Raw genomic sequence first — 144,179 nt, forward strand, 5'->3', positions numbered from 1 at the left:
AGAATGTAAGCTGCAATATGTTGCAACGTTTTGGGAAAATGTACATAGAATTGTGAGTTATAGATATGTCATTCTTGTGCGCTATTTCTATGCTTCCAGTTCTTAAGTTTTCTTTTTGCAACTTTTACCTTTAGTTTTGTACACCAGCTTCAAACAGCTAATTTCCTGCAATTCTATAAAAGTTGCCATTGGGTGGAGAGAAATGTTTGCAATTTTATAAGTAATTTCATGCAATTCTACTAATTTTGCCATAGGATGGAGATAAATGTTTGCAGTTTTTAATATGATATTTGAGTGAGAGTGACAACAAAATCAATGAGGCTCCCCGGTTGATAATTGGACCATGATTACTAGAAGTTTAGATACAGTAGCTAGACTAACTTAACAATCAAAAAACATTTAGCTGATTGACTAATCCACTGACTGTCAGTGACTGACATAACAAGAGAAAAGCTGCTGAGGCACAACCACATTTAGAAATTGCATCTTGTGTATTCTACTATTCTAACTCAAAACAGTAAGTTGAGACCCTGACTGAGTCCCCCTCCAGTGTATTTTTTGTATTGCTAAATGAGAACAATTGTCACACTGTGGCCCTGAGAACTCATGTTATTAAAGCCATAAGGGGCTGTTCAGTAAGAGGTGTCAATGTGACTGCTTGCTTATAAGGATGCTTTAGCCATCAGAGATATGCATCTTCTGAACATAACTGCATTCAGACATCTCAAGTTGTCGAGTACTCAGTCGCTCGCTTTCTTAGCCTAAAACCAAAGCGTTCATGGGTGCAAGTGATACAGTAAACACAACAGCATCCGTGTGCCTGTAGCTGGTTTACCAGACCTAGTCTTGTATTAAAAAGCATGTTTTATGAAGTATTGCCATTAATTAAGTATTTATATTCCAGTAAAAGGCTTTATGTGTCCAGGAGCTTTGTCCACAAGTCATTGCTGGAAACCAAACACAGTAGACATTTTATCTACTATGTTTTAACAAGGAAAGAAGCTGGTCTGATCTAGCAGGGACTGATAAGATACGATACGTATTATGTTTCCTTACTGTAAGAAAAGGCCCAACGTGATCAGACAAGACACAAGACAATCACTGAAATACCCCTATAGATTTATATTTTAAGTTTTGCGGCATAGATCATACTGAAATTTAGACACACAAATGGAGTCATTCACAGCAACCCCCCCCAATAAGGAACTGAATCTAAAAGAGAATTTCCCAGTTCCTCTTTTACATAGTGTGTGTGGGTGTGTGTGTGTGTGTGTGTGCATGTGTGATGCTGAAAATGATGATGGTCAAGACTGAATCAAATCAAATCAAAGTTTATTTGTCACTTGTGCTGAATACAACAGGTGTAGTAGACCTTACAGAGAAATGCTTACTTACAGGCTCTAACCAATGGTGCGAGAAAAAAAAGGTATATGTGTGTGTGTGTGTGTGTGTGTGTGTGTGTGTGTGTGTGTGTGTGTGTGTGTGTGTGTGTGTGTGTGGGTAAGTAAAGAAATAAAGCAACAGTAAAAAGACATTTGAAAATAAGAGTAGCAAGGCTATATACAGACACCTGTTAGTTAGGGTTATTGAGGTAGTATGTACAGTGCCTTGCGAAAGTATTCGGCCCCCTTGAACTTTGCGACCTTTTGCCACATTTCAGGCTTCAAACATAAAGATATAAAACTGTATTTTTTTGTGAAGAATCAACAACAAGTGGGACACAATCATGAAGTGGAACGACATTTATTGGATATTTCAAACTTTTTTAACAAATCAAAAACTGAAAAATTGGGCGTGCAAAATTATTCAGCCCCCTTAAGTTAATACTTTGTAGAGCCACCTTTTGCTGCGATTACAGCTGTAAGTCGCTTGGGGTATGTCTCTATCAGTTTTGCACATCGAGAGACTGAAATGTTTTCCCATTCCTCCTTGCAAAACAGCTCGAGCTCAGTGAGGTTGGATGGAGAGCATTTGTGAACAGCAGTTTTCAGTTCTTTCCACAGATTCTCGATTGGATTCAGGTCTGGACTTTGACTTGGCCATTCTAACACCTGGATATGTTTATTTTTGAACCATTCCATTGTAGATTTTGCTTTATGTTTTGGATCATTGTCTTGTTGGAAGACAAATCTCCGTCCCAGTCTCAGGTCTTTTGCAGACTCCATCAGGTTTTCTTCCAGAATGGTCCTGTATTTGGCTCCATCCATCTTCCCATCAATTTTAACCATCTTCCCTGTCCCTGCTGAAGAAAAGCAGGCCCAAACCATGATGCTGCCACCACCATGTTTGACAGTGGGTATAATGTGTTCAGGGTGATGAGCTGTGTTGCTTTTACGCCAAACATAACGTTTTGCATTGTTGCCAAAAAGTTCGATTTTGGTTTCATCTGACCAGAGCACATTCTTCCACATGTTTGGTGTGTCTCCCAGGTGGCTTGTGGCAAACTTTAAACAACACTTTTTATGGATATCTTTAAGAAATGGCTTTCTTCTTGCCACTCTTCCATAAAGGCCAGATTTGTGCAATATACGACTGATTGTTGTCCTATGGACAGAGTCTCCCACCTCAGCTGTAGATCTCTGCAGTTCATCCAGAGTGATCATGGGCCTCTTGGCTGCATCTCTGATCAGTCTTCTCCTTGTATGAGCTAAAAGTTTAGAGGGACGGCCAGGTCTTGGTAGATTTGCAGTGGTCTGATACTCCTTCCATTTCAATATTATCGCTTGCACAGTGCTCCTTGGGATGTTTAAAGCTTGGGAAATCTTTTTGTATCCAAATCCAGCTTTAAACTTCTTCACAGCAGTATCTCGGACCTGCCTGGTGTGTTCCTTGTTCTTCATGATGCTCTCTGCGCTTTTAACGGACCTCTGAGACAATCACAGTGCAGGTGCATTTATACAGAGACTTGATTACACACAGGTGGATTGTATTTATCATCATTAGTCATTTAGGTCAACATTGGATCATTCAGAGATCCTCACTGAACTTCTGGAGAGAGTTTGCTGCACTGAAAGTAAAGGGGCTGAATAATTTTGCACGCCCAATTTTTCAGTTTTTGATTTGTTAAAAAAAGTTTGAAATATCCAATAAATGTCGTTCCACTTCATGATTGTGTCCCACTTGTTGTTTATTCTTCACAAAAAATACAGTTTTATATCTTTATGTTTGAAGCCTGAAATGTGGCAAAAGGTTGCAAAGTTCAAGGGGGCCGAATACTTTCGCAAGGCACTGTACATGTAGGTATCGTTAAAGTGTCTATGCATATATGATGAACAGAGAGTAGCATAAGCGTAAAAAACAGGGTTGGCGGGTGGTGGGACACAATGCGTTTAGCCAATGTGCAGGGGCACTGGTTGGTCGGGCCAATTTAGGTAGTATGTACATGAATGTATAGTTAAAGTGACTATACATTTTAGATAAACAGAGGGTAGCAACAGTGTAAAAGAGGGGTTGTGGGGGGCACACAATGCAAATAGTCCGGGTAACCATTTGGTTACCTGTTCAGGAGTCTTATGGCTTGGGGGTAAAAACTGTTGAGAAGCCTTTTTGTCCTAGACTTGGCACTCCAGTACCGCTTGCCATGCGGTAGTAGAGAGAACAGTCTATGACTGGGGTGGCTGGGGTCTTTGACAATTTTTAGGGACTTCCTCTGATACTGCCTTCTTAACTAACAGTAGAAATGTAAAAGAAAACAAATTATAGGCCTGATTCTTTTGGAATGTCATCTGCCTATTTCCTGTGGCTTTTTACATTGTAAAAAACACACATTTAATGTATTGAGCCATTCATTCAAACACAGAACTGAAAGTGTGTACTTGTCTTTCCCAAAAAGGGATGAGCACAATGACGCCTGCTTAACTTTCATCTTGTTTTTAGCTGTCGAAGGCCTAGTAATCTGAAGCCTTATGTAGTATGTAGTAGACCTGTATGTGGATGTACTTTGTAAAGCAAGGTACAGGGGAACAGAAATTACACTATATCATATTCATCAAACGAACTATAGTGCTGTCCATGAGGCTGAGAGACTGACCTCTTACTGAGATGTCCACCAATCTCCACCTAATAGTTCATTTTAAGCAGATCTGGGAAACCTGAATGATTTATGACAAAACAGCATATTTTTGTGTTCGAGAGAAAACTATATATTCAAAAAGAGAGTCGTTTGTGTGCTCTGAAAATAGCCGTGGTGAAAATAGCGTGCTGTGCCTGCTGTAACGTCCATAGTGTATTAATACTAAATGTCATCAGTTTTGCTCAGACAGCTGTGATTAACATGGGGGCCATGGACAGGCTGTGTGGTTTTAGCAGACCTACAAGTGGTAGAAGGATGCAAGGGACTCAAATTATAACCCCAGACCATGCAAGCAAGGCAAACTGAAAAGCCACGTAAACCAAAATCCAACAAAGTATACCAACATCAAATGCACAGGCCTACCAAATTAAGATTGTTATACTGATTGTTTGCCTTTAAACTGATTGATTGCCTTTGTTAATGTTGATTATTAAACAAAGAATACACTGTATTTGGTGCTCCTTAGCACATACAAATATTATCAGATAAGGTTATAACAATTCACAGAAAATTCAACATAGTCTTTGATAGAGATGAAGGAGAGAAAAAACAATAGCATTGATGGACATCCATAATAGAGCAAATTTGACTACAGGGTTTTTGGTTGTGTGTTATATTAAGCTTTGAACAACCAAGGGAATATAATACTCATTCCGAAATTATCTTCAGTGCGATTTGGATCTTACTGTCTACAGTATTTCAAGTATCTGGTCATTATCAGACTGATGCACTCTTCCTCTGTCCAAATCTATACAAGCCTGTCAGTTGGAGGCAAGGCTTGTGACCTCACTTCTCTTCAAGTTAAAACAGAGATGTTGTGTCAGGGAGAGATACCTGAGACAGATAGGGCTGGTTTCCCAGACATGGCCTAGTCCTGGATAAAAAAGCATACTCATACTGTGTCCTGTAAACCAGCCCATAGGGTCAGGAGAGAGGGTCATCTGAGTCTAATAGCAGAGCTACTGTACACTGTACCCATTGTGAGGAAGAATGGTGAATGGTGAGAAAAACACATTTGGTCAGAAAATAGATTAAAACATTTGCGATTTCTCAAGAATCCCCCCACCAACACTACTATTGTCTTAGGAGGTATTTTATCTCCTCTCCCTTAATCTCCACAGCTGTTGCAGGATTGCAAAAAGGCAGTGTCATTATTTTATCTGTCCAGCTAATCTACACACAGATGAAACAATTGTTTGGATAGAAATATAGCAGAATTCATCGATGTATGTGAGTTATTATTTCATTGATACGGCTAGAACTCAAGCTACTGGTTTGTTTTTTAATGGACATATTTACACCAGTTTATTTGAAGGGATAGCATAGTATAGGAAATAACAGGGGTCCAAGTGCCGAACCTTGCTGAACACCAAATCCAATGTACACACTGATACTGGTCTGTGAGATGACAATGTTAAATGCAAAATGCAATTGTTATAACGTGGACCAGGCGACTATCAATCTGGCATTGAAACATGCTAAAAATGTTTAATATTAGATTTGTAATATTCATATAGATTTGTATAGTGTATGCAAGGTATATGCATATGGATACCTGCACTTTAGCCACACAAAAAAAACAAACATTTAATTTGGTTGGAAAAAGGGTCACAATGATATGCAAAGATACTATCCACTGACAGATGATGCTATGCTAGAAGACTGACAGCTAAGACAGGCCTTGAAATGATTGGCTGGTTTGGGAGGCGATGCAATTGAGCCTTAATAAATGTGAGATGTTAGAATCTCCCTGACAAATCACCAATGACCAGGAACCTCCACCAGACACACTGAGATACACCCACAAAGATACGCAGAAGTCAAAATATCAGGTTCCCTTTTCATTTTCAGTCACTGAGTAGGGCTAATTTATTTTATTTTCATAGACAAATTTTGAGAGAATATCTTGGTTTACAAGTGGATAAAGTTGTGTAGGCAGAGGGAGACATTTTGGGTTTCGTTTGGTGAGAGGAAATTTGGTAAACGTTGTGCAATGGTGCGGGAAAAGTTTTGAAAGAGTGTGAGAAACAATTGAAGCTAAGTGCCTGAAGTAGGTCGGTTCAAGAAGAAGCCTTCATGTTGCATCCGTACAGAATGGAGGGGTACCTCATCTCACCTGGTCCTGTAAGTACACAATGTGTCAAACAATTTGTGTTAATTCAGTTATAGGCCCAAGTATATACATGTATGTGGTTATTTGTTGAGTTTATGTACTTGTTTATATACCACAGGATGTACTTATACAGACAATGCATCTCAAGCTCACTGAATTAAAGTTTGAATTTCATATTAACATTGAATTTTTCAAATTATGATAATTAATTCAAATATATTAATAGATTACTGTAACATCATTCAATTTCAAACTCTTAAACTGGTACACAATGTTGGTACTTTTGTGGTCTACATACTGTCAAAATAACAATATTTCTAACATAATAGTTTATACAACTAACAATATGTTTTGTTTCACAACAATCAATTTTGTAAGGTTATGACCAACCATGAAAAACCCCCAGCAAAAGTATTATAGTAAATGTCAATGAAGTTTAAAAAGCTCAAAATGTTGTTCAGCAATGTCATTATCAACAAACATTATCAAGGGAAGAAAGCAATTTGTATATAGATGTTGAGTGTCAGTTCCTTGGAAACAATAGTAAAACATTATGTGAAGTTTTGTTATGATTTCAGTTGAGGATATTATTGTTGTTTTAACAGGCATCAGAAGACATGTACGAACCCGACATCTATAGACAACAGATGTCAGAATATTCATATCCCTATGTCATTGATGCAGAGAGTCAAGGAGGTGAGCTTTAAAACACTACAACATTTTTCCTAGTATTAATACCTCATGTATTATCTATTGATAATGGTAACTATGATACAATGATATACATTAAAAATTGATTTTGCTTTCTCTGATGAACTTACCATCACATAATTGTAGACGAAATAAACAATTTGAAAATCACTTATACGGAAGTGAATAGTGCCGGCCCAACTAGATATGTGTTTGACCAGGCCTGAGGAAATCACACACAGTAGCTATACTCAAGACAATACTCTACATAAAAGGTATCAAGACACTGCAGCTGGAGCCAAGCATGTTGCCCCCATGGAGTACAGGAAACAGATGCCATTTCGGTCAGGCACAACTTTCCCCCCTGGGGTTTATTGAAATGGAGAGGTTTGGTTGTATTTTCTCCTGTAATCAACTGATCCTACTGCAAGAATAAACTGGTAATTACTAGTAGGAGCTGTAGAATTATATAGGCTCTGCTCCATTTAACAAACTAAATTATTACAGTATGCTTGATAAATATAAAATCCTAAGAATGGCAAGTCTCTGGTGCAGTCTCAGGACAGAACACAACAGATCACTAAAACATGTTTACATGCAGAAAGATTTTGGGTTTCTACACGTTTTAACACATTTGTGACATTCAGGCTAAAAAAGAAAGAAAAAGACAACTGCCAAAGCAAAGATGTGTGAACAGGAAATTGCCTAAAACATTTTGCTGAACACTTTAAATGAATAGCAGACATTGTGTATTTGGAATCTGTAGTCAAATAGGTTTTCTCTATTCTATGCCATCTGAACATTGCCATTTAGTGTACACTTCCTTCAGACCTACCTCTTACTCAATGAACAATTAAAATGTGTCTCTCTGTTCAGAACACTGGGACTATCACGCCACTCATCATGTTCATCCTCTGGACTTTGACAACCTCCAAGAGGGCCACTTCACTGAGCTCCAGAGTGTCCAGCAACTACATCTACCCAGTATGGCTCGTTACAGTGATGTTGACACTCTCTCTCTGGACCCTGGCCTTGGGGGACACAACCATGCCCTACCCCCACCGGTGAGCCCACCCCATGACCCCTGACCTCTCTTTTCCTCAAACACAGACAAAGTGTTTGAGTTGGTCATTCTTTTCAAGCAGATGTAGTGTACATGACTAATAGAGAATGTTCTGAATATTCAGGACTAAAGCAAGTAGCAGAATTCATTTACATGTCCCCTCTAGTGGCAATAGCAATGCTTCAGAAATGCTTAATAACAGATAAACATCAAATCAACCATCTGGCTTCAGATAAAGAAATTAGTATGAAAGCATATCTGGGCTACTGTTTGTTACTGGTGAGCTATGTTGCGTGGAGGATGTAGGGTGCGCCTACACAGATGGTTTGACACTGTGGCCTTTTCCTAACTGGGGCCTGCTGGTGTTGCTACAGAATTATAATCTGCCAACTCACTAACGGCTGATGAACAAATAATTCTTTTTTTAACCAGAAGTGGCCTCCTCAACATTATGTCACACACACACACACACACACACACACACACACACACACACACACACACACACACACACACACACACACACACACACACACACACACACACACACACACACACACACACACACAGAGAGAGAGAACATTGTCTGTCTTCTTAGTGTAATATTACACTTTAAACAGAGAGCATTAATTAATGAGCGTGGATGAGAATATCCTTAAAGATGCCTTTTCTATTTTTAAATGGAACTGACATACTGCCTCAGAGCAGAAACAGTGGATTTTTAGAACTGTGTGCTGAATGTTTTGCCAGGATTTTGCACAGCCAAACAGTCAAACTGCAATTACAGCAACCACACATCACACCTCATGCAGAGGGGTGGTGTCCTAAAATCTTTGCGACCGCTGGGCTAACTTGAGATGATTGTATTGTCAAGAACAGGTCAGTGGGCAGAGTTTAACAGATATACTACTCTTAAAAACATGGCAAAGGTTTGAACTGAGAATCATGTAAATAAAACATGTTGTTATTATGAGTAGGAAGACAAATGTGACAATACCTCTAAAATACAACTGGTCTCCTGACTTGAAGCAAAGAGTCAAATGTAGCAAGCTAGCAGCGATATGCTAAGCTAATCAGAGCAAGAAAGCTAGCTAAGCATTTAGTAACCAGACCAGTAACAGACATCCATCCTATGCTAGCTTGCTACCGGTGGCCTGGCTAGCTGTCTAAATCGCAGTGACCCCCAACCAACCTCTCCACTCACCGGACACTTTTGATCACTCGACTAAGCATGCCTCTCCTTAATGTCAATATGCCTCGTCCATTGCTGTTCTGGTTAGTGTTTATTGGCTTATTTCACTGGAGAGCCTCTAGTCCTGCTTACTATACCTTATCCAACCTATTAGTTCCACCACCCACACATGCAATGACATCTCCTGGTTTCAATGATGTTTCAAGAGACAATATCTCTCTCTTCATCACTCAATACCTAGGTTTACCTCCACTGTATTCACATCCTACCATACCTTTGTCTGTACATTATACCTTGATGCTATTTTATCGCCCCCAGAAACCTCCTTTTACTCTCTATTCCAGACGTTCTAGACGACCAATTCTTATTGCGTTTAGCCGCACCCTTATTCTACTCCTCCTCTGTTCCTCTGGCGATGTAGAAGTGAATCCAGGCCCTACAGTGCCTAGCTCCACTCCTATTCCCCAGGTGCTCTCTTTTGACGACTTCTGTAACCGTAATAGCCTTGGTTTCATGCATGTTAACATTAGAAGCCTCCTCCCTAAGTTTGTTCTATTGACTGTTTTAGCACACTCTGCCAACCCGGATGTTCTAGCTGTGTCTGAATCCTGGCTTAGGAAGACTACCAAAAATTTGGACATTTTAATTCCAAACTACAACATTTTCAGACAAGATAGAACTGCCAAAGGGGGCGGTGTTGCAATCTACTGCAAAGATAGCCTGCAGAGTTCTGTCCTACTATCCAGGTCTGTACCCAAACAATTTGAACTTCTACTTTTAAAAATCCATCTCTCTAAAAACAAGTCTCTCACCGTTGCAGCCTGCTATATACCACCCTCTGCCCCCAGCTGTGCTCTGGACACCATATGTGAACTGATTGCCCCCCATCTATGCCCTCAATCTCACACAAATGATCAATGAACCTACCAGGTACCTCCCCAAAGCCTTAAACACGGGCACCCTCATAGATATCTTCCTAACCAACTTGCCCTCTAAATACACCTCTGCTGTCTTCAACCAAGATCTCAGTGATCACTGCCTCATTGCCTGCATCCGTAATGGGTCAGCGGTCAAACGACCTCCGCTCATCACTGTAAAACGCTCCCTGAAACACTTCAGCGAGCAGGCCTTTCTAATCGACCTCATCCCGTCAGTAGAGGATGCCTGGATATTAAAAAAAAATGCCTTCCTAACCATCTTAAATAAACATCTCCCATTCAATAAATTTAGAACCAGGAACAGATATAGCCCTTGGTTCTCCCCAGACCTGACTGCCTTTAACCAACACAAAAACATCCTATGGCGTTCTGCATTAGCATCGAACAGCCCCAGTGATATGCAGCTGTTCAGGGAAACGAGAAACCATTATACACAGGCAGTTAGAAAAGCCAAGGGTAGCTTTTTCAAGCAGAAATTTGCTTCCTGCAACACTAACTCAAAAAAGTTTGGGGACACTGTAAAGTCCATGGAGAATAAGAACACCTCCTCCCAGCTGCCCACTGCACTGAAGATAGGAAACACTGTCACTACTGATAAATCCACCATAATTGAGAATTTCAATAAGCATTTTTCTACGGCTGGCCATGCTTTCCACCTGGCTACTCCTACCCCGGTCAACAGCACTGCACCCCCCACAGCAACTCGCCCAAGCCTTCCCCATTTCTCCTTCTCCCAAATCCGTTCAGCTAATGTTCTGAAAGAGCTGCAAACCTACAAATCAGCCGGGCTAGACAATCTGGACCCTTTCTTTCTAAAATTATCTGCCGAAATTGTTGCCACCCCTATTACTAGCCTGTTCAACCTCTCTTTCGTGTCGTCTGAGATTCCCAAAGATTGGAAAGCAGCTGCGGTCATCCCCCTCTTCAAAGGGGGGGGACACTCGACCCAAACTGCTACAGACCTATATCTATCCTACCATGCCTTTCTAAGGTCTTCGAAAGCCAAGTCAACAAACAGATTACCAACCATTTCGAATCTCACCATACCTTCTCTGCTATGCAATCTAGTTTCAGAGCTGGTCATGGGTGCACCTCAGCCATGCTCAAGGTCCTAAATCTTAACTGCCATCGATAAGAAACATTACTGTGCAGCCGTGTTCATTGATCTGGCCAAGGCTTTCGACTCTGTCAATCACCACATCCTCATCGGCAGACTCGACAGCCTTGGTTTCTCAAATGATTGCCTCGCCTGGTTCACCAACTACTTCTCTGATAGAGTTCAGTGTGTCAAATCGGAGGGTCTGCTGTCCGGACCTCTGGCAGTCTCTATGGGGGTGCCACAGGGTTCAATTCTTGGACCGACTCTCTTCTCTGTATACATCAATGAGGTCGCTCTTGCTGCTGGTGAGTCTCTGATCCACCTCTACGCAGACGACACCATTCTGTATACTTCTGGCCCTTCTTTGGACACTGTGTTAACAACCCTCCAGGCAAGCTTCAGTGCCATACAACTCTCCTTCCGTGGCCTCCAATTGCTCTGAAATACAAGTAAAACTAAATGCATGCTCTTCAACCGATCGCTACCCGCACCTGCCCGCCTGTCCAACATCACTACTCTGGACGGCTCTGACTTAGAATACGTGGACAACTACAAATACTTAGGTGTCTGGTTAGACTGTAAACTCTCCTTCCAGACCATATCAAATATCTCCAATCCAAAGTTAAATCTAGAATTGGCTTCCTATTTCGCAACAAAGCATCCTTCACTCATGCTGCCAAACATACCCTTGTAAAACTGACCATCCTACCAATCCTCGACTTTGGCGATGTCATTTACAAAATAGCTTCCAACACCCTACTCAACAAATTGGATACAGTCTATCACAGTGCAATCCGTTTTGTCACCAAAGCCCCATATACTACCCACCATTGCGACCTGTACGCTCTAGTTGGCTGGCCCTCGCTTCATACTCGTCACCAAACCTACTGGCTCCATGTCATCTACAAGACCCTGCTATCTCAGCTCGCTGGTCACCATAGCATCTCCCACCTGTAGCACACGCTCCAGCAGGTATATCTCTCTAGTCACCCCAAAACCAACTCTTTCTTTGGCCGCCTTTCCTTCCAGTTCTCTGCTGCCAATGACTGGAACGAACTACAAAAATCTTTGAAACTGGAAACATTTATCTCCCTCACTAGCTCCAAGCACCAACTGTCAGAGCAGCTCACAGATTACTACACCTGTACATAGCCCACCTACAGTGCCTTGCGCAAGTATTCGGCCCCCTTGAACTTTGCGACCTTTTGCCACATTTCAGGCTTCAAACATAAAGATATAAAACTGTATTTTTTTGTGAAGAATCAACAACAAGTGGGACACAATCTGGAAGTGGAACAACATTTATTGGATATTTCAAACTTTTTTAACAAATCAAAAACTGAAAAATTGGGCGTGCAAAATTATTCAGCCCCTTTACTTTCAGTGCAGCAAACTCTCTCCAGAAGTTCAGTGAGGATCCCTGAATGATCCAATGTTGACCTAAATGACTAATGATGATAAATACAATCCACCTGTGTGTAATCAAGTCTCCGTATAAATGCACCTGCACTGTGATAGTCTCAGAGGTCCGTTAAAAGCGCAGAGAGCATCATGAAGAACAAGGAACACACCAGGCAGGTCCGAGATACTGTTGTGAAGAAGTTTAAAGCTGGATTTGGATACAAAAAGATTTTCCAAGCTTTAAACATCCCAAGGAGCACTGTGCAAGCGATAATATTGAAATGGAAGGAGTATCAGACCACTGCAAATCTACCAAGACCTGGCCGTCCCTCTAAACTTTCAGCTCATACAAGGAGAAGACTGATCAGAGATGCAGCCAAGAGGCCCATGATCACTCTGGATGAACTGCAGAGATCTACAGCTGAGGTGGGAGACTCTGTCCATAGGACAACAATCATTCGAATATTGCACAAATCTGGCCTTTATGGAAGAGTGGCAAGAAGAAAGCCATTTCTTAAAGATATCCATAAAAAGTGTCGTTTAAAGTTTGCCACAAGCCACCTGGGAGACACACCAAACATGTGGAAGAAGGTGCTCTGGTCAGATGAATCCAAAATTGAACTTTTTGGCAACAATGCAAAACGTTATGTTTGCCGTAAAAGCAACACAGCTCATCACCCTGAATACACCATCCCCACTGTCAAACATGGTGGTGGCAGCATCATGGTTTGGGCCTGCTTTTCTTCAGCAGGGACAGGGAAGATGGTTAAAATTGATGGGAAGATGGATGGAGCCAAATACAGGACCATTCTGGAAGAAAACCTGATGGAGTCTGCAAAAGACCTGAGACTGGGACGGAGATTTGTCTTCCAACAAGACAATGATCCAAAACATAAAGCAAAATCTACAATGGAATGGTTCAAAAATAAACATATCCAGGTGTTAGAATGGCCAAGTCAAAGTCCAGACCTGAATCCAATCGAGAATCTGTGGAAAGAACTGAAAACTGCTGTTCACAAATGCTCTCCATCCAACCTCACTGAGCTTGAGCTGTTTTGCAAGGAGGAATGGGAAAAAATTTCAGTCTCTCGATGTGCAAACCTGATAGAGACATACCCCAAGCGACTTACAGCTGTAATCGCAGCAAAAGGTGGCTCTACAAAGTATTAACTTCTTGAAACTCCCCATCCCGGATCCGGGTTTGTGACTAAAGCCTCAGGCTCATTAGCATAACGCAACGTTAACGATTTCTGAAAATCGCAAATAAAATGAAAATAATGCGTCTGCTCTCAAGCTTAGCCTTTTCTTAACAACACTGTCATCTCAGATTTTCAAAATATGCTTTTGAACCATAGAAATTGACTAATTTGTGTAAGAGTATGCAAAGCTAGCATAGCATTTTGAGTAGCATTTAGCACGCAACATTTTCACAAAAAACAGATAACCAAATAAATAAAATCATTTACCTTTGAAGAGCTTCTGATGTTTTCAATGAGGAGACTCTCAGTTACATACCAAATGCGCAGTTTTTCCTGAAAGCGTCTGTGTGTAGGAGAAATTGTTCCATTTTCTACATTGCGTCTGGCTACCGAAACGAACCGAAAATTCAGTCACCTACAACGTAAAACATTTTCCGGATTAACTACATAATATCGACCGAAACATGGCAAACGTTGTTTGGAATCAATCCTCAAGACACCTGAAACCCCACCAAGACACCTGAAACCCCACCTCTTCAAGGAATACCTAGGATAGGATAAGTAATCCTTCTCACCCCCCCCCCCTTAATGACTTAGATGCACTATTGTAAAGTGGCTGTTCCACTGGATGTCAGAAGGTGAATTCACCAATTTGTAAGTCGCTCTGGATAAGAGCGTCTGCTAAATGACTTAAATGTAAAATGTAAATGTAAGGTGTTTTTTCACATATCTCTTCATTGATATGCAGTTCGTGGAAGCTTGCTTTCCTCTCTGTATCCCATGGAAAAATACTGGCAGGTGACTTTTGCGCACCAATTTCGGCGCAGGACACCGGGCGGACACCTGGTAAATGTGGTCTCTTATGGTCAATCTTCCAATGATCTGCCTACAAATACGTCACAATGCTGCAGACACCTTGGGGAAACGACAGAAAGGGCAGGCTCATTCCTCTCGCATTCACAGCCATATAAGGAGACAATGGAAAACAGAGCCTCAAAAATCCTTGTCATTTCCTGGATGCCATCTCATCTTGGTTTTGCCTGAAGCTCACGTTCTAGGGCACGCACAGAGAATATCTTGGTATTTCTGGACACGTCAGAGTGTTTTCTTTCGAATGCTATCAATTATATGCATAGTCGAGCATCTTTTTGTGACAAAATATCTTGTTTAAAACGGGAACGTTTTTCATCCAAAAATGAAATAGCGCCCCCATAGATGTAAGAGGTTAACTTAAGGGGGCTGAATAATTTTGCACGCCCAATTTTTCAGTTTTTGATTTGTTAAAAAAGTTTGTAATATCCAATAAATTGTCGTTCCACTTCCAGATTGTGTCCCACTTGTTGTTGATTCTTCACAAAAAAATACAGTTTTATATCTTTATGTTTGAAGCCTGAAATGTGGCAAAAGGTCGCAAAGTTCAAGGGGGCCGAATACTTTCGCAAGGCACTGTATATTTTAGCCCAAACAACTACCTCTTTCCCTACTGTATTTTATTTATTTATTTTGCTCCTTTGCACCCCATTATTTTTATTTCTACTTTGCACATTCTTCCATTGCAAATCTACCATTCCAGTGTTTTACTTGATATATTGTATTTACTTTGCCACCATGGCCTTTTTTTGCCTTTACCTCCCTTATCTCACCTCATTTGCTCACATCGTATATAGACTTGTTTATACTGTATTATTGACTGTATGTTTGTTTTACTCCATGTGTAACTCTGTGTCGTTGTATGTGTCGAACTGCTTTGCTTTATCCTGGCCAGGTCGCAATTGTAAATGAGAACTTGTTCTCAACTTGCCTACCTGGTTAAATAAAGGTGAAAAATAAATAAATAAATAAATAAAACCTCTTAGCTACTCATGTTGAATGAATAAATATAACTACTATAGCTAACTCGGTGTCAAATATACAAATAAGTCAGGTAACATTTGCTTTATTGAAATGTTAAGTTGAATAAGCTTTATGACAAAAACAACAGGGATGGATAGTTATGCTGCTCCAGGGGCATCAATATAAAATGCTAAGCAAAACAGAACTAGTTGGCTAGCAGATAGCTATATTTTACTAATGTTGAGTCAAAGAACAGAGCTTGCTAGCTAGGTCTCAAATATGCCAGTAAATGTTAGTTTGGGTGACGATAACAATAGAATTTAGAAAAGGGCAATTCCACGACTCAGATTTTTCACTTAAAATGTATATCAAACAAACAAAAAATATTTAAAAGTTTAACAAACCATACAGTGCACAAGGGCTAAGTTTAACAATTTACACAGAAATTTTAACAAAAACACTTTCACTAGAAGAACAGTGCAGATTCAAAGTTTGGTAACAGAATTTCTGTAAAATTTCAGAATTAGGACTCAACAATGTCTACAGAAAGAAGGGGGTGTCAGCTATGGCATGACACCTTGACTTTGAAAAAAATCTATTTTTGTTATGGAACTACAATAGGTGAAGTGGATTTATAGGTTGTTTGAGCATTGGACTAGTAACTGAAAGGTTGCAAGTTCGAATCCCCAAGCTGACATGGTACAAATCTGTCATTCTGCCCCTGAGCAAGGTAGTTAACCCACTGTTCCTAGGCCATCATTGAAAAGAAAAATGTGTTCTGAACTGACTTGCCTAGTAAAATAAAAAATGTAACAGAATTTCATCATGGGTCCCTGATCTAAGTCCTGTACTACACAGAAATGGATAATTATGGATATGAATGTCATTCTCTTCATGGGGATCTATCCTAAATAGGTACACAAAGGCATACACAAATGCAATATCCTCCTTTGCATATTTTGGGGATTATTCTACACAACGGCTATTACTTTAATGAGCTCTGCCCCCAAACAAGACCAAATTTGCTTGGTCCGGAACAAACCAAATCTGAACCTGTCATAGACGTACGTCTATGTTTCATAGGTTTGGACATCAAAGTACAGAACAGTAGAGTTCAGTAGAGTACAGTACAGCAGAGCACAGAACAGTAGAGTACAATCGAGTAAAGTAGAGTACAGTAAAGTAGAGCTTAGTTCAGTACTTTACAATACAGTACTGTACTGTACTTTTCTTTACTGTATTGTGCTGAACTCTACTCAACTTGTATTTACTGTACTGTATAGTACTGTGCTGTCCAAACTTGTGAACCCAACTGTGGTTTGTGACTTCTATGATTTCCCGTTGTAGCCAATTAAATTGCAGAAACTCCTTTACCGATTTTTGGGAAATTCCGTTACCAATTTGGTTTTAATAATTTTTAATCATTTAATAATTTATTAACAAAATTGATATCAGTAAAATACTATAATAATTGATAGGTGTACTTGTTCCATCTGTGACCTTTCTTTATCCTCCGTCATGAGGGACAGAAATGAGAAAATATCTTAAAGATATGTGGGGTTTTGGTAACGGAATTTCAAAGCACAAGGCAATGTTTCTTAAACTTACAGAAGGCAGAAACATGTACCCAAAAGTACATTTGAACGTGTTGATATTAGTTGGCAGGGGTCTTTTCTTAACATTAAAGTAATTTTTAGGATGGCAAATGGTTGAAAAATGTATATTTGCCTTAATTTCTCCTATGAACATCACATGTTGGTGCTCATGGGTCCTTTTACATGGAAATGACCATATGTCCATAGCTGCCCCTAGGGCAGTAAATACTTTTTGTATTACCTTTTGTGCTTGAATTCTACCCTTAGGGCACCAAAGTGATCCAAACCAAAATTAACATTACTGCACCCTGGGAAGCATTTAAACAATACATTCCAGTTTGCTTAAAGTCTGCCCTCAGGGCACCAAGTGAACTTGACCCAAACTAACATTTCTGCCCCCAGGGTAGCATAAACAGTCTATTCCATTTTTTTGTTGATATTCTTATTCATCTAAACTTTTAATAAAACAAATATTAACTGACCTATTGGCAGATTTGAGACCTAACTTGCTAGTTTGCTTTTAATTTTATAATTCAACATTAGTAGGAGGTAGGTTTCTGCTCAGCTAAGCTACATTTAGCTTAGCATTTCACTTTTCTTCCCCCAGAAGTTTATATAGCTTATTTAACTAAATATGTTTGATAAAGTAAATGGGAGCCGATTTACAGGTATATTAGAGACCCAGCTAGTTCTATTCTATGACTCAATATACTATTTATTAATTCAACATGAGTAGCTAAGAGGTTACTAAGGTTACTTCATGCTCTGATTAGCTTAGCATAAGGCTGCTAGTTTGCTACATTTTACTCTTTGCTTCAAGTCAGGAGACAAGTTGTATCTTGGAGATACTGTCACATTTGTTTGACTACTGTAGCACAAAAATGATTTTAAAACATTACAACTTGTAATTCAAAGTTATTTACAAGATTCAGAGTTAGAAACCAATTGGATTGGTTCTGCCCTAAACCAATCAGATTCTTTCTGCCCTTAGAACAAAGTTGACTACACTTTAAGTAAATCTGCGTTGAAGCTCTTTTTCTCCCACATAAGTATTCATTCAACTCCACTGTCACTTGATAAATTCGAGGGAGTGGGTATTCACAGGAGGGTGTTGAGGGGAGGACAGCTCATAATAATGGCTTGAATGGAGTGTTTGATACCATTCCATTTATTCCGTTCCAGCCATTACTATGTACCAGTCCTCCCTAATTAAGGTGCTACCAGCCACCTGTGGTGGGGATAAATGATTGGGGGAGTAAAAACGGTTGCGTTATTAATAACACTTGCGCCTCACTGTGTATATAACATGATCAGCATGGTATCTAATTTGTTTAGTTAAAAAAAAAAATAATGTATTGTAATTGGTTGTAATTGTAAAGGTTTTGTATTGTACATGGTTATTGTTGTTTGTTGTGTCCAAGGTACCATATTACCCTCGTGCCATGGGCTACTTGCACCCCTCTCCTCAGACGATGAGGAGTTCAGACGACGAGGAGCCAGGAGGCCGCAGCCCTCCACTAGAAGTGTCTGATGAAGAGTGTCTGAGAGACCACATTGCCCAAGTAACAAGGGGAGAATTGGGTAGGGAATTCTTTCATAAATGCGTACCTAATATCTCACATGATGATTTAGCTTTTGAGGTCACAATAATCCTACACCATGTAGGTCATAGGTAGGGAACATCCTCAACTGATTCATTGCATGTTTAACCATTTTGTTATTTTGTCAACATTAATATAGGCAACAAGAAGAAGATCCGTCTGTACCAGTTCCTGCTGGATCTGCTGAGGAATGGGGACATGAAGGACAGTATCTGGTGGGTGGACAGGGACAAGGGCACCTTCCAGTTCTCCTCGAAACACAAGGAGGCACTGGCACATCGGTGGGGCGTACAGAAGGGCAACCGCAAGAAAATGACCTACCAGAAGATGGCACGGGCTCTTCGCAACTACGGCAAGACAGGCGAGGTCAAAAAGGTCAAGAAGAAGCTGACTTATCAGTTCAGTGGTGAAGTGCTGGGGGGGAGGTCTCACTTGGAGAGGAGGCCATATTCCCATTTGTAGAGGGAGAAATATAGTGGAAGTCCTGAAAAGGGTAGTGATAGAGAGAGATAGTTAACTGTATATAGTATGCAAGATGGTTATCAATGTAATAACTATTGATTGTGTTCAAATCAACAATAACTGTTTTTGCTGCTCTTGTAAAAAGCATTTATGTGAACGTCAAAGCCAATGTCTTAATGGAATCTGACAATTAGCAAGTTTTGCTCCTACAACTCAATAATTGCACAATCACATCTGGACCTTTTACATTCTATAGCATGTAGAAACAGGACCGTTTCAAATGATACTGTCAATCATTATCACCAGAAGGCTTACAGGAGTGGTAATACAGATGACCACTAGAAGTCCTCAGAGATCTCCTTTCTTAAAGCTGGCTGTTTTCACGGACTTCTGCGCACTGTTGGACTCACTGACCATTGTGCACATTTGACATCGATTAGACTTGGATGCAATGTAAACAAACACAAAGACTATGATAAAGAACTCTTTAGCATTAATGAAATTGATTTGACACTCTGAGATGCCATGACGTTGGATACGCAATTCCTATTGCTTAACCTTTGGTGTATCAGCACCCAAACACAACATATTATACATTAGCTTTTGCTAATCAAAATTGAGAATTCAGCCAAGCCATGGTATAAAGCTTGTATATTTGATTGATGGTATTACATGTGTATTACATACTAACTCATGTTAGCTCAAGACTTAGGGAAGTAAACCCTTCTGAACATTGGCTGGTTTAACCTGCAAACTTTTTGGACTGTCCCCTTGACCATTACTTCCCTGTAACAACCCATTGACTTGTTCCTGAAATGGGAGAGGGTGAAGAGGCTTGTCACCCAGCCCTTATCATCTGCTTGTGCTCTGAGATATAGCACAGACCCTTGCCTTCTCCGAGCTAGGGTGCAATCTATTCCTAGCCTAGGAATACCAACACAGGGATATTTCTCCCATGCTCTCAATCATAGACCCCTGTTTGAACTGTATGAAAGTGTATATGACCAGTTGTTCTTCCGTACTCTATGTGCTCTCTGTATAACACATGTTGGCATGTTTGTATGTTGGCATGACTCAATTACATATCTGCACGTGATGAACTCGAAAGCATTTCTATTTCTCACACGTCATGTGGTTTTAGTTGACTCATCCTCACATTGTTCCAGCACATCACAGACTGGCTTTAGCAAATCCTCTGGGAATCACAGCCATCTACGCAGAACCCCAGTGGCCGAGCCAGATAATATATAGACATGTGGGCAGACGTGGAAACTTTACTGGGCCCACTGGCAGTATACAAGGCCACCCCATCCCCCACCATCCACCCACCCCCAGCCCCAGCCCAGTTATGTGGCAGCCGAAGCCTGTAGGTGTAAATAATTATGGGTGCAAATCAATCCCATAACAACGGCAAAGGACCTTGTGAATATGCTGGAGGAAACAGGTACAACGGTATCAATATCCACAGTGAAACGAGTCCTATATCGACATAACCTGAAATGCAAGGAAGAAGCCACTGCTCCAAAACTGCCATAAGCCAGACTACAGTTTGCAACTGCACATGGGGAGAAAGATCCTACTTTTTTGGAGAAATATCCTCCGGTCTGATGATACAAAAATAGAACTGTATGGGCATAATGACCATCGTTAACACCGTTATGTTGTGAGGAAAAGGGGGGATGCTTGCAAGCCGAAGAACACCATCCCAACCATGAAGCATGGGGGTGGCAGCATCATGTTGTGGGGGTGCTTTGCTGCAGAAGGGACTGATGCACTTCACCAAATAGATGGTATCATGAGGAAGGAAAATTATGTGGATATATTGAAGCAACATCTCAAAACATCAGTCAGGAAGTTAAAGCTTGGTCGCAAATGGGTCTTCAAAATGTACAATGACCCCAAGCATACTTCTAAAGTTGTTGCAAAATGGCTTAAGGATAACAAAGTCAATTGCCACCGTGCTTCTACACCTGCATTGCTTGCTGTTTGGGGTTTTAGACTGGGTTTCTGTACAGCACTTTGAGATATCAGCTGATGTACAAAGGGCTATATAAATACATTTTATTTTATTTAATTTTAATTGGAGTGGCCATCACAAAGCCCTGGCCTCAATCCTATAGAACATTTGTGAAAAAGTGTGTGCAAGCAAGGAGGCCTACAAACCTAACACCCGGCACAGCCATAAGAGGACTGGCCACCCCTCATGGCCTGGTTCCTCTCCAGGTTTCTTCCTAGGTTTTGGCCTTTCTAGGGAGTTTTTCCTAGCCACCGTGCTTCTACACCTGCATTGCTTGCTGTTTGGGGTTTTAGGCTGGGTTTCTGTACAGAACTTTGAGGTATCAGCTGATGTAAGAAGGGCTATATAAATACATTTGATTTTACACCAGCTCTGTCAGGAGGAATGGGCCAAAATTCCCCTAACTTATTGTGGAAAGCTGGTGGAAGGCTACTTGAAATGTTTGACCCCAGTTAAACAATTTAAAGGCAATGCTACCAAATACTAATTGAGTATGTAAACTTCTGACCCACTGGGAATGTGGGAAATAAAAGCTGAAATTAAATAAATAAAAGCTGAAATAAATCATTCTCTCTACCATTATTCTGACATTTCACATTCTTAAAATAAAGTGGTGATCCTAACTGACCTAAGACAGGGAATATTTACTCTGATCAAATGTCAGGAATAGGGAAAAACTGAGTTTAAGTGTATTTGGCTAAGGTGTATGTAAACTTCCGACTTCAACTGTATACAGTACCAGTCAAACGTTTGGAAACCCCTACTCATTCAAGGGTTTTTCTTTATATTTTACTATTTCCTACATTGTAGAAGCTATGAATTAACACATATGGAATCATTTCGTAACCCCCAAAAAGTTGAATAAATCAAAATATATTTTAGATTTTTCAAAGTCGCCACCCTTTCCCTTGATGACGGCTTTGCACACTCTTGGCATTCTCTCAACCATCTTCACCTAGAATTATTTTCCAAAAGTCTTGAACGAGTTCCCACATATGCTGAGCCCTTGTTGACTGCTTTTCTATCACTCTGCGGTCCAATTCCTCCCAAACCATCTCAATTGGGTCGAGGTCTGGTGATTAAGGAGGCCAGGTCATCCGATGCAGCACTCCATCAATCTCCTTCTTGGTCAAATATCCCTTACACAGCCTGGTGTGTTTTGGGTCATTGTCCTGTTGGAAAATAAATGATAGTCCCACTAAGCGCAAACCAGACGGGATGCCGTATCACTGAAGGGTGCTGTGGTAGCCATGCTGGTTAAGTGTGCCTTGAATTCTAAATAAATCACTGACAGTGTCACCAGCAAAGCACCCCCACACCATCACACCTCCTCCACCATGCTTCACGATGGGAACCACACATGCGGAGATCATCCGTTCACCTACTCCGCGTCTCACAAAGACATGGCGGTTGGAACCAAAAATCTCAAATTTGGACTTCCACTGGTCTAATGTCTTTTGCTTGTCTTTCTTAGGGCCAAGCAAGTTTCTTATTTTAATTGGTGTCTTTAAATAGTGGTTTCTTTGCAGCAATTCGACCATGAAGGCCTGATTCACGCAGTCTCATCTGAACAGTTGATTTTGAGATGTGTCTATTACTTGAACTCTGTGAAGCATTTATTTGGGCTGTAATGTGAGGTGCAGTTAACTCTAAGGAACTTATCCTCTGCAGCAGAGGTAACTCTGGATCTTCCTTTCCTGCGGCAGTCCTCATGAGTTTCATCATAGCGCTTGATGGTTTTTGTGACTGCACTTGAAGAAACTTTCGAAGTTCTTGATATTTTCCGAATTGACTGACCTTCATGTCTTAAAGTAATGATGGACTGTCATTTCTCTTTGCTTATTTGAGCTGTTCTTGCCATAATATGGACTCGGTCTTTTACCAAATAGGGCTATCATCTGTATTACACCCCTACCTTGTCACAACACAACTAATTGGCTCAAACACATTAAGAAGGAAAGAAATTACACTATTTAACACGGCACACCTGTTCATTTAAATGCATTCCAGGTGACTACCTCATGAAGCTGGTTGAGAGAATGCCAAGAGTGTGCAAAGCTGCCGCCAAGGCAAAGGGTGGCTACTTTGAAGATTCTCAAATGTAAAACATATTTCTATTTGTTTAACACTTTTTGGTTACTACTGTTATTTCATAGTTTTGATGTCTTCACTATTATTCTACAATGTAGAAAATAGTAAAAATAAAGAAAAATCCTGGAAAAAGTATATGCGTCCAAAATTTTGACTGGTACTGTAGTTTACGGTAATTGCTGGGACACTTGAGAAAACTGGGCAGACACAAGGCCAAGGTAAAACACAAAAAGAAAAGTCCTAAAATGATCAGGACGTCGTGTTCAAGATCAGGGTCAGACATGCCTTATTATACCAAAATAGTTTGCCCGCCTCCAAACTCCATAATATTTTACTCCAGTCAGTCTGTCAGTCTGTCATGTCCTCGCTATGCCACCAAGCCGAGGCTTCAGATGGTAGGCCCCTACTAATAAGATGCTAAGCTCCAGTGTGTCAGGCAACAGTGTATGATTCAACCAGAAGAGGATTTATTTAGAGAGGGTAAAGGTCACACATATATGTGTATTACTTCCTAGGGAAATTAGGTTCTGATGTCAAATTGACTGCTATTTGGAATACTTGTTTTACATGAAAAAGTATTGTTACATTACGAACATAAGGAAAAATATTTTGCCGTTCACAGTGCTGCCTGTTCAGAAAATGAATGTTAAATTTACCAGACTGATGATGGAAAGCTATGCCTACGGCCATAGAAGGATTCCTGAAAGTCCTGGAAGTCCTTGTTCACCAGGGGAAAAGCACTCACATTCCTGCCAAAAGATAAAAGGATTGCTCTAGTCTCCTGTCTGCTGTTTTCTGAAGCGGCTACTACTTTTTACAAGGCCAGGCCGCGGCACAAATCTAGAAAGAGCAGGAGACATCGCTGGACTCAGGTTCTAAATTTAACCCCCCACCTTCCATTCCCTCCCTCCCTCGCTTTGCCTGTCATGCAGCTCAGGTGTTGGGAGAAGAGATGGTTGAAATATGGTCTGCAGGAGGTCAGAGGGGTCTGGGCGTTGTGTTAATGTGGGGTGGGGGGATAGGGAGGGATGAGGTGCACGTCTATTATCTCATTGCCGGACAGAAAGGGGATTGGGTCTGGACATCATGACAAAAGAGGTTGGGTTAGTGCTGTTGTGAAGGGGGGTTGCTCAGGAGCCCCACTATTAAACGCAAGTGGTGAGCTAGGAAGGAGCCTGTTATTTATTGTTGGTTACTTTCTGGAAGACACATTCGATCAGGATGCCAGAGCCGGCCAAAAAAACAGGTAAGCGTACCTGATCAGATTCCATCTCATTTTACTTCAGCATCACTGTATCTCCAGCTGCTATCTAAAGATGTCGCAGGATGTTTTACCTCCTCTCTCTTTTCCCTCTGTAATAACAAATCCCTCCCAACCTGTGGGACTGGTGGGACTTTTGATCACTGATCATCTCATGTCATAGTTTCTTGTCTTCACAGTTGTATTTCAGAGAGGTTACGTTTGAAAGTTGTTGCTGTTACAAGGGGAAACTTTGCCAATGCTTGCCTCTTCAGCTTCATATTAGCTATGCATGTCTTCTGTTCAGTTTTTCTGTCTATTTGATCCATTGAAACTGTAAAGGGAGTGTACAGTGCATTCGGAAAGTATTCAGACCCCTTGACTTTTTCCCATTTTGTTATGTTACAGTCGTATTCTAAAATGGATTAAATTGTTTCCCCCCCTCATCAATCTTCACACAATACCCCATAATTACAAAGCAAAAACAGGTTTTTAGAACGAATTTTAGATTTATAAAAAAATATCACATTTATGTACGTGTTCAGACCCTCTACTCAGTACTTTGTTGAAGCACATTTGTCAGCGATTACAGCCTCCAGTCTTCTTGGGTAGGACGTTACAAGCTTCGCACACCTGTATTTCGGGAGTTTCTCCCATTCTTCTCTGCAGATCCTCTCAAGCCCTGTCAGGTTGAATGGGGAGAATCACTGCACAGCAATTTTCAGGTCTCTCCAGAGATGTTAGATTGGATTCAAGACCGGGCACTGGCTGGGCCACTCAAGGACATTCAGACACTTTTCTTGAAGCCATTCCTGCGTTTTCTTGGCTGTGTACTTAGGGTTGTTTTCCTGTTAGAAGGTTAACCTTCACCCCAGTCGGAAGTTGTGAGTGCTCTGGAGCAGATTTTCATCAAGGATCTCGCTGTACTTTGCTCCATTCATCTTTCCCTCGATCCTGACTAGTCTCCCAGGTATGATCTGTTTCACCGTTTAGAAATGATAGCACTTCATGTATCTAGTCCACCCATTTGAAGGTGTCATATTTTGACCAATTAATTTGATTACAAATAATAATGAATGAATCGTGACTATTGATGAGTGAGAAAGTTACAGAGGAATAAATATCATACCCCCCCCCCCCCAAAAAAAAATGGTGAGAGGTTAGCATGTTTTTGGGTCATGACCTTTGTGAATCTGTAACTTTCTCACTCATCATTATTCACGATTCATTCATGATTCTCTATAAACATGGTAGCATCCACATTAATGTAGAAACATATTTGATTCTTATTTACAATAAAAGTGACTCCAAAATGAAACAATATATTATTTATCATTCATTGCTATTGGGCACAACATAACCAAAACCAACTGTAAATGCATCCAATAAGTTCATATAATCACAAGCTTGATGTAGTCATTGCGTGCTATGAATATGGGAACAAATACGAAACTTTTGACAAAATGTTATACATTGTAAGTGAATTTGTTCAAATACTTATGACACCTTCAAATGGGAGGACTAGATACATAAAGTGTATTGATTTCTAAACGGTAAAACAGATATGTATGAAAATACCCACAAATAAAAGGTGTCATTCTGTACTGTCGCCTCATATAAAACATTTGATCTCAATGTTTTAGCTTCACTGTCCAAATAAATACATAGGGGAGTGTATGTAAGCCTAAGTTCTAAATTCAGAGTGCATCATTTCATGCACCACTGAGTTCATGTGTAAACATCACTCATCATGTGCAGATGATCCAGAAATGCCTCACAGGAGTCTAACCAGACAAATGACTTTCCAGTTTTTTGGGTCAGACGGAAAACATTGCCATTCACTGTGGAAAGAGCAACTCAACAGATCAGATGACAATGCAGCCTCCTCCCAGTATCAGTTACTCAGATACAATATGTCTGCTAAGACATCTAGCGTTCAAGATCTCCCAAAGTACAACAGTCATGGGCTGTTTGAGTAATTCAGCATTAACATCAAGACCCTGTTATCAACAGATAATTATTCTGTAAATCTGTTTTTTTGTTGAAGTGTCTTTTAAATGTAGAATGAGTCTCTCTACTGATACAAAGATGCTTTGCACTGCATCTGAAAAGGGGTTTTGAATTCCCCAACTGATGAAGAAATTGTTTGTGGTGAACTATTTGGACGGAAATAAAACAAGAACTAGAAGATACAGGTGAACTATATAATGCTAGCTAACTGCTTTGCTTGCTTGTTATTTTTCTCTTTTCTTTTTACAATAACGATTGTTAGTTCAAAATATGTTTCAACCCTCATATTATATATTTTTTCTCATTTACTTTACTTTATATGGATGAATTTGAGTGAAATGTAATATAAATAGGCCCAATAAATACACAGTTGAGGTTAAGGAGGAGATACCTATCATCAATAGCCTGAAAAGGGAGCACACTTGAAAGCCCAGAACAGGCGCAACATTCTTTCTATGCTCCCTGCGCAACTAAAATAGTGTCTCACTAATCCCTCTACTGTGCTACCTGTGCCCCTGTCACTGGGGTTGCCTGCTGAGTGCATTTATTAGTGGGGCACAAATGCATTCTATATTTAAACCCATAGGGTCGTCTTGCTCCATGTGGAGGTCATTTAATTTGTGATGTATGAGCTGATTGGAAACCATTCTATGGTTAGAGGGTAATAAAATACCTGATACAACTCACAGAGGGGAGAAATGTATTAGACAATAAAAACCTCTCATTAACAACACATTGGAGAGCTCTGATATCAACCCACTGCAATACAGATGATTGCAATGATAAGATTAGCCTTTTCAGCGTTTATCAATTTCAATTGATTACTTCAACTGAATTTAAAATAGGGGTACAATTAAGGTTACTGTATATACAGTGCATTTGGAAAGTATTCAGACCCCTTGACTTTTTCCACATGTTGTTACATTACAGCCTTATTGTAAAATTGATTAAAAACTATTTTTTTTGCCCCTCATCAATTTACACACAATATCTCACAATGACAATGCAAAAACAGGTATTTGTAATTTTTTTCAAATTTATAAACATTTTAAACCGGAAATATCACATTTTCACAAGTGTTCAGACCCTTTACTCAGTATTTTGTTGAAGCACCATGGCAGTGATTACAGCCTTGAGTCTTCTTGGGTATGATGCTACAAGCTTGTATTTGGGAAGTTACTTCCATTCTTCTCTGCAGATCCTCTCAAGCTCTGTCAGATTGGATGGGGAACGTCACTGCACAGCTATTTTCAGGTCTCTCCAGACATGTTCGATTGGGTTCAAGTCTGAGCTCTGACTGGGCCACTCCTACAATTTCTTGGCTGTGTGCTTAGGGTTGTTTTCCTGTTAGAGGGTTAATCTTTGCACCAGCCGGAGGTCCTGAGTGCTCTGGACCAGGTTTTCATCAAGGATCTCTCTGTACTTTACTCCGTTCATCTGTCACTCGATCCTGACTAGTCTCCTAGTCCCTGCTGCTGAAAAACATCCCCACAGCATGATGCTGTCACCCCCATGCTTCACCGTAGGGATGGTGCCAGGTTTCTTTCAGAAGTAATCATTGGCATTCAGGCCAAAGAGTTCAATCTTGGTTTCATCAGACCAGATAATCTTGTTTCTCATGGTCTAAGAGTCCTTTAGGTAACTTTTGGCAAACTCCAAACGGGTTGTCATGTACTAGGGTTGTCATGTACTAGTCCAACGCTCTAACCACTAGGCTACCCTAACCACTAGGCTACCCTGCCGCCCCTGAATATAAAGGCCTGATTAGTGGATTGCTGCAGAGATGGTTGTCCTTCTGGAATGTTCTTCCATCTCCACAGAGGAACTCTGGAGCTCTGTCAGAGTGAACATCGGGTTCTTGGCCACCTCCCTGACCACGGCCCTTCTCCCCCAACTGCTCAGTTTGGACAGGCGGCCAGCTCTAAGAAGAGTCTTGGGGGTTCCAAACTTCTTCCATTTAAGAATGATAGAGGCCACTGTGTTCTTGGGGATCTTTAATGCTGCAGAAATACTTTGGTACCCTACCCCAGATCTGTGCCTTGACACAATCCTGTCTCGGAGCTCTACAGACAATTCCTTCGACCTCATGGCTTGGTTTTTGCTCTGACATGTGCGGTCAACTGTGGGACCTTATATAGACAGGTGTGTGCCTTTCCAAACATTGTCCAATCAGTTAAATTTGCCACAGGTGGACTCCAATCACATTGTAGAAACATCTCAAGGATGATCAATGGAAACAGGATGCACCTGAGCTCAATTTCAAGTCTCATTGCAAAGGGTCTGAATCCTTACGTAAATAAGGTATTCCAGTTATTTATTTTTTATAAATTTGCAAACATTTCGAAAAACCTGTTTTTGCTTTGTATTATGGGGTATTATGTGTAGATTAATGAGGGAAACAATTTCTTGAATCCATTTTAGAATACGGCTGTAACGTAACAACATGCGGGAAAAGGAAAGGGGTCTGAATACCTTAAGAATGCATTGTATAACCTTATTTGTCATTTTTCTGAAGTGCTAACATTTTGATAATAGAACTACTATCGTGTATCATAGTGCACCTCAAAGGTTTTACATCACAATTTACTGCAAAAATCCATGACAAACTGGGCATCTTAAAGGGAATAATTTCATTCTAACCCATCCTTCCCTCTCCAGTCTCAGCATTTTCCAAGAAGCCAAAGACTCAGGTGGCAGAGGAAGGGGCAACAGTAGTTTTTGAGACAGAGACAGAGAAGCCTGATGCGAAGGTGAGATGGCAGTGCAACACAAAGGACCTTGTCTCTGACGACAAGTATGTGATCAAGGCAGATGGAAACAAGCACTCACTTACCATCCAAGCAGTCACCAAGGAGGACAGCACTGCCTATGCAGTCATTGCCGGAGGGTCAAAAGTCAAGTTTGACCTAAAGGTGAAGGAGAAAGAAGTCATGGAGGAAGTCAAATTGGAATTGAAGGAGAAAGTGAAGGAGGAAGTGAAGGAAAAGAAAGGTGGGAGTGTGTCCAGAGCCATACTCACCTATGAGCCCAGTGTGAGGAGCACCAAGCACAGAGGCCACCAGACACCATAAACATGTTTGTTGATCACTGAGCACTGTTTGTTGCACTGCTGGTTGTTAACACCTCAATCACAGTCTGTTTTAGACAATCATTCAGTATGTTTAATTTCATTAAGCACAGAGCACAGTGTGTACTGTAACATTACCTACATAGTTGATCACACAGCAACATGTACCCTTTCAGCCTGGCAGTAGGAGCTGTGTGTGGTTTGATAAGATGGAAACATGTCTGGGGTCAGAGAGAGACGGTGGCTGTGGAGAGCTCAGACTTGGAGCAGCTCCAGCCTGTCCAGGGCTGCTGTGATTCACATCAAACCCTCCCTGATGACCTTCACCCTGGCCTGACACAAACAGATTGTTTCCTCATGAGTAACCACAGCAGCAAGTGCTCAGGATAGATAGCCACAAGAGGCATCTGACAGGAGATAACACAGTGCACATGGAAACTTGATCCGTTCAAAGTTGATAAATGGAAATATTGCAAGATAAGCGTAGACAAATGTGTAAAATAGGGACCTTGTAGCAGTGGTAAGGGCAGAAATGTTGCAAGAGGCAGGCAGGTTCAGGTGCAGAAGTTGTGCTTTTATTTATGTCAATGGTGATCCAGACATTCAATTGACAATATTGACAAAGTAATCAAAAATAGACATTTCCAAACTTCTAATAACACTTATAATGAAAATGAAAATGCCTAGAGGCAGGCAAATCTGTCTACTCCAGACTCAGGTTGGGGTATAACAGGCTCACATCAGCCTCCTAAAAATGACCGAAACAGGCGATTATATTTTTATAGCTCCCCCTGGGACATACCTCTGTCAAAATGGCAGTTAACTGGTAATGTAAAATGCATATTCATTCCAAAATCCTTAATTACCCTTCAATGTGGAATAATAGTCTAAAGCAGAAATAATAATCATTAGAACTTATTTAATTCACAATTCACAGTCGAGTCATTCATAATACTGCCGTCCTCACGGGAAGGCCACCTGCAACTATTAGAAAGCGCCCGCGCACGGATACATTACAGATAGGCCCACTCAGAGCCATCTAGCAAAAGATTGTCTATTATATTTACAAGATAGTCTATTTACCGCTCCAACAATGGAAATACACGTCCTTTAAAGATGGAAGGCAGGCAGGAAGAGGTGAGATCAGGTGGGACCATTCCAGCTAATGAGAGGGAAGATAGACCTATGGAAACAAAGGCCTATGGAAACAAAGCACTCTCAAACGCTAAGACATTTTATGAGTTAAGAGAGAGCATGTGCATAGGCTTTAACCACAAAATGTAACCCCTTGAGCATCCCATTGGTTCCTGCATGATGCCCCTCCTTGATCATCTCATTAGTTCCTGCATGAACGCCCCCCTCCATAGCATGCCATCTTCCTGCTTGTGTGACACTTTTGATATTGTGGATTTCCCCGGATTGTCTATGCAATTAAAATGTGGGTCAAAAGGGAATTAAAGTATTATCTGAGTTTTTCTTTGGTCCACCACCAACATTCAGCCAACTTGTCACAACTGTGGGAAGCATTGGAGTCAACATGGGCCTTGGGGGGGTGCAACTCAATATTAGGAAAGTGTTCCTAACGTTTCGTAGACTCAGTGTATATGGCCTACAGTCGAAGGTACACTTAGTTTACTAACTAGAGAAACATTCAGTTCTATGAGTCTCCCATTGTTAACTCTTTGTTAACAGAGGAAGCCCAGGGTGGAGCAGGGGACCCAGCAGCTTCAGATCCAGCTGCTACATACACTATAGCTCCAGCGGAGGCCCCAACCCCAGCAGAGACCCCTGCAGCAGCGGACACTACACCAGCAGCACCTCAGCCAGGTGCCAATATACAGGCACATGACACTCCAGGATTTGATGGTTAGACCAATGTTCACAGATTGTTCCACCAATCCTTTGAGCTACTGGATACACGCTTGTGGTGATGTTGTAGGGTCACAATGCATGGAAATGGATACATCGTAATATGCTTCACTGAAAAACTTGTGCACTGCACTTGCCAGTATCACAATTTAGCTTTGTATCAGCCTCACAACCTTCCACAGAGCTTCTGTGAAGAAAAAAACACAAAAAACAGATGGTTTAACAATCCTCGGTAGTTTACTTGCTCTCAGTTTCTCCCTAGCTCTGTCCTGCTTAACATTTCCTGTTCCTTTCCCAGAAAGTCAAGCCCCTGACATGAAGACAGACCTCACTGGCCTGTTTACAGAGAAACCCCAGAGTGGGGAGGTCACTGTGGGTGAGTGACACCATTACATTTGAATCATTTAGCAGACACTCTCCTCCAGAGCGACTTAGTTAGACACCAGACATGGTAACATTAGGGAACAGTACCCCAGAGATCATAACCATTCATGCAAGCCATTCATAAAGATGCTATGGGCATGTCAAAGCATGTTTCTCTACTGTTGTGTCCAGGTGAGAACATCAATTTTGTGGCTAAAGTGAATGCTGCTTCACTGCTGAAGAAGCCCACCATCAAGTGGTTTAAGGGGAAGTGGATGGACCTGGCTAGCAAGTCTGGAAAGAACCTGCAGCTCAAGGAGCTTTATGATCGTAACTCTAAGGTTAGACCTTTTCCCCATCCATGGGCATGTTACATACTGTTGTCACCAATGTACAGTTCCGAACATCATGATAGGTTGGACACTGCAATGAGCTGTTAAAAGTTGTTCAGGAAAGTCCTAGAGATCACCTTGCAAAAGACTTCAGAGGTTTTATGGTTTTGGTTGACATTATTATTACCAGGAATTATTTGGCCTTTGATTTCAGGTCTACACCTTTGAGATGCAGATCATTGCAGCCAAGCCCAGCTTCGCTGGAGCTTACAGGTGTGAGGTGTCATCCCGGGACAAGTTCGACAGCTGCAACTTTGACCTAACTGTGCATGGTGGGTGCCCTCACACACAGTACAATCACCAGGGGCAGATTAACAGAAATTACAATTGTTCTTATTTTCTCCTTAGTGCCTGCCTTTCCTTGCTAAATCATACAGTAAATATCAGTTATTTTATATAGTACCTATGGTATAAAAATCAATGATAGAGAAGAGATAACTGATTATTCTATCATGTTTCAGAGGCCCGGGCTGTGGAAGGGTTTGACATCAGGGCAGCTTTCAGGCGCACGTAAGCTCAAACATTTCTTTCTTTCTGTGTGTGTGTGTGTGTGTCACAGGAGGTTGGTGGCATCTTAATTGGGGAGAACAGGCTCAAGGTAATGGCTGGAGTGGAATAAATGGAATGGTATCAAATACATGGTTTGATGCCATTCCATTCTCTCTGATCCAGCCATTATTATGAGCCATCCTCCCCTCAGCAGCCTCTACTGGTGTGTGTGTGTGGAAGAGAAGTGTACCGTCAGGAAGGTAGTGGCGGAGGGGTGTTTGCTGCAACATTGGTGGTTCATATCCAAACACTGGGGCCTCTGATTACCAAAAACGACTTCAGGGAAAGGTTTTCAGTCCATCTTTTTCTCTGCTTTCCTTTTTGGCCAAACAGAGACAGTTTCTGGGAATATGTAACTTCCTCGCTGGAATTTGAGAAGACAGCCTTGGTGTGAAAGAGACAGGGTTTGACTTAACTCAGAGACCACCTTAGATGTTAAATCCACTGGGTCATCCTTTAGCTTGACAGATTGAACACTGTCATCGTGTCAACTTTGACAGAACCAGCTTCTGGTCTGGAGGTGAGAGAGTACAATAGGCTGGGTTAACAAGCAGCTTAACAGCACACCAACTTTATATGTCACTCAAACTCTCTCTCTGATCTACCACGGGGTCTTTATCAAAACAGCGGAGCCAGCTGCACAAACAGTGAGCTGACGTAGTGAGTTTTGGTCTTGCCCCTGGTTTGTTGGTATTGAAAGTGTCAGGATGTGTTAAAACACACAGGCTTTTCTGTGGCACTGGTTCTCCAGGGCTGTCGGATGAGAGATATCACTGGAGGAAGTCACTGCCGTGTGTTGTAATTCTACCACATAAACCACCAGGCCCTCGTTTAATCCTGATCGCTTCAGAGATCAGAGGGAGGAGATAAACACTTCCAGCCGCATATAAAACGGCTGTCCTCTCCCTGAGATCCCTCATCACATTGATCAGTGTGGAATACAGATTCCATGGGGATTTTGACCAGGTGCTGGCATTCACTTTGTGTGGTTTGTTTTTTGTTTGGAAGATTGTTGCTTCTCATGGTTACACTAGTACAGGGTAAGCATGCCAGAAAAGACAGCATGTCTGTCTCTATCCATCTATATTATACTATATTTACAGTGCGTCCCAAAGTTCTCTTTGTTTCTTACCCGTTAAAATATGTCAACACCCTTTCTGCTACTGTCTATAATTGTCCCCCATTATGAAAATAGGGAGAAGACTGTGGATTTGTCTCTGTCCGTTCCTTCATACGTTAGTCACACGCGATATCTCAGACAGTACTGGCCTGATTTAAAAAAAAAACGTGGGTGAATGATACATCTTGCCACAGAGATCCGGCACTTACAAAATGACACTGATTCGTCCAAGGCAGGAGCTATAGTAATGAACTGAACATCATTCATGGGGGACGACATGTTTATTGTTGTTTTCAAGGGTGCTGCTCATCTCTTATGGTGATGATGATAACTACACTGTAAGTATACATTGCTTTGATAGGGTACTGACTTTGTGATATTGGTGCTGATATTTCTACAGCAGTATGGATGGAAGCGAGGAAGCAGGAGAGTTGGACTTCAGTGCCTTGTTGAAGAAAAGGTGAGTGTGAATTATCTCTGATTATTTCAGAACAAAAAGTTGAGTAACATCATTATTTTCCAAATCAGTAAGCTTGTTTCTCTTGGGCATGTTATCTCATTGTGTCCATCTCTCTTTGTCACCCCCCCCCCTCTGTTTCTTCACTGGACTTCACTATACAGAGAGTAAGTGACTACTACTAGTTTACCCAACAGATTGAATTAATGGACATGTTTTCCCAGCTACTTTATCACTAACCAGTCTTTCTGCCTACTCACAATGCATCTTGAGTCCTCCTGCTAATCTCATACTGGTCCCAGACTACTTCTGCCTAGCACACTCACACCCCTCATGCCCTGCAGAAGACTGTCACTTCTACCAAACAAGCTAGAACACATAGAGCAGTACACTATTAGAAAAAAAAGGTTCCAAAACGGTTCTTTAGCTGTCCCCATAGGAGAACCCTTTTTGGGTGTAGAACCCTCTGTGGAAAGGGTTATACATGGAACCCAAAAGGGTTCTCCCTGGAACCAAATAGGGTTCTTACAAGGGTTCTCTTACGGGGACAGCCGAAGGACCCTTTTAGGTTCTAGATAGCACATTTTTTTTCTGCGAGTGCAGGAGATTTAGCACACATCTGAATGCACTAGAAGCGTTCACAACACTTTGTGGTCTGCACCTGTTTCTTCCCTATGAGTGTCACTGCATCATCACAATGAGTCATCACTGACTCTCAAGACCTACCTTCCATATCCTGTCACGACTCCACCTGTTTTAAAAGCAATGGTTTATTTCCGCCCCAATCACACACAGACATTGTTCCGTCTCACTCAATCCCTTAATGTCAAACCCATCTCCTAGTCTAGTGGATTTCATGCCCTGGCATTTACCTTGATGTCATGCATTGACCTATACTGGCAAACACATTGTTTTAGGATCTCTTGTTTGTTGAAAATGTGAATGTTGTTTTCAAAATTCATAATGCAGTAAAAATTATTCTGTTTTGATGTTCTATATAATTCAGATTAATCTTAATTTATTTTCAATATTTTACAATAGCTATGTCACTTTTCTGCATGTCTGCAGACTATTGCAGCAGAAATTATATTTGTTGTAGTTATTGCACTTGTTTGCGGTCTTCATGGGTGGGTTCTAGGGTGCTATAATTCGATTTTGGGTACTGCAATGTATATTTAATGTGTGTATTAATCTGTTTGGTTTGTCTTGTCATGCATGTCGCTTGGGTTCTGCTTCGGAATGAGCGCAGCAGTTGTTTTAAAGGTTCACCAGGTCATCGGTAAGAAACAATTGTTGTTGATGTAATAATATGCTATCTGATTGTTATGTGAAGACTGCAATGAGTTTTTGAGTGAAACCTGAATGCAAATTTGACTTATAAAATTGTAATGGAAAATTGAAGAAAATGTATAATGACGAAAATGTATAAGTAGGCCTATTGAGCATGAGTAGACCTAACTGTTACTGTGCATGGTCAGTAATGTAGCCTAATGATAATGCTGAGTGATGGCTTCAGACAGTGGCTTACCTTGTCCCCTTGTCCCCTCTTTCTGTGCCAGTGCCTCTAAGTCCCAGGTCAAAAATGAGCCTGATGAGGATGTATGGGAAATCCTCCAGAAGGCTCCAGCCAGTGAGTATGAGAAGATCGCCTTCCAGTATGGCATAACAGACCTGCGTGGGATGTTGAAGAGGCTGAAGAAGATGAAGAAGGAGGAAAAGAAGAGTGAAGGTTGGTATCTCTATCTTTGTGAAACCAACACATATCCTTCAGCTAATACATTATGCATCCTGAGACTGAACCCGACCTAAAATGGACACTGCAAATACCCATTTAGGTACTCATCCCTTCAGTCATCCCTCCATGGAAGCCTCCATTGTAGAAGCTAGCTACTGTATCTGTATTTACAGCTAAATGTTACCTCTGCAGCACAGGAGGTTCTGAGGGGAGGACGGCTTATAATAATGGCCAGAACGGAGTGAATTGAATGGCATCAAGCATGGAAGCTATGTGTTTGATGTAGTTGATACTATTCCACTTACTCCGCTCCAGCCGTTACCAATTAAATCGCCACCAACCTCCTGTGCTCTGCAGATAAGTATTGTTAACTATATGAAAAGTAATTTCTCTCCATGTGTCTGTGTCTCCAAACTCCAGTTTTCCTAAAGAAGCTGGACCCTGCCTACCAGGTAGAAAAAGGGCATAAAATGAAACTATGTATTGATGTGGCCAATGAAGACGTAGATGTAAAATGGTTGAAGAATGGACAAGAGATTCAATCAACTGGAAGGTAGCCATCAGCGGAGAGGGTTTTCCGAGCTTGCATTCAAATTGAATGAATTACTGATGCACCATCTCTTACAAATGAGTGAACAACACATGTTTATTCAGCAACTCAACAATACAATTAGCTATCTCTCAGATTGCTGTATATGTCATGCTAACGTTTCTCTTCCTTCCCCCCACAACACATGGATGGACTGTGCTGATCTTGCTGACCTTTCATGAGCAGCAAGTAAGTGCTTTCATCAATTCAAGCAGCACATCTGAAATTGTTTTGCTTAGGTACCAACAGTACCAAAGGGCTGAAATAAGCTACACAGGAATACGACTTTGTCAACCATTGTAAATATGGAAGCTTTTTGGGGTCTCCACACTGCTGTCTAATCTGAAAACATGATGATGACTGATGTAAAACTTATGCTATCAACCAATTTACCAGCTATCTATACAATGTATCATCAACAAGAATACAGTGTTACACAGAAGGCTATTGCAGTTTGAATGTTGTCTATGTCTGTCAAAAAGAAGGGACAATTGAGTGAATAATTGAGTGGATAATGAAGGTTCTTGTCCATCTACCAGGTACATCTTTGAGAGTGTTGGCAACAAGCGATACCTTACCATCAACCACTGCTCACTGTCAGACGATGCCACATACACTTGTGTGGTCGGAGATGAGAAGTGCACCACAGAGCTCTTTGTCAAAGGTGCATGTGAGACAAGCTGAAAGTGGACAATCAACGGTCCAACATCAATGTTTCATGTGGACACCAGTTTGAATGCATTTCACACTGACATTATATTTGTGCCTGGTGGTAAAATGGTGGTTCTTACTGTTTCTTTCTCTGTGTGTCTGCAGAGCCTCCTGTCACTATTACAAGTCATCTGGAGGACCAGATGGTCATGAAGGGTGAGCGGGTGGAGTTGGAGTGTGAGGTGTCAGAAGAAGGGGCTACTGTCAAATGGTAAGACGTTCCCTCAACCCACAAATCAAACTCAAACACCATAACTTCCATACCATAGAAGGTGTGAGGAGGTTAACAATGGGTGCCATACCAGACAGTATTTGAAGATTTACAAAGTGCCAAGTCCCTGACCGAGGACATCAAAAGCATGGTCTGGCATACTGTTCACATTACGTCACTTCACAACAACTCAGACAGACACAATAGATGGCTGTAATAACTAATATGGTGACATAGTGGTACAGTAGGAAATAGCTATATTTTGTGTTTCCCTTGTTAGAAGTAATCCACATATCAGATCTTGGTTTGATACATTACTCTGGTTGTAAGGATTGAAACAGATGTAGTTTCTGAGTCTGCGCTGCATGGTACAATTTCCTCACATTTCCAGTTGATGGCATTTGTGTCTCTCATGGCTTTAAAGTGTTAGTCACCCCGAGGCTCTGACTTCCCTGACTGAAAGATATATGCTGACCTGCCTGCCACAGTGACTCTGCCACGGTGTCTCAGCCACGGTGTCTCTGCCACAGTGTCTCTGCCACACTGTCTCAGTCCCAGTATATCTGCCACAGGGTCTCTGCCACACTGTCTCAGTCCCAGTATATCTGCCACAGGGTCTCTGCCACACTGTCTCAGTCCCAGTATATCTGCCACAGGGCTAGGCTGGATATCATAACATGCAGTACATTATCAGCCACATGAAAGGTCACACAGAGCTGTTAGCACCTCCCCTGTCCTTTAACGGAACAAGAAAGTCATTGTGAATTATGGTCACCCATCTAAAATACAACAGGGTGATGTTCCTGGAATTGGGCCTAATCATGAGCACAGAAATAAACATCTATCTGCCAGTTCGTTTCTTTGGGAAAACATACAGTATCAGATTGCCATGATACCACTGTTAATACCTGTGCAATGGTGCCTTCATTGGTGAAAATGAAATAGTTGTGGTAAAGTGATGACCATTCAGAAAAGTGACACGTTGAGAACATCTGTAATGCAAAATGGCTGACTGTGTTACATCGACAACTCTGTATCACATTCACTAGATACTGCCTAACATAACCTCAAATGTTATAGTGACACCTCTGACTGTTTTGTAGAAATGTAGATTCAATTAATCAGACAATAATGGAGAATTTGATACTGCTGGTGCTCATGTGCCGCTCCGTCTATGCAGGGAGAAAGATGGTGTGGAGCTGACAAGGGATGAGTCCTTCAAGTACCGCTTCAAGAAAGACGGCCGCAAGCACGTCCTCATCATTAATGAGGCAACTAAGGAGGACTGTGGCCACTACACAGTTAAAACCAATGGTGGTGAATCTATGTCTGAACTCATGGTGTCGGGTAAGTGCTCACGTCAGACAACAGAACAGAATGAAATACATCTCTGCTCAACAATGTTGAATATGATAACTAGTATCCTGGGGTTCAACCACCTGCAGTCCATAAAGCTTGTCCAGTTTATAGACAGACAAAGTAATCTTTGAACTAGAGTACTGGGCTGAAGATACAAAAAACATTGTGAATCTTCTTCCTCACCCTTCACCGAGACACAGCCTACTCTTGTGTTCCTGTCACTCCAAGCAAGCCCCTGTTCTGCCTAACCTTGAAACATGGCTGCCCACGCCATCAACCATGTTACTATGTCAAGGTTACCGCACAGACACAAGTCTGTCCAAATGCCAGCTAAAGTTAGAAGACATGACCCATATATTTTATCTGAAGGGTACAGGCTGGCGCAGGTGACACTCAATTGTCTATCTGTGTCTTTGTCTGTCTCTCTGTCTCTCTCTCGCGCGCGCTCTCTGTCTCTCTCTGTCTCTCTCTGTATGTGTTCTATCTTTCTCTCTCTGTTTGTTCTCTCTCAATTCAATTCAATTCAATTCAAGGGGCTTTATTGGCACGGGAAACATGTGTTAACATTGCCAAAGCAAGTAAGGTATATAATATATAAAGTGAAATAAACAATAAAAATTAACAGTAGACATCACACATACAGAAGTTTCAAAACAATAAAGACATTACAAATGTCGTATTATATATATATATATACAGTGTTTTTACAATGTGCAAATGGTAAAGGACACAAGATAAAATAAATAAGCATAGATATGGGTTGTATTTACAATGGTGCGTGTTCTTCACTGGTTGCCCTTTTCTCGTGGCAACAGGTCACAAGTCTTGCTGCTCTGATGCTGCTCTCTCTCTGTCTCTCTCTGTCTCTCTCTGTATGTGTTCTATCTTTTTCTCTCTGTTTGTTCTCTCTCTCTGTCTCTCTCTGTCTCTCTCTGTATGTGTTCTATCTTTCTCTCTCTGTTTGTTCTCTCTCTCTGTCTCTCTGTCTCTCTCTGTTTCTCTCTGTATGTGTTCTATCTTTCTCTCTCTGTTTGTTCTCTCTCTCTGTCTCTCTCTGTCTCTCTCTGTCTCTCTCTCTCTGTCTCTCTCTGTCTCTCTCTGTATGTGTTCTATCTTTCTCTCTCTGTTTGTTCTCTCTCTCTCTGTCTCTCTCTGTCTCTCTCTGTCTCTCTCTGTATGTGTTCTATCTTTCTCTCTCTGTTTGTTCTCTCTCTCTGTGTTCTATCTCTCTCTCTCTCTCTCTCTCTCTCTCTCTCTCTCTCTCTCTCTCTCTCTCTCTCTATTCTGTCCTGTCCTGTTATACTGCATGTTTAATTTGTTCTGTATATCTAATTTGTGCCAATACGTGTATATTTATAGGAATATTCCAAAAAAGTATTCACGGAACATGGCAAACTAAAAATGTTGTCCTATTCCAGCGAGTATAGAGAATCAAACCACAGGCGATGTGGTAGAGACGTTGGATGATGACCATTCAATGGAAACGAACGTAGGAGAAAATCTAAACGAACGTAGGACAAAAATTAAATAACATTAATTTTGATTGAACAACAACCATCAATTAACAATGTCACTTCAGCATTTTCAACTGTGACAGAACCTTAGCTGTGTCATTGTGACAATTAAAAACACCCATTCTCCACCATCTCATAACTAAACATCAGTTTATCACCGTTTTACAATCCTAACATGACCGTAAGTGCCCAGTCATTGATGTCAAGAGCTGTAGTATGAAGACATTGGTTTTGCTGTCTTTCAGTTAGACCTGCAATTTGTTTTGAAAATTTTGGATGTAGATGTACAGTACCAGTCAAAAGTTTGGACACACCTACTTATTCATGGATTTTTCTTTATTTTTTACAATTGTAGAATAATAGTGAAGACATCAAAACTATGAAATAACACATATGAAATCATATGGAAATATATTTTATATTTGAGATTCTTCCAAGAGTGTGCCTTACCACACTCTTGGCATTCTCTCAACCAGCTTCACCTGGAATGCTTTTCCAACAGTCTTGAAGGAGTTCCCACATATGCTGAGCTCTTGTTGGCTGCTTTTCCTTCACTTTGTGGTCCAACTCATCCCAAACCATCTCAATTGTGTTGAGGTCAGTTGATTGTGGAGGCAAGGTCATCTGATGCAACACTCCATCACTCTCCTTCTTGGTCAAATTGCCTTTTTTGGCTACTACATAATTCCATATGTGTTATTTCATAGTTTTGATTTCTTCACTATTATTCTACAATGTAACAATAGTAAAAATAAAGAAAAACCCTTGAATGTGTAGGTGTGTCCAAACTTTTGACTGGTACTGTATATAAACATACATGTATGTTTGTATATATGCAGTTATCAAACCAAATAAAAATCAAATCACATTTTATTTTTCACATAGGCCAAATACAAATATAACCTTATCATGAAATGCTTACTTACGAGCCCTTAACCAACAATGCAGAGTTTCTTTTTAAATTAAGTAAGTAAGACATTTTCTGCAAAATTGACTAAAGGAAAAATAGTAACACAATAAAATAACAATAATGAGGCTATATGCAAGGGGTACAGGTACTGAGTAAATGTGCAGGAGTACGGGTTAGTCGTGTAATTGAGGTAATATATACAGTACATGTAGGTAGGGGTAAAGTGACTACGCATAGATAATAAACAGAGAGTAGCAGCAGTGTGTGTGAGGAGTGTGATGGAATATTAATGTATATATGTGTGTGGCGTCAACATGAATGTGTGTGTGTGTTTTCTGTGTGTGTCCGTGTGTGTATTGCAGTGTCAGTGTAGTATGTGCGGGTGTGTGGTTAGAGTCTAGTAAGTGTATATTGAACCTGTGCAAGAGAGTCAGTGCAAAAAAATAATAATAATAATAAAAAAGGGGGTCATTGTAAATAGTCCAGGTGGCCATTTGATTAACTGTCGAGCAGCCTTATGGCTTGAGGGTAGAAGCTGTTAAGGAGCCTTTTGGTCCTAGACTTAGTGCTTGGGTATCGGTTGCCGTGCGATAGCAGAGAGAACAGTCTGTGACTTGAGTGGCTGTAGTTTTTTGCCATTTTTAGGGCCTTCCTCTGACACCGCCTGGTATAGAGGTCCTGGATGGCAGGAAGCTGGGCCATACACACTACCTTCTGTATCGCCTTAGAGTCAGATGCCGAGCAGTTGCCATACCAAACGGTGATACAACCAGTCAGGAGCTCTTGATGGTGCAGCTGTAGAATTTTCTGAGGATCTGAGGACCCATGCAAAGTCTTTGCAGTCCCCTGAGGGAAAATAGGCATTATCGTGCCCTCTTCAAGACTGTCTTGGTGTATCTGGACCATGATAGTTTCTTAGTGATGTGGACACCAAGGAACTTGAAGCTCTCGATCTGCTCCACTACAACCCTGTCGATGTGAATGGGGGAGTGCTTGTCCCTTCTTTACTATAGTTCACAATCAGCTCCTTTGTTTTGCTCACGTTGAGGGAGAGGTTGTTGTCCTGCCACCACACTGCCAGGTCTCTGACCTCCTCTCTGGTTCTACTGTTGTGTCATCGGCAAACTTAATGATGGTGTTGGAGTCGTGTGTGGCCACGCAGCTGTGGGTGAACAGGAAGTACAGGAGGGGACTAAGCATAAACCCCTGAATACACAAGTATCTTGTGTGTATTATTTTGTTGTGTGTTGCTCAGCGGTTGTTGCTCGTAGTTGAATTTAAATATGATATCTGGCCCAGCTCGCAACTATAGTTTATCTGGGCCCCATCAAATTTAGCCATTGCCAAGAATTACCAGCTGCCAACCCCATTATGCTCTCGGTAGCAGCTTCTCATTGCTCCTGTCAGCTAACTTCATTCTGCCGTAATCTTCACTAGGAGTGGAGTAGTTTACATTGATCATTGCGGACACTCCCTGTCCACTACCCCTAACTGTCTCATACTCTCTCTTATGTTGATAGACTTTGAGCTTGCAGCCTCCATTGATGTCTAAAAGTATTAGTTTCCTGTGTGGATCAGATGCCCTATCCTCTATGCATCTGGTGTTGTCATATACTGTATATATACTGTATATCCACGTCACTTAGGATCCCCTAGTAAAAGTCCCCTAGAAAAACCTAGGATCTTATTGAACACACCACATATTCTGAAATACTTCATATACTACATACATTGTGAATCATCTCTGACCTCTGACTTCTGACCCTTTAGAGAAGGAACTGGAGGTGTACCAAAACATTGCTGACCTCACGGTGAAGGCAAAGGATGAGGCTGTGTTTAAGTGTGAGGTCTCAGATGAGACTGTGAAGGGTATCTGGTACAAGAACGGAGTGGAAGTGAAGGCCGATGCCAGGACCAATATTACACACATTGGCAGGTGAGAATGGCATCCATACTGTTGTACTGGGTAGGATCAGAAGGTTTGTTGAGTAGTTGGACAAATATTTGTGAAAATTATGTCTCACTGAAGGATCCACAAACTCACTATCGATGATGTCAAACCTGAGGACCAGGGTGACTACACCTTTGTTCCAGAGGGATACGCATTCAACCTCTCAGCCAAACTCAACTTCCTGGGTACTTTTACAATTACACCATGTCATGTGCCCCTGCATTTCATAATGATCCTGTTCATTTTATGAATTCATTGCGTGTTTGTCTGCTTTTCAGAGGTCAAGATCGATTATGTGCCTCGCCAAGGTATACCATGGTTTATTCTTCATCCTCGCAGCCTCTTACTCAATTGAAAATATTATATATCTTGGATTGCTGGATTAAGAATACATTTACATATGTTGCATGTCCATCATTCTTTATACCTGAAGATCCTCCAAAGATCCACCTTGACTGCATGGGTCACACGGCCGACTCCACCATAGTGGTGGTGGCTGGGAACAAGCTGCGACTGGACGTGCCCATCACTGGAGACCCAGCGCCTACTGTGGTCTGGACAAAGGGAGAAAAGGTAAAGTTGCTGGTTTTCCTTATTAGCCACGCAGGCTAGCACATAGCCTCTATTCCAATCTTGGTAGGCCAGAACCAAATCTTGTTTAGGAGGACTACCTCAGTTCCAACGACTGTACAGATGATCAGGTCTTCTAGGTAAGGCTTGCTGTGAGAAGACTGAACATGTTGTTTTGTCTGCCCCGTTAGTACGTCATAAGCTGTCTGATACTTTGTATGTTCACTCATACAATTAACTCTTCCACTACCATGTACTGTAGACTAATTATTCATGTTTCTTTCCTTGTTTTTTTCAATATCAACTATGGTGTTTAGCTTTTTTTTCTATGTGGTTTCCCATGTTCTCAATTGTCAAACTTTTTCATTTATGTCTTCGCTAATTGTCCCACTTTCATGGTGAGAGGGTCCCTTCCTCACCCATCCCAACAGGTAGGAGGTCTGCAGGTGATCACATGACCTAAATCCCCTCAGGTGACTGGTTGATTGCTGGGAACGGGAGGTTAGTTGGGGAGAAGGGGGAGACAAGAGGGGAATACCCTCTGGCCTCCTCTTCAGTACCCTTACTGCTTTGCTCTGCTCATGTAGGCTGGCTCTGAGGTGGCGGCAGAAGCATGGAGCATCAAGGATGGGGATGTGAGTGTGGCCCTAAACACCAACGCTGAGACCTGTGCATGTCTCTTTTCAATCTCTATTACTACTTTCGCTCCATAGCACCTGGGTTCCAAAAAATGCATCTCTTTCCCCTGTATATGTGTTTGTGCATTTGTGTCAGTCTCATGCTGTCCTTTCTCTTCTGGCATCCCTGTTACTTTTTATTCCTCATGCTCTCACACACTGTTCATTTCAAAACATCAAGGATTGTATTTTGTCTGTGCCAATAGAGGCCTGGGTGGCAACATGTTGCCTGATAACTTACCACAGCATTCAATGCTAATTAAACAATGCATGCAGTTTCATACTTCATGACGATCAGGTAAGAGCATGTTCAAAATCTTCTGCTGAAATGAAAGACATCGAAGGGGTGACACCAGGGCAGAACAGTAAGTATTATAGCTGCTTTTGCATGGCCATTTCAGCTGAGTCTATGAGTAAACCTCCCAGTGTGGTTGGTTTTCATGCCAAAAAAGCATGACCAGGTAAATCCTTTCCAGCCAATGTGTCTTGGAAAGTGTATTTCATCCTTTTTTGGCTTTGACAATAAACAGTATCATCAAGGGTGTGTTCACTACAACAGACCGGAAGCAAGCAAGCCGAAACAAGGAAGGACCTACCTGAATTTGTCCATTAAGAAACTCTCATTTGCAACGGTGTGCACTAATGAATACACCCCAGATCAGATGATATAAACGGTTACATTACGAATTGAAATTGATCCCTTAAGTTCAGCTGAATGAGAATGACTCCATAATGATGTCCTGCTGTCCTGATGAGTCAGGTGATGACAGAGGGAGATGGAAGGCTCCACGTGGAGAGCACCAAGGGACACTGTATCTTCACTATTGAGGGAGCAGATAAACAGGACGAGGGCCTCTACTCTGTGATTGTGCGGAACCCTGCTGGGGAGGACAAAGCTGACATTAACGTCAAAGTTGTTGGTAAGATACAACCACTGCCCACAAGGATTTTTGTTGATACATTTTTCATTATGTCATTAGTCAAAGAGATGAGACAAATTAGTTTAATCAGGTTGTGCCTTGCTTATCCTGTATTTTACACTATATTTTGGGAACTTGGGACAAAGGTTCTATCTGCATTTTTGTCCAAATGTAGTTATTGTCATAGCCTTGTTCTGTTCAATGTTCTCTGCCTATGTAGTACTCTAAATACCCCAATTCATTTTGTTAAGTTCAAAAGAATACTAGATCAAAATTGCAGACACTATTCAAACCAATGAGGGTTTGAAACTTTAAAGCCAATTATCTCAGAATCATCCTTTTGCAGATAGAACCTTATAGTCCCAAGTAATCTTATTCATGTCTTTTTATGGCCTTTTCTTTTCCTCAGATGTGCCAGACCCTCCCTCGGCCCCAAGGATCCTCAGTGTTGGAGAGGACTCCTGCGTTGTCCAGTGGGACCCCCCTAAGTCAGATGGTGGCAACCCGATCATTGGTGAGGATATACAGTAGCGTGCATAATGTCTTACCAGATCTTGTGTTCAGGCATACACAATGCTCACTTGTTTACAGCGAACATGTACAGAGAAAATATGAGTAGTTTGATTGTAGTATACTGATAGGTACAGTCACATGTCTATCAGTGGAGGCTGCTGGGATGACGACTCATTAATAATGGCTGGAACGGAACTGAACGAATGGAATGGCATCAGACACATGGAAACCATGTGTTTGATGTATTTGACACCATTCCACTGCAGCCATTAAGGTGCCTCCAACCTCCTGTGATGTATACAGTAACAATGTTTGACTTTTTCTTCCCAGGCTATGTGCTGGAGAGGAAGAAGAAGAAGAGCTACAGGTGGATGAGGCTGAACTTTGACCCCTACACTGATACTACCTATGAGGCCAAGAGGATGATAGAGGGTGTGGAATATGAGATGCGTGTCTATGCAGTGAACGCCATTGGCATGTCATGTCACAGTGCTGCCTCACAACCTTTCATCCCAGTGGGTGAGTTCCCCTCCTTGTGATTTTCCTTTATATACATCTATGAAACTAAACATCCCTGTTTGAGGGATGGGGAAATACATTTTGTTCCATGTAGCGCCTCATACAATCAGGTCATTCAAAATGCAAACAGATAGGTGTCAGCTTGTTGGTGTAAACTTTGGGCGGTGGATGGTCATCGTAGAGGCATGTGCTCTCCCTTGGGTGGTCCCACTGGACAGTCTGTCACTCGCCAGTCATATGATTATGTTTACATGCACATCAATAATTCAATATTAAACTGATTATGACAATAGGCAGATTATGCAATAGTCACGTAAACACCTTACTCTGATTATCTTAATCGGCGTAAGGTCAAAATCGAAGTAAACAAGCAGCAATTAAAACACCAGGTTTTCTAAGCAATCTTTTGAATTATTAAGACATGTGTAAACGGCTTAATCGGAGTTCCAGCAGTGCATTTGATCTGCACTTGTGACAGCACCAGCAGCGCAAGCTTCCCTCTTATGTGCGAGGGAAGTTACCACAAGAGGGCACAGTGGTCTGAAAGTATGTATTTTTACAATGCAATCATGTATTATGCCAAATCAATTAAATTAAACCATTACTTATGAGAAGCAATTCACCTCACATACTGTAACCTACTGTAACAGTGTGGGCTAGCCCATCTAGATGTCACGATCGCTGTCTTCCATCTCCCTGTCATAAATGAGCCAAGGAGCAGCGTGCATGTAATTCCACATCTTTAATAAAGTGAAACCTTCACAAAAAAAAACAGGTAAACAGAAACCGAATGTGACGCAACCGTGGCGCACACAAACACTCACAGAAAATAAATTATTAACCACAAACACAGGTGGGAAAAAGGCTACCTAAGTATGTCTCCCAATCAGAGACAAAGATAGACAGCTGCCTCTGAATGTGATCCATACCAGGCCAAAAACAAATAAATAGAAAACATAGAATGCCCACCCAAATCACACCCTGACCTAACCCATTAGAGAAATAAAAAGGCTCTCTAAGATCAGGGCGTGACACTAGATGAATAATGCAGAGAAGTAATGAGCTGTGTCTGTGGAAAAACTGAAAGTATGCATCTTATAAATAGTTTTCACATACAAACTGTATATGTCTGAACTCAGAATCAAGTAGGCTTCCCAAAAATAACATGGTTGCTGTGGTAGAAAGTTTACTTTGATTGGTGATTTTCTGCATTAATCAAAGTCCCATCAGGTAGCCTGATTTCAGATGTGTCCATGTAAACAGGATTATTAGGAAAATCGTTATTTTTGCATTGCATGTAAACGTTTTTATCAAACTATTATATTCATCTGATCAATCCCCAAGCTGACAAGGTACAAATCTGTCGTTCTGCCCCTGAACAGGCAGTTAACCCACTGTTCCTAGGCCGTCATTGAAAATAAGAATTTGTTCTTAACTGACTTGCCTAGTAAAATAAAGGTAAAATAAAAAAATAAATTCACAATAATTGTATTATTGTCCATGTATTGTCACACTGTCACATCAACACAACTTTTGTCCTGGCAGAGATTACTGATGTGAGCTGACCACGGAACATAAACAGAGCATAACACAGAAGAAACAACCCCATTGTTCTGACTGCAGCTACATACAGTGCCTTGCGAAAGTATTCGGCCCCCTTGAACTTTGCGACCTTTTGCCACATTTCAGGCTTCAAACATAAAGATATAAAACTGTATTTTTTGTGAAGAATCAACAACAAGTGGGACACATCATTGAAGTGGAACGACATTTATTGGATATTTCAAACTCTTTTAACAAATCAAAAACTGAAACATTGGGTGTGCAAAATTATTCAGCCCCCTTAAGTTAATACTTTGTAGCGCCACCTTTTGCTGCGATTACAGCTGTAAGTCGCTTGGGGTATGTCTCTATCAGTTTTGCACATCGAGAGACTGAATTTTTTTCCCATTCCTCCTTGCAAAACAGCTCGAGCTCAGTGAGGTTGGATGGAGAGCATTTGTGGACAGCATTTTTCAGTTCTTTCCACAGATTCTCGATTGGATTCAGGTCTGGACTTTGACTTGGCCATTCTAACACCTGGATATGTTTATTTTTGAACCATTCCATTGTAGAGTTTGCTTTATGTTTTGGATCATTGTCTTGTTGGAAGACAAATCTCCATCCCAGTCTCAGGTCTTTTGCAGACTCCATCAGGTTTTCTTCCAGAATGGTCCTGTATTTGGCTCCATCCATCTTCCCATCAATTTTAACCATCTTCCCTGTCCCTGCTGTGGGTATGGTGTGTTCAGGGTGATGAGCTGTGTTGCTTTTACGCCAAACATAACGTTTTGCATTGTTGCCAAAAAGTTCAATTTTGGTTTCATCTGACCAGAGCACCTTCTTCCACATGTTTGGTGTGTCTCCCAGGTGGCTTGTGGCACACTTTAAACGACACTTTTTATGGATATCTTTAAGAAATGGCTTTCTTCTTGCCACTCTTCCATAAAGGCCAGATTTGTGCAATATACGACTGATTGTTGTCCTATGGACAGAGTCTCCCACCTCAGCTGTAGATCTCTGCAGTTCATCCAGAGTGATCATGGGCCTCTTGGCTGCATCTCTTATCAGTCTTCTCCTTGTATGAGCTGAAAGTTTAGAGGGACGGCCAGGTCTTGGTAGATTTGCAGTGGTCTGATACTCCTTCCATTTCAATATTATCGCTTACACAGTGCACCTTGGGATGTTTAAAGCTTGGGAAATCTTTTTGTATCCAAATCCGGCTTTAAACTTCTTCACAACAGTATCTCGGACCTGCCTGGTGTGTTCCTTGTTCTTCATGATGCTCTCTGCGCTTTTAACGGACCTCTGAGACTATCACAGTGCAGGTGCATTTATACGGAGACTTGATTACACACAGGTGGATTGTATTTATCATCATTAGTCATTTAGGTCAACATTGGATCATTCAGAGATCCTCACTGAACTTCTGGAGAGAGTTTGCTGCACTGAAAGTAAAGGGGCTGAATAATTTTGCACGTCCAATTTTTCAGTTTTTGATTTGTTAAAAAAATTTGAAATATCCAATAAATGTCGTTCCACTTCATGATTGTGTCCCACTTGTTGTTGATTCTTCACAAAAAAATACAGTTTTATATCTTTATGTTTGAAGCCTGAAATGTGGCAAAAGGTCGCAAAGTTCAAGGGGGGCCGAATACTTTCGCAAGGCACTGTACCTGTATTCTCTGAATATAATGTTGATATTACTTCCTTAATAATACAGTTGCGCTAATATGTCACAAAATTCCCAATTTGATGTATCAAATTGTATGTATTTTTTACATGATTTTAATTGGAAATGTACAAAACTGTTTCCATCCTAAAGTATTTGGATTACCCATATACATATTTTCTGTGGCAGTGTGTTTGATTGATGTCAGTGCTGTCTATCACTACAGGGAATTGTCTTGGGGGTTTGGCTACTGAGAGATAAGTTTACAGATCCCCTAAGCCATGTAAGGTCTGCTATGCAATCACAATGGGCACCTGTAACCACTCAACAACAACACATGGTCATCTTGACATTTGGTTCCCATGGCATGCTGACTTGTGCTTGTAGGGAAAACATGTTTGGGTAGACACTGTCTAAAATAAGACTGGAGGAGGTGTCTTCAAGACAGAAATCAGTGTCTAGTGGAATTATGGGGCTCACTTTGCTGTGTCTCTTATTCTTTTACCTTGGTTCCCCCTCTACTTTCTCCTCCTTCTCGGGGATGTGAGTGTGAACATCGAGGTATCTGGACGGACCCATCTCTTGTAAGACAGCTGATTAGGAAACTATCTGTGGCATCCCCCTCTATAAATAATGGCATGTAAGCGGTGGCGGGGCTGGGACCAGCTGCTTAGAACACAGGGGCTAGCTGCTACTGTTGAGGCTGCTCTGGGAGGACATTGACCCAGCTGAACTGCTGCTGTCGAGTGCTATCACTGAGATAGAACAGATCGAGAGAGAGGAGCAGCAGCAGAGTAGATTGAGGCGTGTGGGAGACAAGGAACAGAAGGAGTACGACAAGCTCACTTCGAAGAGCACTATCTTAACCTTATTCAAGGATGACCAAGCCAATGCTGCCAAAGACGGCCGAGAAGAAGCCGCCAGCGGAGGAGGTTCCAGTAGATGCTGCAGCAAAGGCACCGACAGAGGGGGAGGCCAAGCCAGACGCAGCAGCAGTACCTCCTCCAGAAGAACAAGCCCCAGATCTAGCACCAGAGACCCCTGTTGAGCCAGCAGCATCCGCAACAGAGCCAGTCCCAGCAGAAGGAGCCCCAGCTCCGGCACCCCCAGCTGAGGATGGGGCCTCTACGGCAGAAGGAGATCCACCAGCCGATAGAGCCCCCCCTGCAGAGGGTGACCCAGCAGAGCCTGCCCCGGCACCAGAGCCCGCCCAGGCACCAGAGTCCGTACCAGAGTTGGAACCTCCTAGGAGTAGGCATTGATTTATTTTCCTCTAAGCTAGGGTCAACTATTAGGGGCATGGTTTGTGCTGTAATAAATACTGGGATTTTTTTAATGATAATGATGATAATAGGATAGAAGGTAAACCCTGGCTGTGGTTTCTGTGGTTCTGTTCTCCTTTTTACTGTTATTATCAGGGGCAATGTAAATAGGAATGGACAGTGCCACCTTCATTGGTAAATCAGAGATGTTTGTTGTATGTTTTGTCTCACAGGCGCAAAAGAGAAGAAAAGTTTTCTACTAACAGACTTTCCTGTGTTGTTGTTTGTGTGTTGGCTAATAAAATGAAAAGAATGTTTATCAAAGTATTGTTTGCTGTGTTTCTGTACTGCCTGTAGACGCCGGTTGGTTTTTCCCATTCAGTCTGGCCCTTTAAACACAGACTGACCTCTGACCTCTACTACATGCCTACGTGGCTCCCCTGTCTGGTTAACCTGTGACATGGGCAACTCTGTAACTCAACCTCTGATGGCTGTCAGCTTGAGCATATTTTAGGCTGCTTTTGCAGGATGTCTCTATGTGCTAATGTGTTGTTACATGCAAACTGTTTATGTGGTACAAATCAACTATGACAGGATAAATTACAAACCTCAGTTCTCTCTGTTGATATTAGGAGGATTATTCATGAAATACATCTTTAGACTTATGGATGTAAACAAAAAATGAGTAAGATACTCTCTATTTGTTTCTCCATTGTTATTTACCCATTTTCTAATTAAAATGGTGAGATAAACATGACATTAAGATTTATAGGGACTGAATGGTTTCCATAGTAGCATTGATGCAGCTAGCCCAGTATTGCAGCCTGGTCTCATAGACTAGATGTAACATAGTAAAGGTAAATCCAGAACACTAATATTAGTATGACATGTCACGTTTGGTATGGTTACCACAGGAGGTTGGTGGCACCTTAATTGGGGAGGACGGGCTCATGGTAATGGCTGGAGTGGAATAATTGGAATGGTATCAAACACATCAAACACTTGGTTTCCATGTGTTTGATGCCATTCCATTTACTCTGTTCTGGCCATTATTATGAGCCGGCCTCCCCTCAGCAACCTCCACTGATGGTTACATAAGACAGATGGTTACTTAACTTTTTGGTGACAGGGGGGCAGTATTGAGTAGCTTGGATGAATAAGGTGCCCAGAGTAAACTGCCTGCTACTCTGTCCCAGTTGCTAATGAATGCATATTATTAGTGGTATTGGACAGAACACACTCTGAAGTTTCTAAAACTGTTTGAATGATGTCTGTGAGTATAACATAACTCATATGGCAGGCGAAAACCTGATAAAAAATCCACCAGGAAGTGGAAAATCTGAGGTTGGTCGATTTTCAACTCATTCCCTATTGAAGATACAATGGGATATTGGTCATGTTGCACTTCCTAAGGCTTCCACTAGATGTCAACAGTTTTTAGAACTTTGTTTGAGGCTTCTACTGTGAAGTGGGGGCAAATGAGAGGGGAATGAGTCAGAGGTCTGGCAGAATGCTTTGAGCTCGTGACGCGCGGTCATGTAAGAGGTAGCTCGCGTTGCATTGCTTTTCTACAGACAAAGGAATTCTCCGGTTGGAACATTATTGAAGATTTATGTTATAAAACATCCTAAAGATTGATTCTATACTTAGTTTGACATGTTTCTACGGACTGTAATGGAACTTTTTGGACTTTTCGTCCGACCTTTTGGCTTACAAAACGCCCTAACAAAGGAAGGTATTTGGACATAAATTATGAACTTTATCGAACAAATCAAACATTTATTGTGGAACTGGAATTCCTGGGAGTGTATTCTGATGAAGATCATCAAAAGGTAAGTGAATATTTATAATGCTATTTCTGACTAATGTTGACTACACAACATGGCGGATATCTCTTTGGCTGTTTTGGTTTTTGAGCGCCTTACTCAGATTATTGCATGGTGTGCTTTTTTTCCGTAAAGTTTTAAAAAATCTGACGCAGCAGTTGCATTAAGGAGGAGTTTATCTAAAGTTCCATGTATAATAGTTGTATCTTTTATCAATGTTTATTATGAGTATTTCTGTGAATTGATGTGGCTCTCTGCAAAATCACCGCATGTTTTGGAACTACTGAACATAACACGCCAATGTAAAATGAGATATTTGGATATAAATATGCACTTTAACGAACAACCAAAACCTTAACCCCTTTAGCTAACCCTTCCCCTGATCTAACCCTTTACCCTAACTCATAAACTTAATCTCAACCCTTACCCCAAACCATAATCCCTAGCCTAGCTAAGGTTAGCCAGGTAGCTAATGTTAACCCCCCAGCCACCTTGCTAGAATTTCTAACATATCATACCTTTTGCAAATTCGTAATATATTGTATGTGTCGCAAATTCGTAACACATTGTTCGTTTTAGATATTCGTAACATATAATACGAATTGTAATTCGTAAACATGTTATACAAAAAGGGTTATGGACATCCACAAATTAATACATACCATCCTAAATAGAGTGGCTCGTAATTGCATACAGAATAATATAAAATGCTCTAAGACCAGGTTGAGTATTGATGAAATCTCTGTCATGCATTTTTGATTTAACCAGGCAAGTCAGTTAATTAAGAAAAGATTCTTATTTACAATGACAGCCTACATCCGCCAAATCCGGACGACGCTGGGCCAATTGTGTGCCTCCCAATCACAGCCGGTTGTGATACAGCCTGGATTCGAACCAAGGTGTCTGTAGTGACACCTCAAGCACTGAGATGCAGTGCCTTAGACCGCTGCGCCACTCAGGAGCCTGCAAGGTCCATACTTAGTCTCCAATGTGCTAGCTCCATGTCAGCTAGCCTGCAGGGGAGATTAACACATGGGTTGTGGTAAGGTTGGAGATACTGTATTTCAGGAAGTGATGCTTTTATTGGAGGACCCTAGTTTACAAGGCTGTTACCAGTAGCAACACACTTTATCTGCAGCTAAGTTAAACTGTCTGGATGCTGAGGCATCAGTGACAGGTAGCAGTAAATCCACAATAAAAATATCCTGCATTGACACCTGCTAACACTGAAATGTTTCCTTCTCTTTTTTACAGTCACATACTGTGACATCGGTGACATAACATATGGAAATATTGATGTATTTTTTCTTGATATTGATTTCTTATTTAGACTAGAATAATGTTGCTGAAATCCCTCTCTTTCTTTCTCTCTCTCTCTCTCTCTCTCTCTCTCTCTCTCTCTCTCTCTCTCTCTCTCTCTCTCTCTCTCTCTCTCTCTCTCTCTCTCTCTCTCTCTCTCTCTCTCTCTCTCTCTCTCTCTCTCTCTCTCTCTCTCTCTCTCTCTCTCTCTCTCTCTCTCTCTCTCTCTCTCTCTCTCTCTCTCTCTCTCTCTCTCTCTCTCTCTCTCTCTCTCTCTCTCTCTCTCTCTCTCTCTCTCTCTCTCTCTCTCTCTCTCTCTCTCTCTCTCTCTCTCTCTCTCTCTCTCTCTCTCTCTCTCTCTCTCTCTCTCTCTCTCTCTCTCTCTCTCTCTCTCTCTCTCTCTCTCTCAGCCCCAACCAGTGAGCCCGTCGGCCTGTGTGTGGATGACATCAGTAACACTACCATCTCACTGAAGTGGAGAACCCCGGAGCATCTGGGTTCGTCTGAGCTGGATGGCTATGGGATCGAGTACTGCAAGGAGGGCTGTGAGTACTGCATTCAATATTTTGATCCCTGACACACACACTCACACAATATCTGGGTAGATAAGGAGGAGGATGGCATGAAAGCTGTTGAAGAGAGTATTTCAGTTAGGAACACACTATTTGAAAAACAACCTAACAATATAGAAAAACTGACAAATAAATCCAAATGCAGCAACATTTCAGAGAGCATTGCCTGTTTAAATATTTTTTATTTATTTTGACCCTCTTACATAAAACAACATCCTCTATCATGCTAGCTGTATCACACTTTCCATAATGAGCCATTATCTAAAAAGCTTTGGTTTTAGTCTGACAACATCAAAGACCATTAGCACAACGCGTAGGTAATTAAATCAATCCCTCCAGGGCTGGCTATGCTGGCCAGCTGCACGTCAATGTTCTAACTCAATCCATGCAGGCAGTCCTAGTTGTGATGACATATAGGGATGGGGCACTGAGCCTTCTTCGGATGTTGCGTTTTGACACGTCTGTCTGGCCGTCTCTTGCCCACAGCTGATGAATGGGTGCCAGCTTTCGAGGGTCTGACAGAGAGGACATCTGTGATCATCCGGGACCTGCCAACTGGGGAGAAGATGCAGTTCCGTGTCAGAGCCTACAACATGGCAGGGCCCAGTGCACCTACCTCCCTAGCACAGGCCGTCACTATCCGCGAGATCATGCGTAAGCATTCCCCCATGATTGCCTAAAACGAATCCAATTTTTCAATTATACCCTCCCTCCCATAAAATGAGCATGAAGTCAAAACATGTACAAGACATAAATATTTTTTTTTACCGGGGAAGTTCCTAAAACACCTGCACTGTAAGAGTAAGACATCATCAGTTTGTTCAAAACCCAAAGGTTGTCATGGAAAGTATGTGAGGTGTCCTGCTGTTGTCTCCTCTCTCCTATTTCTCTACAGTTTGAGATATTTAGCTGATGAGGCTTGAAGTTAGCCTCCACTACTCTACATGGATATCAGGGCTCACAGATCATGTTTGGGAACATACATACATTGCCAAGGTCATCAGCTATTTCGCTCTCAGCACCTAACAGATTAGTTGTGAGGTATATTTTGAGTTCTCAGATGTACACTGAAGCCCCCGGCCTTTGCACTTGCTGACAGGATGGTATTATCACTAAGTGCTGATAGGCAGTAAGGAAATTTCACGGTAACAGTGACACTGAGACTCAGATTTTTCACTTTAAAATGTATGTCAAACAAAAACCAATGATTGCAAAGTTAAACAAACCATACAACTCTATGCGTAATGACTACGTTTAACATTTTCCATTGAAAGTGTTACTAAAACCCATTTCCCTGTAGAACAGTGCAGATGCAAAGTTTGGCAAAAGAATGGTGGCACAAACTTTCCTTCTGTTACCAAACTTTGCATCTGCACTGTTATTCAAGTAAATGGGTTTTTGTAATATTTTCTGTGGAAATTGTTAAAAGTAGTTCCTGTGCATAGAGTTGTATGGTTGGTTTAATTCTCAAATTATTGGTTTTTGATTGACATACATGTTAAAGTGAAAGTCTGTGTCATCGTGGAATTGTACTGAAAAGCACTTGATGTTGTCAACTCACGCTTATTACTACCGCACAGGCGGTTGGTCAATGTACATGAGCAGTAACTCATTGGATCAGTAATGGTGCCATCAAGCTAAACGTGATAGTTGAAAGGTATTGTCATGAAACAGAAGGGAGCAGGTCTCGAACCCTCGACCTTCGAGCCCGAGGTCCGGCGCGCTATCGACTGTGCCGCAAAAGTATGCTCATGCGGCAGAGTCGATTTCCGCCCTTATAAACCCAGGGTCGTTACAGTATTGTGGTACTCCCAGTCTCAGGGAAAAGTCTGAGCCATGAACCAATTTCTAGGGTTGGGCGGTATGCATATTTTCATACCATTCCTGTACCATAGAGGGGTATACGGTATTACTGGCAGTGCACACAATGACCGGTATTTTTTCCCCCCAAAAAAATCCCACAGCGGACACTAGCTAAATGCTAACAAGCGAACATAAACTAATTGCAAGAACAGACATCCGAGCTCATAAAGTTATATAACTACAGTATCTGAAAAGGCTAATCAGTTTGGTGCAGCACAAAGAAATGTTTGGCCGCCAGGATTTTTATCCAGGGGGGGGGGGGGATTTGATTGTTTCTGCCATAACCAAGAAGCTTGATTTTACGAGCTAGCCACTAAGTTAGGAAGTTAGCAAACCAAATGCACAGCTGGAGCCCTGAGCTGGAGATAATTTATTTGGCACATCTTAGATAGTGAAAACGCATAGTTATAAGCAGTGGCGTAGCACACACTCTCCCCCGAGAGGCAGGTAGGCCCCGAGCTTTGGGGTACTGATGGCATTGGCATAATTTCAGGTAAACTAAGGGTAGGCTATTGCAAAGTGACTTTATTTATTCTATTTTCTTCATTCGTACATAATTTAAAAATGTCTAAAATGCTGTACAGAGAACAGCAAAAACAAGCAATTGACAACAATTGACTCCTGTCATTATCACCTTGGCTGCTATACCTTCATTCACCTCAGTTGATAAGGGACATAAATAACATTCTTCAGCAACATATCTTACAGCAATTAGCTGCTACGCATTAGCTCAGCACCGGAATTTAAAACTCGAGTTTAGTTTCAAGTCAAACAGCTGTAACCTAGTCAATTACAGCCATCTTCCACCTCTGCACTGTTTTGAGAGGAGAGTTGGGCTGTTCACCGCAGTCAGACAAACAGTCTTCCCGCCCACTCCGAGGTGTCTGCATGGTCCTAAAGCCAGCCCAAATTGACACCCCTGATTGACAGTATTGAGAATATGGTATACCGCCCAAGCCTACCACATTCTACGCACACGCACACCACAAAACTGTACCCAAACACTTTTATTCATTGACATCTTATGACCTTTTTGTTAACAGAGAAACCCAAAATCTGGATTCCTAGAAATCTCCGCCAGACCCTCATCAAGAAAGTGGAGGAGACAATCAACCTTGTGATCCCTTTCCAGGTATGGGGTAGAGTACACCCTTCACATTCTATAGGATGAATGTACTGTATATATGCTGGTGCCCTTGCCCATAAGAGTAATATGTTGAATGAAATTGCTATATAATTTTCTTTGGTGCACGTTGAGTTATGGAATGGTGCTACCGACATGAAAAAATATTATAGTTTACTATGGAGTACTAGTCCTACCTATCTATAGGTTTTGGAAAATTTGCTCTTTTAGTATTTGTCCAGTAGGTTTCCTCAAGGAGAAAGCTCTCATTTGTATGTCAAAAATAATCAAACAAAATTACTGCAAAAACACAACACTAAATACTACAGTATACTACAGTCTGCAAAAATACTACAGTAAATCACGCTATGTCTCTTTATTCCTTTCTGCTTTTCCCTCAAGACTATAAATACATACAGCTTCAGTTTTGAAACTGTATCCTAGTAACACATGCAATTGACAGACTGATAACTGATACAGGCATGATTCTCTTAAGCAGCTCATAGTGAGTAACTGCTGAAAACCACAAGCCAAGGAGTCTGGGCCACCACCAAATGTACCACCATCTACTGTATCTATTAGGCACACTTATCTAGGTTCAAATCTGCCATAAGAATATCTGAACAATATCATATTTCAAATGTCTTGGTCTGGAGATGTACTGAAATCATCATCACCCCTGGAACTGTAATGATAATTTAGTAAACGTAGGTTACTGAGGAAAACCAATATTTCACACATATTAACTTACTTGTACTGCAGTCCTCCAGAATCTGGTTTGGTCTTTCTAAAAAATATTACAATGTTTATATTATTATTTTTTTTATATTAGGGCAAGCCTAGGCCTGTGATCACCTGGAGTAAAGATGGGGAGTATCTGAACCCGAAGCAGGTCAGCGTCCGAAACAGCGACACCGACACAATCCTGTTCATCCGCAAGTCAGAGAGGAAGGACTCTGGGAAGTATGAAGTCAAGCTGCAGATTGAGAATGTTGAGGACACAGCCAGCATCTCAATTCAAATAGTCGGTGAGGGCTCCTCACAACTCTAATGGTTTTGAATATAAATGATTTATGATTGATCAATGGAACTATCAGGTCACTCAGAATGGGTTTATGCTGTATCTGAGTTAACTATGAAACTGACACGTTCCGCAAGTGACACATCCCGCAAGCTGGTCCCATTATCGTTGGATATTGAAACAAAACCACACCTGTCCCTAAGATAACACGTAAACAATATTCTACGGGTACCCACCGTGTGGTTTACATTTCTCTGTGAATGATTGAATTGGAGTTTAAGGTAAAGTTATGGTACAGTATGTTGACTCAATAAATATTATTTCTTATCTTTAGATTTGCCTGGGTCTCCAGAGAAACTGAAGATCATGGATGTTTGGGGCTTTAACGTGGCTCTGGAGTGGAAGCCACCCAAGGACAATGGAAATTGTGAAATAACCGGCTACATGGTTCAGAAGGCTGACAAGAAGACCATGGTGAGAGTCAATGTGCTGGGCAGTGTCTAACATGAAAATGTTCTCTTCATCAATATGAGCAAGAGGTTCATATACGACAGAAAACTAGCAATTAATATTGGTCAGACAATATTGAATGAGTAAAGTTATACATTGCCCCTCCCATGGCAGGTTCAGGAAAGCATTATCTATATTCTAAATGATGATTAGGCTAATATTTATTTTCGAACTGACACACAGAGGTCATCCCAGTGTGTGTGTGAGAGAGGGTGAGCTGCCTGATAATTAGCTGTTAGTTCTCTGGCTGGGCTCAGAGTGAACTATGCCAAGCTCTGAGTGCCAAGGCAAGGTAGCTAAGCTCTCTGACACACGGCCATAATTGACTCATGTATGTACACTATGTGAGGGGAAGAATGCTACATGGTCACCGAGGGGTATTTTACCCTCCCTTGTGACACACAGTCAGCCATAGCTAGGCAGAGAGCCTTTGTGAGCAAGGAAAACTGCAGGCTGGGCCTGTTTGTTTGAGCTCCAACTGCCACCTTCCACCACCCCAGGCAGCCACCCAGAGCACAGCAAGCCAAGCACGCCCTGTTTTTAGCCCCCAGCCTTGGTCTTATACTGGACATGGCTTGTCTGTGTAGTGATGGAAACCCATTGTACTTCTGAGCTGCAAGGTTAGTGGCTAAATAAAAAGCTCCCTGTTCAGGTTTCACACAAGTCATTATTAGACCCAATTAATTTCCTACATCTCACTATGGCAGGCTGTGAGATATGAGATTATCATGTTACAAAGAACAATATCTCATTTGGATATCAGAGATGCCCCATTACTAAATATAACACAGTTGGGCCCCTTTGTTTGGCAAACATTCAATGGAGTTGGCATGCATTCTCATTCTCTCAAGACACATTACACTGACATTGTGGTTGAGTTGTTCTGTAGTATTTTGGTAGCCCTAAAATATTGTCTCACTTAAAAATGAAGAGTTTGACTAAAATATGGTTGGTTTTCAGGAATGGTACACTGTCTATGAGCTATATAGGCGAACTAACTGTGTGGTGGCTGATCTCATCATGGGGAATGAATACATCTTCCGTATCTACGCTGTGAACATGGTAGGCCTCAGCCTAGAGCCCTGCTTCTCAGCAGACAGTGCCTACATCCAGAAAACAGGTGGGCTCACATACCTGATGCACCGTTCATGACAGTAATACCAACATGACATCATAACTATAAACAAACAATAGCTATACATTTATGTATGTAGGAGCAGCATTCATATGAAATTAATTTAAAAAAACATCCCCTACTGCCACCTGTGTAAAAACCCATAAACTTTCTGAACATAGGTTGAGCACTGCATCTGTTCATCTGTTCATCAGGTTTCGAATACAAGCCTCCAACCTACAAGGAGCATGACTTTTCCGAGGCGCCTAAGTTCACACACCCTCTAGTGAGCCGTTCAGTCATAGCAGGCTACAATGCCACCCTCAGCTGCTCTGTCAGAGGCATCCCCAAGGTGAGGTGTCCCTATACAGGCGAGAATGACAGAGACAAAGGCTATGCTGCTAACCATGAATGATATAGTGATTTATCACCATCAGAATGACCATCAAATCAGCACGACTATTACATTATCATCATGTCTGCTACTAATACTGTAGGGGGATGTCAAGCATGTCCTGACCAGTAAAACAGTAAAAACTATGAGTTATAGCAGATAGACATTATTTCATTTTTTTTGCCACATGCATTACTTACTAGGCACATCTAGTTCACATTGTAACCTCTCTCTCTCAGCCCAAAGTGACATGGTACAAAAACAAGATGGACATCTCCAACGAGGCCAAGTACCGTATGTTCAGTAAGCAGGGCGTACTCACCCTGGAGATCCGCAAGCCCTGCTCATTTGATGGGGGAGTGTACATGTGCAAAGCAGTCAACGCCAGTGGAGAAGATGTAGTGGAGTGCAAGCTGGAGATTCGCCGTAAGTATCCCTAACACTACTCACTTTGTCTCTGCTGGTGAGCTCCTTAACACACCTGGCCTGCCAACCAACTGCCAAATCCATTGTCAATCTTGTATGCTCAGTGGCTAGTTTATTAGGTACACCACCCTGTTCACGAAAATGGTTCGCTCTTACAGACAATTAATCATGTGGCCTTGGCTTGTTATATAAAGCAGGCAGATAGGCATCAAGGCATCCAGTTACTGTTGGATTGAACGTAAAAATGGGCAAAATGAGTGACCTAAGTGACTTTGAGCGTGATATGATCGTCGGTGCCAGGTGTGTTCCAGTATCTCAGAAATGGCTGACCTCCTGGGCTTGTCACGCACAACAGTGTCTATGGGTCACCAAGAATAGTGTGACAATAAAAAAACATCCAGGCAACGGCGGTCCTGTGGGTGAAAACAGCTCATTGATGAGAGGTCTAAGGAGAATGGCAAGAATGGTGTAACCTAACAGGCGGGCCACAAACTGGCAAATAACGACGCAGTGGTGTGCAGAATGGCATCTAGGAATGAACAACTCATTGGTCCTTGTCACGGATGGGCCATTGTAGCAGATGACCGGGTTCCACTCCTATCAGCTAAACACAAGAAGTGGCTCCAGTGGGCATGCGATCACCAACACTGGACAATTGAGGCGTGGAAAAACATTGCCTGGTCAGAAGAATCCCGGTTGCTGTTGCGTCATGCTAATGGCAGAGTCAGGATTTGGTGTAAACAGCTTGAGTCTATAGCCCCATTCTGCCTGGTGTCGATGGTACATGCTGGTGGCTGTGGTGTAATGGTGTGGTGAATGTTTTCCTGGTACACGTTAGGGCCCTTGAAACCAATTCAGCAATGTTTCCATATCCTGAAGAATTCAGGCAAAGGGGGGACCGACCCGGTACTAGATTGATGTACCTAATAAACTGGCCACTGAGTGTACATGGTGATTGTCAAGGTTTCCAACTTCCTATGTACTTCACTCTGTTTACGGTCTGGAACAGGTACCCTTAGTGCATATGTGCCCATCAAATATGAAGTCATATATGAATGTCTGAAAATGTCATCATATATGAATGCTCCCCAACTCATATTTGAAACATGTTTTGGGGTTCCCTTATGAAATAATACATTTGGTCATCAAATCTGAGATGGAAGACTTCTACTTGTACATGTTAAACGGCATGTTCAAATCTAGAACATGTATCATGATAATCATTGTATGTTCTAGAGGGCAAATACAGTAAATCTATTCTTCCTATTTGAGATCTCATGTTAACACATACAGACATATCGTTATGTCTTCATAAGGGTATATTAACTCCCTGGCGGACCTTTGGAATGTACACTGGAATACATGTAAAGGTTCTAAATGGATCCTGCCACCATGACATGATCCATCTCCTCTGACGTGTGTCTCTCCTTCTGTCTGTAACCCCACCATGCTGTGTCCTGTCATGCTTCTACCCATTTTATTCCCAGCACCTGGCACATTCCCCCAAGGTAAGCCCCCACACTCAGTAATAACTGAGGTCAATCCTGTTATTATACAACTGTTTCATTTTTGTTCATTTGAGAAGAATAAAAGGTGTGCCAAAATACTTAACCCTAATTGCTTCTGGAAATCGCTCTGCATAAGACCGTCTGCTAAATGACTCAAATGTAAATGTACTATACGTTACAGTATGTAACAATGTGCATTGTCCATCTCACTTAATTTAAGGTAAAATATGTTACAAAATATTGGATAATGTTAAAGGATAAGACACGTTTTACCTCATCGGTACACTATAGATTTTTAGAAAAATCTATCTTGATATTAACAAATTGAAATGGAGATGTTATTCTAATCCCAATGTTATTGAAGTAACATAAACATTTCCTCAGATGTATTTTTTTATCAGATGGCATGGATATTATAAATAATATACACTGCTCAAAAAAATAAAGGGAACACTAAAATAACACATCCTAGATCTGAATGAATTAAATATTCTTATTAAATATTTTTTTCTTTACATAGTTGAATGTCCTTACAACAAAATCACACAAAAAATATCAATGGAAATCAAATTTATCAACCCATGGAGGTCTGGATTTGGAGTCACACTCAAAATTAAAGTGGAAAACCACGCTACAGTCCATAGCATCAATGCCTTCCTCTTGCAGGAACTGCTGACACACTCCAGCCACATGAGGTCTAGCATTGTCTTGCATTAGGAGGAACCCACGGCCAACCGCACCAGCATATGGTCTCACAAAGGGTCTGAGGATCTCATCTCGGTACCTAATGGCTGTCAGGCTACCTCTGGCGAGCACATGGAGGGCTGTGAGGCCCCCCAAAGAAATGCCACCCCATGACTGACCCACCGCCAAACCAGTCATGCTGGAGGATGTTGCAGGCAGCAGAACGTTCTCCACGGCGTCTCCAGACTCTGTCACGTCTATCACATGTGCTCAGTGTGAACCTGCTTTCATCTGTGAAGAGCACAGGGCGCCAGTGGCGAATTTGCCAATCTTGGTGTTCTCTGGCAAATGCCAAACGTCCTGCACAATGTTGGGCTGTAAGCACAACCCCCACCTGTGGACGTCAGACCCTCATACCACCCTCATGGAGTTTGTTTCTGACCGTTTGAGCAGACACATGCACATTTGTGGCCTGCTGGAGGTTATTTTGCAGGGCTCTGGCAGTGCTCTTCCTGCTCCTCCTTGCACTAAGGCGGAGGAAGCGGTCCTGCTGCTGGGTTGTTGCCCTCCTACGGCCTCCTCCACGTCTCCTGATGTACTGGCCTGTCTCCTGGTAGCACCTCCATGCTCTGGACACTACGCTGACAGACACAGCAAACCTTTTTGCCACAGCTCGCATTGATGTGCCATCCTGGATGAGCTGCACTACCTGAGCCACTTGTGTGGGTTGTAGACTCCGTCTCATGCTACCACTAGAGTGAAAGCACCGCCAGCATTCAAAAGTGACCAAAACATCAGCCAGGAAGCATAGGAACTGATAAGTGGTCTGTGGTCACCACCTGCAGATCGACTCCTTTATTGGGGGTGTCTTGCTAATTGCCCATAATTTCCACCTGTTGTCTATTCCACCTGTTGTCTATTCCACAACAGCATGTGAAATTTATTGTCAATCAGTGTTGCTTCCTCAGTGGACAGTTTGATTTCACAGAAGTGTGATTGACTTGGAGTTACATTGTGTTGTGTATTTTTTTGAGCAGTGTATTTTACATAGTCTAGAAATAAAATGTAAATAGACAATAATTAGATTGAATAGTCTAAAAATAGTGAAGTATTATCACCAACAATAAGTTCTAGTATGTTTGATTTATGAATTTGAAATATGATTCACGACTTAGACTAATTGCCTTGCAGCTCAAATCACCAAAGAGGAGAGGGATAAGCAGATGAACAAGGCTGATTAGGTGTAAAGAAGCCGGTTGAAGATACGATGGATGTCCTGTCTCATCCTACACGGACCTCCACTGGGACCCTGGCCAGACTACAGCTCAATGTGAAGAGACCAGAGATAATCCACTAGCTTTCATTTCCCTGTGTCCCACTACCACCCAGTTATGTGCACATGCCAATCTTCCCGGTTCCCTGTTGTGAAATCATCTTACATAGGTCATCCAAGACATTACATTCATCCACATTGTGTTATTATACCTTTATTTGGAGTTGCAGGGTAGCCTAGTGGTTAGGGCATTGGACTAGTAACTGGAAGGTTGCAAGTTCAAACCCCCGAGCTGACAAGGTACAAATCTGTCGTTCTGCCCCTGAACAGACAGTTCACGGCCTGTTCCTAGGCTGTCATTGAAAATAAGAATTTGTTCTTAACTGGTTAAATAACGGAAATAAAAATATTTCATGGAATAATTTGAGGAGTAGCAAAGGACTGCATTGTTTGATTCACTCTTGCATCCTTAGTAGAAAAAAAGTTATTGAGTATTAGTGGCAAATGTAATTTGTTTTATGTATGAAAAATAAATGCAAAGCTTTGTCAACGGGCAGTAGGCGCCCCTTTTATTCTCACTTATTCAAATGCAAGTCTATCCCAGGTTTTTAGGGTGCCCAATCATACTCATGTTCCCAGCTGTAAACTGGTTCTAATGCAAGTTAAGTAAACCACTACCACTGATGTGGCCTGTTCACTAGTGGGGGCCTTATAAAACCCCACCATTGTTTAACATGGGAAACAGACAGTGGACAGGGGTACTGAGATGAATACACAGGTGGAGCAGCACTCGTGTGCCTCATGCTGCCCTACCCACAGAACATGATCACTATGAGGTCAACAAACAGTTGATGCTGTGACACTTGAATGAACAAAGGTGGAAATGAACAAAAGCTGCTGGGTATTAATGTAACAAAGCCTAATTAAGGCCAAAAGAGGATACAGCAATATGCTTAATGTGTGTGGCCCAGTGGGAGGTGTGGGGAGGGTTGGAATGTCCCATTCCCCCTGGGGGTGCATCGCTGGGAGGTGAAATGTTTGGTCAAGCCACGTCCATTGGCAAACAGGGTGTGAGAGGTAAGGCTGCTCCTGTTGGTTTCTGAGGTCCACTGCCAACCACCTACCGTCATCCACATAACACATTTAAACAAACACATCATTGTCAAACTTGGTGTAGATTTGACATGTCATATTCAAATCCATAGTTCATGTTCACTTGTCCACTTCCTGTAAGCCCCATCATGATGTTGTTACACCCCTCACAAGGTTTGTATGTGTTAAAGGAACAGGGGCAGGTAACATGGACACCATCGACAGGGTTATTTTTTAACCCATAATGCATTCAAACCTTTCCACACACCAGTCAGAGGAGCCAATTGGGAGAGGTGTCAGTGCCCTGGTGCACTGTGGACCAATTATAGTGATGATGATTTCAACAGCACCCTTGAGTAGTATTATGGTCAGTCAGACAGAACCGAACACTGTAGGCAAAGAAAAACACTCCCGATAAGTCCTGATGAGGTCAAAAATCAGGCCAACTTAACTGTGTGTCAGTGTGGGGCAAATAAATGATACTAATGAGTGCGAATGTCTGTCAGAAATCTTGTACATAAAACATTTTTTTTTTTTTAAGCAACTGGTTTTATATATTTTGGTTTACAAAAATCACTGTATACAGTACATACTGTACATTCTTCCCACAATTGGCATCAACTAAAGGCGTGACTTAAATTCAGTGGTGCTGTACAACCAGATGTATTTACAAACAAAGCCTACAGTTTAAACCAAAATAACAAAATATCAATAGCATAAGAACACACACCTTACAAAGCACAGCTGGTAGCCACTAAAGTAGAAGAGGTAGCTTCCGTGGTTAGATAATGCATCCCATTCTTGATTATTGTTTTTTCTATCAAAAATAATTTACATATGGATAAACAGACAGCAATACACACCAATTTGGAATTTGCACGTAAGGGCTTCAAACATCTCCAATACAATCTGGACAGTTGGTTGGGGTTAAAATTACACTCAGTCAAAACATTGACAAATCCATACAAAAATAAGAAACGTTGTGATATAATTTCAACAGCTAATGAACTTCATAATGTGGACAGATTAACAAAATGTTGAGGGGAGTCTAGGCTTCCCTACATTGCCTAATTTCCTGAGCGCTCACATGAAATACACATGTGGATACAAGCTCCGAGGGTGTGGTGCAGGCCCCATACGCAAAGTCATGCTCGTGCACATCAAACAGATATTCCCCTACAGTCACACGTGATCCAATAATATGTTTCATAGTGAAACATTATCTACATATGTTGTTATTATATCATAATATATACCATGATATCCATTACACTGCTGAGCTGTGGGATTGTATGCATATTGATCAAAATGATTGGGTTGTGAGCACCAATGATGTCCATAAAATGTTTAAAAAATATATATATTTTACTACAACGCGATCTGTCTCAGAACAATCCAGAAATGAAGGCAGTTATGTGGCACCAACATTCAGCACCAGAGGCTTAGCTTGCACTTGGTACATGCTGCACTCACCTTTCAAAACCAACTTCCTGGCACCTGAAATAACCTTGTCCATGGCCAAGACATTCTGCTCCTCTTTAAGCAATAAATTAGAACGATCCTGGGGGTAAAGCACAGTTCAACTACATTATTGTCAGTCCAAGAGACAAAACAAACAAAGTCATAAAAGTCTCCACAACAACTTGGGAAGACTGTTGATAAAACAGTGCTCTCTTCCAATCCCACGTGACATCCAAGACTTTATCACTCCTAGCGAGGAAGAATTGTTGACACTTATTGTCAAAGATAATAAACATTTAAGTCATTGTCTTGTACTCTTGAGGAATGAATACAGGGCATGTGAAGATGCATGAACAGATTCAGACTGGAGATTCAGTTGGCTCACAAAGGGAGGGCTGAAAATGCAGCTGTCAGATTATATTTAACACATTGTCAGTACCCCTTAATTTAAAGCCGCTTCCATACAATTCTCCTTTCAGTTACTTTACATTCTCATATGAAAAACAACCCTAGAATGAGGATTATGATTACATTTGCTACATATACAAATGAATAGCGATTATGGCAAGGCTTTAAAATCGACAGACCAGGGAATAACAATAAAATAAAACATATAGCTAGCTACAGGCAGAACCTACAAAAAGATGGCACATAGATGCTTGCCTTAGCAAGAGATGTGACAGATGAATTCAGACTTGTAACATCTTGATAATGAGTTTGCTCTAAAACAAGAAGCAGGCACTGATGGCAAGGTTTCCTCTTTTGTTACACATTTGACAGCCAGTTTGGTGTTATCACACACAGGAATCAGTTGTAAATCCTGAAGGGCAAAACAAGGGTTGGCCAAAAGTCTCAGGTCTCAGAGAAGTCTCATTTAATGCCAGATTCCCTTTTTGTGACAGTTAAGTCTGTTTTACACAGTGATGAAAGAAGTGCTTCCTGAATGATGTGTGCAGGGACCCACATGCACATGTTTTGTTGTTTATCAAAACCCTTTACTTTTTGTTATAGTGTCAGACACACACACAGACACACACACAGTTGAAGAGTTTCTCAGTCTTTGATGCGAGGTATGTTGTATGCGTAGTGGACCAGAGGGAGCCCTCGGCTCTGGCAGAAGCAGGCTCGTCCACAGGCCTGCACCTGGTCTGAACTGTCGGACACAAACGAGTCCCCCTCGTCAGCGTACTCTGAATGGGCAGAGAGGGTGCCGCTGTCTGCCCAGTATCCCTCCGTACGCTGGCCCACTGCCGCACCAGCTGAGAGGGTAGGGCAGCTGTGGGACTTCACCAAGTGTCTGCAGACTGATGTTGAGGAGGAAGAGGTCCTGGCGTGTAGAGCCACCTGGCAGCGCTCACACATGCCTGTTTCCCCACAGAGCTGGGAGTACACCCCACAGTCATAGCCCAGCCGTGTGGAGGAGTCTCTGTCCCCATCCACAACCCCAGAGCCCCCTGCACACTGCCCAGCCTTCACCCCCCGGGCCACAGCTCCATGGCCCCGCAGCCGCAGCCAGTCCTCCCGAAAGGCGGGGCTGAAGAAAACGTAGAGCACGGGGTTAAGGCATGCCGGTAGGGGGAAGAAAATTAGCGTGACGGACTTGGCGATCTCAGGGCCCCCTACAGTGCCAGACCTGGCCAGTAGAGGGGCGAAGGAGAAGGCTGCCACAGGACAGAAGAAGATGCAGTTGGTGAATATGAGCCATGCCACATGGCGTACGGCCCCTGCCTGCTCCTGGTCTGCCAGCTCCACCCTGCCCAAGCCACAGTACAGCTGGGTGTACACTGCTGCTGTGAACAGGTAGGCCAGAGCGTTGAGCAGCACCAGGGCCACAGTGACCCCCAGTGCAGGGCCCTCACCGCCAGAGAAGGGTAAACAGAGAGGGGAGGCTGAAGGGTCGCTGGTACTGAAGAGGGGCAGGCAGGCTGCTGCAGCCGCCAGGAGTCCCAGGAGAGCAGCCGCCAGGGCGAAGCGTCTGTCCCCGAACCCCCTCTCGCTGCTCCTCCTGGGCGAGATGGCCTTCCCCAGGAGCCCCCTCACCGCCACGCTGCGCTCCACAGCCGCCAGGGGCAACAGCAGCACCGCCCACTCGGAGGAGAACACCGCCAGGGCCCCTGTCGCCCGGCAGCCCACCCCCGTCTCCCACCAGACCCCAAACTCAGCGAAGGAGCCCCAGGTGGCAGCATCCAGGACAGTGAGCACCCCCACATAGACCCCAGTAAGCAGGTTGGTGAGGGCCAGTAGGCCAACCAGCAGCCTGGCAGGGGAGAGGGCCAAGGCCCGGCGGGAGAAGGTGGCTGCCAGCACCAGAGTGTTGAAGATCAGGGCCACCAGGCAGATGAACCACACAGTCAGACGGATCATCCAGCTGCCCAGGAGGTGCTCACAGGGCTTGAAGGCTCCTGGAGGAGAGAGACAGTCAGACTTCAGTTAGTAGGAGATGTGACGATGTACACAATTCAATGCTGTAGATGACAATAAAGTGACTGTGGTTTACCTGGAGAGGGAGAGCAGTGCATTACCATTGATATACTCTCCACATCCTCTCCACCTAGAACACAAAGATGATTTAGCCAATCAGTTTCAATAAACTTTTTATCTCTCCTCTGAATAATACTTGTTTATGTCAAGAGTGGTCTAATGACCAATCATGACTGACATAATTTACCTGTAACCTTCTTGATGTTCTCATCAGTGGAAGATGTTGAAGAATCACATCCCACAAATGCACAGCACTGGTAAGCATAGGGAACTGATACTGACCTGTAGACCACAATAGGACCATTATCATTCAAAGTGTTGCATGACCCCAACCTCACAGTTGGACTTAGGTTTAGTTACTGTAAGTGAATTGGGTTTGGCGTTGAGTTCACATCTAGTTCAGGACAGTGTGAGGTCATTTGGATGAATTACTGGGATTCTAACCTTAGTTTGGGGAGGCTCTTTGCAGTAAATACATTTTTCATCTGCAGGTTTCCTGTGAGTTTCAGTTGGTTCAGGGAACTCAGTCCAGTTGTTGGAATGCTGGTCAGCGAGTTTATGCTCAGGTCTCTAAAACAAACAGGACATATTAGCATACATACATTCCTGGAACCCACTACTAGCATATGTACACATTTGTTTAAACAGTAATGTATTTGTTATCATGACTTGTATGAGAACGGATGTAGTTTTTACCACATTACAGTGTCCTACTCACAGGTTTGTTAGCACCGTCAAATAGAGGAAAGCATCTCTGTGGATGGTTTTCATTTCATTTCTACTCAGGTCCCTGCAGTAAAGAAAATTACTTAATGATGTGTTCAGAATGAGGGCAGCAAATTAAGCATGTTTTTTTTAAATTAGCCTCTGGCATGAGCTAGTGAAAGCAGAACTGAGTTAATTTCCAATGAGATCTACTTAGGCCCTTCACCTTTAAGCCTCAAGGTACTATAGGCTGCAAGTGTGTGTGTGTGTGTGTGTGTGTGTGTGTGTGTGCGTCTGTGTGTACTCACAGCAAGCGCAGGGCAGACAGGCCATGGAATGTGTCCCTGTCGATTTGCTGGATGTGGTTGTGCTGCAGGCTTCTATAATTAGGGCAGAACACAGAAAATTCACTCAGGAAAAGGTAGAAGGTGGGGGTCATCTTGAGTGTAATGTTTAAAAATGTGTTTGTGCTCTTGCTCACATTCCCAACAATATATCAAATCAAAATCAAATGTATTTATATAGCCCTTCGTACATCAGCTGATATCTTAAAGTGCTGTACAGAAACCCAGCCTAAAACCCCAAACAGCAAGCAATGCAGGTGTAGAAGCACGGTGGTTAGGAAAAACTCCCTAACCACCTCCCTACAATACTCACATTTCCTGCAACTTTAGACAGCCCTGGAAGGAAGGCAGCTCCTCAATCTCATTGTAGGACAGGTCTCTGATGGGCAAAAGGATGAAATAATATAATTTGGAATGTCACCAGCATTCATGTGAAATAGATTAATAAGGTAGGATAAGGGTGAGAGGTGAGGTTGGGGACACTTACAGAGTCCGCAGCACCTTGAGATCCTCACAGAGCTCAACCGGTACGGCAGCAATCTTTGTGCCTGTCAAAGTACTGAGAAAGAAACACGCTGATTTAATTACCACTGACAAACTGTCTCACTTAACCTCAAACAAGGCAGAAAAAAAGCCAATCACTCACAATCTGTCTAACACAAACACATTCATTCTAACATTGTTGGTCAGTGTCAGTTGTGTATGTTGATGTGAAGCATCTGCTGTATTGTGTACTCACAGACTCTCCAGGTTGTTAGTCCCAGTGAGACAGGGAAACTCCTGCATCATACTGGCTCCACGAAGCATCCTGAAACACATACCTCACAGGGTTAGAATACAATAGGTATGACACACCAGAGACTAACTTTATGCTGAATAACTGTCCACTTGTAACATTAGATTATGGTATGAAATAAGCACCAGCATTATTCAGTGTACTGTATCACATGGTGATTAAATACACTTTTATTGTAAATCAGTTAATTTAGAGATTCTTACCACACTATGAATACAATGTTCAGAGTACCAGACTTGGTTTTCTAACAGATATGGACAGGAACTTACAGGGAGTGCAGGTCAGACAGGTTCTGGAAGGCTGAAGTTCCCACAAAGGACAGGGGGTTGTCATACAGGTGGCTGGGGAGGATAAGAGATGAGGACACTGACAATAAACGTATTTACTATGAGAGAATGGCACCATCTTCTGGACAAGTATTTTCTAGGCCCATGGTTAGTCACTATATTACCAGCATGGTGCTGTCAGTCAGTCACTATATTACCAGCTTGGTGCTGTCAGTCAGTCACTATATTACCAGCGTGATGCTGTCAGTCAGTCACTATATTACCACGTGATGCTGTCAGTCAGGCACTATATTACCAGCTTGGTTCTGTCAGTCAGTCACTAAATTACCAGCGTGGTACTGTCAGTCAGTCAGTCAGTATATTACAAGCTTGGTGCTGTCAGTCAGTCACTATATTACCAGCGTGGTGCTGTCAGTCAGTCACTATATTACCAGCGTGGTGCTGTCAGTCAGTCACTATATTACCAGCGTGGTGCTGTCAGTCAGTCACTATATTACCAGTGTGGTGCTGTCAGTCAGTCACTATATTACCAGTGTGGTGCTGTCAGTCAGTCACTATATTACAAGCTTGGTGCTGTCAGTCAGTCACTATATTACCAGCTTGCTGCTGGTGTGTTTCCCAACTTCTGACCTGGACTACCCCCAACAGTACACATATTTTGTAGCCCCGGACAAGCAGACCTGATTCAACTGGTCAACTAATGATCAAGCACTCAATGAGTTGAATGAGGTGAGTTTGTCTGGAGCTACAACCAAAATGTGTGCTGTTGGGGGTACTGGAGGACTGGAGTTGGGGAACACTGTGCTAGTACATGAATATGTGAAGGCTTAAGGTTCTATTCTATAGTATTTGTTGACTGTCAGACTGGCTTTGAAGTATGGTCTTACATGGTGCGGAGCAAAGGGTTCTTGTGGAAGGCTCCCTCAGGTATGGCTGCTATGTCGTTGCTGTGAAATCCACTGGAGGAAAGTGAAAATATACACAGTGAAAATTATTCTAACCACAATCTTTGGGATGAAGGTGGAATATTAAATATGCAACGATACATTTGCCAGAGCTGAACGAGAAGAACGAGATACAAATTGTGATTAGGAAAACAGATGGGTCCCAAATTAAGTAAACTGTTATAGTTGCCAATATGTAAATGACGACTAACTGTACACGTGTGCTACAGCTTCCTGATTTCTGCACTTAATGTGGCTAATTCTAGTTCACCATTAGATGGCATCTTTCAATCTAATGTGTGTCAATTATTTGACTGAAGGTCAAATAATTACTAATTGCTAATTAATCTATACTGCTGTCATAAAACATGGTAAATTCCATATATGTTTAATATTGTTTTTCCATCAGAAATATGAAAGGACACCATCTGGAGAACAGTTTTGACTGTCCACATGAAACGTTGTGAAGTCATGATCTATTGTTCAAGATGTCCCAGTGACACTGTGAAAACAAAGGCCAGGTAATGTACCTAAGGTGCCTGCGTCTTTATCTAGTAGACATGTCCCTTATATCCATCACAAGTTCAAGGGACCGAGAAACTATTGTACAGGAACATTAAGACAGCCTCTCTCTCTACTACAGCGCTGACAGACAGGAGAGGAGAGCAACAAAGGTAAGGAAAACAGATAAAGGAGTGTATTCTTGGGGGCACTAGTCAGACCCCATCATTAATCTCTCAGCTCCCCCTGCCAAGGTTCACAGTTCCACTGAGACACATCAACAGCTCACATTTCTACAAAAACACTGCAGCCTGCACGCAACCAGAAAATGATATCACCTCTAGGCCACATGCCGCTTACTGACTAAACAACCTAATCACTCAAAGTTGACGTTTCAGATTTAAAAAATCTCACTAAGGGAATCTGTGTACGCATGTGCATCCCTGTGTGTGTGTGTTTCCATTTGTGACTGTGTGTGTGTGTGTGTGCATGTGTTTGTCATGGGACAGTACTCACAGCTCCTTCAGTTTGGGCAGTGCCTGGATTGCTTCTGGGAAGGTCATCAGGTTGTTGAAGTTAAGATCCCTGAGGGGCCAAAAGGAGCAGGGAGTTTCATAATCATTACACCACACACCACAGCACACTCAATCATACTGTAACCATTCACTAGCAGTGCTGTGCAAACATACGGTCACCTTAACGACAGGGAAATATTGATCTTCCAGTTTCAGTTACTACACTATAAAACATTATCTTGAAGGGATATCCAGTGTTCATGAATAGCCAAGTGTACTGTAGTTCCCATGACAGACTGGAGTGCTCACGTATAAGGTAGGCTCCTATAGTAAGTAAGACAATTCACTTTATGCTTTATCAGTGTCAACGTTGTGTGTGAGTGTGACACTGCAAAAATAATTGTAACAGCCATAGTACGTCTAATAGGGCTGCTGTTAAACCATAGGTCAGAATGCCTCTGTCCTCTCCGGACTAAAGATGTTGTGTCACTGTTCAGGCTGGCGACGCAGGAGGAAGCGAACAATGGGAGGGTAGTGCAGATAGCCATCACGGACTCCGCTCCATTTATCCTGGAGCAATTACAGGAGGAAGTGGACACACTGACGTCCCGGCTGCTCTGGGTGTGTGGGTGGGTGTGTGTGTGTGTGTGTGGGGGGGGGGGGGGGGTGAGTGGCTCATACACACTGTTAATGAGTTTGTATTCAAATGCACTTACAGCGTCTCTAGGTTCTCTAGCCCCGTGAAGCAGCTCTCCCCAATCTCCTTAATTCTGTTATTATGCAGATGCCTGGAAGATAAAGGATATATTTATATTCCATTCTCGGCTCCAAATAGACTTCACTGATGCAGACGAGCCAAAACGGACTTTGAACAACAGAAGGAACATGTATAGGATATCTAGTCTATGTGATTGAACATGCAGGGAGGTTTTAATAGGGGTCCGTCTGGGTTTTTAAGCAGGATATAATATAGCTATTCTTAGTGACATACAACACACATAAAACAAAATGTTCAATCTGCCACATGGCATCCCATCCTTTGTGGATGAACAACACAGCACTTTTTACATCTCCCACACTCCCTGCCTGATAGTAAGACCCAATTCAATCTATTCATAAAGGTAAATGTCCTCTGCAGCTATCACCAGAGACCACAGTGATTGGTAAGTCAGGTATCATTGTGAGTGCTGGTGTGTCGAAGGCTGATGGATTCAATGTATTTTCTTTCTGTTTATTCTTGCCAGCCACTAGAGACACAGCTCTGTCCTATTTCCCTCCAACTGGGCCCTGCAGCAAAAGCATTTTTATTGTGTGTGTGTGTGCGCGCATGCGTTTGTGTGCATGTGTGTGCATGGGTGCATTTGTGTTTGAAGTGATGGCTTCATACAGTATGTTGATATATTTAACTAAGAATTTAATTTGACTTGGAGAGGAATGGATTTGAACATCTGCAGTGTTTGAATGGTAGAGAAATGTAATCTGATGGTTTGTTCCTTTGACACTGTTTAAAAATAACTGTCTTTCATAATAAAAGTGGAGATTGTTCTATTACCCATGATTCCATGATTCTACATTTTCTTCTTCCAACAGATGTAAATCTCTACCAAAAATATCTCATATCTGTGCTACATCTGAATCTACAGTATATTATCAATGAGTCGAACCCCCCAAACTCTCCCATATGGGAAGGAGCACAGAACAGATCCAGAACAGGGTTTAAATACGATCTTGAGTTTACTGAGCTTGCCTGACACAATGGAACCAATAGAATAATCACAAGGAGTCCAAACCCTGCCCCTCTTGCACTCCAGAGAGACTAGAGCAAACGCTAAATGTATTTGAAAGTTTCAAATAGTATTTGAACCCAGGTCTGGAATAGATATATCTGCAGCACTCACAGCACCACCAGACTGGAGAGGTTGGCAAAGGCATTGTTGGGGATGTGGGTGATGCGGTTGAGTGCCAGGGTGAGAGCCTGCAGGTTAGCCTGGTGTCTCATGGGGCCCACTGGGACCTCAGTCAGGCTGTTGTCATCCAGCCAGAGGTGGCGGAGCTGCTGCAGGCCCTCAAAGCTATCCTCAGGCACCGTCGTGATGTGGTTGGCATCCAGACGTCTGCAGAGGGAGGGGGGGAAAGAGATTTTTAGAAACCTTTATCTTACTAGTTATGTCACACCAATGTGTGAATCCTGTCATACATTCACCACCATGAACATTCTCATGTTGAGGACATCTCATATTGATACAGCACATAACGAGACAGAGAGAGAGAGACAGAGAGAGAATCAAGGGCCATGTAAGGAAAGGTATTTATGAGGTATTTCTATTGCCTCAGTAGAAAAACATTACACTATGGTCTTCCATTTTTAACAGCTTTCCATTGCCCTTACTCTTATCAACTGCAAATATTTGAATGAGCCATTGGATAGCCTACTACATTATAACGTATGTATAGTAAGTATGGTGTTACTATAAAAATTTGAATTTTATTCTTCTGAATATTCAGCATTTATTTCTAACTATTTAGACTGTTCTGGTGAGAACTACAAACAAAAGGTTTTAAATAGCTTTGTTCTACAATCAAGGTTTCTACTAGTTTTGTATTTGGCTGGTGCTGCACATTCTGTTCCTCATTCATGAAACCTGCTCCTTAATGCTGATATCACAACATTAACTCTCTAAGTTTCCCTCTCCTCTTCCCTCACTCTCTTTCCACCTCCATGACTCCATATCTCTCTCTCCCTCTACATTCCCTACGAGTTTGTGTTGGAAGAAGAAAGGCACGATGATTGACATCTAACTCTCAAAAGCATTATACAAACCCAGCTAGGCTCTGCCAAAACATATTACTTCAGCTACAGACCTTAACTCCTAAGAGAGAAAAGACTTGCAAAAAAATAGAAGGAAAAAAAGAGGGAAAACGTGGGACTGAGGGAAAGGATCTGGAGAGGTGATAAATGGCAGAAAGAGGGATTTTCAGCATGTCCTGGACCAGACTTCCAGCTGGAACTCATCCTACACTATTCACAGTCAGAGTCAAAAGAGGCATAGGGAAACAAAGATGGAGTAATGCTCAGTCATTGTCCCTCGGAAAGTGACATGCAGTAGTCACAGAGAGTCACTAAGTTAAAGTCAAAGGAAAGAGACGCTGAGGAGCTGGGGATTTGGAAACCAGTGCAGGGTTCTACTCGGAGCATTTTTACAAGGAGCACATGTGCGCGCCTAAGTTGAAAAATGTAGGCGGACACAAAGACATTTAGGAGCACAATGAAAAATATTTGAGGTGTTAAAGCTAGAATCCTTAATTTTTCTAGGCACATTGGTGACTAAATTCAAATTCCAGGTCGCACAGCAATAATTAAAATGGCCGCACTGTAGAGCCCTGCAGTGTCTGGGAAACAAAACCCACACACATCCCTTTCAAACCCATACAGGCAAAAACCAATCACATAAATAAATAGATGATGTCTCACTGTTGGTAAATGCAACGTGGTGGGGGGTAAAGACAGCATGGTAACCAGATGGTCCTGTGTGAGCTGTGTAAAGGTTAGTGCAATGATGCAGGCCAGTCTAGAGGAAGCGAATAGGTCAATTGGATTGTAGAGTGAATGCTTCCCATTGTAAATGTCATGATTAAGCTTACGATGTCCATTTGAGGAGTTTTGACATTTCAAGTCTCTAAAAGGTGTGTGTGTGTGTGTGTGCATAGTCGTGTAATTCCAGATGGGTGAAGAGATAGGGGGACTCACAGAGACTGTAGAGAGTAGAGGTTCTTTATAGCTGTACTTGGAACAGTCTTCAGCTGGTTATTCTGCAACATCCTGAGGGAGAGAACACAGTTTTATAACCTGAACTGTGGTCACACCAACATGCCTCCTCATTACAATTTCTGCACAACCAAATCAAATCAAATTATTGGTCACATGCACATATTTAGCAGATGTTATTGCAGGTGTAGTGACATGCTTGTGTTCCTAGCTCCAACAGTAGTAATATCTAACAATTCATAACAATACACAAATCTAAAAGTTAAATCATGGAATTAAGAAATATATAAATATTAGGACTAGCAATGTTGGAGTGGCATTGACTAAAATACAGTAGAACAGAATACAGTATTTACATATGAGATGAATAAGCAGTATCTAAACATTATTAAAGTGACTAGTGTTCCATTATTAAAGTGACCAGTGATTCCATGTCTATGCAACAGCCTCTAAGGTGCAGGGTTGAGAAGCCGGCCAGGTGGTAGCCGGCTAGTGATGCAGCCAGCAGTCAGTGGTACGTACGAGAATGAGAAGATCAGCTCTATATCAAGTTAAAGTGTGAACACAGTAATAAAATGTATGCACTAACTACTAGTAAGTCGCTCTGGATAAGAGCGTCTGCAAAATGACAAATGTAAATGAACACAAAAGGACTACAATGTGTTGCAGCCTCCTATCTCTGTGAAGAGTCAAAGTCATTGACTCTAACTAGCACCTCAGGCTTTGTTTCATAAGCTTGTGTATGGGTTCAGGGTGAAGTAGAGTGTACAGCATGCATTACAGTATGGGGAGGGGAGGATGTGTGTGTCTCTGAGCACACACATTTGTGTCTGCATGCATAGCCCATATAAAAAAATACTATAGTGGTAGGAATAGTATAGTATTCACTGTAGTGTTTTTGCGAACTTTACTCACTGTATTGTTTAAAAAATATATATTTTTAATTTTACCCCCTTTTTTCGCCCCAGTTTCGTAGTATCCAATTGTTTTTGCAGTTAACTATCTTGTCTCATCGCTACAACTCCTGTATGGGCTCGGGAGAGACGAAGGTCGAGAGTCATGCGTCCTCCGAAACACAACCCAACCAAGCTGCACTGCTTCTTAACACAGCACATCCAACCCGGAAGCCAGCTGCACCAATGTCAGAGGAAACACCGTGCCCCAAGCGACCTGGTCAGCGTGCACTACACCCGGCCCGCCACAGGAGTCGCTAGAGCGCAATGAGACAAGGATATCCCTACCGGCCAAACCCTCCATAACCCGGACGACGCTAGGCCAATTGTGCGTAGCCCCATGGACCTCCTGGTTGCGGCCGGCTGCGACAGAGCCTGGGCTCGAACCGAGTCTCTGGTGGCACAGCCTTAGTCCACTGCGCCACCCGGGAGGCCCTCACTGTATTCCACTCCAAACATGCAGATTACCGTTTGTTATGAAAATTTGATTTCGGCCCTAATTAAATCGCCCATTCCGATTAATCGGTCGACCTTTATTATCTATGACATAGAAGTGGGGGGCTTTCTCTTTGACAAAACGTAATAGACCAATAGTAAAAGAGCAAATTTGCAATAACCTGTAGGTAGGTAGGACTGGGGTCTGAACAGAAGGTTCAGAGCTTCTGCTCTTTTCTATAACCATAGGGAATATAATACACTTAGTGTACAGAGCATTATGAACACCTTCCTAATATTGACTTGCACCCCCTTTTGCCCTCAGAACAGACACAATTTGTCGAGGCATGGACGCTACAAGCTGTCGAAAGCATTCCACAGGGATGCTGACGGCAATGCTTCTCACAGTTGTGTCAAGTTGGCTGGATTTCCTTCGAGTGGTGGATCATTCTTGATACATACGGAAACTATTGAGTGTGAAAAACCCAGCAGCATTGCAAATCTTGACACACTCAAAGCAGTACGCCTGGCACCTACTACCATAACCAGTTCAAAATACACTTCAAATCTTTCGTCTTGCCCATTCACCCTCTGAATAGCTCACATACACGATCCATGTCTCAATTGTCTCAAGGCTTTAAAATCATTATTTAACCTGTCTCCCCTCCCCTTCATCTACACTGATTGAAGTGGATTTAACAAGTGACATCTATAAGGGATCCTAACTTAACTGGATTTACCTGGTCAGTCTATGTCATGGAAATGTTTTGTCCACAGTGTAAATGGTCTATCCTTGACATGTACATTTCTCACTTACAGGTGGCAAAAATTGGGATATGGGGAGGGGAATGGGCAGGGTATATGCAAATTAAATACTGTAATATTTACTATAGTAAAAAAAGTTTGGGCGGACTAACATTTCATGAGTATTTACTATAGTATTCTACAAAATTATATACTACTAGTACAACACACAATCAAGGGATACTACAATGTGTAGTATAGAATTCTACAGTATACTACAGAATTATATAGTAAGTACTGTAGTATTCCATAGTAAAATAGTATTTTTTATGTGGGATGTGAGTACTTGACCATGTAGTGATGAGCGTTTGTATCTGTCTGTGGATCCTAGTATCTACTGGACACAAATGTGGCTATGGTGACTATCTCCCTTCCTCTCTACTATCAGTAGTCTCTGTCGTCAAAGCAGGCTAGGGCCCAGGGGAACAGGCCCTCTGGTTTCCTGCTCCTTCACACACGTCACATGGCCACCGCTCGTTGGGAAGGAAGTGAACACCTTTGTTTTATTTCATTCACCAATTTTATTTACAGGTGTGTGTGTGTGCGTGTGAATGTCTGTGTGTTTGATTTTGTGTGGGTTGTGCCCGAGCACTCACCAGTACTGGTCTTTGAACCCTTGGCTCAATGTACAGTCACAGAACATACAGGTATTATATGAGTGTTTGTCTGTGTGTGCGTGTTGTAAGTGTGTGTAGGACCAATGAGCAGCACACTTACAGGACTTTGAGCTGATGTAGTCCAGACAGAGCGTCAGGGTGGATGAATGAGAGGTCATTTCCTGCCAGTCGTCTGAGGTAGGAGAGAGATGAATAGAGAGAAAGAGGAAGAGGGAGAGAAAAAGATGGTGATCAATTCAGAATTGCATCGGAAGCTAAACGAGGATTCGTACAGTAATCTATATGTTGTTGGTACAACTTTCAAAGCTCTCAATTTAACAGCTTCACTTTGAAATGTTATTACATACAAGATTGAAAGTCATCGACCAAAAAACAAATGAAAACACCTCACAGGTTCCAGTTTGTGTTATCTGGCATAGCATAGCATAACATAATGCCTGGGGTGCCAGAGAGACGTGTCAGTGCGACGGCATGTTGTCAATTCATCAGACACTCTGGGGAGAGAGTGGACACATTAGAACTGGGCCTGGGTTTCCCCTCCTGGGCCTGGTCTACCTCCCCTTCCCTTCCAGCCAGGATATCAGGAAGAACTGGCAGTGTGAATAATCATGTGGGGGCGGGTTGTCATAGTTCCACCAAATCTGGCCTGGGAGATTAGCACCAGATTTATCACCCTCTGCAACTTGAGCTGGGTGGCATTAGATTCCCCTGCAGCCAATAGCTGCTGGGTGTGAGCCTGAGAGCCTGGGGAATCTGAGTAACAACTCCCACCATGCCCTAATACAACCCCACAACACACCCCCTTACTGGGGCCTACTCGGGGACACACTTCCAGGGCTGTCAAACACGGTTGGGCCATCATATAACAACCAGACAGCATCATATGACAGGGTCTCTAGTCTAAACACACAAACGCTAGTGGCAGACTTCCACTGTGATCCAATGGCAGACCATGTTAAAAATCACATATTTGTTATGGTTGACAAACATGGTTAGGATTTTGAAGGCTATATAATGGTACATGCTCTACAACTTGACTTGGCTTTGGCTCAAACCAAATGATTGCCTTCCAGTGGTGGATTCCACAGGACACGCTTCACCATCAAACACCCAAATCAATTTGGCTTCTCATGTGTCTTTGTCAACTATTCATTTCACAGCATTTTCATTGTTTCTCAGCAGTAAATTAACTGTAGTCAAATGGGACAGTTTCATGCACATAAATCAAGCCTACTCCTTGACTCAATTGCACTAAGTTTGCGGCAACTGCAACTACTGACAATTATTTATTATTAATCTGGGACTCAAGTAACACATCTTCAGGTTTGAAAGCAGAGTAGGATTTATGTGCAAATTGGTTAGTGTGTCTGCCAGATTTATAAGGTACTGTAAACTTTACGTCCAGTCTTGGAGCTGGTCAACGCCCACGTCTACGGCCCAGCCACCACACGCAGGCCTGCTAACAAATTGCTAAGACATCCTTCACATTTCAGGGTGAAGAACCCCCCACCCATTCCCTTTCTCTCAACAAATTCAGAACACGTCCCCCTAGGCTTGATGAAGGCAGAAGAATGTGCTAAGCCTTGTTGAGGAAAGACTAAATCCTTCCCTTCTGTAGCACCACTCCCACAACCATTCTATTTCACTAAGAAACTCACTGGTAGACAACATACACTTTAACATCAGAAGGTGAAGAGATTTGGAATACACACTCAGGGAGACAAATGTGTGCAGAGACACAGACAAATACACAAGCACTCAAACTGAAGGGGATGACTCCCCTACATTTCTTTATCTGTCAGCATGGTAGCTAGGCTGTGTTGTGCTTTGTTCAGGATGGGAGGTGTGTATGAAGGAGGGTTGCGTGACTATCAGAGAGGGAATGTTTCTCTCTGGGCATGTCCCCCTCTCTCTCAGTCAGCCCTCAGGGCTGGAGCTGTGGTTCAGTGACACAACACCACCCCGGGCTACAGAGCCATCCGCTCAGTTCACTCAATGAAACATTATGATTTGTTTCAAGGATAAGGCTAAACAAACACAAATTAAAAACTAAAGACAGCTGTCAACAAAAAAGAATTCCGAAGCATGAATATAACTGCTAGGCCCTACAGTGCTGCTCAGTAGGGTTGGGCGGTATCCCAATTTTCATACCGATACTGTTTCTGTACCATACCGGCAGTGCACACAATGGGAGCTAATTCAAACAAAAGAAAACTAGTTTTTTGTTTATTTTTTTGGGGCACAGAACAATTTAGGCAACAGGGATCCTGATCCAGGAGGGAAATGAATGTCTCTGCTGTGACCAAAAAGCTTGATCTTGACATTTAGCAAGCAAGTTAACAAAACAAATGCGTAGCTGGGGCCCTCAGCCTGATATAATTGATTTTGGCACATCTTAGATTTCTTATAGTTATACTTAAAAGCAGTGGCGTAGCACGCACCCCATTTTTGAAAATGCACGCACCCCAGTATTGAAAATGATACTGTAAGTATTTAAAAATACCCCGGTATACGGTATCTCCCAAGCCTACTGCTCAGCTACAGAGCAGGATGGAACCTAGAGAACAGGTTTCACTAAGTATATTTGACACTGGGCAGAGACCCCTGTCCCTGCCTGAAAGGTAATGTTGAGTGGTAGAGTGAACCGAGGGTGCGTTTTTAGCCAGGTTGTCATGGAAACCATTGTTTTGCCTTCTTCCTTCCTGCCTGGCATTCCTCCACTTACAATGCGATGAAAAGTAAATTGCCCTTTGACAAAGCAGATGAAGTAGGCCTAGTGTTAGGAAAAGAAGGGAGTGAAGACTGGTCCGAGATGATAGACACAGACAGGCTAAAATAACATGGGCACAGAAGCAGAATAATGTTAGCTGGTCATTTTGCATTCTCAGGGTTACATATTACCTGATATCAGGTAGACAGATCTTATCCTTACTTCCAGCTCTGAACCAGACAGAGGGGTATTTCAAGAGTAAAAAAATGACAAAGATTAGATATGCTCATTGAATGGGTCCCAGAACTGAGACATGCGGTTGCCACCCTGCAAATTCTCAAAGAAAACACAATGAAAGAAAGTGAAAAATCTCACATACATGTTTTCTGGAATCATACGTAGCCTATAGTCATGGTACTTTTTGATAGCTATCATGGTATAACTTGCCCTTTCTGAAAACACTGCAACTTAGCCGACTACAATGGCATGACTCTTTGGTGTTAGAGAAACTACAGGGTTCTTTATATCTTAATGATCAAACACATAATACAACTGGTCTGTTGTGGTTGAAAACCACTGATTATCATATGCATGTGACAACTGTAGTGGGTAATGTACAAGAAAAGATTAATACTCACAGTTCTTCTAGATAGGGGAAGTTCTTGAAGACAAAAGCCGGGAGCTCTGTGATGTTATTCATGCTGATGTCACTGTGGAACCAAACAACAAGCGTCATGAGTGGATCAGTATTTCTTTCAGGTTAGAAAAAGAACAGTCATGATTCCAATTAAAATCTCAAACAATCAAGGTGGATTTATACTCCTAAAGATGCAACAACAGAGAATTGCAGAAATAGTACATCATGTTTGATGCCATGTTAGTGTGTAACAAATGTATATTTTGGGGGGCATAACTATTAAGTAACTGCTCAGAAGCATGCTTTCAATACGGATACATTGGTTTTCATGTCATGTAGATTGGTAGAGGGAAAGTACGGTCATCTTCCCCAGCAGTGTAATGATTCATTTGGGCCAAAACAGGTCCCCAGTAGTACTGTAAACCCTTGAAAAAACCCTCCTTGTATTGCCCAGGGGACGTTCACTTTTCCAACTCACTGCAGAGAAAGACAGGCATGTAGCAGCACGACAGCTATGCAGTCAGCACTCAGTTTCTTCCCCACCTGACTAATTCAGTATGTGACTTACATATAGTTGAAGTCGGAAGTTTACTTACACTTAGGTTGGCGTCATTAAAACTCGTTTTTCAACCACTCCACAAATGTCTTGTTAGCAAACTACAGTTTGGCAAGTTGGTTAGGACATCTACTTTGTGCATGACACAAGTAATTTTTCCAACAATTGTTTGCAAACAGATTATTTCACTGTATCACAATTCCAGTGGGTCAGATGTTTACATACACTAAGTTTACTGTGCCTTTAAACAGCTTGGAAAATTCCAGAAAATTATGTCATGGCTACAGAAGCTTTGGATAGGCTAATTGACATCATTTCAGGCAATTGGAGGTGTACCTGTTGATGAATTTCAAGCCCCAACTTCAAACTCAGTGCCTCTTTGCTTGACCTCATGGGAAAATCAAAAGAATTCAGCCAAGACCTCAGAAAAATACATTGTAGACCTCCACACATCTGGTTCATTCTTGGGAGCAAATTCCAAACACCTGAAGGTACCACGTTCATCTGTACAAACAATAGCATGCAAGTATAAACACCATGGGACCACGCAGCCATCCTACCGCTCAGGAAGGAGATGCGTTCTGTCTCCTTGAGACTAATGCACATCAATCCCAGAACAACAGCAAAGGACCTTGTGAAGATGCTGGAGGAAACAGGTACAAAAGTATCTATATCCACAGTAAAATGAGTCCTATATCAACATAACCTGAAAGGCTGCTCAGCAAGGAAGAAGCCACTGCTCCAAAACCGCCATAAAAAAGCTAGACTACGGTTTGCAACTGCACGTGGGGACAAAGATCGTATTTTTTGGAGAAATGTCCTCTGGTATGATGAAACAAAAATAGAACTGTTTGGCCATAATGACCATCGTTATGTTTGGAGGAAAAAGGGGGAGGCTTGCAAGCCGAAGAACACCATCCCAACCGTGAAGCACGGGGGTGGCAGCACCATGTTGTGGGGGTGCTTTGCTGCAGGAGGGACTAGTGCACTTCACAAAATAGATGGCATCATGGGGCAGGACAATTATGTAGATATATTGAAGCAACATCTCGAGACATCAGACAGGAACTTAAACGCTTGGTCACAAATGGGTCTTCCAAATGGACAATGACCCCAAGCATACTTCCAAAGCTGTGGCAAAATGGCTTAAGGACAACAATGTCAAGGTATTGGAGTGGCCATCACAAAGCCCTGACCCCAATCCTATAGAAAATGTGTGGGCAGAACTGAAAAAGTGAGTGCGAGCAAGGATGCCTTCAAACCTGACTCAGTTACACCAGCACTGTCAGGAGGAATGGGCCAAAATTCACTGGGCCAAAACTTATTGTGAGAAGCTTGTGGAAGGCTACCCGAAACATTTGACCCAAGTTAAACTGTCACATCATGACCATAGAGAGTCCTTATTTTCTATGGTAGAGGGCGTGACTGTGGGGTTAGTCTAGTTTATTATTTCTATGTGGGGTTCTAGGTTTGTTTTTCTATGTTGGTGATTGTGTATGATTCCCAATTAGAGGCATCTGGTAATCGTTGTCTCTAATTGGGGATCATATTTAAGTAGCTGTTTTTCCCACCTGTGTTTATGGGATATTATTTTGAGTTAGTGCACGTAGCATCTCTGTTGTCACGGTTCGTCATTAGTTTATTGTTTATTTTTCTTTATTTGTTATAAAGTGAAACTAAGTAATGTGGAACTCAACATCTGCTGCGCCTTGGTCCGACATTTACTCTCGCAAACGTGACAAACAATTTAAAGGCAATGCTACCAAATACTAATTAAGTGTATGTAAACTTCTGACCCATTGGGAATGTGATGAAAGAAATAAGCTGAAATAAAATCATTCTCTCTACTATTATTCTGACATTTCACATTCTTAAAATAAAGTGACGATCCTAACTGACCTAAAACAGGGAATTTTTACTCGGATTAAATGTCAGTTATTATGAAAGACTGAGTTTAAATGTATTTGGCTAAGGTTTATGTAAACTTCCGACTTAAACTGTATGTAATACATAGAGGGTAACCATGGGAAAAATTGTGATCGAATCCAACTGAAGTTCTAGGAATTGAGAGATTGTTATATAGGCAGGTTTAGTAAAGATTTTAAACTGATTGTAGAAGGATCCTAAAGCAGCCAACAGATGAAGGCACATCCAACTTCCAATAAAAATTACACAGGCTATAGTATAAAAGGACTGGTATGGTATGACACTATAAAAATGATGACACCATAGCCATTCCCTTGTGTTCAACAACTCAACAGAGAGTACCTTTTAACTTTGGGCCACTCATCTTGATTAGGAATCCTTTCATCGGGTTCAAAGAGGAGCCCATAGACACCAGATGTTAGAGTTGAAGCACAACAGGACTGAAAAAACATCCTGCTTTTGATAATGAAGCGAACCCCCCCCCCACCAAAAAAAAGGGTCCATCTTGAATTTCACTACCAGCCGTCCCCAAAGTCTTGCATGTGTGTGCATGTAGGACTTTGGATCCTTAAAGGATAATATCGCCCACCACACTCCCACCCCCCATGTTTCTAACTACAAAGGCCCCCAACAGAAGCCCTCATCGTCCCTGCCATCTATCTTTCCCATCTCCAGGTTACCTAGCTTATCCAATTTCCTTCTAGGCTCTGTACAATAGAGCTTCCACCTTGATCCAGCCCCCTCTTTACCCCCCCCCCCCTACGGACTCTCCTTGGGGCGTTGTGTGGCCACTATTTGGAAGACTTTCCCGGTGGTCCCTCCTTTGGATACATTCTGTCTTGCTGACAGCACCCCTACACCTGCACCCTGTAACCATCTTCCACAGGCTGTTGGCTGCCATGGTCAAGAGTGCAGGCAGCCACAGGGACAGGATGAAAGGGTGGTCTGTGAATGCTGTCACCCTCCCTCCCAGCTGCTTTAGTCATCAGGGGACCTGCCTATCCTACATAGAAATACAGCTGTGATACATATAGAAAAAACAGCACTCTTTCTGAAGCAAAACAGTTACATGCCCACTGTTCTGAGGGTATGAATGTCAACATGACATCAAATAATGCAAAGGTGTCACTTTGGGCTCATATCAGCCTTGGTGGGAAACCGAAATAATCACATTTCCAGCAACCTTGCCAAAGGTTTCACTTCTCAAGCGAGATTTCCCTACATTTAAAAAAAAGAGATCGGCGACAAAGACATCTTTCAAAACACTAATCACATCCAACAGAGGAAAGTATGGGGAGCAGGCAGCAGAGGCTGTTGTCAAGTCTCAACAGAGCACCTTTAAAACTCCCTGGGAATTCACTGCCAATCCAAGTAAATAGAGACATACAGATCATCTTTACTCAGAAACAAATGTCAGCTAAAAGACACATGATACCTTTCCTAAATCACTTTTGGGGTCAATGACAAAATCTACACCTTTAAAACAATTAAAAGAATAAGTAATATTTCATCATCTCTGCTATGATGCAAGATGAGAATAAATATACTATCTCAGCATTATTTCAAAGCCAACCACAACCTCTCCATGGTAAGAGGGTCAAAAAGAGGTCCACCCTGTTCAAGTCTCTGGTAAGTGAGAAATTATACTTGTTATTTAGTGGCTTATTGTGTGGTCTCTGATGGTTGGATCATGGTTTTAGAAAGGTTTGTGGTCATAAGCATATCCTTAAAGACTTTGGTGCTGGGCTAATAAGACCTACACACTGTTTATGCCCCCAATTCACTGACAACGTTTGGATCCAAAACAGATCTTGGTCAGAATGATTTTAACCTGAGCTCAGCATTAGCTTCCCCCTCACAATTACACAGGCCACTGGTGTTTGTCCACAGACCAGACAAGGAGCTCAGCAAAGCCACACAACAACCACAGAGCTCCACATTACAGCCAGATAAATATACATGGAAAGATTGCCAAGCAGTGCAAAGGCAGACCAAAAAGCGATTCAAATTAAAGCGACTCCAAAACCAAGGCGTGTATATGTGGTATGTGTGTGGGCGGATCAGACACTGGCTGGCATGGAGCCATGAGAGGGAGGGGAAGCTACCGTGCCAAGAACAGCAAGAATTGACAGACAGGACAACGGCAGATAACTAAGATAGAGATTTGGGGAAAAAGGTTACTATGTCCTTCCTTTGAAGATCTCTGGGCGCAGAAGGTGGCAAGTGTAAAAAGTATCTGATGTGGTCTCTGCAAGGGCTTTGCTTCAAGGAGGCATAGCCTAAGTTCAGATGCACCATGAATCTCAAGGTGATCTTCAAAAGGAGGACAACTTCACTTCTTCAATACCTTTTGGCAGTGTTTATTTAGCAGGCTAATGTAATCAAAATGAAAATCGATATCCTGCCGGTAGATCATTTGTTGAGGTAGAGAAGCCAAACCGGGCACCAACCCAACCACCTGCTACCATTGACTACCTCAGAAGTAAAGCAAACTCAGTAATGCTTTGGCTTTTTAGCCCCCTAGTCCCTTGACAGCAGTGTTGTGGGGAAAAAAATGCAGGTAACGGTTAACTATTTTCTCAGCCGGCTGTGACTTATTGATTAGAGAGGAGGTGAAGGTGGTGAGAATTTAGGAAGATGGCTGAGGTTCCCTGACTGCCATGCTGGAAAGGAACAAGGGCACTTTGTATACACAGACGGGCAGAGTGTTCCACCATGGGAGTGCAGAGAAGGTCAAGCATTTACCACATGGGTCCTAGGGGAGACTGATTCGCTGTAGCTAGAGTGCAAACAACCAGCCTGCAATGCAAACATGTCAGTTCTAAAACAGTGAGAGAGAGAGGGAGAGAAGTGATCGATATTGGTATGGGAGTTGTTGTCGTTGTGAACGTATTGTTATTTTGCTATTCAAATGTATGTTTTTTACACCAATTGAACCAAGAGAAAAAGAGATTGACAGAGAATGTGATGATGAGAGAGCTGGAGAGGACTACAAAAAAATAGGATGAAAATTAGGAAGATAAGTGATCATAAGTAAAAGAGAATGTGAGTTGTGTGAGGGAGAGAGAGAAAGAGATAGACAGAGCAAGAGGGGGGGGGTGAGAGGTAAACATTCTACCATCTAGCAGTCATCCTGTTTGGGAGCAGAAACCAGTGACTAGCTCCTTTCACCTCTGCTGACCATGAACAAAAGCATCATTCAGCTTAAGATGGATCGAGGGCACCAATGGCGAGTGAGCTAGCTGGACCAGTGAGTGAAAGGGCATTAGTCCCCCTATCCCCTCCCTCCCCTAAACTTGTGCTTGTTCACACTATGAAAGGACTTCAATTGAGATGAGATGTGAGAAGTGACCCCCTCCTACCCCAAACCCTCATGCCCCCCGCATGCACACATGAGAGCGAGAGTGCACACACAGTCACCAAGCCCTCAAGAGACAGATGTTCTTTCGTCACTCGTATCTAGCAGAGATGCAGCAGGCATGCACCGTCAGAGGGGAAATTGGTGTACAGGGTGAGGGGGGGTTCCAGAACGTATTTCTCTTTCCCCCCACCTGTTTTCCTCAGGCAGGAGAGTCTCATTTTTAGCTGCCAATAAAAAAACATAATGTACACACCAACATGCTGCAGGCAGCTCCACCCCCCAGCCCACCTCTCCAACCTTCCCCTGGGCTGCTGGCTGGTGCCAACCCAACACTGATTTATGGACTGATAAAACAAAGGGCACAGGCCAATTCCCATCTGTGTCAAATTCCGTAAGATTATGCAAATCAACAGATGCATAAATGTTAAAGTATTGTAGGATATTGCCAACGAAAGTGGCAATGTACAGTACTGTATATTATTTTGTGACTACGTATATGGGTTACTAATTTTGAAGAATGACGACACGTGAAATAAAAACTTGAAGTAACGCTCTCTAAATAACTACAAATGCAGGACAAGAGCAGGTTTAGTCATACCTCTGTCTGGAACTATTCCAATTTAAGAGGACATTCCAGAATTCCAAGGCCAGAAATTCAACAAAAAACCTGACTTTCAAAAGATGGAGTTAATGTCTGTGGCCCCATTTCTTTTAGTTCTCTTCATAACATAACTGCTGCCCTCTATTCTCCTCTCTGCTTCTCTGTTCAACAGATTCAGTACATTCATGGGGTGGCAGGTTGTACTGGATGGAATCACAGCAGGAGGAATATCACAAACAAAGCCAACCTTCTGGGAAACCATTCTCCCACCTCTAGGGACAGCAGGGCCTGCAATGTGCCTCTTGTAAGACTGCTGGACCTGTCTGCTTCTATCATTATCTCTGTGTGTGTTTATGCGTGTGTCAATTTCCCTGTTTCTTTCTGTCCATTAATCTCTCCCTTAAGTAATTTTCCATATCTCAATTTATCAAGCTCTTCACTATTTGCCTGTCTTGTTGATCCCCGCCTGTCTCTGCTGTTTCAGCAAAAAAGCTTATAATTGCCACTAAACATCACAGCAGATGATGTGTACCCCAAATTAATAGATTAAGTTGTTTATTTGCTGACGCACTAATGTAAAGTGTTACCAAAAAATATTTCTATACTAAGGATGTAATTCCACTTTTGATGAGTGGTAAATGGGATTAAATTAACATTATGGAGGTAAATATTTTGTTTAGTTCTTTAAACAAACATTAGCTCACTTCCGGTAAGGAACATTACCAGCTCAGCACAGCCTCCCTGTGCATTAACTCTGACAAAAAGAGTATTTCTACAGCTGCGATGTGTCGCACTAATCCATCATGACCCCTGACCTCTCTACTCACCAAAACACAGAAGGAATGGAAAGAAGGGGAATTTAAGAGACGGAAAAGAGACATTGAATGGAGAGGGAGGGAGAGAAATAGAAAGAGAGAGACAGCTGAACTAAGGGTCAATTCCACATTAACATAGAAACATTTTTTACTTTAAAATGTATTTCAAACAAGAAACCAATGATTGACCACTTTTGACAACGTCAAGTGAACATTTACTTGAAGAATTGTCAGTGGAAATTGCTAAGTAGTCCCTGTGCATAGAGTTGTATCATTTGTTTGCAATCATTGGTTTTTGTTTGACATACATTTTAAAGTGAAAAATCACTCTGTTGGCGTGGAATTGCTCCAAGGCAACCCGTCAAATACTCGGAGGGCTTGAACTGAATATATCACGTAGTTATGAGCTAAAAAGCTGTCACAAAGCATTTGGATAACCCTTGCTCAGTGTAGGTGCACAAGAAGCCTTCACGCCCACACTTCCAGCCGTAATACGTTGACTTGGCAATTGTAATACAATATTTGGGGATGTGTTGGTAACTTACACGCAAGATCATGATGTTTGATAACAGCATACACTACACTGTGTCTTAGTTTACACATTGGTAAATACCACGGTTTCTCTTCATTTTACCTGACACAAAACATCTCTACATTGGCAGTTTATTGGGTCAACTCTAGAGCGTGTGTATTTCTACAATTCTGCTGGATATTAATGAACTCAAGAAGTCAATAAAATGTACTTGTGGTGTAATGTTCAGGTACCTAGGTGGAAATAAATATAAAAACCAACCCCTCAGCTTTTATGTTAAGTGGCGTAAATAAAGGTGATGGTGATATTGTATATATTTAAATTTCTCATTCAGTCTTGGATATGAAACTGTTCTGTATGAATACCCACTGGGTCCAGACGTCAATTCAACATCTACAGTGCCTTGCGAAATATTCGGCCCCCCTTGAACTTTGCGACCTTTTGCCACATTTCAGGCTTCAAACATAAAGATATAAAACTGTATTTTTTTGTGAAGAATCAACAACAAGTGGGACACAATCATGAAGTGGAACGACATTTATTGGATATATCAAACTTTTTTAACAAATCAAAAACTGAAAAATTGGGCGTGCAAAATTATTCAAGCCCCTTTACTTTCAGTGCAGCAAACTCTCTCCAGAAGTTCAGTGAGGATCTCTGAATGATCCAATGTTGACCTAAATGACTAATGATGATAAATACAATCCACCTGTGTGTAATCAAGTCTCCGTATAAATGCACCTGCACTGTGATAGTCTCAGAGGTCCGTTAAAAGCGCAGAGAGCATCATGAAGAACAAGGAACACACCAGGCAGGTCCGAGATACTGTTGTGAAGACGTTTAAAGCTGGATTTGGATACAAAAAGATTTCCCAAGCTTTAAACATCCCAAGGAGCACTGTGCAAGCGATAATATTGAAATGGAAGGAGTATCAGACCACTGCAAATCTACCAAGACCTGGCCGTCCCTCTAAACTTTCAGCTCATACAAGGAGAAGACTGATAAGAGATGCAGCCAAGAGGCCCATGATCACTCTGGATGAACTGCAGAGATCTACAGCTGAGGTGGGAGACTCTGTCCATAGGACAACAATCAGTCGTATATTGCACAAATCTGGCCTTTATGGAAGAGTGGCAAGAAGAAAGCCATTTCTTAAAGATTTCCATAAAAAGTGTCGTTTAAAGTTTGCCACAAGCCACCTGGGAGACACACCAAACATATGGAAGAAGGTGCTCTGGTCAGATGAAACCAAAATTGAACTTTTTGGCAACAATGCAAAACGTTATGTTTGGCGTAAAAGCAAAACAGCCCATCACCCTGACCACACCATACCCACTGTCAAACATGGTGGTGGCAGCATCAAGGTTTGGGCCTACTTTTCTTCAGCAGGGACAGGGAAGATGGTTAAAATTTATGGGAAGATGGCTGGAGCCATTCTGGAAGAAAACCTGATGGAGTCTGCAAAAGACCTGAGACTGGGACGGATATTTGTCTTCCAACAAGACAATGATCCAAAACATAAAGCAAAATCTACAATGGAATGGTTCAAAAATAAACATATCCAGGTGTTAGAATGGCCAAGTCAAAGTCCAGACCTGAATCCAATCGAGAATCTGTGGAAAGAACTGAAAACTGCTGTTCACAAATGCTCTCCATCCAACCTCACTGAGCTCGAGCTGTTTTGCAAGGAGGAATGGGAAAAAATGTCAGTCTCTCGATGTGCAAAACTGATAGAGACATACCCCAAGCGACTTACAGCTGTAATCGCAGCAAAAGGTGGCGCTACAAAGTATTAACTTAAGGGGGCTGAATAATTTTGCACGCCCAATTTTTCAGTTTTTGATTTGTTAAAAAAGTCTGAAATATCCAAGAAATGTCGTTCCACTTCATGATTGTGTCCCACTTGTTGTTGATTCTTCACAAAAAATACAGTTTTATATCTTTATGTTTGAAGCCTGAAATGTGGCAAAAGGTCGCAAAGTTCAAGGGGGCCGAGTACTTTCGCAAGGCACTGTATTTCACGTTGGTTCAACGTAATTTCATTGAAACGACATGAAAACAACTTTGAATCAACCAGTGTGTGCCCAGAGGGTAGTCTTCTCAAGGGCAGATCCTTCCTTCTTTTCCACATTAGGAAGCACATTTCCTTCATCCACCTTCATTAAATAACACATAGACCCTTTGACGCCCTTGGGCGGCTGCTCTGTTTATCATTAACTAAGACATTGTGAAACCTTTAAGGCTAGTTAACCAGAAATGTATTAACTATGTAAACCCAGTCTCAGTTTCTCCTCATTTAGTAATGCTCTTTCTCTCCAGTAAGGTAGTGCAGAGCAACTTGCTTTTTTTGGTACAGAGACAAAGACAGATATGATGGCGGAATCACAGGGAATACAGAAAAGAAACAGTCATCATTCCTTAAAAATAAACTATAGGCTAAGTAAAAGATCCATGTCATAGGGCTTTTGGTTTAGTTGTTATTTTGGGTTGATCACAACAGCTTTTTCCTTTCGGCGGTTCCTGAACAAGATTCAGAAAATATTTTATTCTGTTAAAAATATAGTCTATAAATAATTTAACATTGCACATTTTCCCCATGTCGATAAGTTGCTTGAGCCACAATTTTGCAACTTAGGAAACTTTGGAAGGAAAGAAAATAAGACTTAATTATTACAGTAAAGTGTTACTGAACTGACAAATTCCAGGGTGAATTCTGGTGTATCCCTGTAAGATGAATTTGAATCACTTTGTAAAGGACATGTAATGCATATGTAAAGGATATGTAATGCAAATATCAGAATACCAACCACACAACTGTCTCTGAGATGATGGGTGTGTGTGTCCACAGTGTTTTCTTTTAGGGATAGGCATACACTTAAAGTGGCACGGGACTTTCTCTGCCATGATGTGAGTTGGTGAGTGGAGCAGCATTCAGGACAAACACTCTCTGGCAGGTATAATCACAATCAATCGAGACCACAGAGCTGAGACAGGCCAAAGAATCAGCAAATGAAGACAGATCCACCTTCTTGCTTTACACAGGATGGGCTACTATCCACATGTCCCTAAATATAAGTGACTGTAGTCTAAGAAAGTGAAAGTTCAGGTGCCAGGCCAAGGAATATGCTATAGCTTGTATGCTTTTCAGTATAGTAAAATACTACGGTATAAGAGGGGTCATATCAAGGAAAGGTCAGCAAGTGAATGAGTTTGGACCAGCATGAAACATTTTGTCAACCATTGCATTAAAATAATAGCCTAGCCAATACTGTATATACTGTACCAACCTTCAATTTTATGGGCTACTTTTCCTCTGGCTGTTCTTCATTTTTTGTGTTTGCTCTCTCATACCAACCACAATAATGTGTTTGCTATCAGTTGAATAACTGATCCACAGCCGAAAGTTGTAAAAACGCACTCGATTACTTGGCTTCATTGACAGCCATTGTGCAAAAGTTTGCTCCAGTATTGACGTGAGAGGTGCCCCTCTCGAGTAACTAGTGGCCAATCTTACCATTACAAACACGTCCTAACCAGTGAGAGAGATCGATTCTAGGTTTAATCGTGTTTTATTACGCAGTTTCAATATGTGTTGATACTTACAGGTAGTAGGTGAAGGCGCTTAGACCAACCGGGACAGTGGTCAGACCTTTCCCAGAGCAATCGGCGCCTCCGTCCTCGTCGCAGCTGCATGAGGACGAACAAATAGCCGGAGTGGATTGTCCTTGACCAGCCGCACCATTCCGTAGTGAAAACAACCGCAAAAATATCCAGATGACAAACACGCGCATGTTCTTCTTCTGTTCAGACGGAGCAAAATGGCTTTACGTGTTTCTCTTATAAGGACATGTAGGCCAATTTTCATGTGACTGCTCTGTTGTGATGGCTTGTCCAAGAAGCTTGAATACGTATTCTTGTTGATAGGTAGTCGACCACTTCAAGGATATAACATGTTAATGCATCAGTCCCACCAAACATATATCCTTAACTACCCCTGTCAAATCTGGGACATTTTCTTTACTCAAACAATGCGGTTTACCTTGCACTAAGTGTCCTCCTATTCATCCCGTGTGGAGTATTGGTCCCATAAAAATAAGTAGCACCCGTCCACACAGACGACAAAATTGGCACCTTTTGCTTTTTCCGTTTTCGTTGTCCCATTAAATCAGAAAACCATGCGGATCCGTGCGTGGACAAAATAAGAAGCCTCAATACAATTCTCCAACCGAAATGGGAAACACTTGGTGACTTATTTTTGCTATCGTTTCCCTCCTGATTTGTTTCCTGTAGAAAAACACAGTCAGCTTTCAGCCATTCCTCACGTTTCCTTCCTTTGCTCCCTGCCACCAGCAGCCCGCTTTTTCTTGCTCACTCCGTAAGCACCCTGCCGGACAACCTGCCACACGATCTGCTGAATACAGTATGTTAATACTGACCTACATATTAATTATTTCACAACGTCACACTTTAGCTTTAGTAGGCAACATACTGCAATTAATACGTTTGCAATTGTGTAACAATTAATTTAAATGATCAATTAATTTCCACCTCAGTCCTTTCTTTGAGTGTGGTACCATCTCAGGTTAGTCCTTTGGTAGTAATTGGTCAATATCTGTTATAATGGTAGGCTTATCATTCTTGTTTTAGTGAATTCCAACTGACTGAAATGTAGTTATTATTAGATAAGCCTAATTGTCAGGTTATTATCATTTTACCATATGTTTTCTACCAATAATACTGTAGGCCTAAAATAAAGTGTAACCAGACAGTTTCTTCAACAACTACATGCTCCATGCCAGATGAAACTTGTTACTTAGCCTTCTCGGGTCAAATGTTATTTGTTTGATTACATAATTCTTTGTGTGGGTCCTGTGATTTGTTGAGTTGGAACTTGGGCCATGCACCCTTTTCTTTAATTGAATCTTTATTTAACTAGGCAAGTCAGTTAAGAACAAATTCTTATTTACAATGACGGCCTACCACGGCCAAACCCTCCTCTAACCCGGACGACGCTGGGCCAATTGTGCGCCACCCTATTGGACTCCCGTTCATGGCCGATTTTGATACAGCCCGGGATCAAACCTGGGTCTGTAGTGACACCTCTATCACTGCGATGCAGTGCCTTAGACTGCTACGTCACTCAGGATTTCTGCTTGACTCCTGCCTCCAACAAGGGGGAATGTGAAAATGTGACAACAATCCTGCCAGTAGAGTAGATACTTCTCTCCCAATGGTTTAAGAGTCGCTGTGCTAAATAGGACTCTATCTTCACCAACCGGGTGGCGGGCAAGGTACTTTGTTACATGTCCATTGCTCCCTCCTCCAAGCGTTGCTCTTTTCTGTGGTTGGGCAGGCAATCCTCTGTGGCTTGTGTCAAAGCCTCTGCCGCAGAGGTGACCAGTGCGAGTTCCCCAGAGGCATGCAGACCTACAGTGGGTGCTGTCCAAGGTGCCTTTCAGCCTGTTCAACATACAAATATATGGATAGTGTATGATATCGAAGTGGATAGTGTATGACATCATTAAGAAACGTTGTAGAACCAGCCATCTCTCCAAACTGAGTAGCCAGAGAAGAAGGAAACTTCTTAAGGATGCCACCATCGGCAATATCAGCTTTGAAAGAGACACATCATTCTCTACATATCATGCTCTGAGCATCATGGAATCAGGGCTGTGTTCTGTTTCATACCTGAAAGAAAAACTGATCAGCTCATTACACTTGTTGTTTGGGTCCACAGTGACATCAGCATGAATAACATCACAGAGCTAAGAGCATTCATTGTCAATAACTTTGAGCAGAGAGTATTCATCTTTTCTTGTACATTACTCATAACACAGTTTTTGTCATACCCATATGATAATCAGTCATTTTAAAACACAACAGAGACATTTTTAGAATATGTGTTTGATCAATATGTTGCTCAACAAAATATTAAGAATTCTGTCTTTTCAATTGAAGTTTCTCTTACATCAAATAGTCATGGCATTGTGGAGTCAGTTAATATGGCGTTTTCAGAAAGCCATACATTTTTTTCAAGCACCGAAATGATACTCACAACAATGTCATCCAATTAGTTCTAAATGTTATTAGTGCACATGATGGTGACATACTTATAACATGCAACATACAGTGCCTTGCGAAAGTATTCGGCCCCCCTTGAACTTTGCGACCTTTTGCCACATTTCAGGCTTCAAACATAAAGATATAAAACTGTATTTTTTTGTGAAGAATCAACAACAAGTGGGACACAATCATGAAGTGGAACGACATTTATTGGATATTTCAAACTTTTTTAACAAATCAAAAACTGAAAAATTGGGTGTGCAAAATTATTCAGCCCCTTTACTTTCAGTGCAGCAAACTCTCTCCAGAAGTTCAGTGAGGATCTCTGAATGATCCAATGTTGACCTAAATGACTAATGATGATAAATACAATCCACCTGTGTGTAATCAAGTCTCCGTATAAATGCACCTGCACTGTGAAAGTCTCAGAGGTCCGTTAAAAGCGCAGAGAGCTTCATGAAGAACAAGGACACACCAGGCAGGTCCGAGATACTGTTGTGAAGAAGTTTAAAGCCGGATTTGGATACAAAAAGATTTCCCAAGCTTTAAACATCCCAAGGAGCACTGTGCAAGCAATAATATTGAAATGGAAGGAGTATCAGACCACTGCAAATCTACCAAGACCTGGCCGTCCCTCTAAACTTTCAGCTCATACAAGGAGAAGACTGATCAGAGATGCAGCCAAGAGGCCCATGATCACTCTGGATGAACTGCAGAGATCTACAGCTGAGGTGGGAGACTCTGTCCATAGGACAACAAATCAGTCATATATTGCACAAATCTGGCCTTTATGGAAGAGTGGCAAGAAGAAAGCCATTTCTTAAAGATATCGATAAAAAGTGTTGTTTAGATTTTGCCACAAGCCACCTGGGAGACACACCAAACATGTGGAAGAAGGTGCTCTGGTCAGATGAAACCAAAATTGAACTTTTTGGCAACAATGCAAAACATTATGTTTGGCGTAAGTTTGGCGTAAAAGCAACACAGCTCATCACCCTGAACACACCATCCCCACTGTCAAACATGGTGGTGGCAGCATCATGATTTGGGCCTGCTTTTCTTCAGCAGGGACAGGGAAGATGGTTAAAATTGATGGGAAGATGGATGGAGCCAAATACAGGACCATTCTGGAAGAAAACCTGATGGAGTCTGCAAAAGACCTGAGACTGGGACGGAGATTTGTCTTCCAACAAGACAATGATCCAAAACACAAAGCAAAATCTACAATGGAATGGTTCAAAAATAAACATATCCAGGTGTTAGAATGACCAAGTCAAAGTCCAGACCTGAATCCAATCGAGAATCTGTGGAAAGAACTGAAAACTGCTGTTCACAAATGCTCTCCATCCAACCTCACTGAGCTCGAGCTGTTTTGCAAGGAGGAATGGGAAAAAAGTTCAGTCTCTCGATGTGCAAAACTGATAGAGACATACCCCAAGCGACTTACAGCTGTAATCGCAGCAAAAGGTGGCGCTACAAAGTATTAACTTAAGGGGGCTGAATAATTTTGCACGCCCAATGTTTCAGTTTTTGATTTGTTAAAAGAGTTTGAAATATCCAATAAATGTCGTTCCACTTCAATGATGTGTCCCACTTGTTGTTGATTCTTCACAAAAAATACAGTTTTATATCTTTATGTTTGAAGCCTGAAATGTGGCTAAAGGTCGCAAAGTTCAAGGGGGCCGAATACTTTCGCAAGGCACTGTACATTCCGCCACTGTGTGTGAACGCAACAGCAGCCAAGTTTGTTCGGATGGAGAGGAAGATCCTGCAAGGTTGTCAGTTTTCATGTAAATTATATTTGCATAATTTTGCAAGTGAAAGGTGCAAAGGCACTTGTTATGATAGATTGTTTGAGAAGGAAATTGTCCAAACAGAAGCACATTAACAAAGCAAATATCTATGTAACATAGCAGGTTTATCAAATCATTGGTGGACGTACATAATGGGCAGAGGTTACAAATGTGTTTTTAAGTGACACATTTTTACAAGTTTTGGATCCCTTGATGTTAAATGGAGTATGTAATACATTATTAGATTGCCACATTTACCAATGCACCCTACCTATGGATCTGTTATGTCACCTTTTATACAACCTTTATAGAGTGTGATATAAGTTTTAAGATTAGTAAAAACCTTTTGCACGCTATATAAAGCCTTTATATGGGGTGGGGGGTGTATATCAGCTTTAATATTCCAGATAGATTTGGCATTTATAATCTCCCTTATTTGTTTATTCACCCCTCCCATCCCTACCATCCCTCCCCTGATTGGGGTAAGCTAACAATACGTCCTCTATTGCAACCTACCGTGATTATAACTGTAGTTAACTAATTATACAGTTGAAGTCGGAAGTTTACATACACCTTAGCTAAATACATTTAAACTCAGTTTTTCACAATAACTGTGTCACGACTCCGACCGAAGGTGGCTCCCCTTCCCGTTCGGGTGGCGCTCGGAGGTCGTCGTCGCCGGCCTACTAGCTGCCACTGATTATTCCTCCTCCTTATGTGTTTATTGAGTGCACCTGTTTTGAGTTGGGTATAATTAGTGAGGCTTTATCAGTCAGCCGGCCCGCCTGGTTCCTTGTGCGGGATTAATTATTGTGACCTTCTGTTTTGTGTAACTTGTATGCACGTCTGTGGGTTACGTGTTTTCACATTTCGTGGGTTTTGCTGGACAGTTTGAGTCCTCCTGTTTGGGGCGTTTGTTTTGTTATACACCCTGTGTTTTCGTGGGGTTGGCTTATGTTCGCCGTTTTTGTGCATTAAAGTAGCACTCCCCTGAACTCTCTGCTTCCTGCGCCTGACTTCTCACCCACTACACTCAGAACGTTACAAACTGACATTTAATCCTAGTAAAAATTCCCTGTTTTTGGTCAGTTAGGATCACCACTTTCTTTTAAGAATGTGAAATGTCAGAATAATAGTGGAGGGAATGAATTATTTCAGCTTTTATTTCTTTCATCACATTCCCAGTGGGTCAGAAGTGTACTTACACTCAATTAGTATTTGGTAGCATTGCCTTTAAATTGTTTAACTTAGGTCAAACGTTTCGGGTAGCCTTCCACAAGCTTCCCACAATAAGTTGAGTGAATTTTGGCCCATTCCCCATTCCTCCCACAAATATTCTATAGGATTGAGGTCGGGGCTTTGTGATGGCCACTCCAATGCCTTGACTTTGTTATCCTTAAGCCATTTTGCCACAATTTTGGAAGTATGCCTTGGGTCATTGTCCATATGGAAGACCCATTTGCGACTAAGCTTTAACTTCCTTACTGATGTCTTGAGATGTTGCTTCAATATATCCACATAATGTTCCTGCCTCGTGATGCCATCTATTTTGAGAAAGTGCACCAGTCCCTCCTACAGCAAAGCACCCCCACAACATGATGCTGCCACCCCCGTGCTTCACAGTGGGATGGTGTTCTTCGGCTTGCAAGTCTCCCCCTTTTTCCTCCAAACATAACAATTGTCATTATTGTGAAACAGTTACATTTTTGTTTCATCAGACCAGAGGACATTTCTCCAAAAAGAACAACTTTTTAAATTTTTTATTAATTTTTTATTTCACCTTTATTTAACCAGGTAGGCTAGTTGAGAACAAGTTCTCATTTGCAACTGCGACCTGGCCACGATAAAGCATAGCAGTGTGAACAGACAACACAGAGTTACACATGGAGTAAACAATTAACAAGTCAATAACACAGTAGAAAAAAGGGGAGTCTATATAAATTGTGTGCAAAAGGCATGAGGAGGTAGGCGAATAATTACAATATTGCAGATTAACACTGGAGTGATAAATGATCAGATGGTCATGTACAGGTAGAGATATTGGTGTGCAAAAGAGCAGAAAAGTAAATAAATAAAAACAGTATGGGGATGAGGTAGGTGAAAATGGGTGGGCTATTTACCAGTAGACTATGTACAGCTGCAGCGATCGGTTAGCTACTCAGATAGCAGATGTTTGAAGTTGGTGAGGGAGATAAAAGTCTCCAACTTCAGGGATTTTTGCAGTTCGTTCCAGTCGCAGGCAGCAGAGTACTGGAACGAAAGGCGGCCAAATGAGGTGTTGGCTTTAGGGATGATCAGTGAGATACACCTGCTGGAGCGCGTGCTGCGGATGGGTGTTGCCATCGTGACCAGTGAACTGACATAAGGCGGAGCTTTACCTAGCATGGACTGGTAGATTACCTGGAGCCAGTGGGTCTGACGACGAATATGTAGCGAGGGCCAGCCGACTAGAGCATACAAGTCGCAGTGGTGGGTGGTATAAGGTGCTTTAGTGACAAAACGGATGGCACTGTGGTAAACTGCATCCAGTTTGCTGAGTAGAGTGTTGGAAGCAAATCCGGTTCCGGGTTGGAGCGAGCGGTCGCATCTACACTTCGGTCCGCAGGTAGTATAACTTTTCACTATAGTACAACGGTTTGATTTGTCTAATCTTAGCAATTTCTTCTTAGCTAGCTACATAGCCGTCTTTGTATCAAAGATAATTGCGTAATTATCGTATTTCGTCGTCCTAACGTAGTCTACACTGCTATCTGCCCAGCAGCTAGCTAACGTCTACTAGCACTGTAGAAACTATTACACTCAATGACTCGATTAGTGTAGTGTTAGCTAGCTACATAGTTGTCTTTGCTGTCTTCGTATCCAAGGTAATTGTGTAGTTTAGAGTGTGTAGACTTAGAGTGATTATCTTAATTTACCGAGGTTAGCTAGCCAGCTATTTGTCGTCCTTAACGTAGGAGTCACTGCTAGCTAGCTAGCCAACAGCTAGCCAACGTCTTCCGAATTAAACTTCAACAACCCGGTCAACATTCCGCTTCGCTCCACAGGTAGTATCACATTTTCATTTCACTTCATTACAGCACAACGGTTTGATTTGTTTGATCGTAGCTAGCTAGCTACATAGCCGTCTTTGTATCTAAGACAATTGTGTAGTCTGGAGCGATTTTCTAGGTCAGCTAGCCAGCTATTGTCGTTCTTTTAACGTAACGTTACGTAATCAACACTGCTAGCTAGCCAGCTAGCCCCGAATAGCAGCACTGTAGAAACTATTACACTCGACGGAACGACTTGATTAGTGTAGTGTCAACAACGTAGCCACTGCCAGCTAGCCTACTCCAGCAGTACTGTATCATTTCAATCATTTTAGTCAATAAGATTCTTGCTACGTAAGCTTAACGTTCTGAACATTCGATAAGTGTAGTCCACTTGTCATTCCAATCTCCTTTGCATTAGCGTAGCCTCTTCTGTAGCCTGTCAACTATGTGTCTATCTATCCCTGTTCTCTCCTCTCTGCACAGACCATACAAACGCTCCACACCGCGTGGCCGCGGCCACCCTAATCTGGTGGTCCCAGCGCGCACGACCCACGTGGAGTTCCAGGTCTCCGGTAGCCTCTGGAACTGCCGATCTGCGGCCAACAAGGCAGAGTTCATCTCAGCCTATGCCTCCCTCCAGTCCCTCGACTTCTTGGCACTGACGGAAACATGGATCACCACAGACAACACTGCTACTCCTACTGCTCTCTCTTTGTCCGCCCACGTGTTCTCGCACACCCGAGAGCTTCTGGTCAGCGGGGTGGTGGCACCGGGATCCTCATCTCTCCCAAGTGGTCATTCTCTCTTTCTCCCCTTACCCATCTGTCTATCGCCTCCTTTGAATTCCATAATGTCACAGTTACCAGCCCTTTCAAGCTTAACATCCTTATCATTTATCGCCCTCCAGGTTCCCTCGGAGAGTTCATCAATGAGCTTGATGCCTTGATAAGCTCCTTTCCTGAGGACGGCTCATCTCTCACAGTCCTGGGCGACTTTAACCTCCCCACGTCTACCTTTGACTCATTCCTCTCTGCCTCCTTCTTTCCACTCCTCTCCTCTTTTGACCTCACCCTCTCACCTTCCCCCCCTACTCACAAGGCAGGCAATACGCTCGACCTCATCTTTACTAGATGCTGTTCTTCCACTAACTTCATTGCAACTCCCCTCCAAGTCTCCGACCACTACCTTGTATCCTTTTCCCTCTCGCTCTCATCCAACACTTCCCACACTGCCCCTACTCGGATGGTATCGCGCCGTCCCAACCTTCGCTCTCTCTCCCCCGCTACTCTCTCCTCTTCCATCCTATCATCTCTTCCCTCTGCTCATACCTTCTCCAACCTATCTCCTGATTCTGCCTCCTCAACCCTCCTCTCTTCCCTTTCTGCATCCTTTGACTCTCTATGTCCCCTATCCTCCAGGCCGGCTCGGTCCTCCCCTCCCGCTCCGTGGCTCGACGACTCATTGCGAGCCTACAGAACAGTGCTCCGGGCAGCCGAGCAGAAATGGAGGAAAACTCGCCTCCCTGCGGACCTGGCATCCTTTCACTCCCTCCTCTCTACATTTTCCTCCTCTGTCTCTGCTGCTAAAGCCACTTTCTTCCACTCTAAATTCCAAGCATCTGCCTTTAACCTCTTACATCTATGGTGGCGCTATTTCATTTTTGGATGAAAAACGTTCCCGTTTTAAACAAGATATTTTGTCACAAAAAGATGCTCGACTATGCATATAATTGCTACTGTTCGAAAGAAAACACTCTGACGTGTCCAGAAATACAAAGATCTTCTCTGTGCGTGCCCTTTAACGTGAGCTTCAGGCAAAACCAAGATGAGATGGCATCCAGGAAATGACAAGGATTTTTGAGGCTCTGTCTTTCATGATCTCCTTATATGGCTGTGAACGCAAGAGGAATGAATCAACCCTTTCTGTCGTTTCCCCAAGGTGTCTGCAGCATTGTGACGTATTTGTAGGCAGATCATTGGAAGATTGACCATAAGAGACCACATTTACCACGTGTCCGCCCGGTGTCCTGCGCCGAAATTGGTGCGCAAAAGTCACCTGCCAGTATTTTTCCATGGGACACAGAGAGGAAAGCAAGCTTCCACGAACTGCATGTCAATGAAGAGATATGTGAAAAAACACCTTGAGGATTGATTCCAAACAACGTTTGCCATGTTTCGGTCGATATTATGTAGTTAATCCGGAAAAAGTTTCACGTTGTAGGTGACTGCATTTTCGGTTCGTTTCGGTAGCCAGGCGCAATGTAGAAAACGGAACGATTTCTCCTACACACAGACGCTTTCAGGAAACACTGCGCATCTGGTATGTGGCTGAGAGTCTCCTCATTGAAAACATCAGAAGCTCTTCAAAGGTAAATGATTTTATTTATTTGGTTATCTGGCTTTTGTGAAAATGTTGCGTGCTACATGCTACACAAAATGCTATGCTAGCTTTGCATACTCTTACACAAATTAGTCCATTTCTATGGTTCAAAAGCATATTTTGAAAATCTGAGATGACAGTGTTGTTAAGAAAAGGCTAAGCTTGAGAGCAAACGCATTATTTTAATTTTATTTGCGATTTTCAGAAATCGTTAACGTTGCGTTATGCTAATGAGCCTGAGGCTTAGTCACAAACCCGGATCCGGGTTGGGGAGTTTCAAGAAGTTAACCCTAGGAAGCTCTTTGCCACCTTTTCCTCCCTCCTGAATCCTCCCCCCCCCCCCCTCCCTCTCTGCAGATGACTTCGTCAACCATTTTGAAAAGAAGGTCGATGACATCTGATCCTCGTTTGCTAAGTCAAACGACACCGCTGGTTCTGCTCACACTGCCCTACCCTGTGCTCTGACCTCTTTCTCCCCTCTCTCTCCAGATGAAATCTCGCTTCTTGTGACGGCCGGCCGCCCAACAACCTGCCCGCTTGACCCTATCCCCTCCTCTCTTCTCCAGACCATTTCCGGAGACCTTCTCCCTTACCTCACCTCGCTCATCAACTCATCCCTGACCGCTGGCTACGTCCCTTCCGTCTTCAAGAGAGCGAGAGTTGCACCCCTTCTGAAAAAACCTACACTCGATCCCTCCGATGTCAACAACTACAGACCAGTATCCCTTCTTTCTTTTCTCTCCAAAACTCTTGAACGTGCCGTCCTTGGCCAGCTCTCCCGCTATCTCTCTCAGAATGACCTTCTTGATCCAAATCAGTCAGGTTTCAAGACTAGTCATTCAACTGAGACTGCTCTTCTCTGTATCACGGAGGCGCTCCGCACTGCTAAAGCTAACTCTCTCTTCTCTGCTCTCATCCTTCTAGACCAGGGGTGTCAAAGTCAAATGGACGGAGGGCCAAATAAAAAATTTAGCTACAAGCCGAGGGCCGGACTGTTCGAATGTTCATTGAAAAAATTTTAAATGACGCATATAGTCTAGTGAACCTAATTGAACCTACTGAAAACCTAACAAATATATTCCAATATGATCAGATAAATAAAGCAATATTTTCTTATGGCTCTGTCAGTAATCTTTAATTTTCAACAGACACAAAAGACAAATTTCCTTTATATAAAAATCCCCATAACATGAACATTAAATGAAAGAAACCGGTATTCAAGGCACCATCAGTAGCCTATATTTTCTATTTTAGCAAAAGTGGGCTAAATTTACTTCAAAGAAAAAAACAATAATAGCAATTTTCTATCATCCACTCAACTGAAATATTTTTAAAATATAATTGGATTGAAATAATTGGATTGAAATACCTTGTGATTTGGCTTTTTTGAACAGAGCCTGTCGAGATTTGAGGCCTCGTTTTAATTCCTCTGCCTTTTGTAGCCTTTGTTCCATGTCCATATTCTTGTTTTTGTCCGCGTGTTTCGTTTCATAATGTCGTCTCAGATTATACTCTTTCAGTACCGCGACACTTTCTCCACACAGAAGACACGCAGGTTTTCCAGCTACCTCCGTGAACATATACTCCGACTCCCACCTTGTTTGAAACCCCCGGTTCTCAGTGTCCACCTTCCGTTTTGCCATTTTTGATGGGTATCTGAAAGTTAATTTTACTGTGATGCTGACGACTGCTGTGCCAATAAATATTGAAATGAAGCAGCCTACTGCTCGGTGCGTCACCGTTGCATTGTGGGAAATGTAGTATTGGTGCGTGTAAAAGATCTGCGGGCTGCCGGCTTGCTGCGGTCTGCGGGCCGGTTCTAATAATAAATCAAGATCATCCCAGGGGCCGTAAAAAACCATCTCGCGGGCCGGATGTGGCCCGCGGGCCTTGACTCTGACATATGTGTTCTAGACCTATCGGCTGCCTTCGACACTGTGAACCATCAGATCCTCCTCTCCACCCTCTCCGAGTTGGGTATCTCCGGTGCGGCCCACGCTTGGATTGCTTCCTACCTGACAGGTCGCTCCTACCAGGTGGCGTGGCGAGAATCTGTCTCCTCGCCACGCGCTCTCACCACTGGTGTCCCCCAGGGCTCTGTTCTAGGCCCTCTCCTATTCTCGCTATACACCAAGTCACTTGGCTCTGTCATAACCTCACATGGTCTCTCCTATCATTGCTATGCAGACGACACACAATTAATCTTCTCCTTTCCCCCTTCTGATGACCAGGTGGCGAATCGCATCTCTGCATGTCTGGCAGACATATCAGTGTGGATGACGGATCACCACCTCAAGCTGAACCTCGGCAAGACGGAGCTGCTCTTCCTCCCGGGGAAGGACTGCCCGTTCCATGATCTCGCCATCACGGTTGACAACTCCATTGTTTCCTCCTCCCAGAGCGCTAAGAACCTTGGCGTGATCCTGGACAACACCCTGTCGTTCTCAACTAACATCAAGGCGGTGGCCCGTTCCTGTAGGTTCATGCTCTACAACATCCGCAGAGTATGCCCCTGCCTCACACAGGAAGCGGCGCAGGTCCTAATCCAGGCACTTGTCATCTCCCGTCTGGATTACTGCAACTCGCTGTTGGCTGGGCTCCCTGCCTGTGCCATTAAACCCCTACAACTCATCCAGAACGCCGCAGCCCGTCTGGTGTTCAACCTTCCCAAGTTCTCTCACGTCACCCCGCTCCTCCGCTCTCTCCACTGGCTTCCAGTTGAAGCTCGCATCCGCTACAAGACCATGGTGCTTGCCTACGGAGCTGTGAGGGGAACGGCACCGCAGTACCTCCAGGCTCTGATCAGGCCCTACACCCAAACAAGGGCACTGCGTTCATCCACCTCTGGCCTGCTCGCCTCCCTACCACTGAGGAAGTACAGTTCCCGCTCAGCCCAGTCAAAACTGTTCGCTGCTCTGGCCCCCCAATGGTGGAACAAACTCCCTCACAACGCCAGGACAGCGGAGTCAATCACCACCTTCCGGAGACACCTGAAACCCCACCTCTTCAAGGAATACCTAGGATAGGATAAAGCAATCCTTCTCACCCCCCCCCCTTAAATGATTTAGATGCACTATTGTAAAGTGGCTGTTCCACAGATGTCAGAAGGTTTGTAAGTCGCTCTGGATAAGAGCGTCTGCTAAATGACTTAAATGTAAATGTAAAATGTAAATGAAGCAATTTTGTAGATGACATCGCCGAAGTCGAGGATCGGTAGGATAGTCAGTTTTACTAGGGTAAGTTTGGCGGCGTGAGTGAAGGAGGCTTTGTTGCGGAATAGAAAGCCGACTCTTGATTTGATTTTCGATTGGAGATGTTTGATATGAGTCTGGAAGGAGAGTTTACAGTCTAGCCAGACACCTAGGTACTTATAGATGTCCACATATTCAAGGTCGGAACCATCCAGGGTGGTGATGCTCGTCGGGCATGCGGGTGCAGGCAGCGATCGGTTGAAAAGCATGCATTTGGTTTTACTAGCGTTTAAGAGCAGTTGGAGGCCATGGAAGGAGTGTTGTATGGCATTGAAGCTCGTTTGGAGGTTAGAGGTTGGAGTAGCCAGGCGGAAGGCATGGCCAGCCGTTGAGAAATGCTTGTTGAAGTTTTCGATAATCATGGATTTATCGGTGGTGACCGTGTTACCTAGCCTCAGTGCAGTGGGCAGCTGGGAGGAGGTGCTCTTGTTCTCCATGGACTTCACAGTGTCCCAGAACTTCTTTGTCCCCATGTGCAGTTGCAAACCGTAGTCTGGCTTTTTTATGGCGGTTTTGGAGCAGTGGCTTCTTCCTTGCTGAGTGACCTTTCAGATTATGTCGATATAGGACTAGTTTTATTGTGGATATAAATACTTTGTACCTGTTTCCTCCAGCATCTTCACAAGGTCATTCGCTGTTGTTCTGGGATTGATTGGCACTTTTCGCATCAAAGTACGTTCATCTCTATTAGACAGAATGCGTCTCCTTCCTGAGCGGTATGATGGCAGCGTGGTCCCATGGTGTTTATACTTGCGTACTATTGTTTGTACAGATGAACATGGTACCTTCAGGCATTTGGAAATTGCTCCTAAGGATGAACCAGACTTGTGGAGGTCTTGGCTGATTTCTTTTGATTTTCCCATGATGATCAAGCAAAGAAGGCACTGAGTTTGAAGGTAGGCCTTGAAATACATTCACAGGTATACCTCCAATTGACTCAAATGATGTCAATTAGCCTATCAGATGTTTCTAAAGCCATGACATCATTTTCTGGAATTTTCCAAGCTGTTTAAAGGCACAGTCAACTTTGTGTACGTAAACTTCTGACCCACTGGAATTGTGATACAATGAATTATAAGTGAAATCATCTGTCTGTAAACAATTGTTGGAAAAATTACTCGTAGTAGATGTCCTAACCGACTTCCTAAAACTATAGTTTGTTAACAATACATTTTTGGAGTGGTTGAAAAATTTGTTTTAATGACTCCAACCTAAGTATGTAAACTTCCAATTTCAACTGTACATATATTCCTAATTTCCTCTTTCTGCAACTGCTGGATTTTCACCAACAGTGGACAATCCACCATTTATTCTTATCTTAATTCCATTCCTCTGATGTCCACAGATTAACTCATCTTTCCCAGTATAACACCATTTTGCATTTTGCTATTTCCTTTTGCAATACATCCCTCCATTTTACTGTAATATCTTACGAGTGGCAGACAGACTAATTCTTACATGTCTTCTTTAAGTAATTGCCTCTTCCAATTTTGTGGCAGAGCTGCGATGAGTTGGTTATCATTTTGTATTGAGCATACACCTCCTTACACTGTTGTTAGTTGCTTGTGTGACAATTTTACCATCCTTGTTTACAATATATTGTTTTGTATCAGTACATTGCAGTTTTTCTGTAATATTTGATCTACCTTTTCTGGAGGATGACATTTAAATTGCAGCCAACTCTGTATGGCTTTATTTAAAAAGGAAGACACTTTAAATAGGATAACACTGTCAATCCAGCAGAAATGTGCAGTTTTAATTAGCAAAAAGACAAAGAGCCCCCTCTTAAACATATGATGTGCCTTTCTTAGTAGCCTGCTGGAAAACCAGTTTGGATTGAGAGATTTTTTATGTGCCTTAATAATAAAAACATTTAGCCCTCCACACTTGTGCTCTTACAGTCACAACAGTGCCGTCAGAAAGTATTCACACCCCTTAAATTTCTCCACATTTTGTTGTGTTACAACCTGAATTTAAAATGGATTTTGTATCACTGGCTTACAAACAATACCCCATAATGTCAAAGTGGAAATATGGATTTAGACATTTATACAAATAAATAAAAATTAAAAGCTGAAATGTCTTGAGTCAATAAGTATTCAACCCCTTTGTTATGGTAAGCCTAAATAAGTTCAGGAATAAAACATTTTAATAACAAGTCACATAATAAGTTGCATTGGCTCACTCTTGTGTGCAATAATAGTGGTTATCATGATTTTTGAATAACTACCTAATTTCTGTAACCCACACATACCATTATCTATAAAGTCCTTCAGTCGAGCAGTGAATTTCAAACACAGATTCATCCACAAAGACCAGAGAGTTTTTCCAATCACTTGCAAAGAAGGGCACTTATTGGTACATGGGTAAAAAGCAGAAATTGAATATCCCTTTGATCACGGTGAAGTTTTTCATTAAACTTGGTGTATCAATACACCCAGTCACTACAAAGATGCAGGTGTCCTTCCTAACTCAGTTTCTGGAGAGGAAGGAAACCGCTCAGGGATTTCACCATGAGGCCAATGGTGACTTTAAAACAATTTACAGAGTTTAATGGCTGTGATATGAGAAAACTGAGAATGGATCAACGACACTGTAGTTACTCCACAATACTAACCTAATTGACAGAGTGAAAAGAAGGAGGACTGTACAGAATAAAAATATCCCAAAACATGCATTCTGTTTGCAACAAAGCACTAAAGTAATTTGCAAAAAAAATTGTCAAAGCAATTAACTTTTTGTCCTGAATAGAAAGTGTTATGTTTGGGGCAAATCCAATACAACACATTACAACCATCCATATTTTCAAGCATAGTGGTGGCTGCATCATGTCATGACATGGCTTGTAGTCGTTAAGGACTGGGGAGTTTTTCAGTATAAAAAATAAATAAAATGGAGCTAAGCACAGGCAAATTCTTAGAGGAAAACCTGATTCAGTCTGTCTTCCAACAGACACTAAGAGACTCCCGAGTGGCACAGTGGTCTAATGCACAGCATCTCAGTGCTAGAGGCGTCACTACAGACCCTTGTTCAATTCCAGGCTGTATCACAACCGGCCATGATTGGGAGCGGCGCACAATTAGCCCAGCGTTGTTTGGGTTTGGCTGGGGTAGGCTGTCATTGTAAATAAGAAGTTGTTCTTAAGTGACTTGCCTAGTTAAATAAAAATAAAAATGTATCTTTCAGCATGACAATAACCTAAAACACAAGGCCAAATATACACTGGAGTAGCTTACCAAGACAACATTGAATATCGTCAAGTTACAGTTTTGAGAATCTATGGCAAGACTTGAAAATGGTTGTCTAGCAATGATCAACAACCAATTTGACAGAGCTTGAAGAATTTTGAAAAGAATAATGGGCAAATGTTGTACAATCCAGGTGTGCAAAGCTCTTAGAGATTTACCCAGAAAGACTCACAGCTGTAATCGCTGCCAAAGGTCGATTCTAACATACATTGACTCAGGGGTGTGAATACTTATGTAAATGAGATCTTGTATTTCATCTTCAATAAATGTGCAAAAATGTCTAAAAACATGTTTTCACATTGTCTTATGGGGTATTGTGTGTAGAAGGGTGAGACAAATATATACATTTAATCCATTTTGAAGTCTGGCCTTAACAAGTCAAGGGGTATTAATACTTTCTGAAGGCACTGTACCTACTGCCAGTACAGTATGGGTTGTTGCCTGATTGGTTCCAGAGAATAAGAAAAAAAGGGGCTAAAACATGAGTTAATCATCAGAAATAAACATGAGTTAATCTGCCAAAATGAAGACAAAATGCTATGCAGACATATAATTATTATAAAGTAGAAGAACAATTTACATGCAGTTGTTGTCAGCAGCAACCAAAATAGATCCTCTGCCTCTGCCTCTGATAGTTCCGGGTTACTGCCAGACTGAGCAAAACATAGATAGTGTGTTAAAAGTCATGTAATGATTAACTAGTCTGTTTAATTACCAAGACTTATTATGCATAATTTCTTAGAAATAATGTAAACATACCTCCTCTCAGTCAGCAACAGTTTTCTAAACCTATATTGACTCCACACTGAAATACTGAAATAAGCTGGCTGTCAGGCTGGGTCTCTATCTCTAACTTGCATATACCATAATAAAAAATAATGTTTATTTGAAAGATTCAGCTAGCTAGCTTGTAAAGTGGCAAATTAAAGAAGCCTATTTCTTTCTGTTTAGCTAGCAATGTTAGCTAGCTAGCTTACAGTGCCTTGCAAAAGTATTCATACCCCTTGGCTATTTCCTATTTTGTTGCATTACAACCTGTAATTTATATGGATTTTATTTGGATTTCATGTAATGGCCATACACAAAATAGTCCAAATTGGTGAAGTGAAATGAAAAAAATTACTTGAAAATGTAAAAAAAACGTATAAGTTGTGCGTACATATGTATTCACCCCTTTGCTATGAAGCCCCTAAATAAGATCTGGTGCAACCAATTACCGCCAGAAGTCACATAATTAGTTAAATGAAATCCACCTGTGTGCAGTCTAAGTGTCACATGATCTGTCACAGGATTTCATTTTATATACTGTACACCTGTTCTGAAAGGCCCCAGAGTCTGCAACACCACTAAGCAAGTGGAACCATGAAGACCAAGGAGCTCTCCAAACGGGTCAGGGACAAAGTTGTGGAGAAGTACAGATCAGGGTTGGATTATAAAAAAATATGCGAAACTCTGAACATCCCACGGAGCACCATTAAATAAATTATTTTAAAAATGGAAAGAATATGGCACCACAACAAACCTGCCAAGAGAGTGCCGCCCACCAAAACTCATGGACCAGGCAACGGACCAGGCATTAATCAGAGAGGCAACAAAGAGACCAAAGAGAACCCTGAAGGAGCTGCAAAGCTCCACAGCGGAGATTGGAGAATCTGTCCATAGGACCACTTTTAAGCCGCACACTCCACAGAACTGGGCATTACGGAAGAGTGGCCAGAAAAAAGCCATTGCTTAGAGAAAAAAATAAGAAAACACATTTGGTGTTTGCCAAAAGGCATGTGGGAGACTCCCCAAACATATGGAAGAAGGTACTCTGGTCAGATAAGACTAAAATTGAGCTTTTGGCCATCAAGGAAAACACTATGTCTGGCGCAAACCCAACACCTCTCCTCACCCCGAGAATAGCATCCCCACAGTGAAGCATGATAGTGGCAGCATCATGCTGTGGGGATGTTTTTCATCTGCAGGGACAGGGAAACTGGTCAAGATTGAAAGAATGATGGATGGCGCTAAATACAGGGAAATTCTTGAGGGAAACCTTTTTCAGTCTTCCTGAGATTTGAGACTGGGATGGAGGTGTCACACCCTGATCTGTTTCACCTGTTCCTGTTATTGTCTGCACCCCCTCCAGGTGTCGCTTATTTTCCCCAGTGTATTTATCCCTGTTTCCTGTCTCTCTGTGCCAGTTCGTCATGTATGTTAGTCAAGTCAACCAGCGTGTTGTTCCCATACTCCTTTTGTTATTATCTTTTTGTGGTCATTTGGAGGAATTCATGGCAGAGATGATAAAAGTCTCCGGTATTTCGGAGAAAGGCGGCCAGCAAACTGCTTGATTTACGTCAAAACACCCGTAGTGTGGCAGACTATGCAGTGGACATTCTCACATTGGCCACTGAGAGTGCCTGGAATCCGGAGTCTCTTTTCAATACTTTTCTGCACGGATTATCTGAGGAGGTAAAGGATGAGCTAGCTGCTCAGGAACTGCAGGTGAAACTCTCTTATCGCCTTAACCATTAAAATTGATGGACGCCTAAGGGAACGCAAGAGTGAGAGGAGGTCTGGTCTCGGGCACACTCGTGCACCCGATATGGCGCATTCCCGATATATGGAATCCGGAAGTTTCCTAAGGCAGCTCTTCCATGAGGAGTTGAAGTCACCCGAGCTCTCTTGTGAATCTACGACGGTTAAGTTGGATACTCCTGAGCCTATGCAGTTGGGAAGAAATAGGCTATCAGTTTGGGAGCGCTCACGGAGGATGAATAATAACTGTTGTCTGTATTGTGGAGGGGCAGGACATTTTATAGCTACCTGCCCTATTAGGAAACCCTTGTCTCTAGTGGGTACCAGTACTATGGTGAGTCAGACTGGGAGTTCCCTAATTCCCATCACCCGCACACCCCTTTTTGCTCTTGTGCTGTGGGGAGACCAATCTAAGTCTCTCCGAGTGCTCATTGACTCTGGGGCTGATGAATGTAAGCTTCGGAGCTTGGTATTCCCACTCAGCCTCTCTCTGTGTCCATGGATGCTAGGGCACTGGACAGCCGCTCTATAGGGGAAGTCACCCATAGTACTGTGCCCGTTCAATTACGGGTTTCTGGTAACCACCGTGAGACAATACAGTTCCTCCTCATTGCATCTCCCCATGTTCCAGTTGTTTTGGGATTTTCCTGGGTCCAAAAGCACAATCACGTGATTGACTGGACCACAAGCTCCATCCTAGGTTGGAGCCCATTTTGCCATTCTCACTGCATTCAAGCAGCACAGCCTTCCCCTAATCGACTTCCTCAGGAGGTTAGCAAGATGGTGGATATCTCTGTTTTCACCACGGAATACCATGACCTCCTGGAAGTGTTTAGCAAGGCATGTGCTAAATACTTGTTTAGCAATGACACCATCCTTAGTGTTTAGCAATGGTACCGTCCTTATGATTGTGCCATTGATCTTCTCCCAGGCAATACACCACCTCGGGTCAGTTGTACTCTCTGTCCGGACCATAGACCATTGCTGTGGAGGAGTACATAGAAGAGTCTTGCGGCCCACCTCTCGGCACTCACCTCCTCAAATGGTCTCCAGCTGTCGACAAAGCCTTTGTGGACCGGAAGCATCGGTTCACAACAGCACCAATCCTCATCCATCCAGACCCCTCGCGTCAATTTGTGGTGTAAGTGGATGCTTCGGGTGTTGGAATGGGGGCCATCCTGTCCCAGCGATCTGCCCAGAACCAGAAGCTTCATCTCTGTACTTTCGCGGGGTGCAACACTCCCAAATTGGACCTTTAGGGGGCCCGGCTAAACGGCTATTTGTCCCTAACCCAGTCCCGTCCTGGAATGGGCTCATTCCTCCAGGCTGACCTGTTATCCAGGGTTCCGTTGTACACTACCCTTCCTTCGACAACATTTCTGGTGGCCCACAATGATCTCTGATGTCTCTGCCTTTGTCACCGCATGCACTGTGTGTGCTCACAACAAGACTCCACGGCAAGTTCCTTCTGGCCTCCTGCAGCCACTACCGGTTCCTCATCGTCCCTGATCTCATATATCTCTGGACTTTGTCACTGGGCTCCCCCCATCTGATGGGAACACTATCATTCTGACGGTAGTCGATTAATTCTCCAAGGCCGCCCATTTCATCCCTCTCCCCAAACTACCTTCTGCCAAGGAGACGGCCCAGCTTATGGTGCAGCATGTCTTCTGGATCCATGAACTCCCGGTAGACATGGTCTCCGATCGGGGTCCTCAGTTCTTGTCTCAGTTCTGGAAGGCATTCTGCACCCTTATTGGGTCGTCGGCCAGCCTGTCATCCGGATTCCATCCCCAAACTAATGGTCAGTCAGAGTGAGTCAACCAAGGCCTCTTTAAGGTGCCTGGTCTCAACCAACCCCACTACCTGGAGCCGTCAACTGGTTTGGGTGGAGTATGCCCGGAACACTCTTCCCAGTTCTGCCATGGGACTCTCCCCTTTCAAGTGCTCCATGGGGTATCAGCCTCCACTCTTCCCTGAATAAGAGAAAGAGGTCAATGTACCCTCAGCCCAGATGTTTGTCCGCCACTGTCGACGTACCTGGAGAAGAGCCAGAGGTATTGTCGACAAGCAGACCATCGCCGGACCCTAGCTCTCTGCTACCGCATTGGACAGAGGGTATGGCTTTCCACTTGGATCTGTCCCACAAGCTGTCTCCCGGTTCATTGGTCCTTTTCCCATATCCAGAGTCCTGAGTTCCACTGCTGTCCGTCTTGTGTTACCCCATACCCTCCTTATTTACCCTACCTTTCCTGTGTCTAGGATTAATCCCGTGTCTCACTATCCTTTGTCTTCTGTCTCCAGGCCCATCCCTCCCCCCGGGTTATCGGTGGCCAGCCAGTGTATATGGTGAGATGCCTCCTGAAGGTTTGACCACAGGGCAGGGGTTTCCAGTACCTGGTTGACTAGGAGGGTTATGGCCCGGAGGAGAGGTGCTGGATTCCTGCTAAAGACATCTTGGACTCGGCCCTCATCGCTGATTTCCACCGCCGGGTGAATACTTTTGCAAGCCACTGTACAAACGTAATCAAATTCTAAGAATGTTTAAACTTTATTTATCGAGCCTAGAGTTTATCATATGACTTTGCCTTCATATATTTGAATTAAATAATCAACTTTGCTTACCTTAATACATTGAAAAATAATGGGCTTATTGGTAAACTATTGGCAAGTTGGTTCATCTACCGTCCTCTTACATCATCATGCTGGAATGGCAGTTGGTTTTTGATACCGCAATGACAGTTACATTTTTAATTGACCAAAAGGTTCTATATAGAACCCATTTTTTTGTTTGTTGCTAAGAGTGTATTTTATTAAACACATTTCCTCTTGCTTCTAACTAGCATTTAGTTTGCATCAGCAGAGGTTTGTATGAACCTTGCTGTTTGCCACTCAAACCTGCCACTCAAACCTCGGCAACAAAATATATTGCAAAATATGAATTGGATCTTCCCCATGCCATAGAGAGCTAACGTGTTGGACATCAGCTTGCCATTTTTCTGACCAGGCGAAATCATGCAGCCAAATCATTAATGTGGATATAAATATCAATGCAAAACAGCCTAAACAAATTAAAAAGGAACAATAGCTCTCATTTCAAAGTTTGATGTGACTGGTTTAGCTTTCGTTAGCTGTTGTTTTCTAAAATCGCCATTACACTCTGAGGTAGGGATAGAACCCTCAAGGTTCTTTGCCTTCACTGGGTATATACATTGATCAACAATATAAATGCAACATCTAAAGTGTTGGTTCCATGTTTCATGAGCTAAAATTTAAAGATCCCAGAATTGTTCCATACAAACAAAAAGCTTATTTCTCTCCAATTGTGTGCACAAATTTGTTTACATCCCTGTTCGTGAACATTTCTCCAAGATAATCCTTCCACCTGACAGGTGTGGCACAATCAACTCCTTTATTTTGCTGACATTGAGGGAGAGGTTGTTGTCCTGACGTCACAATGCCAGTTCACTTACCTCCTCCCTATAGGCTGACTCGTCATTGTTAGTGATCAGGCCTACAACTGTTTTGTCATTAACAAACTTGATGATGGAGTTGGTGTTGTGCTTAGCCACACAGTCCTGGTGAACAGGGAGTACAGCAGAGGGCAGAGGGAACAATAGTATTGAATGCTGAACTATAGTCAATGAACAGCATTCTCACATACACATAGGTGTTCTTCTTGTCAAGATGTGTTAGGGACATGTGAATTGCGATGGAAATGGCATCTTCCATAGATCTGTTGGAGCTATAGGAAAATTGGAGTGGATCCAGTGTGTCTGGGATGATGGCCTTGTTATGGGCCTTGACCAGTCTCTCGAAGTACATCATGATGACATGGGGGTGAGTGTGATGAGACGATAGTCATCTAGGCATGTCAACTTGGTTTTCTTGGCCACTGGAACAATGGTGGTCTCCTGGGACTACAGCCTGGGACAGGGACAGGTAGAATGTCAGATGTCAGAGAAGACACCTGCCAGCTGGTCAGTGCACACTCTGAGGATACACCTATCTCTGCCATCTTGTGAGTATTCACTCTTTTGAGAGATTTCCTCATGTCAGCCTCGGAGAGCGAAAGCAATTGCTCACCCGGAGCCGTGACAGCCCTCCTGGATGGCTCGGTGTTGTCTACCTCGAAGCGAGCAGAAATGTATTAAACTTGTCTAGGAGGAAGTATTCAGTGGGCACCACTCACCTGGATTTGCTTTTGTAGTTTGTGATAGCCTATAGTCCTTGCCACATGCGCCAAGAGTCTGAGTTGTCGAACAATGATTCAAGTTAGAGTCTGTATTGTCTTTTAGCATCCCTGATGGTTTTGCAGAGCTAGTACCTGCTCACCTTGTACACATTGTGTGCAACCGAGTCATCAGGGTTCATTTTGCTGACATTGAATACTGCAGTACGGGCTCTCAGCATGGCACAGACTTCTTTGTGGATGAGTTTTTGAACATGTCAATCAGTATTCTCAAAACAGTCCTGCAGCATTGAGTCCACCTCCTCCGTCCAGCGCCTCACTATTCTCTGTCCTGGACGCTGCCTCTTGAGTTGCTGCTCTTGAGTTGCTGCTGTTGTAGGCAGAACAGAGAGACGTGATCGTATTGGCTGAAGTGGGGACAGGGGGTGGCTTTCTACGTGTCACCAATGTTTGTGCATATGTGGTCTAGCATATTATTCCCTCTCGTGGGGCAGGAGATATGTTGGTAATATTTTGGGAGAATTTGTTTTTAAATTGTTTGGTTATAATCTCCTGCGACGACAAAGACTGCTTACAAGTCAGAGGATTCTCGATGGCTAATGGTCTTGAGTGCTGCCGTGATGTTGGCTTTTGGCAGTATGTAAACAGCTATGGCAGATAGTGGGGTCGGCATTTTAGCATCAAAAACTCCAGATCGGGTGAACAGGAACTCGAGATGTTTTCAACTTCGGAACACCAGGAATTGTTAATGAGAAAGCATATACCACCCCCTACTCTTTTACCAGAAGACACCGTTCAATGCATACGGAAAATGAAGAGCCTGTCTGGTTGAATAGCAGAGTTCAGTGTATTGTTCATCAACCATGTTTCTGTGAAGACAAAGACAGCATTCCCTGATGTCTCTCTGCGATTAATCTCTTGCTTTGAGTTCACAAAGTTTATTATCCATTTATGTAAATGTTGAGCAGCTTCACTGCGGGTAGATTGTATGTTTTAAAATTCAATAAAAAAAATGTAATATTATTATTTTGTTTTATTATCCAGTGATTGGATATTAGCCATCACAATACTAGGAAGAGAAGGCTGTGTTGCAAGTCTATTCAGCCTTGCTTGGAGTCTCCCTTTCCTTCCTCTTCATTGCCTGCGTTGCATGATGAAAGATACTGTACATTTGTAGCCTCCGATCAAATGTCCAGAGGGTGTTTGTCAGTTGTAGGAAATTATTGCACAAACATTCTGAGCAAACAAAGTAATAATTATAAAAAGAATAGCAAGACACGCCCCCTACCCAGCGCCACCATATTACATCTTACACATAGGGTTGTGGTTGGGGGTGAGAGTTGAACTGGGATGTGGACATGACGCTATAGGTTAAACCGAGATGTGTTATTAACGAAGGTTGATATGTATAATACTACAACATTCATTAAGTTGTCATGACTGGTTTCATAAAGGTGTTATGAATGCATTATATTCCCTTCAAGTGATGTGTTTACTGTAAAAACTGTCAAAAATACACTTCTCATGGTTATGACGTAGTTATGTAGTCGTGACAGATGTCCTCCTAACACTTTTTACTGTAGCCTAATTTTAGCCCAAGTGATGAGGCGACATTGACTGTTTTGTCAACATACAGTACCAGTTAAACGTTTGGACACACCTCCTCATTCCAGGGTTTACTTAATTTAAAAAAACTATTTTCTACATTGTAGAATAATAGTGAAGACATCAAGACTATTAAATAACACATATGGAATCATGTAGTAACCAAAAAAGTGTTAAACAAATCAAATATATTTTATATTTGAGATTCTTCAAAGTAGCCACTTTTTGCCTTGATGACAGCTTTGCACACTCTTGGCATTCTCTCAACCAGCTTCATGAGGAATGCTTTTCCAACAGTCTTGAAGGAGTTCCCACATTCTGAGCACTTGTTGGCTGCTTTCTTTCTCTCTGTGGTCAAACTCATCCCAAACCATCTCAGTTGGGTTGAGGTCGGGTGACTCTGGAGACTAGGTCATCTGATGCAGCACTCCATCACTCTCCTTCTTGGTCAAATAGCCCTTACACAGCCTGGAGGTGTGTTGGGTCATTGTCCTGTTGAAAAACAAATGATAGTCCCACTAATCGCAAACCAGATGGGATGGCGTATCGCTGCAGAATGCTGTGGTAGCCAAGCTGTTTAAATGTGCCTAAATAAATCAATGACAGTGTCACCAGCAAGGCATGGCCTACCATGCTTCACGGTAGGAACCACACATGCTATCACGTTCTAGGAGAAGACCCAGATGCAGACAGTGTCGATGTAACAAAAGTGTATTACTAGAACAGGGTGCAGGCAAAATGACAGGGCAAGGGCAGGCATGCCCCTTTCAAAAAATATAGAACTAAGAACAGATAGAGCCCTTGGTTCACTCCAGACCTGACTGCCTCAACCAGCACAAAAACATCCTGTGGCGGACTGCACTAGCATCAAATTGTCCCCGCGATATGCAACTTTTCAGGGAAGTCAGAAACCAATATACTCAGTCAGTCAGGAAAGCAAAGGCTAGCTTTTTCAAACAGAAATGTGTATCCTGTAGCTCTAACTCCAAAAAGTTTTGGGACACTAAAGTCCATGGAGAATAAGAGCACCTCCTTCCAGCTGCCCACTGCACTGAGGCTAGGAAACAGTCACTACCGATAAATCAAGGAAGGGTGTTGCAAGGAAGGGTGTTGCGGACGTATTCGACCCACACTAATTGCTGGCTCCAGATGGTGGGGTTGGCGGAGACCAGGCAGAAAGAGTTGTCTCCATGTCTTGTTTGGGTTGCTCCGACTGGCCGTTGGACTGGGGTGGAACCCAGAGGACAGGCTGGCCAATGACCCAATGAGAACATGGAAGCCTGGGTGTTGATAAGGTCAAATGGCATGACCAGATACTCGTAGTGACCGCTGGCCATGTTGAAGGCAGTCTTCCACTCGTCCCCTTCCCGTATCTGCACTGCACCAGGTGGTAGGCTTTCCATAAGTCCAGCTTGGAGAACACGGTGGCCCCTTGGAGCGGCTCAAAGGACGAGGAGATGAGTTGTAGCGGGTTGCAGGTCTTTTCCGTGATTTCGTTGAGGCCCCGGTAGTCGATGCAGGGGTGCAGGTTTTTGTCCTTCTTTTCCACAAAGAAGAACCCTGCGCCAGTGGGGGAGGCAGAAGGACGGATGATGATTGGGGTGGTATTGTGGGTGACCCGGCCTATAGAGTGCCTGTCCAGTGCTCTAATGTCAATGGGAATAGAGAGGGGCTGAGTGGGTAGCATCCATAAAGCTCTCATCGGCCCCAGAGTTGATGAGTACCCGGAGAGATTTTGATTGCTTCCCCCACAGCAAAATTGAATGAAAAGGGGTGCAAGTAAGGGGAGTGGAAAAGTTGGCCCGTATGGCCCACCAGAGTACTCGCTTCTACCGTTGAGCCTGGTCTTTTAATGGACAGGTGGAGACGAAATGACCAGTAGTCCCGCAATACAGGCACATCTTAGTGTGAAGCCTGTATAGCCATTCGCGCTGGAGACAACCTAGCTCTGCCTAGTTGCATTAGCTCGGGAAGAGGTGAATTGGTAGACTTCGGAGACTCTCGGGGGAGCTCGGGTAGCCTCGAGTTCTCTCGGCAACAGAGCCATCAGGGACTTCCAGGATGCCTCAGAGGCGAGGTGTACCCATTGGGGGGGAGGGGGGAGTGAAAGCGAATCTCCCCTCCTTCCTTCGTTCCCGTAGTCCACTCATCGATCAGAATGGTTAAGGCGATGAGTGCATCGAGATCCGTTGGTTGTTCCTGGGCTGCAAGCTCGTCCTTTACTTCCTCCGAAACTCTGTGCAGGAACATGTTGAAAAGCGCTTCCGGGTTCCAGACACTCTCAGCTGCCAACGTGCGGAAATCCAACGCATAGTCTGCCACACTGTGGGAGTCTTGCCGAAGCTGGACTAACTTCTGGGCAGCCTCTCTCCCAGACAATGGAGCATCAAACTTTCTTTACCTCCACTACAAACTCCTCCAGACTGAAGGCACTCTCTTAGATATCATCCTGACCAACTTTCCCTCTAAATACACCTCTGCTGTCTTCAACTAGGATCTCAGTGATCATTGCCTCATTGCCTGCATTCGTAATGGGTCAGCGGTCAAACGACCACTCCTCATCACTGTCAAACTCTCCCTAAAACACTTCAGCAAGCAAGCCTTTCTAATCGACCTGGCCCGGGTATCTTGGAAGGATATTGACCTCATCCCATCAGTAGAGGATGCCTTGCTCTTTAAACATGCTTTCCTCACCATCTTAAATAAGCATGCCCCGTTAAAAAAATGTAGAACTAAGAACAGATATAGCCCTTGGTTCACTTCAGACTTGACTGCCCTTGACCAGCACAAAAACATCCTGTGGCGTTCTGCATTAGCATCGAATAGCCCCCGCTATATGCAACTTTTCAGGGAAGTCAGGAACCAATATACACAGTCAGTTAGGAAAGTTAGGAAAGCGAAAGCTAGCTTTTTCAAACAGAAATCCTGTAGCACTAATCCCCAACATTATTTGGGACACTGTAAAGTCCATGGAGAATAAGAGCACCTCCTCCCAGCTGACCACTGCACTGGGGCTAGGTAACACTGTCACCACTGATAAATCTACGATAGTCAAGAATTTGCTTTCCACCTGGCTCCACCCCCCTCTACGCAGACGACACCATTCTGTATACATCTGGCCCTTCTTTGGACACTGTTAACAACCCTCCAGACGAGCGTCAATGCCATACAACACTCCTTCCGTGGCCTCCAACTGCTTTTAAAATACAAAAAGATTTCCCAAGCTTTAAACATCCCAAGGAGCACTGTGCAAGCGATAATATTGAAATGGAAGGAGTATCAGACCACTGCAAATCTACCAAGACCTGGCCGTCCCTCTAAACTTTCAGCTCATACAAGGAGAAAACTGATCAGAGATGCAGCCAAGAGGCCCATGATCACTCTGGATGAACTGCAGAGATCTACAGCTGAGGTGGGAGACTCTGTCCATAGGACAACAATCAGTCATATATTGCACAAATCTGGCATTTATGGAAGAGTGGCAAGAAGAAAGCCATTTCTGTCAGGACCCGGTTTCGAACCTGGGTCTCCGGAGTGAGAAACAGTCACTTAACCAACTGAGCCACGAATAGACAGCAGAACCCACAAGATGAGGCAGACACAGCAGTACTTAAGACGGTGTATTTAATAAAGAAAAAATCCTAAAATACAAAAAATGGCAAATCCAAAAGGTGGTAGGAAAAACACAAAAAGACCTCAAAAGAAACTCACCAAAAATAAACAAAAACAAAAAACAGAATACCACAAGAACTTCACCCGGAATCGACAAGAGCACACAGAACACTAGGGCAGGGTGCTAACATACAAACACAGAGCACAGAACTGAGGGAAACAAAGGGTTTAAATACAATCAGGGGAAACGAGACACAGGTGCAAATAATAATGGGGATCAAGGGAAAAACATAGGGACAAAAAACACAATGGGGACATCTACTGACCAAAACCCGGAACAACCCTGGCCAAATCCTGACAGAATCCCCCCCCCTAGGAACGGCTCCTGACGTTCCTACCAGCTCTCTCAGGGTGGAGGACCCTGAACTGACGAATGAGGTCAGGGTCCAGGATGTCTTTGGCAGGAACCCAGGAGCGCTCCTCAGGACCGTAGCCTTCCCAGTCCACCAGATACTGCCAGGACCGCTGCACCCGGCGGGAATCCAGTATCCGGTGGACGGTATAAGCCGGCTGGCCTCCAATGACACGAGGCGGAGGGGGAGGTCTGTCTGCCGGGACAAGGGGAAAAAACAACAGGTTTTAACAATGACACATGAAATGTGGGATTAATCTTAAGGGATCTGGGTAAGTGTAGGCGATAAGAAACTGGGTTAACTCTCCTGGCAACCTTGAAGGGACCGATGTATTTTTGGGACAGCTTGCGAGACTCCACCCGTAGAGGTAAGTCTCTTGTGGAAAGCCAGACTCTCTGGCCGGGCGCAGGGTAGGCCCGGGACGGCGACGTCTGTTGGCTTGTTGTTGATACCTCTGTGAGGAACGCATCAGATTAAGACGGGTCTTCCTCCACATAAGCCGACAGCGTCTGACGAACCTCAAGGCTGAAGGCACTCTGACTTCTGCCTCCTGGTCCGGGAACAATGGAGGAGCATAGCCAAACTGACACTCGTGCGGGGACATACCAGTGGAGGAGGAGCGCAAGGTGTTGTGCGCGTATTCGGCCCAAACAATAAAGGATGACCATGTGGACGGGTTGTCACGAGTCATACATCGGAGGGTGGTTTCCAGCTCTTGATTCATCCTCTCTGTTTGGCCGTTGGACTCCGGATGGTACCCTGAAGATAGACTGGCAGAAGCCCCCATGAGTTGGCAGAAGGCCTTCCAAAACCTTGAGGCGAACTGGGGACCTCTGTCAGAAACCACATCTTGAGGAATGCCGAAGACTCGGAACACATGATTAATTACCAACTCAGCCGTTTCCTTGGCAGAGGGTAACTTAGTCAGAGGGACGAACCTGGCCGCCTTTGAAAACCTGTCGATTATGACTAGGATAGTAGTATTGCCATGGGATGGAGGAAGTCCAGTAATAAAGTCCAATGAGATATGGGACCAGGGTCTGTGGGGAACAGGTAAAGGGTGAAGGAGTCCTTGAGGGCGGAGGTGAGAAGATTTGCCCTGGCAGCACACGGGGCAGGCATTGACGAAAGTGGCAACGTCTTCTCTTATGGTAGGCCACCAGAACTTACGCTGGATGAACTCCAAGGTGCGACCTACGCCCGGATGACAGGTGAGGCGAGAGGAGTGCCCCCACAGAAGGACCGGAGTCCTAACTGCCTTGGGGACAAACAACCGATTGGCAGGGCCTCCTTTAGGGTCCGGTTCGCTAGCTTGAGCACGTCTCACGGTATCCTCAACTTGCCACGAGATCGGAGCCACAATCTTAGCAGCAGGAAGGACAGGCATGTCCGTGTCATCTCGAATGGCAGGAGCGTAGACTCGGGACAGGGCATCCGGTTTGAGATTCTTCGACCCGGGCCGATAGGTGAGGATAAACTGGAATCGATTGAAGAAAAGAGACCATCTAGCTTGTCTAGAGTTCAATCGCTTCGCCTGCTGGATATACTCCAGATTTTTGTGGTCCGTAAGCACTTGAAACAGGTGAGAAGCCCCCTCGAGCCAGTGTCTCCATTCCTTCAATGCCATCTTAACCGCTAGGAGTTCACGATCCCCCACATCGTAGTTCCTCTCAGTCGGGGTAAGCCGGTGTGAGAAGAAAGCGCACGGATGAAGCTTCTTGTCTTCACCCCTCTGAGACAGGACAGCTCCAACACCAACCTCTGATGCGTCTACCTCCACCACAAATGGTTCATCCGTAGTCGGTAGTATCAGGATGGGAGCAGAGAGGACGCGCTGCTTGAGTCCTTGGAAGGCCGTCTCAGCTTCTCTTCCCCACACAAACCTTGCATTGCCACCTTTGGTTAAAGCTGAGAGAGGAGCTGCCACCAAACTGAAGTTCTTGATGAACTTGCGGTAAAAGTTTGTGAAGCCCAGGAAACGCTGAACATCCTTAACGGATTTGGGGGTGGGCCAATCCGCTACCGCCCCTACCTTCCTAGGGTCCATTTGGACTCGACCGGGTTCCACTACAAATCCCAGGAATTGTACTCGGGATGAATGGAATTCACATTTTTCCGGCTTAACGTACAGATGGCTGTCCAGGAGGCGTTTGAGTACTTGTCTGACATGCTTAGTGTGTTCTTGAAGGGAGCTCGAAAAGATGAGGATGTCATCCAAGTAAACGAACACAAATATGTTAAGCATATCCCTAAGCACATCGTTTATGAGCGCTTGGAACACCGCTGGGGCGTTGGTCAGGCCGAAGGGCATCACCAAGTATTCATAGTGACCAGTAGGCGTGTTGAAAGCGGTCTTCCACTCGTCACCAGGTCTGATCCGCACAAGATGGTATGCGTTCCGCAGGTCAAGCTTAGTGAAAACAACTGCTTCCTGGAGCAGCTCGAAGGCTGTGGCCATAAGGGGTAGCGGGTAACGGTTACGGACGGTTATGTCATTGAGTCCCCGGTAGTCGATGCAAGGACGTAATCCACCATCTTTCTTGGCCACAAAGAAAAACCCTGCTCCCGCCGGGGAGGTTGATGGACGCATGAGGCCTGCTTCCAGAGAGTCCTTGATGTAGGTATCCATAGCAGCTCGTTCGGGTGGAGATAGGGAAAAGATCCGACCCCTGGGGGCAAGTGCCCGGAAACAGGTCGATGGGGCAATCGTAAGATCTATGGGGTGGTAGCATGGTGGCCCTCTGTTTGCTAAACACCAGTTTGAGGTCATGGTAACACTCGGGAACTCGGGTCAGGTCGATGGATTCTAAAGACTCGGGAGTAGAACTCGGGAATTCTGGAAAATACAAGTAGCTTGGCACGTAGGACCCCACTGCTTGATAGTGCCCACAGACCAGTCGATGTGAGGGTTATGGCTGTGAAGCCAGGGGTATCCAAGGACGAGAGGGAACTCGGAACAGGAGATCAAATGAAAGTTCATCAATTCCTGGTGTTGTGAAACTGAAAGTCTCAAGGAGGTAGTGACATGAGTGACAAGTCCAGATCCCAAAGGGCTTCCATCCAATGTAGTAACCCTCATGGGTTCACTTAGAGGTTCAGAGGGAACGCCATTCTCCTTCGCCCAGACACCATCCATGAAGTTACCTGCGGCTCCAGAGTCTACCAAGGCTTGAAGGTGAAGCTTGTGGTTGTCCCAGGAGAGGGTGACTGGAATGAGCAGACGGGAGTTGGACGGATGGGAGGAGGTTATGTTTCCCGTTACAGTTCCCCCCGGTCTGTACGGGACAGAGCGTTTCCCTGGAGCCCGGGACATGTGGAACGGAAATGGCCCGGTTTGCCGCAATATAGACAGCGTCGCTCCCTCATCCGGCGGTCTCTCTCAGCCTGGGAGATGCGTCCAATCTGCATGGGTTCCGGTGGAGCCAGCGATGATAAAGGTGGGGACTCGGAGCTGGGACTGATAGGGGCTAGAGGTCTACGGTTGAGTTCTCTCTCTCTCAGACGCTGGTCAATGCGTGAGGCCAACTTGATCAGGGACTCGAGATTGTCCGGTGGTTCCCGAGTGGCCAGTTCATCTTGGATAGTGTCGGAAAGGCCTTTCAGAAAGCACACCGTGAGCGCCTCGTTGTTCCAACCACTCGCTGCTGCCACCGTGCGGAACTGGATGGCATAGTCCGTCACGCTGCGCCAACCTTGATGGAGAGTCAGGAGCTGTTTGGCTGAGTCAGAACCACTGCTTGGGCCTTGAAACACTCGTTTGAATTCCTCAGCAAAGGCAGAGTAGCTGGCACAGCAGGAACTATGGGCATCCCACACAGCAGTAGCCCAGGCCAGGGCTTTTTCCGACAGCAGGGTAATGATATATGCGATCTTAGACCGGTCGGTGGGAAACGACGAGGGTTGCAGCTCAAAGGAGAGAGAACATTGAGTGAGAAAGCCTTTACAAGCACTTGGATCACCTGAGAACCGTTGGGGAGGTGGAAGACGAGGTTCAGCCAGGGGGTTAACTGCCATGGGTACGTGAACCTGAGGTACTGGGACGGAAACTGTTGCCGGGGTAAGTCGATCAGATATTTGCTTAATGGAAGTCAGCATCTCCGACAGAAGATGAGAATGTCTAGCCATTAAGGCCTCTTGCTGAACCAGGGCGGCTTCGTGGCGTTGGACAGTCTCCTGGTGGTGGGACAGCGTGGCAAAAAGGTCCTGGGAACTGGCTGCCTCTGGGTTCATTTTTGGCTCTGTGTTTCTGTCAGGACCCGGTTTCGAACCTGGGTCTCCGGAGTGAGAAACAGTCACTTAACCAACTGAGCCACGAATAGATAGCAGAACCCAGAAGATGAGGCAGACACAGCAGTACTTAAGACGGTGTATTTAATAAAGAAAAAATCCTAAAATACAAAAAATGGCAAATCCAAAAGGTGGTAGGAAAAACACAAAAAGACCTCAAAAGAAACTCACCAAAAATAAACAAAAACAAAAAACAGAATACCACAAGAACTTCACCCGGAATCGACAAGAGCACACAGAACACTAGGGCAGGGTGCTAACATACAAACACAGAGCACAGAACTGAGGGAAACAAAGGGTTTAAATACAATCAGGGGAAACGAGACACAGGTGCAAATAATAATGGGGATCAAGGGAAAAACATAGGGACAAAAAGCACAATGGGGACATCTACTGACCAAAACCCGGAACAACCCTGGCCAAATCCTGACAATTTCTTAAAGATATCCATAAAAAGTGTCGTTTAAAGTTTGCCACAAGCCACCTGGGAGACACACCAAACATGTGGAAGAAGTTGCTCTGGTCAGATGAAACCAAAATTGAACTTTTTGGCAACAATGCAAAACATTATGTTTGGCGTAAAAGCAACACAGCTCATCACCTTGAACACACCATCCCCACAGTCAAACATGGTGGTGGCAGCATCATGGTTTGGGCCTGCTTTTCTTCAGCAGGGACAGGGAAGATGGTTAAAATTGATGGGAAGATGGATGGAGCCAAATACAGGACCATTCTGGAAGAAAACCTGATGGAGTCTGCAAAAGACCTGAGACTAGGACGGAGATTTGTCTTCCAACAAGACAATGATCCAAAACATAAAGCAAAATCTACAATGGAATGGTTCAAAAATAAACATATCCAGGTGTTAGAATGGCCAAGTCAAAGTCAAGACCTGAATCCAATCGAGAATCTGTGGAAAGAACTGAAAACTGCTGTTCACAAATGCTCTCCATCCAACCTCACTGAGCTCGAGCTGATTTGCAAGGAGGAATGGGAAAAAAATTCAGTCTCTTGATGTGCAAAACTGATAGAGACATAGCCTAAGCGACTTACAGCTGTAATCGCAGCAAAAGGTGGCGTTACAAAGTATTAACTTGTTGTTGATTCTTCACAAAAAATACAGTTTTATATCTTTATGTTTGACTACTTCCGGCGCCGACAGAGATGGCCGCCTCGCTTCGCGTTCCTAGGAAACTATGCAGTTTTTTGTTTTTTTACGTGTTATTTCTTACATTAGTACCCCAGGTCATCTTAGGTTTCATTACATACAGCTGAGAAGAACTACTGTATATAAGATCAGCGTCAACTCACCATCAGTACGACCAAGAATATGTTTTTCGCGACGCGGATCCTGTGTTCTCCCTTACAAACAGGACAACGGAATGGATCGCATGCAGCGACCCCAAAAAACGACTCCGAAAAAGAGGGAAACGTAGCGGTCTTTTGGTCAGACTACGGAGACGGGCACATCGTGCCCCACTTCCTAGCATTCTTCTTCCCAATGTCCAGTCTCTTGACAACAAGGTTGATGAAATCCGAGCAAGGGTAGCATTCCAGAGGGACATCAGAGACTGTAACGTTCTGTGCTTCACGGAAACATGGCTCACTGGAGAGACGCTATCCGAAGCGGTGCAGCCAACGGGTTTCTCCACGCATCGCGCCGACAGAAACAAACTCCTTTCTGGTAAGAAGAGGGGTGGGGGTGTATGCCTTATGGCTAACGAGGCATGGAGCGATGAAAGAAACATACAGGAACTCAAATCCTTCTGTTCACCTGATTTAGAATTCCTCACAATCAAATGTAGACCGCATTACCTACCAAGAGAATTCTCTTCGATTATAATCACAGCCGTATATATCCCCCCAAGCAGACACATCGATGGCTCTGAACGAACTTTATTTAACTCTTTGCAAACTGGAAACCATTTATCCGGAGGCTGCATTCATCGTTGTTGGGGATTTTAACAAGGCTAATCTGAAAACAAGACTCCCTAAATTTTATCAGCATATCGATTGCGCAACCAGGGCGGAAAAACCTTGGATCACTGTTACTCTAACTTCTGCGACGCATATAAGGCCCTGCCCCACCCCCTTTCGGAAAAGCTGACCACGACTCCATTTTGCTGATACCTGCCTACAGACAAAAGCTAAAAAAAAGAAGCTCCCACGCTGAGGTCTGTCCAACGCTGGTCCGACCAAGCTGACTCCACACTCCAAGACTGCTTCCATCACGTGGACTGGGACATGTTTCGTATTGCGTCAAATAACAACATTGACGAATACGCTGATTCGGTGTGCGAGTTCATTAGAACGTGCGTTGAAGATGTCGTTCCCATAGCAACGATTAAAACATTCCCTAACCAGAAACCTTGGATTGATGGCAGCATTCGTGTGAAACTGAAGGCGCGAACCACTGCTTTCAATCAGGGCAAGGTGTCTGGTAACATGACTGAATACAAACAATGCAACTATTCCCTCCGTAAGGCTATCAAACAAGCTAAGCGTCAGTACAGAGACAAAGTAGAATCCCAATTCAACGGCTCAGACACAAGAGGCATGTGGCAGGGTCTACAGTCAATCACGGACTACAGGAAGAAATCCAGCCCAGTCACGGACCAGGATGTCTTGCTCCCAGGCAGACTAAATAACTTTTTTGCCCGCTTTGAGGACAATACAGTGCCACTGACACTGCCTGCAACGGAAAAATGCGGTCTCTCCTTCACTGCAGCCGAGGTGAGTAAAACATTTAAACGTGTTAACCCTCGCAAGGCTGCAGGCCCAGACGGCATCCCCAGCCGCGCCCTCAGAGCATGCGCAGACCAGCTGGCTGGTGTGTTTACGGACATATTCAATCAATCCCTATACCAGTCTGCTATTCCCACATGCTTCAAGAGGGCCACCATCGTTCCTGTTCCCAAGAAAGCTAAGGTAACTGAGCTAAACGACTACCGCCCGTAGCACTCACATCCGTCATCATGAAGTGCTTTGAGAGACTAGTCAAGGACCATATCACCTCCACCCTACCTGACACCCTAGACCCACTCCAATTTGCTTACCGCTCAAATAGGTCCACAGACGATGCAATCTCAACCACACTGCACACTGCCCTAACCCATCTGGACAAGAGGAATACCTATGTGAGAATGCTGTTCATCGACTACAGCTCAGCATTCAACACCATAGTACCCTCCAAGCTCGTCATCAAGCTCGAGACCCTGGGTCTCGACCCCGCCCTGTGCAACTGGGTACTGGACTTCCTGACGGGCCGCCCCCAGGTGGTGAGGGTAGGTAACAACATCTCCTCCCCGCTGATCCTCAACACTGGGGCCCCACAAGGGTGCGTTCTGAGCCCTCTCCTGTACTCCCTGTTCACCCACGACTGCGTGGCCACGCACGCCTCCAACTCATTCATCAAGTTTGTGGACGACACAACAGTGGTAGGCTTGATTACCAACAACGACGAGACGGCCTACAGGGAGGAGGTGAGGGCCCTCGGAGTGTGGTGTCAGGAAAATAACCTCACACTCAACGTCAACAAAACTAAGGAGATGATTGTGGACTTCAGGAAACAGCAGAGGGAACACCCCCTATCCACATCGATGGAACAGTAGTGGAGAGAGTAGCAAGTTTTAAGTTCCTCGGCATACACATCACAGACAAACTGAATTGGTCCACTCACACAGACAGCATCGTGAAGAAGGCGCAGCAGCGCCTCTTCAACCTCAGGAGGCTGAAGAAATTTGGCTTGTCACCAAAAGCACTCACAAACTTCTACAGATGCACAATCGAGAGCATCCTGGCGGGCTGTATCACCGCCTGGTACGGCAACTGCTCCGCCCTCAACCGTAAGGCTCTCCAGAGGGTAGTGAGGTCTGCACAACGCATCATCGGGGGCAAACTACCTGCCCTCCAGAACACCTACACCACCCGATGTTACAGGAAGGCCATAAAGATCATCAAGGACATCTACCACCCGAGCCACTGCCTGTTCACCCCGCTATCATCCAGAAGGCGAGGTCAGTACAGGTGCATCAAAGCTGGGACCGAGAGATTGAAAAAACAGCTTCTATCTCAAGGCAACAGTTAAACAGCCACCACTAACATTGAGTGGCTGCTGCCAACACACTGACACTGACTCAACTCCAGCCACTTTAATAATGGGAATTGATGGGAAATGATGTAAATATATCACTAGCCACTTTAAACAATGCTACCTTATATAATGTTACTTACCCTACATTATTCATCTCATATGCATACGTATATACTGTACTCTATATCATCGACTGCATCCTTATGTAATACATGTATCACTAGCCACTTTAACTATGCCACTTTGTCTACATACTCATCTCATATGTATATACTGTACTCGATACCATCTACTGTATCTTGCCTATGCTGCTCTGTACCATCACTCATTCATATATCCTTATGTACATATTCTTTATCCCCTTACACTGTGTATAAGACAGTAGTTTAGGAATTGTTAGTTAGATTACTTGTAGGTTATTACTGCATTGTCAGAACTAGAAGCACAAGCATTTCGCTACACTCGCATTAACATCTGCTAACCATGTGTATTTGACAAATAAAATTTGATTTGATTTATTTTGATTTGATTTGAAGCCTGAAATGTGGCAAAAGGTCGCAAAGTTCAAGGGGGCCGAATACTTTCGCAAGGCACTGTATATCTCCCTCTCTAACTTTAAACAACTACCTCATCCTCATATTGTTATTTATCTTCTTGCTCTTTTGCACCCCAGTATCTCTACTTGCACATCATCATCTGCCCATCTATCACTCCAGTGTTAATGCTAAATTGTACTTATTTCACCTCTATGCCCTATTTATTGCCTTACCTCCCTACTCTTCTACATTTGCACACACTGTACATATATTTTTCTATTGTGTTATTGACTGTACGTTTGTTTAAAAACAACAACTCTGTGTTGTTGTTTTTGTCGCACTGCTTTGCTTTATCTAGGCCAGGTCGCAGTTGTAAATGAGAACTTGTTCTCAACTGGCCTACCTGGTTAAATAAAGGTGAAATAAAAAAAATACAAAATAAAACGATTCTACGGTGTATAAAAATAAAGACAAATCCTTTAATGAGTAGGTGTGTCCAAACTTCTGACTGGTACTGTATGTCAAACACCAATCATAACTATTTCTATATCAAAATGACACTGCCTTGATATATGCTATTCAGTGACACAAGATGTCATGACATCTTTCGCACATTTAGTATCTTGTTTTCTCATATCATCACATCTTGTCCCGATGTGAGGGAAACAGAAGGCTCAACATTTCTGTAGAGAAATAGTACCACTTAGTGGTGAGTATTTAAAAGTACTCCTAAGATTGTTTCTTAGTCTCCCATGTCTGCCAACAGGAGAAGAAAGACAGGCTGGGAATTGTTTCTGCACTGCATAAATACATTGTTATTGCACAGCACTCAAATGTATTTCATGTCAAATGATTAATTTCACTGAGTGAAAAAAATATGTTATTTTGAGGAAGGTAGATTATTGCATCTGTGTAATCTGGTTAACATTTTAAGCTGGTAAATTGGTCTCATTCCAAATGCTCCACTTGCTCTCCATATTGGAGGTGGACAGGCCAAAATGTCCATTTATCCTCACTGTGATGATCCAGTTTACACTAATGAGCCGTTCCCCAGTCATGTTATCTCCACTCTGCTCTACAGACATCCAGTCCTCACAGTCAACTCCAAAAGGATTCTTTGTGTGGCAGAAAATGTGTCACCGACAACCATTTTTTCTCTTTTCTCCTTTCAGCCATAGTTTTCAATAGGAAGCCAGACCCCTTAGGGGCATATGGAGTGTAAGACCTAAGATATTGGCAGCAGGGAGCAAAGAATGGCATTAGCACCAGATGACGCTGTCAGTCTGTCCTCAAAGAAGTGTCCATGATTATCACCTGATGAAAGGCCTGTGGATGGTCAATGATCACTGTCAGGCCATCATAAAGCAGTGGTTGTCTGTAGAATACAGCTGGCAGAAGAAGGACATCACAGACACACAGGATGAGAGAACAAAACAGACAGAAATTTGCTAATAAATTCACAATTATTCACTTATGAGGAAATGAATTTCTTTCAGAGAGCACAGATATTTGTCGTATTGCTCAGGCAACGTTACGTAAATAACTTTGGGGCATTGTCTGTTTTTGTAACCAGTCAATGGAGGCATTGAGGGTATGGTCGCTGCCAATGCGTTGTTGCTCACATGATGTGTGTCTGCTGGACCAATTACATCACGATGTGTGTCTGCTGGACCAATTACATCATCCAGTGGCCCCTCAGAGAGCTGTATTGACTGAGAACCTGTTGTCAGGGAACAAAACAGAGAATGAATTTGATTGGCCCGAGATAGAAATGGAATGGGGCTTGTGGTTTGGATAGCGATGGTTGTGAAACTGCAAATTTTACAAAGCAAGTATCTGTCATTGTCACCATTGAGCTCAAAGAGACTTGACGGTCCATTTCACATGCATATGATGGTCAACTAGTGTGGTCTTGTCATTCATTCTCTGAGCCTGGTATGACTGGTTGTGACTGGGTATGACTGGCTGGTGTGTTGCTCGCCTCAAGTGATTTATATCATCAGACATTTACACCATCAACACAATAAACGCTGTTGTTTAACATGAGTTGATGACCTCAGCTATAAGCCTGGTCTGTCTCTTCAACTGTCTGTGTTGTATTGGGATGTATGGTGCAGATTGTCATCCGCAATAAGAATGTGAGGTAGAGTTACTCGCTGGTTTTCAGTTATAACATAATGTTGTGAGAATTATTCTCTATAAAACATTTCTGGAATTGCAAAATACACCGAAATCTGGCCCAAATCATACATTCATGACATACAGTACTCTATTAATGTGGACTCCTGGATAGAGGGCTTGCACCAAGATAGAAATGTCAAATTAGTTGTCTATTTTTTGTGGGAAACAGGCAGTTCAGTAAACTATACAATTGAACAACAGATAATTATATATTTTGTTTGATTATGCAAAGTTTATTTGACAGAACATTTTCAGCTTGTGGTAGCAGAGGGCAGTATTGAAAATATGTCTGACTCATACTAGTTGTCATGACTGTCCTGATCAGGTCAGGTTAAAGGAGACCACAACCCTACAGATTATCTCTCAACCCCAACAGAGGAGGAGAGATCTAGGGGTCTGAAGATGTGGGGGTTTTATGACCCCTCACGCCCCTAGTGAATCTCAAGCCACAGACAAATTCCTTTGTCCTGTTACTATGGAGAACCAGCCTCAGAAAATTAAACATGAAATAAAGGGACTTTGGAACAATGGTTTCCGTCAGCCACAATGGTGGTCATGGCGGTAGATGGAATATGAAAATGTAGGGCATTTTTGTTTTGTTATTAAAGGTTAATAGATGACGTTATTACGAAAACATTGTAACGTGAAGAGTTTTCCTAGTATATGTTTGATGTTTATACATTGTACGTTGTGTGGAAAATGTCCAAATCAAAGTGAATGCTTTGGTAAAGATTAAATGCTAAGTTAGTTGTCTAAAATTGGATTTGAATAAAATCTAGACCTTGCCTCATTAATCCTGAAGCTAGGGGGCACTATTTTTATGTTTGGAAAAATAACGTTCCCAATGTAAAACGGCCTATTTCTCAGGACCAGATGCTAGAATATGCATATAATTGACAGATTAGGATAGAAAACTCTAAAGTTTCCAAAACTGTCAAAATATTGTCTGTGAGTGTAACAGAACTGATATTGCAGGCGAAACCCTGAGAATAATCAAACCAGGAAGTGGCTTCTATTTTGAAAAATCCATGTTCCATAGCCTCACATTGCTCCATTTAAAGGGATATCAACCAGATTCCTTTTCCTATTGCTTCCTCAAGGTGTCAACAGTCTTCAGACATAGCTTCAGGCTTTTATTTTTTTTAAATGACCCAGAAAGATAACATCGTGTCAGGTGGTCACATGAGTTTTGCTCGCGCAACAGAGTTCGGAGAGCCATTTCCTTTCACTCTGCTACTGAACAAGACCATTGCGGTTGATATATTATTGATTATATATTTTAAAAACAACCTGAGGATTGATTATAAAAAACGTTTGACATGTTTCTGTGGACATTACGGATATTATTTGGAATTTGTCTGCGTTGTTGTGACCGCTCTTTCCTGTGATTTCTGAACATAATGCGACAAACAAACTGAGGTATTTTGGATATAAAAATATTCTTTATGGAACAAAAGGAACATTTTTTGTGTAACTGGGAGTCTCGTGAGTGAAAATATCTGAAGATCGTCAAAGGTAAATTTGATTGCTTTTCTGATTTTCGTGACCAAGCTACCTGATGCTAAGTGTACTTAATGTTTTGTTGCGTGATCGATAAATTTACACAAACGCTTGGACTGCTTTCGCTGTAAAGCATAATTTCAAAATCTGAGACGACAGGTGGATTAACAAAAGGCTAAGCTGTGTTTTGCAATATTGCACTTGTGATTTCATGAATATGAATATTTTTAGTAATATTATTTGACTGGGGCGCTATGCTATTCAGCAGTTGCTGATGACAATTATCCCGGTTAAGGGATGAGTAACGTCAAGAAGTTAACTTGGTACGCCTAGAGAATTGCCCTACAGGCGGTTACGCCCACTTTTGAGAAGACTACGTGACCCAAGCTGCAGCCAAGGTCTAAAAAGTCAACGAACCCAGAACGCAACACAATCCTTTTCTACCCAAGCTACGGATGAGTAGCTGTGTCTAAGCGGGTGAATTCAAGCTGGACCCCCTTAGCATCCAATCCCATCGAAAAGGTTTTCATTCCTATGCTGCGAGCTCTGAGCAACAGAGCTGTCTGTCCTCAGAAGACCCCTTCCATAGCAAGGGTGAGGGAACAGACTCCTAAGCCAAAAGGACACTGACATCGGAAGGACGACCAGAGAGGTGCGCAGGAGAAGTGCGTCATCGAGCAGCTGAACGGTCCACGCAGAGAATCCTGGAGGTCTACCCCGCGGCAGCTTGGGGCAAGGCTAGGGTTAGAATAAGCATAGCTGACAAATTCACCCAAATGTATATTTATCTCGTGTACTTTCTCTTTTTCTCTCTTTGAAATCCCCATTTTGGGTAACACGCGCCATAGTGTGTTGGACCGTTATACTAACTTCTAATCAATAGCCTATAATGAGTTTTGTCTATATGTATCTTTTATCATCATTTTAGCTTTTTAGTAAATAAATATTCAACAAAGATTGGTGTGGTATGAACTCATTGGTGAGACCCGGGTTCCGTTCAGATTCACGGGCTATACGACGTTCAGAACGAGATTGGTAGAGGTAACTGGTCATAATGAGTTTTGTCTATATGTATCTTTTATCATCATTTTAGCTTTTTAGTAAATAAATATTCAACAAAGATTGGTGTGGTATGAACTCATTGGTGAGACCCGGGTTCCGTTCAGATTCACGGGCTATACGACGTTCAGAACGAGATTGGTAGAGGTAACTGGTCAATTAGCGGCTGTTGTAAAATCGATATTCTGATGTTCTTTGAGTTAATTTGGGAAATAGAAACTCAATAAAAACTAGTTTTCCCATGGTGCCCCAGGTTAATGATTTAATCATTGCTTGATTCAGTTAATCACGCAATTAGAAACTTGTAATCATTCGATGAGCAACAGTCGTCACATTAACTAATACAACGTCACAACATAGTCTATATTCATATTTTATCAAAATATTAGGTGGTTTCCATTACCAGTGTGTCACCAGTGATTATGTTAATGTTAGTTCGAGTGTTATTTTCGGGGAAATGTGTTTCCATAGTTAGGCCTGACACGGAGGACTTGTGAAGAGCAGAATCAACAACTTCTGCATCAAGACAGTTGCTTTGTGAGAAGGTGTTAACCGTGGAAGGTGTTAAACCATGTTCCCAGTTAGCCATTGCTATGTAAATGAAATCTGAAAAGTGCCAGTGGCCTGGACTTGGCCCCAAGTCAGAGCAGGTCCATTGAGCAAGGCTGAGCCCTTTTGGTAAGACATTGGTCTACATTGCAAATAATTGATCCTCTGAAAATAATGAACATTTTATGTTATGATATGTTATGTTTAAAAATTTAAATTCCAAACACTTCCTGAATTGACAACTGAGATGCAATTGACCATAAACTTGTTTTACTGCAGAGATTCACAAGTTTTGTCACAGATACAGTATACTCAGTTGAAATGTCATAGGGTGTGTGAAAAACACCAGATTCATGCAAATGTGAGTCCCAGCAACCACAGAGAATGTGTCTGAGTTCATGTGTTCAAACTTACCCCCAATAGTCTGAACCACAATTCATTGAATAATAATTGAAACAGGCAAACCAAGGAGATGCAAAAACGCATATCAAAGCCCATGTGTCCTTTAGCTCCAGGGTCTTTTTTGAAAGCACGCTGTCAGATTAATTTCCAACCTCTCAATCTGGTAGAAATGCTGATGGGTAGGTTTGGCTAATCCTGTCGGCTCATTGTGAAACAGCATTGGAAATGATGAAGCACCAGAAAACCATGCTGCTCCCCCTTTGTGTACCCACAAAGTGCACTGTCCGTAGACAATGAACTGAAACATTGGTGTAATTTTAACATGGCAATGAGCAGGGGGGTGGAATCAGTGCAGTGGATGCTAATTCACTTAAATGCCTACCCTCTTGATGGAAGATGGGAAATGCTTGGCCTATAAAGAAAAGCCCTGGTGCAAAAATGTGTGGACAGAATCTTTTTCAATTTTTCTGTGTTGTCAAACGTACATGTCCAAACGTATATTTTATCAGCGGTAAAAAGGTGTATTTCTATAAGAAGCTTTGGAGGTGGAATAGCGGCTATTTTTAGGCCCAACGAAGAGAAAGAAATGGTTTCATCTTCACACTGCAATTCATCACTAAGAGGTGTGAATCTTCTTAGGGCCACAGATCAGGTGAGTCAGATGCTTTGTAATGTTATTTTCATGGTCACAGACCCTGCAGAAATGAAATAACAGTGCCTGCAGATTGACGTCATCTCCTGGAGCTGCATGAAGCATTCTATGGGACTATTGAGTTTTAGAATGACTCACAATGGCCTATCAGACTGTATTGTGATGCCATTTGGAGAAAGTGGTGGTTCTAATACAATCAAATAAACATGTTCTCTCTAACATACGTACATTATGTGAGATTTCAAAGATATATCTGAGGACTGCTGTATAGAAATACTTCTCTGGACCAAATGCCTCTAGAGAAAAGAAGCCAGACCCTTGAGTGGGGAGTGGAATCAAAGTACCATTGTAATCTAATTGAGTTGGCAATAAGATTATTACCATTGCTGGATTGATGGAAACCGGTGGGCTGTCCAACACTTACATACTCATACAGAGACATACTGTGAGTGCCAGTTACACTCACTACTCAATAACTTTCCCTCTGTCATTAATGATGATCACAGCTTATGAATGCTGTTGGATCAAGTACACCATTAGACCCTCACTGCTCTCCTGACAGCTTACAGAACATTCATGCATTGTTTGCCCAACTCTCTCCAAATGTAGATTACAGTACTGTATGTTCCTGAGAACTACCTGTATATGGTGTACCTTTATTTTGTATCTCTCAACACCCCTACACCTCTGTCTCTGTCTCTGTCTCTGTCTCTCTTTCACACACACACGCGCGCACACACACACACATTTACCCAATACGACATCTCTTGCATCCCTCTCAAATCACCACCAGTATTCCTGTTTCTTTCAGAGAAAAAACCCCACTCCCCACTGAGAGACAACGGAACGATTTCCTATCGGTTCCCAAGATCCAAACGATGAGTGTGACTCATTGCCTTATGCAACACAAAGCTCATGGTTCTTCAAGATTTCTCAGCTCTCTTTCGTTCTGCCTCGCTCTCTCTCTTCCTCAATGGTGCCGAGTCTCAAGGGTAGACTGAATGTCCTCTTCCATTCAGCTGCTATTTTGGTCTCCATGTCAACAAGATGTGAGTCACCACGCAAAAAAAAAATATATATTTCATGGACACTCCCTGAAATGTGTCACTATACAGCACCCAAGTGAAATCGGTCTATTTCCTGGCTCATTATCTTGCAAACCCAATATGCACAACACCTCCCTATGCATACTGTAGAACACTTGTCATAATTATTTTAAAGCAGTATTGTTGTTACCAAGAATATTATCAGGATGTTCACTTGATAGTGTATGTTAATGTGAAGGAGTATTCTGGCTGTTTTAGAGAGTCATTTTGGGCGGGCTTCTCCCCTAAGTTTCAACACACCTAGAAGCCTATTTTCATAGGCAACACCTCAGCTATTCCATATTTCTTCAACAATTTCTTCACTTCTTGGAAAAAGATAGATCCTCGCGTTGAATTACTTTGACACCGTTGTTGTATGCAGCACAGTCATGTTAGTGAGTCATGTAATGGCAGACAGCTCAGGGGGAAGAGCGTGAGAGAATAGGTTAACCTTATAAGTCGACAGCCGAGAAGAAAATATAATGGTAGAGGGATTTGGTCCCCAGTTTGCATTCACCATCATGACCAGAACGTTACCAATGCAAAGAAAAGAGAAGAGAAGATTTCTCTTAGTAATGCTGACAGTTTTGGTTTGAAGCTACAGGGTGTTATCCATAATTCTTTGTTTATGTCCAGCTACCATGGTTTGCAACCTGCAGAAGTGTCTCCCAAGGCAGCGGAAGCCTTTAGCTGCCCCACAGCTCTCTGCGTAAACAGAGCAGCCTCCCTGATCAGCCGCTGGGTGTAAGCAACAAGGCTGGCCATTGTGAGACCAACCGGATGACTGCTGCTTAATGACTGTTCATCAGGCAGACCAGTACATTCCTATCATCTTCATATATGTTCATACTTGTCCAATTACTTTTGTATTAATATTGGTTTGCATTAATATGATTGAAGATATGAATGCACGCACATGTACACACACATAGGCTAGGCATACACACAGATTCACATACTGTATAAGCATCAGATGTTTTGTAATTAACATATCTTCCCCTCTCTGCCAGTTTTGTCAGTAAGAGGAGAAGTCCTTGCTCATCGTAGCCTCAAGCACAGCCTATATAGCCAACCTACCCTTCTTGTCTCCAACTAATGAATCATTTCTCAGTCAATGTGCTCCGCCAGAACACATCAGAGGGCCAGATCACGCCACTGGACCTCTCTTACCCACATCCCTGCCAATGCATCTAAGCAAGGCTTTTCCCATAGACCTCTGGGAGCTGTTGTTTTTGTTTCGGTGTAATGGCTGGTGTTATTAGTTCGCCGTGAAGCGCAGAAATTCCGAGGGACTAAAAGAGATAAATATATCTGTTCTGGGAAATGATCTGCAATAAGAAAACATATTGTGGCTTTTGATTAAATCAAATCTGAATCTATCGGAGACCTCTATTATTCAAAGCTTTACACACATATTCTTACACACACAAAGATAGAGATCTTTACCAAACACAGAGCTCTCTCTCCCAACTCACTAAATGGACCCTGTTGTAAGGAAGGCAGCATCAGCAGCTGTTGGCGTAGGAGGAGCTTCTCTGCTCTGTCCTTTCTGTGGCTGAGAACCCCCGCATGGAGTAATTAAGAATCTCTCCCAGCTGAGGAGCTGTGCCTTCCTAAATCACTCATACACACACACCACACGCGCACACACACACTGCACACGTGCACACACACACACAAGTACGCAAGCGCATGCACATGTACACACAAACACACACACAATTCCTTTCCATCACCCACCTTCACCTGGGAACTGGGGAGGCTGTGTGCCAATGTGTGCAGAAATTCTGTATTATTCCATGTCATTTTAATATTTGTCATTTTCCCTTTAGTGCAATCTCTACCTCTGGCCTGCCATCTCCCACACTCTGCCATTCTCTCTTTCTCTTTGTCAAATCGGAGGGCATGCTGTCCGGTCCTCTGGCAGTCTCTATGGGGGTGCCACAGGGTTCAATTCTCGGGCCGACTCTTTTCTCTGTATATATCAATGATGTTGCTCTTGCTGTGGGCGATTCCCTGATCCACCTCTACGCAGACGACACCATTCTGTATACTTCCGGCTCGTCCTTGGACACTGTGCTATCTAACCTCCAAACGAGCTTCAATTCCATACAACACTCCTTCCGTGGCCTCCAACTGCTCTTAAACGCTAGTAAAACCAAATGCATGCTTTTCAACCGTTCGCTGCCTGCACCCGCACGCCGACTAGCATCACCACCCTGGATGGTTCCGACCTAGAATATGTGGACATCTATAAGTACCTAGATGTCTGGCTAGACTGTAAACTCTCCTTCCAGACTCATATCAAACATCTCCAATCTAAAATCAAATCTAGAGTCGGCTTTCTATTCTGCAACAAAGCCTCCTTCACTCTCGCCGCCAAACTTACCCGAGTAAAACTGACTATCCTACCGATCCTCGACTTCGGCGATGTCATCTACAAAATAGCTTCCAACACTCTACTCAGCAAACTGGATGCAGTTTATCACAGTGCCATCCGTTTTGTTACTAAAGCACCTTATACCACCCACCACTGCGACCTGTATGCTCTAGTCGGCTGGCCCTCGCTACATATTCGTCGCCAGACCCACTGGCTCCAGGTCATCTACAATTCCATGCTAGGTAAAGCTCCGCCTTATCTCAGTTCACTGGTCACGATGGCAACACCCACCCGTAGCACGCGCTCCAGCAGGTGTATCTCACTGATCATCCCTAAAGCCAACACCTCATTTGGCCGCCTTTCGTTCCAGTTCTCTGCTGCCTGTGACTGGAACAAATTGCAAAAAAAAAAAAAAAAAAAAAACGCTGAAGTTGGAGACTTTTATCTCCCTCACCAACTTCAAACATCTGCTATCTGAGTAGCTAACCGATCGCTGCAGCTGTACATAGTCTATCGGTAAATAGCCCACCCAATTTTACCTACCTCTTCCCCATACTGTTTATATTTATTTACTTTTCTGCTGTTTTGCACACCAATATCTCTACCTGTACATGACCATCTGATCATTTATCACTCCAGTGTTAATCTGCAAAATTGTAATTATTCGCCTACCTCCTCATGCCTTTGCACACAATGTATATAGACTCTCTTTTTTTCTACTGTGTTATTGACTTGTTAATTGTTTACTCCATGTGTAACTCTGTATTGTCTGTTCACTCTGCTATGCTTTATCTTGGCCAGGTCGCAGTTGCAAATGAGAACTTGTTCTCAACTAGCCTACCTGGTTAAATAAAGGTGAAATAAATAAATAAAAATAAACACACACACACACACACACAGCCTTTAACATGATTGACATCATACATTGTAGATAATCGAAAATGGTTTCTCGTGTATTTTTCACTTTCACTTTGCAATTACTTTCATTTGAGTGATTTGAGTGAGTTAAAATCTTGCCGAATATTGTAGAAGTGAAATATACATGAGAATTTTCATTTTGATTCAAATTAATTTAGTAGGCACCAGCCTGCAGTAAACTGGATGTCTGTGTGTTAAACTCGAGTGTTGGACATACTCACAGAAAGTTTCAATGTATCATACAGTTGTCTAACGAGAACCAAGCATACAAATTGTTTACCTAGCATCATACTTAATTTTAAATATTTATAGGTCAATATCAAGCCAAAGTGTCAGACTGCCAGCTGAAACAACAAACAGTAGTGAAATGAGTGGTCTCTCCACTTTTTGTCTCTTTGCCAGTCATGTGATTTTTATTTAGCCAGTTAAGAACAAATTCTTATTTACAATGATGGCCTACCCCAGCCAAAGCCGGACGACACTTGGCCATTTGTGCGCCGCCCAATGGGACTCCCAATCACAGCCGGTTGTGATATAGCCTGGATTTGAACCAGGGACTGTAGTTACACTGAGATGCAGTGCCTTAGACCACTGCACCACTTGGGAGCCACTTTATCAGCATACAATATATGCATACAATAGAAGCATACAATATATGCCTGATGATGTCAGAATATATCTGAACTTACTGATAAATCTTCACACAAGCATCACCCACAAACAAAATAATTGTTTTATATGTGAATGAAATGAGATTTAAACCTTCCATTTTAGAGCGTTTGAATGCACACACACACAAACACACACACAATTTAGTCATTGGCCCATAATGTTATGAGTCACTCAGATGGCAGGAGGGTCATTCCACCAATATAGTGCCTTTTGGGTAGTG

At 42.9% G+C, this 144,179-nt stretch overlaps 3 protein-coding genes and 1 non-coding gene across 5 annotated transcripts; 3 read left to right on the forward strand and 1 right to left on the reverse strand.

The window, feature by feature from the left end:
• Positions 1-5,806: 5,806 nt before the first annotated feature.
• On the forward strand, positions 5,807-21,839 carry spi1b (Spi-1 proto-oncogene b). 2 transcript variants are annotated; one of them, XM_064980890.1, is made up of 5 exons: positions 5,807-6,196; positions 6,791-6,881; positions 7,752-7,939; positions 18,617-18,776; positions 18,936-21,839. In XM_064980890.1, exons 1-5 carry the CDS (start codon positions 6,149-6,151, stop codon positions 19,256-19,258), a joined length of 810 nt encoding a protein of 269 aa, XP_064836962.1. In that variant the 5' UTR covers positions 5,807-6,148; the 3' UTR covers positions 19,259-21,839. The 2 variants fall into 2 exon arrangements, with proteins under 2 accessions (XP_064836962.1, XP_064836972.1); XM_064980900.1 differs by having other exon boundaries at positions 18,665-18,776.
• Positions 21,840-30,799: 8,960 nt separating this feature from the next.
• Positions 30,800-65,245, forward strand: LOC135543587 (myosin-binding protein C, cardiac-type-like). The gene is made up of 31 exons (XM_064971008.1): positions 30,800-30,830; positions 31,376-31,510; positions 31,851-31,928; positions 32,108-32,256; positions 32,462-32,579; positions 32,769-32,817; positions 34,377-34,436; positions 34,598-34,600; positions 35,993-36,162; positions 36,589-36,721; positions 36,944-36,946; positions 37,297-37,421; positions 37,574-37,679; positions 38,860-39,026; positions 43,233-43,398; positions 43,492-43,598; positions 43,692-43,721; positions 43,847-43,986; positions 45,421-45,580; positions 45,990-46,094; positions 46,424-46,612; positions 54,621-54,755; positions 55,269-55,436; positions 57,689-57,777; positions 58,601-58,796; positions 59,124-59,263; positions 60,260-60,419; positions 60,629-60,765; positions 61,047-61,233; positions 62,721-62,741; positions 64,617-65,245. Exons 1-31 carry the CDS (start codon positions 30,800-30,802, stop codon positions 64,664-64,666), a joined length of 3,507 nt encoding a protein of 1,168 aa, XP_064827080.1. The 3' UTR covers positions 64,667-65,245.
• On the forward strand, positions 57,982-58,036 carry LOC135551684 (U7 small nuclear RNA). The gene has a single exon (XR_010457352.1). It is a non-coding gene; the product is annotated as a U7 small nuclear RNA (small nuclear RNA).
• On the reverse strand, positions 65,194-95,933 carry LOC135550264 (leucine-rich repeat-containing G-protein coupled receptor 4-like). Its single transcript, XM_064980913.1, has 18 exons — positions 95,141-95,933; positions 83,748-83,819; positions 80,500-80,571; positions 77,573-77,644; positions 75,723-75,938; positions 74,541-74,612; positions 73,826-73,894; positions 72,752-72,823; positions 71,847-71,918; positions 71,521-71,589; positions 71,269-71,340; positions 71,095-71,160; positions 70,746-70,817; positions 70,451-70,522; positions 70,177-70,302; positions 69,920-70,014; positions 69,749-69,802; positions 65,194-69,653 (listed from the first exon to the last, which is right to left on the reverse strand). Exons 1-18 carry the CDS (start codon positions 95,326-95,328, stop codon positions 68,305-68,307), a joined length of 2,880 nt encoding a protein of 959 aa, XP_064836985.1. The 5' UTR covers positions 95,329-95,933; the 3' UTR covers positions 65,194-68,304.
• Positions 95,934-144,179: the final 48,246 nt, after the last annotated feature.

Source organism: Oncorhynchus masou, chromosome 1, assembly GCF_036934945.1.
Source record: "Oncorhynchus masou masou isolate Uvic2021 chromosome 1, UVic_Omas_1.1, whole genome shotgun sequence".
NCBI classification, from domain to species: domain Eukaryota; kingdom Metazoa; phylum Chordata; class Actinopteri; order Salmoniformes; family Salmonidae; genus Oncorhynchus; species Oncorhynchus masou.

Bases quoted from the DNA above. Each gene is read 5' to 3' on its own strand.
- spi1b (XM_064980890.1), top strand. From the start codon at position 6,149: ATGTTGCATCCGTACAGAATGGAGGGGTACCTCATCTCACCTGGTCCT. The intron at 6,882-7,751 runs GTGAGCTTTAAA...CTCTCTGTTCAG, and splicing joins TGATGCAGAGAGTCAAGGAG to AACACTGGGACTATCACGCC. The intron at 18,777-18,935 runs GTAGGGAATTCT...ACATTAATATAG, and splicing joins AGTAACAAGGGGAGAATTGG to GCAACAAGAAGAAGATCCGT.
- LOC135543587 (XM_064971008.1), top strand. From the start codon at position 30,800: ATGGAAGGCAGGCAGGAAGAGGTGAGATCAG. The intron at 57,778-58,600 runs GTATGGGGTAGA...TTTTTATATTAG, and splicing joins ACCTTGTGATCCCTTTCCAG to GGCAAGCCTAGGCCTGTGAT. The intron at 58,797-59,123 runs GTGAGGGCTCCT...TCTTATCTTTAG, and splicing joins CATCTCAATTCAAATAGTCG to ATTTGCCTGGGTCTCCAGAG.
- LOC135550264 (XM_064980913.1), bottom strand. From the start codon at position 95,328: ATGCGCGTGTTTGTCATCTGGATATTTTTGCGGTTGTTTTCACTACGG. The intron at 83,820-95,140 runs GTAAGTATCAAC...TTGGTTCCACAG, and splicing joins AGCGCCTTCACCTACTACCT to TGACATCAGCATGAATAACA. The intron at 75,939-77,572 runs GTGAGTCCCCCT...CTCCCTCTGCAG, and splicing joins CTCTACTCTCTACAGTCTCT to ACGTCTGGATGCCAACCACA.